This window comes from Papio anubis, chromosome 20, assembly GCF_008728515.1.
Source record: "Papio anubis isolate 15944 chromosome 20, Panubis1.0, whole genome shotgun sequence".
Classification (NCBI taxonomy): Eukaryota; Metazoa; Chordata; class Mammalia; order Primates; family Cercopithecidae; genus Papio; species Papio anubis.
The window spans coordinates 6,109,011-6,246,425 of record NC_044995.1 but is presented as its reverse complement, the minus strand read 5'-3'; the positions used below and the strand labels follow the sequence as shown (position 1 = coordinate 6,246,425).

The 137,415-nt window shown below is 49.8% G+C and overlaps 8 protein-coding genes and 1 pseudogene across 34 annotated transcripts; all 9 read left to right on the top strand.

The window, feature by feature from the left end:
• The first annotated feature begins 15,076 nt into the window (after window positions 1–15,076).
• Window positions 15,077–25,110, top strand: LOC101019512 (sialic acid-binding Ig-like lectin 8). Of its 5 annotated transcripts, XM_021931381.2 has the most exons (8): window positions 15,537–16,564; window positions 16,759–17,037; window positions 17,267–17,314; window positions 18,289–18,558; window positions 19,195–19,291; window positions 19,655–19,751; window positions 21,309–21,465; window positions 24,483–25,110. In XM_021931381.2, the coding sequence occupies exons 1-8, from the start codon at window positions 16,108–16,110 to the stop codon at window positions 24,539–24,541; spliced, it is 1,464 nt and encodes a 487-aa protein (XP_021787073.1). In that variant the 5' UTR covers window positions 15,537–16,107; the 3' UTR covers window positions 24,542–25,110. The 5 variants fall into 5 exon arrangements, with proteins under 5 accessions (XP_021787076.1, XP_021787075.1, XP_021787073.1 ...); XM_021931384.2 differs by lacking the exon at window positions 16,759–17,037 and having other exon boundaries at window positions 15,077–16,564; XM_021931383.2 differs by lacking the exon at window positions 17,267–17,314 and having other exon boundaries at window positions 15,525–16,564.
• A 15,363-nt stretch (window positions 25,111–40,473) lies between these two features.
• On the top strand, window positions 40,474–47,302 carry LOC101019156 (sialic acid-binding Ig-like lectin 13). Of its 11 annotated transcripts, none has more exons than XM_021931392.2 (8): window positions 40,489–41,001; window positions 41,066–41,446; window positions 41,633–41,911; window positions 42,138–42,185; window positions 44,788–45,042; window positions 45,372–45,465; window positions 45,808–45,875; window positions 46,992–47,302. In XM_021931392.2, the coding sequence occupies exons 1-7, from the start codon at window positions 40,686–40,688 to the stop codon at window positions 45,863–45,865; spliced, it is 1,431 nt and encodes a 476-aa protein (XP_021787084.1). In that variant the 5' UTR covers window positions 40,489–40,685; the 3' UTR covers window positions 45,866–45,875; window positions 46,992–47,302. The 11 variants fall into 11 exon arrangements, 7 of the variants coding, with proteins under 7 accessions (XP_021787085.1, XP_021787084.1, XP_021787083.1 ...); XM_021931391.2 differs by having other exon boundaries at window positions 46,879–47,302; XM_021931390.2 differs by having other exon boundaries at window positions 46,876–47,302.
• Window positions 47,303–62,599: 15,297 nt separating this feature from the next.
• On the top strand, window positions 62,600–71,838 carry SIGLEC10 (sialic acid binding Ig like lectin 10). 7 transcript variants are annotated; one of them, XM_031659237.1, is made up of 12 exons: window positions 62,601–62,716; window positions 62,834–62,940; window positions 63,020–63,409; window positions 63,542–63,826; window positions 64,139–64,186; window positions 64,341–64,610; window positions 64,897–64,944; window positions 65,074–65,331; window positions 65,403–65,687; window positions 65,996–66,089; window positions 66,690–66,801; window positions 67,461–67,787. In XM_031659237.1, exons 2-12 carry the CDS (start codon window positions 62,904–62,906, stop codon window positions 67,530–67,532), a joined length of 1,899 nt encoding a protein of 632 aa, XP_031515097.1. In that variant the 5' UTR covers window positions 62,601–62,716; window positions 62,834–62,903; the 3' UTR covers window positions 67,533–67,787. The 7 variants fall into 7 exon arrangements, 6 of the variants coding, with proteins under 6 accessions (XP_031515097.1, XP_031515096.1, XP_031515100.1 ...); XM_031659236.1 differs by lacking the exon at window positions 67,461–67,787 and adding an exon at window positions 70,463–71,838 and having other exon boundaries at window positions 62,603–62,716; window positions 63,716–63,826; XM_009195104.4 differs by lacking the exon at window positions 67,461–67,787 and adding an exon at window positions 70,463–71,838 and having other exon boundaries at window positions 62,605–62,716.
• Window positions 71,839–78,637: 6,799 nt separating this feature from the next.
• On the top strand, window positions 78,638–86,433 carry LOC101018796 (annotated as a pseudogene).
• Window positions 86,434–89,461: 3,028 nt separating this feature from the next.
• C20H19orf84 (chromosome 20 C19orf84 homolog) lies at window positions 89,462–95,307 on the top strand. Of its 3 annotated transcripts, none has more exons than XR_641057.4 (3): window positions 89,462–89,586; window positions 93,011–93,323; window positions 94,166–95,307. XR_641057.4 is itself a non-coding variant. In XM_003916002.5 (3 exons), the coding sequence occupies exons 2-3, from the start codon at window positions 93,160–93,162 to the stop codon at window positions 94,692–94,694; spliced, it is 564 nt and encodes a 187-aa protein (XP_003916051.1). In that variant the 5' UTR covers window positions 89,462–89,586; window positions 93,011–93,159; the 3' UTR covers window positions 94,695–95,307. The 3 variants fall into 3 exon arrangements, 2 of the variants coding, with proteins under 2 accessions (XP_003916051.1, XP_021787067.1); XM_003916002.5 differs by having other exon boundaries at window positions 93,011–93,194; XM_021931375.2 differs by lacking the exon at window positions 89,462–89,586 and adding an exon at window positions 91,855–92,233 and having other exon boundaries at window positions 93,011–93,194.
• Window positions 95,308–95,926: 619 nt separating this feature from the next.
• LIM2 (lens intrinsic membrane protein 2) lies at window positions 95,927–103,367 on the top strand. The gene is made up of 4 exons (XM_031659235.1): window positions 95,927–96,448; window positions 101,040–101,189; window positions 102,636–102,770; window positions 103,010–103,367. The coding sequence occupies exons 1-4, from the start codon at window positions 96,148–96,150 to the stop codon at window positions 103,069–103,071; spliced, it is 648 nt and encodes a 215-aa protein (XP_031515095.1). The 5' UTR covers window positions 95,927–96,147; the 3' UTR covers window positions 103,072–103,367.
• Window positions 103,368–111,362: 7,995 nt separating this feature from the next.
• On the top strand, window positions 111,363–112,489 carry NKG7 (natural killer cell granule protein 7). Its single transcript, XM_003916001.5, has 4 exons — window positions 111,363–111,728; window positions 111,800–111,946; window positions 112,033–112,167; window positions 112,270–112,489. The coding sequence occupies exons 1-4, from the start codon at window positions 111,572–111,574 to the stop codon at window positions 112,326–112,328; spliced, it is 498 nt and encodes a 165-aa protein (XP_003916050.2). The 5' UTR covers window positions 111,363–111,571; the 3' UTR covers window positions 112,329–112,489.
• A 2,651-nt stretch (window positions 112,490–115,140) lies between these two features.
• On the top strand, window positions 115,141–117,274 carry CLDND2 (claudin domain containing 2). Of its 4 annotated transcripts, none has more exons than XM_009195101.4 (5): window positions 115,141–115,469; window positions 115,825–116,003; window positions 116,367–116,507; window positions 116,795–116,914; window positions 117,177–117,274. In XM_009195101.4, the coding sequence occupies exons 2-5, from the start codon at window positions 115,835–115,837 to the stop codon at window positions 117,227–117,229; spliced, it is 483 nt and encodes a 160-aa protein (XP_009193365.1). In that variant the 5' UTR covers window positions 115,141–115,469; window positions 115,825–115,834; the 3' UTR covers window positions 117,230–117,274. The 4 variants fall into 4 exon arrangements, with proteins under 4 accessions (XP_009193365.1, XP_009193363.1, XP_009193362.1 ...); XM_009195100.4 differs by having other exon boundaries at window positions 115,147–115,469; window positions 117,156–117,274; XM_009195099.4 differs by lacking the exon at window positions 117,177–117,274 and having other exon boundaries at window positions 115,143–115,456; window positions 116,795–117,147.
• Window positions 117,275–117,974: 700 nt separating this feature from the next.
• On the top strand, window positions 117,975–136,728 carry ETFB (electron transfer flavoprotein subunit beta). Of its 2 annotated transcripts, none has more exons than XM_003915999.3 (6): window positions 117,975–118,116; window positions 127,944–128,102; window positions 128,326–128,484; window positions 131,370–131,432; window positions 134,997–135,155; window positions 136,516–136,728. In XM_003915999.3, exons 1-6 carry the CDS (start codon window positions 118,060–118,062, stop codon window positions 136,684–136,686), a joined length of 768 nt encoding a protein of 255 aa, XP_003916048.1. In that variant the 5' UTR covers window positions 117,975–118,059; the 3' UTR covers window positions 136,687–136,728. The 2 variants fall into 2 exon arrangements, with proteins under 2 accessions (XP_003916048.1, XP_009193361.1); XM_009195097.4 differs by lacking the exon at window positions 117,975–118,116 and adding an exon at window positions 118,189–118,360.
• Window positions 136,729–137,415: the final 687 nt, after the last annotated feature.

The window sequence follows — 137,415 nt, the reverse complement described above, 5'->3', positions numbered from 1 at the left end:
GCCGGAGTCAATGTCCTTGAAGTCTCTTTGCACATCCCTGTATTTCCCCAGTACTTTCCAGTAGTTGGTGAGTTTTGCAAACTTGATTTCTGGAAAATGTCTCAACTCACTCCTTTCCTCCATCCCCACCTCTGGCCTCGCTCACCTGGACTCGTGTGATGCCTGGACCTGCAGCAACCTCCCTCCTGGCCTAGCAGCCTCTGGTCTTGCTCCCTCCAGCCCACCGCAATTCAGACCCCAAAGAGGGTTCTCTCTCTGACCAGATCTTTCCCTGTCCCTTCCCTACTCAGTTCCTCCCTTGGCTCCTGTGGGAGCCAAGGAATCTTGGGGTCTACACCAACTATGTACCCACAAAAATTAAAAAGAAAAAGAACTTGTTTTTAATCAGGATATGAAATGTTTCCTCTTCATAGGGCTGTTCAGAAAAACTTCAGAAGAAAGTGTAGAATGTAGAATATAGAATCCTTCTTAGCTGGGCTCTCATGGTCTGAGGTCCTTATCGCTAAAGAAAAAGAAGGGGTGGATATTGAGAGGAGACCAGCAACCACAGCCATAGAGAGCACCTGATCAGCTCGATTTGGCTGCACCAACATGGAGCATTCCTTTTAGACACAGCATTGTGCCAAGTCCCTGGAGAAACATGTCCCTCCCTCCATCTAGACTGTGCATGGCCAGTGATGCCTAGTCTGAACAATCGGGATGAAGAGAGCAGAACTGGTTTCATTCAGAGCCCATGGCATGACCCTGACAGTCTCGTGCAACGAGACCCTCATGAGGACCCTGCTCTCAGGAGAGGACTGCAGGTTTGGAGGGTGCCTTGAGCTTCAAAGACTCACTCTCGTTTCCTTAAGCAGACCCCAGAGCTAGACCTGGTCCATCCCATCCGGGATCCCCCAGAACTTGGAGAATTTCTTCTGAAACCCTGTCTCTGCAGTCAGGAGTGGCAGCATCCACTACTCACCTATGGGCAGGAGGCAGCCTGGGGAGCAGACCCAAGGAGCCCCTTAATGTGTTTGTGGAGCCCAACTTTGTACCTTTTTATTAAGAGAGCAGAACGTCATAGTCCCTCCCAGGGCAAAGTTCTGCCTGGCACAGCCAGCGTGAATGCTAACGAACAGCCACTCCTTCCTGTCTATCGATCTTGGAGACCGCAAAAAATGTTAATCTGGGATCTCTGAGGCGCTGTACATAATGTGGGTTTCCGACAGCCCCCTACTCTGGTTTTTGCTACAGGAAGTAGCTGTTATGATTTAAGGTTATTAGTAATGTTATTGTTATTTTCCATTTCACTCCCATCTTTGGAAGCTGACTGGAGGCTCCTGCCTCTCACCCTGTCTATCCACTTCTTACCCCTACTCTCAGGAGGTCGTACAAAGATTGGGGTGGATGCATCGCATAACTCTATGGCTCCCCATGGTGGTGTGATGCATTTGAGGTGATGGGTTTGCCCAGACACAGGTGCCTTCAGTGTGTATCAAATCTCCATCTGTTACTCTCCCAGCAAGACTCTTCTGATTGGATTTAAGGATCAACTGGATAACTCAGGATGATCTACACTGGTCAAAAGCCTCTATATTATATACATACAATGAAATACTATTAAACCTTAAAAAGAAGGAGATTCTGACACGTGTTGCAACTTAGGTGAGCCTTGGAGACACTATGCCACATGAAATGAGCCAGTCACGAAAGTTACCAATACTGTATGATTCCACTTATATGAGGTATCTAGAATAGGCAAATTCATAGACAGAAAGTAGAAAGTTGGTTGCCATGGGCTGGGAGCACGGTGGATAGGGAGTTATCATTCAGTGGGTACAGAGTTTAAATTTGGCAAGATGAAGAAATTTCTGGAGATCAATGATTGATAATTGCATAAGAGTGTGAATGTACTTAGTGCCACTTACCTGTGCACTGAAAAATGGTTAAAATGGTAAGTTTTTGTTATGTGTATTTTAAGACAAATTTTAAAAAGCACTAAGGATTTGATCAGCCTCCTCATCAAAGAAGAAAAACTCATGGCAAATAATCACATGAACGGAAACACTCCCAATGCCATTTGCTGTTATGAAATAGTAGATTAGAACCAGAATGAGGTCACAGTATATACCTATTAGAATGGTTACAAAACAAAGCCAAAAGAAAAATAAATTTTACTCATTCCTGATAATACCAAATATTAGTGAGAATGTAGAGCAACCAGAACTCATGTGTTTTGCTGGTGGGGATATAAAGTGGCACTCACACTTTGGAGAGCAGTTTGGCAATTTCTTTTTTTTTTTTTTTTTTGGACACAGTCTCACTCTGTCACCCAGGCTGAAGTGCAGTGGCACAATCTCGGCTCACTGCAGCCCCTGTCTCCCAGTTTCAAGCAATTCTCCTGCCCTTAGTCTCCTGAGTAGCTGGGATAACAGGCACCCACCACACCCAGTTAATGTTTGTATTTTTAGTAGAGATGGGGTCTCGCCATGTTGGCCAGCCTGGTCTTGAACTCCTGACCTCAAATGATCCACTTGCCTCATCCTCCCAAAGTTCTGAGATTACAAGCGTCAGCCACCACGCCCAGCTGCAATTTCTTATAGCTAACACATGTGACTAAGCACCCGACTCCTAGGTATTTATGCAAGAGAAATAAAAACTAGTGTCCACACACAGAAATCTGCATGGGAATATTTATACTGGCTTTATTTTATATTCACCAAAACCTGGAAACATTCTGAATATCTGTCAAACAGTGAATAAATACGAAATGGGGGATCTGTGGGAAACAATGAAGTATGAGTCAGCAATTTAAAAACAAAAACAAATTATTCATATATATACCCAATCACATAGCTGAGCTTCAAATGCATTACACCGAGCGAATGAATCCAAACTTTAAAGGCTACATTTTAGGCTGGACGCAGTGGCTCACGCCTGTAACCTTAGCACTTTGGGAGGCTGAGGTGGGTGGATTGCCTGAGGTCAGGAGTTCAAGACCAGTCTGGCCAACATGACGAAACCCTCTCCCTACTAAAAATCCAAAAAAATTAGCCAGGCGTGGTGGCGTGCAACTGTAATCCCAGCTACTTGGGAGGCTGAGGCAGGGAAATGCTTGAACCAGGAGGTGGAGGTTGCAGTGAGCCGAGATTGTGCCACTGCAGTCCAGCTTGGGTGACAAGCAAGACTCTGTCTCAAAATAAATAAATAAAGGCTACATTTTGTATAATTCCATTGATATGACATTCTTTAAAAGGCACACCAATAGGGATGAGAAGAAATTAGCCTGTTTATAGAAATTAAACACAGAGGGCAAGTTGCCCACCAAGGAACAGCAGGAGGGAGTGTTTTAAGTAATGGCATTTTGCAGTGTCTTTACTGTGGTTGCAGGTATATAGCTGTATACACCTGTCAAACCTTATGGAATTGCTTATTATAAATAGTAAAATTGATGGTACCTAAATTCAAAACACAAGATGCTACTACACTCTTACGAGACTTGTTAGAATATAAAGACTGAAAATACCACGTGTCAATGAGGGTGTGGAGCTGCTGGAATTCTGGTACATGGCTGGGAGGAGTGGGAAAAGTCAAAACCATTTGGATGACAGTTTGGCAATTCCTACGAAAATTAAATATACAGGTATTTTTTGAACTAATAGTTCCACATCTTGTGTATACTCGTTAGTATAAAAACATGTCTATAAAAAGAATTCTACTTGAATACCTATAGTAAAAACCAGGAAAATCTCAAATGTCTATTATAGGTGAGTAAATAAAAGATTATAGTATACCCAGCCGGGCGTAGTGACTGACTCCTGTAATCCTAACATTTTGGGAGGCCAAGCTGGGCGGATCACCTGAGGTCAGGAGTTCAAGACCAGCCTGACCAATATGGAGAAACCCCATCTCTACAAAAAATACAAAATTAGCCAGGCACAGTGGCACATGCCTGTAATCCCAGCTACTCAGAAGGCTGAGGCAGGAGAATTGCTTGAACCTGGGATGCAGAGGTTGTGATGAGCTGAGATTGCGCCATTGCACTCCAGCCTGGGCAACAAGAGTGAAACTTCGTCTCAAAAAAAAAAAGAAAGAAAAAAGAAAAAAAAACACAAATAGCTATAAACATGAAAAATGGAACCTAAAATTTTAATTTCGTCTCTATATTCTACACATGTTGTCAGAAAATATTGTCTTATGAGCCTCATTTAACTGTGAGCAGCATATTTTTACATGAAAGGAAATGCTAATCTGTATGAAGAGGACCTTAAATAAATCGCTTCTTTCCACACTACACGGAATGGCAACATCCACGGAAAAGGAGTTTCTTCTACACTGAAGTTCATAGAATATATGTCCTTCCTTTTGGTTTACAAGAAGATCCTGCATGGTTCTTATTCTGAAGATTTCATTCAAATTTTGTAAATCAGCGTACTAGCTGTCAGGGAAAAAAATTCAGTTCAGTACTCATGTTTTTTTTAAAATAACTAGTATTGGCCAGGCAAGATGGCTCATGCCTATGGTAACAGCACTTTGGGAGGCCGAGGCGGGTGGATCATGAGGTCAGGAGTTCGAGACCAGCCTGACCAACATGGTGAAACTCCGTCTCTACTAAAAAAAAAAAAATACAAAAAGTAGTCAGGTGTGGTGGTGCACGCCTGTAATCCCAGCTACTAAGGAGGCTGAGGCAGAAGAATCACTTGAACCCAGGAGGCAGAGGTTGCAGTGAGCCGAGATTGCACCACTGCACTCCAGCCTGGGTGACAGAGCAAAACTCCGTCTCAAAAACAAAAACCTAGAATTCTACCATGACATATGGCAAATTCACCAATGTCCACAGCTCTAAATCCAGTGTTTGCGTGTGTGGTGAGGACATGAGGCTATGGGTGGGGACCATCTCAAGGGTAGGAACCAGGTCCCTGGCATCTTTTCTCCAGCCCCACTGACACACAGATGCTCACTGTGTGTTTGGTGAATGAATGAATGTATGAATGAGTGAATGGCTACCACCCACACTGCACCCGGGACTCTTCTTCTTTTCACTGTCCCAGACACTACCACAGACCCTACAGAATCCTCCATCCTGCAGGACTGACTTCCTCATGACTCTAGATGAGGCTGTGACTCTCTGGGACCAGACAAGGAGTGACCAGTTCCCAGGTATAAACAGTGGTGCACAAAAAAGCACCTCAGGGTGGGAGGACCTTAAACCCTCATGGGTGTCCCATGCCTCAGATGTCCCCAGAGGTCCTAGTCCAGGCTCTGGTGGTGGAAGGAAGCTCTCAGATGAGAGGAAATATATGATCTCTGCTCCTTATTTGCTCCCCTCTGGGAAGGTCTCTGGGGTCTCCCTCTGCTCTGTGCAAAGGGGATGAGCTCTGACCACGTGTAGGTCTGAGGTTTTTCTTCTGTGAACCGCCGAGTCCTCCTGCTTCTCCTCAGCCCCCAGTGGGCCCTCAAGCCTTCCCCTCCACTCCCTTCCCCTTCTCTCATTACATAGGGAGTCCAGGAACCCTCTGCCTAGGAGATACTGCTGCCCCTGCTGTGGGTAGGTGAGTGGGCCATGGGGAAAGGGACTCTGGGGCTGAATTGAGCTGACCCTCATTTCTCCACTGGAGTCCTGGCTCAGGATGCAGTTTTCCAGCTAGAAGTGCAGGAGTCTGTGACTCCGCAGGAGTGTCTGTGCACCCTCAAGCCTTGCTCGTTCTCCTATCTCCACCCTACTACATGAATAACTCTGTTCATGACTACTGGTTCCGGGAAGGAGGCAAAGAATTCTGGGACACTTGAGAGGCCGCAAACAAGACAAATTGAAAAGTGAAGGAGGAGATCCTGGGCCTATTCTGCCTCTTCAAGAATCCCCAGAGGAATAACTGCTCCCAGAGTATCAAAGATGCCAGAAGGAGGTGAACAATGGTTCCTGTGTCTTTCAGGTGGAGAAAGGAAGTACCAAATACAGCTTAAAATCTCCCCAGTTCTCTTTTTGTGTGACTGGTAAGAAACCAGCTTCAGGATTGACCATAGGGGAAAGTCAAAGGGGCTGCAAGGCAGGGCAGGGCTGGGATGGGGCCCCTGTCCTGGGAGGGAGTTGGGCTTAAAGCATGTGGGGGTTTGGGGGAGGAGCTAGAACAGAGCCTGAGCTTTCCCTAGGGCTTCACCTTGGACCTACCCTTTTGATCCTGCATGCCCCCTATCTCCTCACTAACCCTGACTCATATACCCAACATTCTCATCCTGGAGACCCTAGAGTCCAGCCACCTCTGAAACCTGAACTGATCTGTGTGCTGGACCTATAAGCAAGAGACACCCCCTTATCATCTCCTGGATGTCAGCTGCCCCCAACTTCTCTGAGCCCCAGGACCACCCATTCCTTGGTGTTCACAATCACCCCAAGCTCCAGGACCATGGCACCAACCTGACTTGTCAGGTAAAGTTTCCCAGAGCTGGTGTGACTGCAGAGAGAACCATCCAGCTCAATGTCTCCTATGAGTGCTGGGTCAGGATGCCCAGGTTCCTGAGGGTCTAGTGGGGACAGGATAGCTGGAGCTGAGGACACTTGATGTCCTGGAGGCCTGGCTGAGCAGGGGAACAAGAAGGACACAAGCCCTGTCCCTTCTGCGTGCCTTTGGCTTCTAGGAGGAGTAGGAGGAAATGCTTACCCTTATCTCCTCCCCACCTCCAACTGAAGGAAATCATCTCTTCCTGTCCAAGAGGTTCCACAAAACCCAACAACTAGTGTCTCCCTAGGAGATAGATCAGATAGGAGGGCACCGCTCTACATGCAGCTGTTACTGGATTGTTTGTAGTGGGGGGTTGGCAGTTGAGGTGTTTGAGTTCCTTGTATAGTCTGGATATTAATCCCCTGACAGATGAATAGTTTGCAAATATTTTCTCCCATTTTGTAGGTTGCCTTTTCACTCTATTAATTGATTCCTTTGCTGTGCAGAAGTGTTTTAGTTTGATGGAATGTCATTTGTTTATTTTTGCTTTTGTTATCTATGCTTTTGAGGTCTTATTTATAAAAAATATTTTCCTAGACAAATGACCTGAAGCATTTCCCCTGTGTTCTCTTACAGTAGTTTTAGAGTTTGGGTTCTTTAATTTAGCTATTTGATCCACTGTGAGTTGATTTGTACATAGGGCGAAAGGTAGAGATGTAGTTTCATTCTTTTGCATACGGGTACTTTTCCCAGCACCATATTGAACAAACTGTCCTTTCCCTAGTGAGTGTTCTTGGCATTTTTGTAACAATCAGTTAGCAGTGGATAACATAAATTGATTTGTGGGTTCTCTATTCTGTTCCATTTGTCTATGTATTGGTTTTTATGCCAGTACCATGCATTTGGGTTGCTACAGCTTTGTAGTATATTTTGAAGTCTGATCATGCGATGCCTCCAGCTTTGTTCTTTTTGCTTGGGATTGCTTTGGCTGTTCAGGTCTTTTGCGGTTCTATACAAATTTTAAGACCTTTTTCTATTTCTGTGAAGAATGTCATTGATATTTTCATAGAGATTGCACTGAATCTGTGGATTACTTTGAATTGCATGGTCATTTTAAAAATACTAATTCTAATCCACGAGCATGGGCTGTTATTCGCTCCATTTGTTTGTATCCTATTCAATTTCTTCCACCAGTGTTTTGTAGCTTTCCTTGCAGAGCTCTTTCACCTCTTTGATTAAATGTATTCCTAAGTATTTCATTTCTTATAGGTATTGTAAACGGGATGCTTTCTTGATTTCTTTAACAGGTAGTTTGTTGTTGGCGTGTAACAACACTACTAATTTTTCTATGTTGATTTTGTACCCTGCAAATGTGATGAATTCATTTATCAACTCTAAGAGCTTTTTGGTATTATCTTTAGATTTTTCTATAGGTAAGGTCATGTTTATCTGTAAGGTCATGTTTATCTGCTAACAGAGACAATTTGACTTCCTCCTTCCAAATCCGGATGATTCTTGTCTTTTGGGTTTTGTTTGTTTGTTTGTTGTTGTTTGTTTTTTCTCTTGTGTATTGCACTGGCTGGGACTTTCAGTACTATGTTGAACCAGAGTGGTGAGAGTGGATATCTTTGTCTTGTTCCACTTCTTAAAGGAAAAGCTTTCTACACTACTCCATTCACTGTGATGTTAGCTCTGGGTTTTTCTATGTGGTCTTTTTGGGGTTGCGTTAGTTTATTTTCATAACTAATTTATTGAGAGATTTTATCATTAAAAAATGTTGAATTTTATCAAACCCATTTTCTACAATTGAGATGATCGTATGGTTTTTGTCCTTCATTCTGTTGACATAATGTATCATGTTTATTGATTTACATATGTTGAACATCCTTAACATTCTTGGGATAAGTCCCATTTGATTATGGTATATTATCTTTTTAGTGTTTTGCTGGATTTGGTTTGTTAGTATTTTTTTGGAGATTTCTGTGTCTATGTTCATCAGGGTTATTGATCCATAGTTTTTCTTTTGTGTTGTGTCCTTGTCTATTTTTAGTATCAGGATTATGCTGGCCTCGCAGAATGATATAGGAAGAGTTCCCTCCACTTCAATTTTTCTTGAACATTTTGAGGAGAATTTATGCTAATTCTTTAAATGTTCACTAGAAATCAGCAGGGAAGGCATCCAGTACTGCTCTTTCTTTGCTGGGAGGTTTATTACTGATTCAATCTTGTTGCACGTCATAGATATGCTCAGGTTTTCTGTTTCTTCCTGTTTCAATCTTAGCAGATTCTATATGTCCAGGAATTTATCGGTTTCTTCTAGGTCTTCAAATGTATCGGCATATAGTTCATACATTCTTTCATGATCTTTTGTATTTCTGTAGGTCTTATTTCACAGAGATCTTTTTCATTTATGATTTTATTTATTTCTGTCTTCCCTCTTTTTTTTCCTAGTTATGGCTTTTTGATGGTTTTGTTTATCTTTTAAAAAATATTATTTCTTTTTTCTTTTTTTTTCTGAGACGGAGTTTCGCTTTTGTTGCCCAGGCTAAAGTGCAGTGGTGCAGTCTTGGCTCACCGCAACCTCTGCCTCCTGGGTTCAAGCAACTCTCCTGCCTCAGTCTCCCGAGTAGCTGGGATTGCAGGCATGTGCCACCACGCCCAGCTAATTTTGTATTTTTAGTAGAGGTGGGGTTTCTCCAAGTTGGTCAGGCTGGTCTTGAACTCCGACCTCAGGTGATCTACCCGCCTCAGCCTCCCAAAGTGCTGGGATTACAAGTGTGAGCCACAGTGCCCGGCCTCAATAGATTATTTTAAACTGTGTGGCTGGGGGCTGGAAAGAAGTTGATGGGGGATCCTGGGAGGTGGATCTTCCTTAGACTCAGGTCAATTTTCTTGAAACATTTTTTGGGGGATAAATATAAGAAATATAGATAAAAACAACTCCCAAAGAAGACCTCAGTGATTTGCATGCAATGAGCACCCTCCTAGAAATGGCACGTTGAAAAAGTTCCCAGCACTGCTCATTTGTCTCTCCTTCCTATTGGACACACCCCACTCCCTCCCAAAGGATCCCCTAGCCTCACTTTAGTGCTAATTGCCTCAATGGTTTTCTATGTAGTTTTATTATCCGAGCAGGCTGCATTTACTAAACTTTTGCACGTTTTTCTGAAGACTTTGTATACACAGAAAATCATACTCTACTTTCTTCCACTCAGCTTCATGGATCTGCCCATCTCCCATCTTCCTCTCACGAGTCATAACCTGGAGTAGCTCATTCGGCTGTGATAATTGAGAAGGTGAGGTGCGGCCGGGCGCGGTGGCTCAAGCCTATAATCCCAGCACTTTGGGAGGCCGAGATGGGCGGATCATGAGATCAGGAGATCGAGACCATCCTGGCTAACACGGTGAAACCCCGTCTCTACTAAAAAATACAAAAAACTAGCCGGGCGAGGTGGCGGGCGCCTGTAGTCCCAGTCACTCGGGAGGCTGAGGCAGGAGAATGGCGTGAACCCGAAAGGCGGAGCTTGCAGTGAGCTGAGATCTGGCCACTGCACTCCAGTCTGGGCGACAGAGCCAGACTCCGTCTCAAAAAAAAAAAAGAGAAGGTGAGGTGCAGGGCTTGGGTGTGCATAGCTGACTCACACCCTCATCACCAATGCTTGTATTTGCAGCTGGTATCATCCTGCAGCCACTTCCCCCTCCTGCGCCTCCTAGCCTTGCCCAGTAGAGACAGCTGCAGCACCTCAATAGTCAGAAGGGCTGAGCCACAGCACAGGTGTTTTCCATGGTCCCCAAGTTGCAAAGAAAAGGAAAAACATGGAAAGGAGAGACAGGTGAAAGCTACAAAGAATCTAATCTGTAAAACGGGTACTTAGGACCAACTTATGACCCAGAAGACATGAGAGGCCCTGGAACTCCACTTCCTCAATTTGTAGATGAGGACACCAGGGTCCAGAATGGCAAGTGCTGTGGTCGCAATGTTTGTGTGTTTGTCTCCCAAATTTCTATGTTGAAACCTAAAAGAGGACCTTGGCCCCAACGCTGCCAGAGCTGTCAGGGCTCTTGGAGAGTGGCCAATTCTACTTTCCGGATGGGTCTTCAGTGTGGGCCACGCATAGCAGGGAGGCCCTGACCCACAGCTGTGGGCTCTCTGCCCACAGCCTTTCCCTCCCGCAGCACTGTCCACACCAGGGAAGCAGGCACTGTCTGGCCATTACAGTTTCTAGGTGATCAGTAGGGTCAGTCCTGCCAGGGCTGGGACTCAGGAGGGACTGGCGGACGAACCAAGAGGCATGAGAGATAGGGAGGGGTCCTCCGAGGCGAGGGAGGTGATGTTTAATGAATGAGCACAACAACCACACCGGGAGCATCTCCTCCTTTCAGGGGGATGGCGGCAAAGGGGAGAGTGTGACAGACTCTGTCTCCTTCCTTGGGAAGTTCCCTAATGAACGAGGGGGCAAAAGAGCCCTGGGCCACCCCAGCTCCTGTTAGTAAGGGGCGTGATGCTGGAGACACAGGCAGGGCTGTGGAATCCCGAGGGCCCTGTGCAGCTAGAGGTGCAGTCTCAGGTATGCACGGGCAGAGTGGACAGGACAAGGACTCTGAGGTGCTGTGAGCATGTAACCCCACAGGTGGTCCCCCACCTTCCTAACCTTCTCAGTGCCCCCTGCCCAGCATCCCAGCATTGCTGGTGGTGATTGCACAGCCCAGGCCCTGCGAGCCCAGCATGGGGAACAAGGCTGAGCCCGAGATGCTGGGAGAGGCCCTGGCTCTGGAGTGTGAGGGTCCTGGGCCCTTTCCCTCCAAGTCTCAGTCTCCTCACCTGTCCCCTGGAGGGATCACAGCACCCACCCCTCAACCTGAGGGAGAACCCAGCTAGAGGAGGCGATGTTCTCTGCAGACTCAGGGGTGGCCAACGTGCTCTGTGTCCCTGGGCAGGCCCTGAGCCTCCACGTGTCTGGCCCTAACCATCCTCAGGAGTCACTCGGAGTCCTGCCCTCAGTAACGAGCTCCCGGTGGTCCACATTGCTCTGGGGCTTCCTCACATGAGGCCTCGTAGAGAGAGGTCAGGGGCACAGGCTCTGTAGCTGGATGGCTGCTGGCTTGAGCTGGGCTCTGTGAAACCCACGGTGTTGTCTTGGGAAGGGGCTTACCCACTCTGTGCATCGTCGGGTGTCCACACTTATGGGGGTGTCAGGGATGAACTGTGTCCCCCACAAATTCCTATACTGAAGCCCTAACCCCCAGCACCTCAGAATGCGACCATATTTAGAGACAGGGACTTATAAAAAGGTGACTAAGTTAAAATGAATTTGTTAGGGTAGGCTCTCATCCTACATGAGTTGTGTCTATTAGAAGGGGTGATTAGGGGCAGAGCGTGGTGGCTCAGGCCTGTAATCCCAGCACTTCGGGAGGCCGAGGCAGGCAGAAGACTTGGGGTGAGGAGTTGGAGATCAGCTTGGCCAGCATGGTAAAATCCCATCTCTACTAAAAATACAAAAATTAGCCAGACGTGGTGGCGTGGGCCTGTAATCCCAGCTACTCCGGATGCTGAGGTGGAAGAATTGCTTGTACCCAGGAGACGGAGGCTTCCATGAGCCAAGATTGTGCCACTGCACTCCAGCCTGGGTGACAGAGCAAGGCTCTGGAAAGAAAAGAAAAGAAAAGAAAAGAAAAGAAAAGAAAAGAAAAGAAAGAAGGAAAGAAAGAAAGGAGGGAAGGAAGGAAAGAAAGGAAGGAAGGAAGGAAAGAAAGAAAGAAAAAGAAAGAAAGAAAAAGAAAGAAAGAAGAAAGAAAGAAGAAAGAAAGAAAGAAAGAGAAAGAAAGAAAGAAAGAAAGAAAGAGAAAGAAAGAAAGAAAGAAAGAAAGAAAGAAAGAAAGGAAGAAAGAAAGAAAGGAAGAAAGAAAGAGGAAAGGGAGGGAGGAAAGGAAGGCAAGCAGGGGTGATTAGGACACTCAGGAGAACGACCACGTGGGACACAGGGAGAAGATCCCACCCGCAAGCCACGGAGAGGCCTCAGAAGGAAGCAACGCAGACCACAGCTTGGTCTCAGACTTCTCCAGAAGGGTGGGAAAACAAAGGCGTTGCTGAAGCCACTCGGTCTGTGTTCCTTTATCAAGGCAAACCTGGCAAGCGAGTGCATGACTCACAGTGGTCGAGAGGATTGGATGTGTTCCTGTGAGCACAGCCCGGTGTGGCCCGCGGTGATTGCAGAGTCCCACAGGGTCTGGGCCAGTCTGTAACATGTGGGTTGCTCAGAGGATGGAAGGAGAAAAGGGAAGGGGAGGGCTCCTCACCAGAGGAAAGCTGTGCTGCTCCCGCCCCGCCTCTGACATCTGCAGGGCTGCCCCCTCCACCCACACTCACCCTCCCTCCCCAGGACGGGGCATGGCTCTCGGCCGCAGCCCCTCGCTGCCCCTGTACCCTGCACAATTGCCTCCCATCTGTGGGGCAGAGCCGCCTGGGGGTCTGGGCTGGGCAAGGCGGAATCTGCAGCGGCACCCGCCACGGTCAGGGGAGACAGAGGCGGGCACAGCCTGGCGGGGTCCGGGCTGAGCCAGCGGGAAGGACGGGGCTGTGGGAGCCCAGCGGAGAGGGTGAGGATCCACGGGCAGGTGGGACAGGTGAGCCGGGAGGTGAGAGATGGGCAGGGCTGCCTGAAAGGCAAGTTCATCCCAGAGCAGCGAGCAGGGCTCAGTCAAAGGCCGCGGGAGAAACAGCGGTGACAAGAAAACGGCAAAAACTCTGCCTGCGGGGAGCCTGTATCCTAGTGGGGCGGCCACGAAAATATTGTTGAGTAGCAAGAAGTGTTTCGAAAGTGTGCAGTGGGTAAAGTGTGAGAAAATAAAGCGGATTTCATGGAGAGAAAGAGAGAGAGAGAGCGCGCCCAAATCAATCCGAAGTCATTACTATTCATCACTATTATATTGTATTTTTCACATCTACTACAGTGTTAACTTAATATAAACTTAATGGAGACATACCTTACATATAATAAAAAGCACCCATTGTAAGCATACAGTTAAATTAGTTTTGGCAAATGTAAACACCCTGTAACTATGTCCTCAATCAAGATAGGGAATCTTTTTTTCATCCCTCCAAGTTTTCTTATTTTTCTATCCCAGTCAGTGTTTCACTTGCAGCAATCACTTATATGATTCCCATCACTATCTATCAGTTTTTTTCTATTCTGGAGCTTCATATAAATGGACTCACACAATATTTACTCTATGTATCTGGCTTCTACCACTTTGTTAAAGAGATGAATATGTTAAATGTATATGCACCCAATAACAGAGCATCATTTACCAAAATGTCAAGTATCTTACCTGACTATAGTTGAATACAACTCAAAACCAGTAACAAGAGGAACATTAGAAACTATGAAAATATATTAAAATTAAACAACATGCTTCTGAACAACCAATGGGTGAAGGACAAAGCTAAAAATGAAATTTAAAGATTCATTGAACAAATGAAAATAGAAACACAACATACCAAAAACTACAGGACAGAGAAAATGAAGTATAAGAGGTAAGTTTGTAGCAATAAATGTTTACATGAAAAACTAGAAAGAGTTCAAATAAACAACAATGCATCTCAAGAAACTAGAAAAGCAAGAACAAAACAAATCCAAAATTAGTAGAAAAAAAGAAATAATAGGGCTGGGCGTGGTGACTCACGCCTGTAATCCCAGCACTTTGGGAGGCTGAGGCGGGTAGATCACCTGAGGTCGGAGTTCAAGACCAGCCTGACCAACTTGGAGAAACCCCACCTCTACTAAAAATACAAAATTAGCTGGGCGTGGTGGCGCATGCCTGCAATCCCAGCCTCAGCAGAGGCAGGAGGTTGCTTGAACCCAGGAGGCAGAGGTTGCAGTGAGCCAGACTGCACCACTGCACTTACAGCCCTGGGCAGCAAAGCGAAACTCCGTCTCAGAAAAAAAAAAAAAAAAGAAAAGAAATAATATTTTTAAAAGATAAACAAAACCATCAAGCCATAACTAGGAAAAAAAAAGAGGGAAGACAGAAATAAAATCATAAATGAAAAAGATGTCACAATGGATACCACAGAAATACAAAAGATCACTTAGAAGAATGTATGAACCATATATGCGGTATTTTGAGACCTAGAAGAAACCGATAAATTCCTGGACATGATCTGCTAAAAGATTGAAACAGGAAGAAACAGAAACCTGAGCATATCTATATGACGTGCAACAAGACTGAATCAGTAATAGAAACTCCCAGCAAAAGAAAGAACAGCCATTATGCCTTCGCTGGCTCACGCCTGTAATCCCAGCACTTTGGGAGGCCGAGGTGGGCAGATCACTAGGTCAGGAGATCGAGACCATCCTGGCCAACATGGTGAAGCCCTGGCTCTACTAAAAATACAAAAATTAGCCAGACACGGTGGCGTATGCCTGTAATCCTAGCTACTCAGGAAGCTGAGGCAGGAGAATCACTTGAACCAGGGAGTCATAGGTTGCAGTGAGCCGGGATCGCGCCACTGCACTCCAGCCTGGTGACAGAGATAGACTCCGTCTCAAAATAATAATAATAATAATAATCTGTTGAATTCAGCACATATTTCTTCTCTCATGAAATCCTGCCCATTGCTGAAGGTGCATACCCCAGGGCTGGTGTCCTCGTTCCATGACTACTGTTCCCCTGGACCCGTGGGAGCAGAGCCTGCAGGAGCAAAGCCCCGGGGCCGGCAGACCCCGCCTGCCGTTGAGTAACCAGGGGAAGTGGGACTCAGTAAGATATGGGTGGTGAAGAAACCCATTCTGATACCCAAATAGCTGCAACAAAGGGAGAAGTGTGTGCCCTTTTCACATTGACCCTTTCCCTTCTGACATTTCTCCCTTCCAAATCCCACAGTACAACAGTTGTAGCATCAGTTACCCAGGCCTCCTGCGAGCCAGGCTTCCCCCTCCCTGTCCTTGGTGTGTATCAACATGCAGAATCCTCACCTCCACAGCCGCGTGTCCCTCTGCTCTGCTCAGTCCTCCTGAGACTGAATCCCCCACCTAGGGGAGAATGACCCCACCCGGCCTGTGCCCCCCACTGAAGCTCCCATCCTGGGGACCTCAGATGTCAGGAGTCTCAGTGTCTCCCCTCTGCACGGTGACTCCTTAGGGGCAGTGTCTGGCTCTGCTGTGTTGACCTCGTTGTGCAGAGAGGGGGTGCCCACTTCGTTGCTGCTGAAGGAGGGAGGAGAGGCTGCCTGCTCACCTCACCTGCACCCCAGTCTCTCATGGCCCTGAGTTCCACCTTTGGCTGGTATGACCTCCACAAACAGTGATAGCCACGGGGGTGATTCAGAGGTCTGGCCAGATGGGACCCAATTTCACCTTGCAGAAAATGTTACCCAAATGGAAGGGCAAGTCCGGGAAGCAAGAAAGAGGGTGGACCCTGCATGGGGTGGGAATCTGGGTGAGTCTCTCACCCTGTCTGGCCTCAGGGTCCCCAGGAGTGGACATGGGGTGGTGTGTGGTGGATCTCCCAGGACTGACTCAGCCCTGACAGTGTCTGGTGTGAAGTTCCTCTTCTGGGGAGGTCACTGTTCTGACTTCACCCCCAACCTCCTGCAGGACCTCCCCTAAGTCTTGAGCCCTCAGTTCCTGAGAGAAGAACCCTGAGGAACAGACGTTCCCTGGCGGCCCTGGCACCTCCAACCCCAGACATGCTACTGCTGCTGCTGCTGCTGCTGCCCCTGCTCTGGGGGACACAGGGGATGGAGGGAGACAGAAAATATGGGGATGGTTACTTGCTTCAAGTGCAGGAACTGGTGACGGTGCAGGAGGGCCTGTGTGTCCATGTGCCCTGCTCCTTCTCCTACCCCAAGGATGACTGGACTTACTCTGACCCAGTTCACGGCTACTGGTTCCGGGCAGGAGACAGACCATACCAAGAGGCTCCAGTGGCCACAAACAACCCAGACACAGAGGTGCAGGCGGAGACCCAGGGCCGATTCCAACTCCTTGGGGACCGATGGAGCAATGACTGCTCCCTGAGCATCAACGACGCCAGGAAGGGGGACGAGGGGTCATATTTCTTTCGGCTAGAGAGAGGACGCATGAAATGGAGTTATAAGTCACAGTTGAATTACAAAGCTAAGCAGCTGTCTGTGTTTGTGACAGGTAAGGCACGGGCTCCTGGACAGGCCACAGGGGAAGGTCATGGGGGGCTGAAAGGCAGGGCTGGGATGGGGCCTGGGAGGGGGTTGGGATTGAAGCAAGTCGGGCTCCAGGGAGGAGCTGGACCAGAGCCTGAGCTTCCCCCAGGGCTGCAGCTGAAATACCTCCTCCTGATCCTGTGTTCCCGTCTTCACCAGCCTTGACCCAGAGGCCTGACATCCTCATCCAAGGGACCCTAGAGTCTGGCCACCCCAGGAACCTGACCTGCTCTGTGCCCTGGGCCTGTGAGCAGAGGATGCCCCCCATGATCTCCTGGATTGGGACCTCCGTGTCCTCCCTGGGCCCCATTACTGCCCGCTTCTCAGTGCTCACCCTTATCCCAAAGCCCCAGGACCACGGCACCAGCCTCACCTGTCAGGTGACCTTGCCGGGGACGGGTGTGACCACGACCAGGACCGTCCAACTCGATGTGTCCTGTGAGTGCTGGACCAAGACGCCCAGGTCCCTCATGAGTTGGGAGGTGTTCCTGAGGGCAGGGGATGGGGTTCAAGCCTGGACACTGGGTTCTGGGTCCCAGAATCTGGGCTGGGAGTGGGGTCAGGAGAATGTTGGCTCCATTTTCCCTGTATATACAGCTCCTGGGGAGACTGGGCCAATGTTCCCAGCCCTTACAGCAATGTAGGTCTTCATGTCTTTCTGTCCCAGACCCTCCTTGGAACTTGACCGTGACTGTCTTCCAAGGAGATGACACAGGTAGGACGGAACCCCCTCTCTGGGGCTGGGGGAGCAGGGCCTTCAGTTCAGGATGGGACTGGGTCTCTCCTCATCCTGGACTCACTTTGAGAAACACAGCTGCCATTGTGCGTGAGCCCAGGGCACAAGAGCCCACATCTCCAGCCCGCGTGGCTACCTGAGCCCCTGTCCTCATCCTGTCCCTGCTCCCCTCAGACTCCTCCACACACTCCCTCCTCGGCCCCACAGCAAAGACAGGGTGACATTGACAGGACCAGACTCCCATTTGTTTGTTTGTTTGTTTGTTTATTTGTTTGTTTTGGCTTTTGTTCATTTTTATTTTGGGACCAGACTTTCAAGTTTCTTGTCAGGCGTCTCCCGAATACTTCCTCTGTCTGATCTTTCTATTTTCCCAGTAGTTTCGATCTAAGTACTTCTGCACAGATGATACAGTCACATGGGCAGAAATACAAAATGCACAGCAGAGTCTGTCCTCCGATGCCCATCCCTCTCCACGGAATTGACCAGTGTCCATCCAGGCTACCCTGAGGCTTGGTTTGTGCACCTGGAGGATCTCAGGTGGTTTGACATCGTAGTGAGACTGTCCGCGCTCTCCTCTAGGACCATGTGTGATTTCGCTGCACAGATGGACTCTGACTTTGTGGCATCCCTTAAGGAAAATCATCTTCCGCAGACACTGTGCAGTGGACAGTCTTGTATCTACTTCCACAGGAATATCTAAGTGTATGGGATAAATTCCTATAAGCAAAATACACTAGTGTCGCATGTTCTTTCTAATTTTGAAAGATGCAGTGAAGTTGTTCTCAATTAAAAGTGGACAAGTTTACATTCCCAACACTGAGCTGTGAAAGTGTGCATTTTCCAGCGCTTCAGTCTATGTCTGTGTGTCAGTTCCTCTCACCAGTCTCCTTCCGTGTCCTTCCTCTTTCTCTGGATCCATTTGTCCCTCTGACCCTCTGTCTCTTTCTCTGCAGCATCCACAGCCCTGGGAAATGGCTCATCTCTTTCAGTCCTGGAGGGGCAGTCTCTGCGCCTGGTCTGTGCTGTCGACAGCAATCCCCCTGCCAGGCTGAGCTGGACCCGAGGGAGCCTGACCCTGTGCCCCTCACAGCCCTGGAACCCTGGGCTGCTGGAGCTGCTGCGAGTGCATGTGAAGGATGAAGGGGAATTCACTTGCCAAGCTGAGAACCCTCGGGGCTCCCAGCACATTTCCCTGAGCCTCTCCCTGCAGAATGAGGGCACAGGTGGGTAAGGGAGGGGCTGAAGGAGGAGAACACACCTGCCCCAACCTCATGGGCCACCCACTGCCCCGAGCTTCAAGGGGGAGCTCAGCTCTCGTCTGTGCTCAGCTGTAAGGCCTGGAACTTCCCTGCAACCCAGGGCATCACTGTTCTCTCCCTGCCAGGAAAGCGGGGTCGGGTGGGGAAAGGGGAGGAGTGGGTCTTGGAGGGGAGGAGCTGGGGCCTGGACAGGTGTGTTTGGGGGTACAAGCGCCTTGCTTTGCAGTGCTTAGACTAGGATGAGACACATGAGGCACTTGCCTTGGCACCAAATTTAAGAAGCCAAAGAAAAATCCAACTCAGAAAGCAAGTAAAGTAATATTGCAATGCCATGATCTTTTGAAAAAAATTAAATTGACTGTGAAATAATTCCACAAGAACACAATATCAAAATTTTAAATAAAGGCAAGACAAGCTGCATCCAGCACTCTCATGCCTTACTGGCCTCAGAAGTAGTCTCCCTTCCTCCCTCCCATTCCTGTTCTGTGTCTGGGAGGGAGAAGAGGGGAATGGAAGTATAGGGCCTTACAGAGAGTGGGAGGGGAAGAGACCCAGTTCTCCGTGATATAAATCCCCAAAGCAACTCCAATCCATCTGTAGGCACTGCAAGGCCTGTATCAGAAGTGACACTGGCGGCAGTTGGGGGAGCTGGAGCCACAGCCCTCGCCTTCCTGTCCTTCTGCGTCATCTTCATCATGTGAGCATTGACCCTGGGGAGGGAGGGAGAACCCTGGGGCAGGCCAGAAACAGAATCCCTGAAGCCAGAACTGGAAGGACCTGGATGGGTCAAGAGCTTGGGGCAAGAATGAGCTCACAGGTGCACAGTGAGCACTTCATGAGCGCCCTTGTTTGTGGGGCTCCACATCTGTGGCAACCTCGGGCCCCACCATCCAGGAGGCAGGAGCCTCTGTTTTCACCGTTGGGGTCTCTGCAACTGGACCACCCCCATCCCATCTCAGTCACCCCTCAAGCCCCCAGTAGGAAATACAGGGCAAGGGCTGGTCTGCCCACTGCACCCCGATCTGACCACACTGAAAGGCTGTCTGGTCTCTTCACTCAGAGTGAGGTCCTGCAGGAAGAAATCAGCAAGGCCAGCAGCGGGCGTGGGGGATACAGGCATGGAAGGTGCGAAGGCCGTCAGGGGCTCGGCCTCTCAGGTGAGTGATGTGGACGTCTCCACATCCAGCACCCAGCCTGGACACCTCCCACAGGATGGCCCCCAGGGTTGCTCTCTTTGGTATGGCCAAAGTCACTTCCTCTTCTCCTCCTCCTTCCCACAAGCCGGCTTCTCCTACAGGACTCCCCATGTTGCTGACAGCATGGCAGTCCCTACCCCCAATTTCTCCCAGGCCAAGCACTGCGTAGGAGTTATCTCCTCTCTGTCCTCCCTTTCTTTTCTATAGCCCCGATTCACCATCTCTTCTCCATTTTTCCTCCCCAAGAATAGCTGGCATCTCTTCTCTGCAGCCCCAGCCATCCTGACCCCTCTCATTATTTTTCCTATTGGGGGGACCTGATTTCTTTGACTGGCTTGTCCTCCTTACATCACTAACCTGTGAGCTTCCCCAGGGCAGGTATCATGTCTCAACCAAGGCCCTGTAATTCTATCTCATTTACCCTCTTTTTGCTCATTGTATCATAATTTACATGTAGATATTCATTTCTTATTTTTATTTTTTTCTCAAGGCAGAGTCTTGCTCTGTCACCTCGGCTCACTGCAACCTCTGCCTCCCGGGTCCAAGCAATTCTCCTGCTTCAGCCTCCCAAGTAGCTGGGATTACAGGCATGCACCACGCACACCAGGTTAATTTTTGTATTTTTAGTAGAGACGGGGTTTCACCATGTTGGTCAGGCTGGTCTCGAACTCCTGACCTTGTGATCCGTCCTCCTCGGCCTCCCAAAGTGTTAGGATTAGGGGCGTGAGCCACCGAACCCAAGCTGATACTCATTTCTTTTAACAGTCATTTGTTGCCACCTCCCTCAATTAAAGACTGAGCTGCCACTTTGGAAGGCCAAGGCAGGTGGATCACTTGAATCCAGGAGCTTGAGATCAGCCTGGGCAACATAATGAGGTCCCATCTCTACAAAAAAAATGCAAAACTTAACCAGGCATGGTGGTGAGTTCCTGCAGCCCCACCTACTTGGGGGGCTAAGATGGAATGATCCCTTAAGCCCAGGAGGTGAAGGGTGCAGTGAGCTGGGATCGCAGCACTGCACTCTAGTCTTGGCAACAGAGCCAGACTCCGTCTCAAAAACAAAACAAAAGCAAAAACAAAAAAACAGTGAGCTGCAGGAGGTCAGGGCCCACACCTACCATGTCCATCACAGCTTATCCAGCACTGGCTCAGGGCCTCACACACAGGGGCCTCAGCAGGACTCCAGGCTTTTGGGTCAGAAGGAACAGACTGGATTGGATCCTGGTCCAACACAGATTTTGGGTGCAGTGTTTACTGTTTCTACCTCAGTTTTCATATTTATAAAATGGAGATAATAATAATATTTTATGATGGAGTTGTTGTGGGAAGTTAATGAAATTAGTAAACACCAAATAGGTACTCAGTTAAGTGTTAAATATTGGAGGAAAGCATGAAAGAGACTTCGACAAAAATGCAGGTGGGATGAACGGAGGACGGATCTCCTGGGCCTCCTGGATTCTCCCTGCCTCATCCTGACTCCACTGCTCTGCTCTGACTCCCTTCTCTCTCTCTGTTCAGAGACCCCTGACTGAATCCTGGACAGAGGGCAGTCCTCCAAAGAAGCCTCCCCCAGCTGTTGCCCACTCATCAGGGGAGGAAGAAGAGCTCCGGTATGCAACCCTTAGCTTCCATAAAGTGAAGCATCAGGACCCGCAGAGACAAGAGGCCACTGACAGTGAGTACTCGGAGATCAAGATTCACAAGTGAGAATCTGCAGAGACTCGGGCCTATTTCAGGAATCACAACCCCTCCAGCAAAGAAGTCAGAGGCTGATTCTCATAGAACAAGAGCCCTCTAGAGCCCCACGGTATGCAGTAGGTCACCAGGGCTCCCTCCTCCTGTCTACCCAAACTTGGACCAACATCTCCCCTTTCTCCAGCTACCCAGGACCCATCCCTGCCCCTAGCTTCTGCTACCCACCATTCTCCTCTCTACATCTCTAAGGTTGACTATTTTAGATTCCACATAGAGATGAGGTCGTGTGGTACTTGCCTCTCTGTGCCTGGCTCATTTCATACAACAAAACATCCCCTAGATTCATCCATGTTCTCTCAAATGACAGACTCATGCATTGAATTTTTTTTTCTTTGAGAGATGGAGTTTCACTCTGTTGCCCAGGCTGGAGTGCAGTGGTTTGATCTCTGCTCACTGCAACCTCCACCTCCTGGGTTCGAACAATTCTCCTGCCTCAGCTTCCCAAGTAACTGGGACTACAGGTGTGTAATACCATGCCCAGCTAATTTTTGTATTTTTTAGTAGAGACGGGGTTTCACTATATGTGGGCCAGGCTAGTCTCAAACTCCTGACCTCAAGTGATCTGCCTGTCTTGGCCTCCCAAAGTGCTGGGATTGCAGGCATGAGCCACCATACCCAGCTTGCATTGAATATTTGCAAGGAGCTAAAAGAAGATTTTAAATGGTCTCACAAAAATAGATAAATATTTGCGCAGATGGGTGTGCTAATCATTGTGACTTGATGGTTCCATGGTGTATCTGGGTGTGGAAACCTCACTGGGTCTGTCTCAAGGCCACCCGGCTACTCAGGGCAGGGCTGGAATTTAAAGCCCATCCGATTCTGAGGTTTGTTCTCTCCTCTAGCACTGAGTCAAGCAATCGGCAGGCCAGGCACACCTTGGCAATAAGTTTTCAGGAAATAAATTCCTTGAGGGCATTGACTTTTACAAAAGAGGGAGCAGCAATGGCCTAGAGTCTCAGGAACAAGACAGGTGCACTGAGGAGATGAAGGCCAGAACCCCTTGCCCTACCTGTATGGTGGGTCTGTACTTATTTTGTTTACCCCCAATTTTTTAAATGTTTTTTTTAATTGCAGATTGTTTGTTTGATATGGTTTGGCTGTGTCCCCACCCAAATCTTATCTAGAATTGTGATCAGAATTATAATCTCCATGTGTTGGGGGAAAGACCTGGTGGGAGGTGATAGGATCATGGGGGTGGTTCCCCCATGCTGCTCTCCTGACAGTGAGTGAGTTTTCACCAGATCTGATGGTTTTATAAGTGGTGGTTTCCCCTGCTCTTCTCTCTTGCCTGCCACCATGTAAGATGTGCCTGGTTCACCTTCTGCCATGATTGTAAGTTTCCTGAGGCCTCCCCAGACATGTGGAATTGTGAGTCAATTAAACCTCTTTCATCTATAAATTACTCAGTCTCGGGTATTTCTTAAGAGCAGTGTGAAAACAGGTTAATACATTGTTCTTTGAAATTTAAAAATAGTGTTAGCTTTTCAGTTGAATCACGCAGCTCTTACGTATGCTGTTCCATGAGTTTTGCCAAACATGCACCTCTGTGTAACACGCTCCTCAATCAAGGATAGAGAAGTTTTCCTTCACTCCAGGAAGATCCTGGTGTCCTTCTCAGTCAATCCCCAGCCCTGAGAGCCACCACTTTCTGATTCCTGTCACCAGAGATTATTTTCCATGTCCTTGAACTTCCTATAATTGGCATCACCCAGTATGTATTCTTGTATCTTTTTTCACTCAGCGTTGCATTTTTATTGTTGTTGTTGTTGTTGTTGTTGTTGTTGTTGTTGTTTGAGACAGAGTCTCACTCTGTCACCCAGGCTGCAGTGCAATGGCATGATCTCGACTCACTGCAGCCTCCACCTCCCGAGTTCAAGTGAGTCTCCTGCCTCAGCCTCCTGAGTAGCTGGAACTATAGGCGCACGCCATCACACCCAGCTAATTTGTGTATTTTTAGTAGAGGCAGGGTCTCACCATGTTGGCCAGGATGGTCTCAATCTCCAGACCTCGTGATCCACCCGCCTTGGCCTCCCAAACTGCTGGGATTACAGGCGTGAGCCATGTGCCTGGCCACATTGTGTGTTTTGAGATTCATCCATGTTGTGTGTGTCAGCATCTGTTCTCTTTATTGCTGGGTAGAACGCCATTGCATTGTATGAGCAAATCACAGTTCATTCCCTTATTTTTTCCTATACATTGATACTGTTTTGGTTGTGGCGATTATCAATATAGCTGCTGTGAACATATTTGTATGATAGTGTATTGAGGTGTTTCCATTTCTCTCTGGGATTTGGGGCAGGGCTGAGATGGGAACAATGAGGTCAGATTCCCATGCTGGCCATTCGAGGGTATCCAGGATGTCCTGTGGAGATGGCATCTAGCAGCTCAGAAGGGAAGGCAAGAGGGGCTGGAGATGGACACGGGAAACATCAGAGGGTCCCATCATCCTAATAATGGGGTTGTCGTGGGTTGAATCTTGTCCCGCAAAGTGATATGCTCAAGTCCTAGCCCCCAGTGTCTATGTCTGTGGCTTTCTTTGGAAATAGTCTTTGCAGATGTTGCCAAGCTAATAGGAGGTCATACTGGATGAGGTGGGCCCTGAGTGCCATGACTGGTGTCCTAATGCAATGAGGGAAACTGAACACAAGACACACACAGGGAGGAAGGCCATGTGACAGCAGAGGCAGAGGTTGGGGTTTTCCTGCCACAGCCCGCAGAAGCTAGAAAAGGCCAGAAACAGTCTTCCCAGTGCTTTCCGAGGGAGATAGCCCAATGACAGCATGATTTGGGACATTTGGCCTTCATAACGTCAAAGAATAAATTTCTGTGGCTTTAAGTCATCAAATTTGTGGGAATTTGATAGGGAAGCCCTAAGAAGCCAACACACCTGCTGGCACCTGCTGTGCACTGGGACTTGGGCCCGTCCTCTCTCCGCAGGCCTCAGAGTGACTCTCGAGAGGGCCAGCTCTACCCAGGCCACAGATGAGCCCTGGTGAGCCGATCAGCACCATGCAGGCCAGCAAGTGGAGGATCCAGATCAAATCCAGGCAGCTGCCCCAAGGCACAAAGGGTGCCTTAATTAGGGGAACGGAGATGCCTCTCACCCAGCGCCCACCTTGTACCAGGCACCAGCTTGACTGTTGGTGAACTTTTACTCACTGCTTCCTTTTCCACAGTCCTAGGGGGAGGGTGTCACATAGTGAGTGGTTCCTAGGGACAGTGACCACCGCAGCTGCTGGGCTGGCCGTCTACACTTCCACAGATTCGGTTTCAGCCAGAGAGGAGACCCTTTTCCTCCCTCCCCTCTTTATCTTCCTTCTCTCCCCCTTTCCTTTATTTTATCTACTTTCATTATGAAGGATAGATTTGGTGAGATATTTGGGGCACATTCATGAAGGCAGCTCAGAGAAGAAGTTCCAGAAGTGGCATTATGAACACCGAACTAACTTCATACTGTTCTAACTTCTTGTTCTTTTTTTCCGATTATAAAAATTGACCTGGCACAATGGCTCACGCTTGTAACCTCAACACTTTGGAAGGCCGATGCAGGCAGATCATGAGGTCAGGAGTTTGAGACCAGCCTGGCGAACATGGTGAAACCCCATCTTTACTAAAAATACAAAAATTAACCGGGAGTGGTGGTGTGCACCTGTAATCCCAGCTACTGGGGAGGAATGAGGCAGGAGAACTGCTGGAACCCGGGAGGGTTGCAGTAAACCGAGATTGCACCATTGCACTCCAGCCTGGGCAACAGAGCAAGACTCCATCTCAAAAAAAAAAAAATGCACATTGTGAGAAAAATACTTTGGAACATTCAATAAAAATAAAATTAAAACAGAGATAACACTGATAATATTTGAAGTTTTCACAATTTTTGTGGGTGTGTGTAGACATAAAACTGTGGAAAACATATGTGTATCCTTTATATTTTCTATCTGCCTGTCAAATAATCCACGCTCCTCACGGGGCTGCTGTCAGATGCAGCTTTGCATTACATGTTTCTAACCTAAGGTCCCGTTACCAGCGTTTTCTGCATCAGGAAACTCCTTCCCCAGCGTGGTTTCTTTTCTTTTTTTTTTTTTTTAGACGGAGTCTCACTCTGTTGCCAGGCTGGAGTGCAATGACACCATCTCCGCTCACTGCAACCTCTGCCTCCCTGGTTCAAGCTATTTTCCTGCCTCAGTCTCCCGAGTAGCTGGGACTACAGGCTTGTGCCACCACCCCCAGCTAATTTTTGTATTCTTAGTAGAGACGGGGTTTCACCTTGTTGGTCAGGCTGGTCTCGATCTCTTGACCTTGTGATCCGCCCGCCTCGGCCTACCAAAGTGCTGGGATTACAGGCATGAGCCACCGCGCCCGGCCTCCCGGCGTGGTTTCTAACAATGAAGACAAGCTCAATGTGTGCAGTGCCCATTTAAGGAATTCCTCATTGTCAGGAACTTACAGGTTGGTCCTTTTCCCTGTCCCCGGCATTGCTGAGATGGGCGTCTTTACAGCATCTCTGGGGACTCCACCGCCCAGAGGGAAGGAATCTGAGAAGCTGGAAGTGCAGGAGCTGAGGGAGACCGCGCTGGGAATGAGCGCCTAGCTCTGCGTGTGGCCCACCCCATTGGCCAGCTCTGATTGGCATATGGAACGCCCAATGGCCACACTGCCCATGACGTCATCCCCAAGTCCTGGGTGGGGTCTGCAGACTTCCCCCAGGATCCCCCATCTCCAGACCTTGGTGTGACTGGGCTGGGCCCCTCTCTTGCCGGTCCCCTCCGGAGAGACCCTGGGCCCTTTCCAGCCTCGCTGGCCCTAACCCCAGCTCTTCTCCATCACCCTCTTCTCACCTGCTTGTCCCGCTGGTCTTGTCCTTGGGTCTGAGGCGGACACATATGGGGCCCGATTTGCCCTATGGGGAGAAATCAGGGAAGAAGTCACATCTCAGGTCCGTAAGAAACACAAGAGACGCCTGTAATCCCAGCACTTTGGGAGGCCGAGACCTGCGGATCACAAGTTCAGGAATTCGAGACTAGCCTGACCAACATGGTGAAACCCTGTCTCTACTAAAATTACAAAAATTAGCGGGGCGTGGTGGCATGTGCCTGTAACCCCAGCTACTCAGGAGGCTGAGGCAGGAAAATCTCTTGAACCCAGGAGGCGGAGGTTGCAGTGAGCCGAGATCCGTCATTACACTCCAGCCTGGGCAACAGAGAGAGACTCCGTCTCAAAAAAAAAGAAGAAAAGAAAAAGAAAAAAGAAAGAAAAAGAAACACAGGAGAGTCCTGGGTAGAGAGAGGTGAAGGGGCCCAACTTCTCATTAAGTCCAAGCCCAATCCCTCCCCACATGGGACCCTAGGAGTTGGAGGAGATGGTCTGGGGGCTTCACCTCTGCACCGAGAGTCCTCAACATCAACACACTTTTAAAGATTTCCGAGGGCACTGGAGGCAGATGCCATTGTGTGGGGGGAAAGAGGCCGGGTGAAGCTGAGAAAGGACTTGGCACTGCTGCCCTCATTACCAGTGACAATAATAATGGGGAAAATAGCAATCATTTATTTCACACCTATTACATGGCAGGCCCTATGCTAGATAGTAATATCTTTAACTGTCCCAACAGCCAAGCAAGACAGATATTTTAACCCCAGTTGCAAATGAAGAAATTAGGGTTCAGAGAAGTGAAGTTACTTGTCCCACATCACTCAGCAAGAACACAACCCACCCAGCAAGAGATGAGTGCAGAGGTGAGGGTGGGGGTCCAAGTTCCTGGCTCCTGCACGTGGATAGAAATGCATGTTCTCTCTTGCTCTGTGTGTGTGTGTGTGTGTGTGTGTGTGTGTGTGTGTGTCTCAGTGAGTGTAACACATCTCTGGGTCTGTGCAGAGCTGTGTCTGTGGGTGAGGTGTGCCAGTGTGTGAGCTCATAAAAGTCCTGCTGAAGATCCTGACCCCTTGTCCTCTCCTCCACCCCTGCTCTGGGAGTTTCCGACTGAGCCTCTGGATGGGGATGGTCCCAGCCTCCTCCCCTCCTTTGGTCCCAGCTGCCCTTCCCTCAGCCCTGGGAAGCTCATCCAGCATCCAGCATCTCTTACCCATGAGCCCCCTCCACAGGCTCCGTCTAGGTCTGAAAGATCTATGAGCTGCCTGGGGTCCTCCAGGAGGAGGGGTCCCTCCAGAGACACAGCCGCCCCCTCTGCACCCTCCTAGACCTGTGTCTCCTGGCACAGAGGCTGCCGGTCTCGTCTCCGAGCCCTCGGGGTGGCCTTTCCTGCCCAGGGTGGACTCTGACCAGCAGGGGTGGGCTCTGGGGAGGGCAGCTCTTGGGAGCCCAACCTTATCTTTGTGACTTTATGTTGCCTTTAGTTTATTACTTATTTATTTATTTTTATATTTGCTTATATTATTTTGACCTTGTTATAAAGCAAGCCGGAAAACAAAAACACAAAAATCAAAGCTCACTGTTGGGAAAATTGCGAAACACGGAAAAGCACAGCAAAGCCTTAGATTTCCAGGTGCCCTGTTTCTGCTTTTTCATTTGGTTTTCCTGCTCAGGACCTCGCCTAATTTTTGTGTTTTTTTTTTTTTTTTGAGAATTGTCATACTGGTTACTTTTATTTCCTATAAAAGTGACGTTAAAAGAAGAGGTTGAAGAGTTAAGTGTACTGGATTCTCACACGCTTGCCAAGTCACAGGGTTCAACCACTTTGATAATCTTTTTTTAACTGATAAATAGGACACGCATATTACGAGCCTCACATTGAAGCCTGATTTCATATGAAAATGATATTGAAAGAAGGGGTTGAAGAGTCAAGTGCACTGGATTAGCACACATTTATCATCTTACAGGATTCATCCGCTTCGATAATTTTTTTATTGATAAACAGGAATGCATATCACAAGCCTCACATTGAAGCTCAGTACACATTCCACCCCCAACAACAGTGTGCACATGAATGTGCCAAACGAGCTCTGGGAACTCACGTCTCCTGGATCACCGACAGTATGAGCTTTGTCCCCCTGGCTGTGACACGGTTCATCCCTAATAGTGCACACGCTTCTGCAGAGACCGAGTCCATTTCCAAACCTCCTGCAGGTTTGCTCTCTTGGCCAGGATGGCGCCTCAAGCAGGACCCTTTGTGGTTTTCACCGGCAGTGCTAGAAGCTTTGATTCAGAGGGAGCACAGAGCAACTAAAAACAAAACCAAAACAGTTCCCAGATAAAGAGAAATTTACAACAATTGCCAGGAGGGAAACACCGACTTTTCTTAGTGTGGGAGGCAGGCTGAAAGGAAGACCCTCAGATTTGTCACAGATTGTTTCTTCATGCGTCCGGCCAGAAACATACAAACCAGGCAATTTAAAGACAAGTCCCCAAGGCGGGGAACTGTTGGCTTTCTGGGATAATTTTAAGTTCCCCACCAAGGATCCTATTTTATCACTTGGGTGGTGAGTAGAGAAACAAACACAAATGCCAACAAAAAAAATCCAATAAGCTGGTGCCATCCTGACCATTCCCGGCATGAGTGTTGCCTGCATCGCGGCCCACACGGTCTCCCCTGCTATGGCTGGTGGGCGAGTTCAGATTCTTGACTTTGCCTCAAAAAAAGAACTTGAGAGTGAGTCCAAGGTAAAAGTAAGCAAGAGAGTTAATGGCAAAGTGAAAGTGCACCCTGACAACTGCTCAAACGTGAGAGGGCACTGACTGACGCTGGGGAAACTGCCTTTAGGGGAATCTTCCGTGATTACTCATGCGGGGGTGGGACGGTGTTGCTCTTAAGCATGTTCTGGGTGGTCTCTTAGGCCCGCATGCGCAGTGGCTGTACACGCTAGTGCATACCTCGCTGTCTCATTAGCACCTTAAGTCTCCACGCGGGGGTGTGTTTTCACTATTATAACGAGCCTAGGTCAGCCCGAGGACACTAACTCAGCATGGGTTTCCGCACTTGCACGAATTTGGGGAATTTCCCTTCTTCGCTTCTACCTCCTTGCTGCAGGGTGTTTTGACCACGAGCCCAGAATGCGGTTTGTGCGATGTCGGGCGGTTTGTTCTCTCCGTCTATTTAGCAAGTTTGTTTCCCTTTAAGGGAGGCTGTGACCCGCCTGTCTGATCTACTTCCGCTGCAGCTGCACCAGGGAGCAACACAGGAATTTCGCAGGAACGCTGGAAGAAACCACAGACCTTTCTAAAGAAGCAGTGGGCAGCAGCCTACCCCAGGAGCCAGGCAGAAAACGGTGACTCCCCGCAGTGTGGGAAGGGGAGAGACTGACTCAGGGATGTGTATTCTTTTGTTGCCTTTCCTTCGGGTTGAAGAGCACTTAGGTTGATTCTGTATCTTTCCAATCATGAATTTGCTCAACTTTTTGCTTTTTCTTCTCCCTCAGGAGCACCTATGAGTCTCAGATTTTGGGCAAGGCTCCTTTCCCCACTCAAGATGATATTGCAAATCTTGGTCCGGAGTTTCTCTCAACCCGTGACCGCCTCCTGAGTCAGCTGACTGGCTTCTGCAAGGTCCCCTGTGAGGCAGCATCGGGAATGGCTTCCCTCTGTCCCTGCTGGAGCCTGGGAGTGCATGCCAAGCATATCCCAGTGTGGCTCCTTCTTACTGTAGCAGGACGAGCCGCAGACAAAACCCCTCAGACACCGAGTGGTAGAAGGAAGGGCTTTATTCAGCTGGGAGCATCGGCAAGCTACTGCCTTAAAATCCGAGCTCCCCGAGTGCACAATTTCTGTCCCTTTTAAGGGCTCACAACACTAAAGATTTTACATGAAAGGGTCGTGATTGATTTGAGCAAGCAGGGGGTACGTGACAGGGGCTGCATGCACCGGTGGTCAGAGTGAAACAGAGCAGGGCGGGGAGTTTTACAATGTTCTTCTATACAATGTCTGGAATCTATGAATCACATCGGTTTCTAAGTTATGAGTTGATTTGTAACTACTGGGTTTAGGCCAGGCAGGCCCAGGCCTGGTTTCGGGCCTGGCACCGGGCTGCCTGTCTTTGGTTTTACTTCCTTGTTTTTTTCTTAAAACAGGTGCTGAGTATAAAACAATGTAAAACAATGTGAGAGGGTCTCTCTCTTTCCTCATTATCTACTCCCTAGCGCTCCCTAAATCAGCTCCAGTGCTGGGCAGGGTGAGGGCTCCCCGGTCCTGTGGCCTGGACCGTGTGGCACCCCAGTGGGAGTGCACATCCCTGAGTCTGTCTCTCCCCTTCCCACACCGCGGGGACTCACCGTTTTCTGCCTGGCTCATGGTGTAGGCTGCTGCCCATTGCTTCTTTAGAAAGGTCTGTGGTTTCTTACAGTTTTCCTGTTAAGTTCCTGTGTTGCTCTCTGGTAAAAAGCTCACAACATAAATCTTTATACACTGTTTCATCTTTCCAAGGTGGGAGAGCCCTGCTAACAATGCCTGCAATCTGCCATCCGCTCTTTTCAGTTTTGAAGTGTTATCTACACTCATGCACATATACATAATGTTTACCAAAGTGGGATCATTTTCTTAAATGTCCTTCTTTATTAGGAATTCTGAAACGTTAAGGGCAGATTTAATCAGAGGAAGGTGAATATACAGCTATGGGTGTCTAGCATATATTTACAAAATATCTCTAAAGTCTTCTGTATCTAGATATATTTATGAAATGTCTCTGAAGTCTTCTGTTGTACTCTGAAAGTCCATATGAATATTTGTGGCCTATGGAAAAACACGTTTCTGTTAGTTTCAATAGGAAAATAATGCATTCATTGTCACTGAAGTTATTTGATTGACCTGACTCAATATTTGAGTATAAATGGAAGCCCCAGAAGATGTGCAAAGTGGACCTTCTGCTTTAGGTCCTCTGAAGCACTTTTCACCCCCTGCCCTTGGGTCCTGGATTCTCACTGGGGAAGCACAGCTGTGCACCATTACTGTTAATTATTCATGGCTGCATAGTATTCCACTGAATTTGATGTGTGTTAACTTATTCAACCAATACCCTATTTGGGAGCATTAAGCTTTTTTCAATTTGTTTTGAAACAGGGTCTTGCTCTGTTGCCCAGGCTGGAGTGCAGTGGCACGATCATGGTTCACTGCTGCCTCAACCCTCTCGGCTCAGGCAGTCCTCCGACCTCAGCCTCCTGAGTAGCTGGGACCACAAGCATGCACTACCATGCCTAGCTAATTTTTTTTTTTTTTTTTTTTTTTTTTTTGGTGGAGACAGAGTCTGCCTATGTTGCCCAGGCTGATCTCAAACTCATGGACTCAAGCAATCCTCCCACTTCAGCCTCCTTAAGTGCTGAGATGTAGGCTTGAGCCACTATGCCCAGTCAGTTCTCTCCATTTTAAAAAATATATAGACAATTTTTCCCAGAAGCATATGACGGAATAGACCTAATTTTTAGAGCAGTTTAGGTTCACAGATTGAGCAGAAGGTACAGAGATTCTCCATGTGCCACCTGCCCCCACACATGCATAGCCTCCTCTATTATCAGCATCTCCCACCAGAGTGGTACATTTGTCATATTTGATGAACCTCCATTGATACGTTATTAGCACCCGAAGTCCATCGTTTATATCAGGGTTCACTATTTTGTATATACAGCAGCATGAACAGCTTTTGCCTAGTCCCGTTTGTAGATCCCTGATGAATCCCAGCAGTCGACTTGTGTGGGAAACACATGAACCTTACCCAGAGAGAAATCTGGCCTTTCGGAGCACCTTGTGCAAAACCCTGTCTCTTCAGTCGGGAATAGCAGTATCCAGGGCTCACCTGGGGGCAGGAGGCAGCCTGGGGAGCAGACCCAAGGCGCTCTCAATCCATTTCTGGAGCCTAGCTTTGTACCTTCTTATCAAGAGAGCAGAACGTCACAGTCCTGCCTGGTGCAACCAGAATGGACACTAATAAACAGCCATTCCTCCCCATTTATCAGGCCTGGAGACCAAATGGAATGTTAACCTGGGATTTTTGAAGAGTTTTACACAAGGTGGGGTTCCCTACCCGCTCCCTACCCGCATCGTTGGGGCCCTGTCTGGGCAAACACCACCACCCCAAATGCATCACACCACTAGGGGGAGCCATAGAGTTGCACAATGCATCAACCCTAATCTTTGTCTACAGCCTCCTGGTAGGGGTAAGAAGTGGATAGAGAAGGTGAGAGGCAGGACGTCCCAAACGGCTTCCAGAGAAAATGGAAGTGGGTAAAAAAAAGTGTCATTAACTATAAATAACATTACGAATAAACTCAGATAATAACTACTTCCTATAGTTATCATTCCTGTTTGGTGAGATTGTAAATCTTTATTTTTGGGGGTTTGTTTTTTGTTTGTTTGTTTAGTTGTTGTTTTTTTCTTCTTTTTTAGGACGGAGTTTCACTCTCGTTGCCCAGGCTGAAGTGCAATGGCGCGATCTTGGCTCACTGCAACTTCTGACTCTCCGGTTCAAGGGATTCTGTCGCCTCAGCCTCCCAAGTAGCTGGGATTACAGGTGCCCACCACGATGCCCAGCTAATTTCTGTATTTTTAGCAGAGACGGGGATTTACCTATGTTGGCCAGGCTGGTCTCGAACTCCTGACCTCAGGTGATCCACCCGCCTTGGACTCCCAAAGTGCTGGGATTACAGGCGTGAGCCACTGCTCCCGGCGAGATTGTAAATCTTGACATAGGTTAGTCTCTGAGTGACAGGGTGGGAGTCAGGTGTCAGGAAGTATTTGGGGGTCAAAAAGGGTGGAGGAGATTGATGCGGGGATCCCAGTAACTCTCTGGGTGAGCAACAGGGGGCGCCCTGACCAAGGAATGTTGAGTTGGATACACAGACATAAGGGGGCATCACAAGGCTGTGGGAAGTCCACATACTCTGCCTCAGAAGGGAAATTACTTGATCTCTATGTGCCTCAGCGTCCTCATCTGCAAAGTGGACATCAGAACTCCTACGTTTATGAGCCTGAGAACAAAAACCAGGCAGAATAAGCGAACAACCGCAAGAACAACAACAAACAAGAACAAGAACCAAAAGCAAACAGAGAGATGAGCCGTTCTATCATTGGACCCTGAAATCCAGCCACAGTTAAAGCTAGGTCTACCCCTCAGATTTCCCAGACAACAGAAATCAATGCTTCTTTTCGTTAAAAGCCAAAAAAAAAAAAAAAAAAAAAAATGCCTGCTATACCATTGGATAGAAACAACTATGATTTTTTAACGTGAACATTAATTCTACTCTTGTGATTCCTGGGCATTGCCTGATGTATGAATTGTGGGAGAGGCAGTGAGACCTGCTACAAAGCCCTATGGAGATGGAGATAACGCAGCAAATGGCCAAGGGCCATGAGCCTTAGAAAACCTGTCCTGGGGCTGTGCGCGGTGGCTCATGCTTATAATCCCAGCACTTTGGGAGGCCAAGGCAGGCGGATCACGAGGTCAAGAGATCAAGACCATCCTGGCCAACATGGTGAAACCCTGTCTCTACTAAAAATACAAAAATTAGCTGGGCATGGTGGTGCATGCCTGTAGTTCCAGCGACTCAGGAGGCTGACGCAGGAGAATCGCTTGAACCAAGGAGGCAGAGGTTGAAGTGAGCTGAGATCACGCCACTGCATTCCAGCCTGGTGACAGAGTGAGACTCCATCTCAAAAAAAAAAAAGAGAGAAAAGAAAAATAAAAGAAAAAAGAAAGCCATGCACAGTGGCTCACATCCGTAATCCCAGCACTTTGGGAGGTCAAGGTGGATGGATCATTTGAGCCCACGAGTTGGAGACCAGCCTGGGCAACATGGCAAAACACCATCTCTAAAAAATAGGAAAGAGAGAAAACCTGTCCTGATAAATTATGGTGGCATCTCTACATGCAAACCTTTCTCCATAGAAGGCACATTCTCATCCACTTAATGCTGCTCATCCTCCTAAAGGAATTGAATGAAGCTGGGTGCGATGGCTCACACCTGTAATTCCAGCACTTTGGGAGGCCAAGATGGGAGGATTACTTGAGGCCAGGAGTTCGAGACCAGCCTGGCCAACATAGCAATACTCCATCTCTACCAAAAATTCAAAAAACTAGTGGGACGTGGTGACACATGACTGTAATCCCAGCTAGTTGGGAGGCTCAGGTACAAGAATCTCTTGAACCAAGGAGGTTGAGGCTGCAGTGAGTCAAGATCATGCCACTGCACTCCTGCCTGGGTGACGGAGAGAGAGACTGTCTTGAAAAAAAGAAAGAGATTGAATGAGCTTTTTGCCTAGTGAGGAAAGATTTCTTGTTTGTAAATTCATGTACTCTTCCTTGTTCATCAAAAGTTATTTTCTATACACTTCACATTCTCATTGATTACTAAGAGAAATTCCTTGTACATATCAAGCTTGATTAGCTTGCACTCTATGCCCGCACATCCCTATGTGTCTCACCATGGCGTGATTCCCTGGCCACCTTACCTTTTGAGCTTAAATCTTCCTTGGAGAAATCAGAATAACCTCATATGAGAGCATAGTTTTCCACTAATTCCATGTGCAGCCTCATATATTTTCTCTGTTTCAACTTCAAAGTGTTATTTATTTTAGTTCCCAAAGGATGTGTTTCTTCATATTTTCATTTAGAAACAAGGAATAGAATCTAATTGTTGGACAAAAGTCAGAGATGGAAATTCTTAGAAAAAATCATACCTTTCTTTGTCAATATGCCCAATGCACCCTCAGAATCATTCTTATCATGGATATCAAGTGTGGGAATAGGTCAATGGGGGTTTGAACCTTGAACTTCTGAGGGTTTGAACCCAGAAGTTCAAACTCCAGTCAACCTATTCGCTCATAAAAACGTGGAGGAAAGAGCTGGATGTGGCTCCTCGTGGCTGTCAGGAAGATGCTGTTGGAGCTTACAGGATGGAGGTGGTGCTCTCCCTGTCAGCTGCAGGAAGGGCATGAGCCATGAGCTGGGGAGACCTCACATTGCATGAACATTGCTAGCCAGAGAATGAAGATGGCTCAGGTATCTGCAGCCCACCACACAGAGAGCAAAAAGCAGCACCCAAAGGGTTACATTGGACATCAGTAATGTGCTAATCTTGACCTTGAGTTACGGGATGTTCCCAGATTCCCCACTTCCTGGGCCAAAAATTAAGCAAACATGTTTTTTGTTTTTGTTTTGAGATGGAATCTCGCTCTGTCGCCCAGGCTGGAGTGCAGTGGCACGATCTCGGCTGACTGCAAGCTCCGCCTTCCAGGTTCACGCCATTCTCCTGCCTCAGCCTCCCGAGTAGCTGGGACTACAGGTGCCTGCCACCACGTTGGCTAATTTTTTTTTTTTTTTTTTGTATTTTTAGTAGAGACGGGGTTTCACTGTGTTAGCCAGGATGGTCTTAGTCTCCTGACCTCGTGATCCGCCTGCCTCAGCCTCCCAAAGTGCTGGGATTACAGGCGTGAGCCATCACACCCGGCCGCAAACATGTTTTTTTAATAAAACCCTTCTTTTCCAGATTAAGTTATTGGTTTTCATTTCTGTTCCTTTTAATTTAAAAAAATGAGATTATTGAAAAAATGAGCAGAGGCTTTGCTCTAAGAAATTTCTGTATATATATTTTTTTCTGCATGATTATTTGTTGATCTAAACTCATGGCATGGGAGATGACAAGGTTTCAGTAAAATGCCTGTTACAAACTGAATGTTTATGTTCCCCCAAAATTCATATGTTGAAGTCCTAACCTCGAATGTGATGTATTTGGAGATGGGGCTTTTGGGAGGTAATTAGGTTACATGGGGTCATGAGGGTGGGGACCCACTATGAGATTAGTGTCTGATATGGTTTGGCTGTGTCCTCACCCAAATCTCATCATGAATTCCCACATGTTGTGGGAGGGATCTAGTGGGTGGTAATTAAATCATGGGGGCAGGTCTTTTCTGTGCTGTTCTTGCGATAGTGAATAATTCTCACAAGATCTGATGGTTCTAAAAAGGGGAGTTTCCCTGCACAAGCTCGTCTCTTGTCTGCTGCCATATGAAACATGCCTTTCACCTTCCACCATGATTGTGAGGCTTCCCCAGCCACGTGGAACTGTAAGTCCATTAAGCCTCTTTCTTTGGTAAATTGCCCAGTCTCTGGTATCTTTATCAGCAGTGTGAAAACAGACTAATACAGTGTCCTTATAAGGAGAGACTCCACAGAACTTGCTGTCTCTTAACCATGTGAGGGCACAGTGAGAAGGCGGCATCTACAAGCCAGGACACAGAGCCTCACAAGAAAACAAATCATCTGACAACTTAATCTTCTAACCTTGGACTTCTAACCTCCAGAATTGTAAGAAATAAATTTCCGTTATTTATAGGAGGCTTAATTTATAGTATTTTGCTATGGCAGCCCAGACAGGCTAAGACAATCCCCTAACCACATGTATTCCATGTGGCTACAGTATTCTCTGTACAGTGGCCCAGTATGGTGGCTCATGCCTATAATCCCAGCACTTTGGGAGGCTGAGGCTGGCAGATGACTCAAGGGCAGGAGTGTGAGACCAGCCTGGCCAACATGGTGAAACCCTGTCTCTACTAAAAATACAAAAGTTAGCTGGGTGTGGTGGTGGGTGCCTGTAATCCCAGCTACTCAAGAGGCTGAGGCGGGAGAATCACTTGAACACGGGAGGCAGAGGTTGCAGTGAGTTGAGATCGCACCACTGCACTCCAGCCTGGGCAACAGAGTGAGACTGTCTCAAAAAAAAAAAAAAAAAATCTACAAAGACACTTTATTTGTAAGGTAATATTTAGAAGTTCAAGGAGCTGAGACTGGATTTCTTTGGGTGACCATTATTCAGCTTGCTGAGCTGTCCATGTGATCTCTTATGCGTTGGAACTCTTGTGCATTGCTGATGGGAAAGTGAAATGGTGAAGTTGTTCTAGAGAATAGTAGTGGGGTTCCTCAAAAAAATTAAAAATAGAATGACCTTATGATCCAGCAATTCTACTTCTGGGTATATGGCCCGAAAGATCAAAAGCTGGAACTTGAGCAAAGTTTTATGCATCTATGTTCACAGAAGCATATTCACAATAGTTAAAAGGGAAAAGCAACCCCAGTATTCCTAAAAAGTGAATGAATAAGAAAAGTGTGTTATATACATACAATTGAATATTACTCAGCCTTAAAATAGAAGGAGAGTCTGGACTGGGGCATGGTAGCTCACGCCTGTAATCCCAGCACTTTGGAAGGCCAAGGCAGGCATATCACTTGAAGTCAGGAGTTTGAGACCAGGTTGGCCAACATGATGAAACCCTGTCTCCACTAAAAATACAAAAATTAACCAGGCATGACATGCGCCTGTAATCCCAGGTACTCGGGAGACTGAGGCAGGAGAATTGCTTGAACCTGAGAGGCAGAGGTTGCAGTGAGCCCGATCATGCCACTGCACTGCAGCCTGGGCGACACAGCAAGACCCTGTCTCAAAAAAAAAAAAAAAAAAACCAGAACAAACAAAAAAACAAGGAAGCAGGCGTGGTGGCTCACGCCTGTAATCCCAGCACTTTGGGAGACCAAGGCAGGCAGATCACCTGAGGTCAGGAGTTCGAGACCAGTCTAGCCAACATGGTGAAACCTCATCTCTACTTAAAAAAAAAAAAAGAAAGAAAAAAATACAAGCCAGGCATGGTGGCTCACTCCTGTAATCCCAGCACTTTGGGAGGCTGAGGCGGGGGGATCACCTGAGGTCAGGAGTTCAAGACCAGCCTGACCAATATGGTGAAACCCTATCTCTACTAAAAATACAAAATTAGCCGAGTGTGCTGGCACATGCCTGTAATCCCAGCTACTCTGGAGGCTGAGGCAGGAGGATTGCTTGAACCTGGGAGGTGGAGGTTGCAGTGAGCCGAGATCACACCACTGGACTCCAGCCTAGGCAACAAAGAGAGAAACTCTGTCTCAAAAAAAAAAAAAAAAAAAAAATTAGCCAGACCTAGTGGCAGGCGCCTGTAATCCCAGCTACTCAGGAGGCTGAGGCAGGAGAATTGCTTGAACCTGGGAGGCGGAGGTTGCAGTGAGCTGAGATCACGCCATTGCACTCCAGCCTGGGTAATAAGAGTGAAACTCCGTCTCAAACAACAACAACAACAAAAGGAGAAGCTAGCACATGATGCAGCATGGATGAACCTTAAATACATTGTGCTAAGTCAGTCACAGCAGGACAAACGCTGTATGATTCTACTTATATGAGGTGTGCAGAGTGGGCAAATTCACGGACACAGAAACTAGAACCATGCTTGCCAGGGGCTGTGATCAGGAAGGAATAGGGCATTTTCACCTCTTTGATGCAGTTTCAGTTTGGGAAGATGAAGACTCTTCTGGAGATCGATCACGGTGATTCATAACAATGTGAGTGTACTTGGTGCCACTTCTCTAAACACTGAAAAATACTTAAAACGGTCATTTTTTTCTTCTGTATGTTTTACAGCAATGAAGAAAAAATCTAATGAAGATTTCATCAGCCACCTCACCAAAAACGAAAAGCAGATGGCAAACAAGCCCATGAAAATATCCTCAATATAATTTGTCTTTAGGTAATTACAGAATAGAAGAAGAATGAGGTAGAATTACATACCTAAGAAAAATGACTGAAAAGTACAACAAAGGTAAAAAGAAATGTTAAAATATGTGGATAATACCAAATGCTAGCAAGGATGTGAAGTGATCAGAGCTCGTCTACTGCTGGTAGGAATACAAAATGGTATATACACTTTGGAGAATAGTTTGTCAATTTCACATAAATTTAAACTTACACGTGACCAAGTGTAAGTTTGGCCAACCACTTGAATCCTAGGTATTTACTCAAGGGAATTAAAAACTTACGTTCACACACAGAAACTTGAATGGAATATTTATAGCAACATTACTTTATTTTATTTTATTTTATTTATTTATTTTTATTTATTTATTTTTTTTTGAGACGGAGTCTCGCTCTGTGGCCCAGGCTGGAGTGCAGTGGCCGGATCTCAGCTCACTGCAAGCTCCGCCTCCCGGGTTCATGCCATTCTCCTGCCTCAGCCTCCCGAGTAGCTGGGACTACAGGCGCCCGCCACCTCGCCCAGCTAGTTTTTTGTATTTTTAGCAGAGACGGGGTTTCACCGTGTTAGCCGGATGGTCTCGATCTCCTGACCTCGTGATCTGCCCGTCTCGGCCTCCCAAAGTACTGGGATTACAGGCGTGAGCCACCGCGCCTGGCCAGCAACATTATTTTAGAGTCACCGGAACCTGAAAACAATGGCAGTGTTCCTCAAATGGTAAATATATGCAAAAGATGACAATGGAGAACCAGTCAACAATTACACTAAAATGATGGATTTATACTCAGCCCCATAGATAAGCCTCAAAGGCATTACACCAAAGCCAGATTTTAGAGGAGACATTTTGTATGATTCCATTTATATGACATTCTGTAGAAAGGCCAAACAACAGGGATGGAGAATAGATCCGTGTTTTCTCAGGGACTAAGTGCAGAGGGAGGATTGACTTCCTAGGGTCAGCAGAGGGAGGGAATGTTCGGGTAATGCCACTTTTCGGTGTCTTCACAGCGGTTGTGTATATAACTATATACATCTGTCAACCCACATAAAATTGCATATGATAAAGTATGAATTCAATCATATCTAACTTTAAATAAATTTAAAATTTTTAAACATAAGATGCCACTGCACTGTCATTAGAACTGTTACAATATAAAGCATAAGCTAGGCACAGTGGCTAACGCCTATAATCCCAACATTTTGGGAGGCCAAAGAGGAAGAATCACTTGAGGTCAGGAGTTCAAGACCAGCCTGGGCAACATGGTGAGACCTCATCTCTACAAAAAATACAAAAATTAGCCGGGCGTGGCAGTGAGCACCTGTGGCCCCAACTACTTGGGAGGCTAAGGTGGGAGGATTGCTTGAGCCAAGGAGGTGGAGGTTGCAGTGAGCCGAGACGGTGCCACCGCACTCCAGCCTGGGCGACAGAGTGAGACCCTGCCTCAAAAAACATTTTTTATTTAAGTGTGTAGATACACATAAAGCATGGCAATACCAAGCATTGAGGAGGAGGTGGAGCTACTGGAATTCTGGCACACGGCTGGGAGGAGTGGTCAAAGTCCGCGCCATTTTGGACAGCAGTTTGTCAATTCCTGCCAAAGTTAAACACACAGGTAGCCTTTAGCCCAACAATTTCTTTTTTTAGATCTTCACGAGTGTCCCATGGCTCGGATGTCCCCAGAGGTCCTGATCCAGGCTCTGGTAAGAATCAGTTTCTGCTCCATCTCCTCTCCTCTCTGGGCCGGTCGCTGGGTTCTCTGGGCCATGCGGTTTCCGTCCAATCAGTGTGGAGCTCTGACTTGTGGGTCTGAGGTTCCTCTTCTGTGCAGGGCTGAAGTCTCTCCTCCTCCTCAGCTTCCCGTTCGGCCCCACGGCCCTTCCCCTCCACTCCGTTCCCCTTCTGTCCTCACAGTGGGAGCGCAGGGAGCCTCCGCCTCAGAGATGCTGCTGCTGCTGCTGCTGCCCCTGCTGTGGGCAGGTGAGTGGCCCCAGGGAGAGGGCCTGTCCGGGGATGGGCCGACCTGACCCTCGTGTCTCCACAGGGGCCCTGGCTCTGGAGGGCTTATTCCATCTGGAGGTGCCGGAGTCGGTGATGGTGCAGGAGGGTCTGTGCGTCCTCGTGCCCTGCACTTTCTTCCATCCGAGGTACCCCTTCAGCAGGAATGACCGTGATCATGGCTACTGGTTCCGGGAAGGAGACAATCCTTTACGGGATGCTCCAGTGGCCACAAACGATCCTGCTCGAGAAGTGCGGGAGGAGACCCGGGGTCGATTCCGCCTCCTGGGTAATCCCTGGGAGAAAAACTGCTCCCTGAGCATCAGAGACGCCAGGAGGAGGGACAGCCGTTTGTACTTCTTTCGTATGGAGGAAGGATGGATGAAATATAATTACAAAAGTCCCCCGTTGTCTGTGCATGTGACAGGTAAGGCACGGGATCCAGGAGCAGCCACAGGGAGAGGTCATGGGGGCTGCAAGGCAGGGCTGGGCTGGGAAAGGGTAAAGGGCAAAGTGAGTCAGGCACAGGGGAAGACCTGAACCAGAGCCTGCGCTTCTCCTGGGCTGCACCTCAGAACCCCTTCCTGATCCTGCATCCCCATCTCCTCACCAGCCCTGACCCACAGGCCGGACATCCTCATCCCAGGGGCCCTGAAGTCCAGCCACCCCAGGAACCTGACCTGCTCTGTGCCCTGGGCCTGTGAGCAGGGGACACCCCCCATCTTCTCCTGGATTGGGACCTCTGTGTCCCCGCTGAGCCCCACCACAGCCCTCTCCTCGGTGGCCACCCTCATCCCACAGCCCCAGGACCACGGCAGCAGACTCACCTGTCAGGTGACCTTGCCCGGGGCCGGTGTAACCACGACCAGGACCATCCGACTTAATGTATCCTGTGAGAGCTGGGCCAGGACATCCAGGTCCCTGATGGGGTGGGGTCGCTGATAGCAGGAGATGGGGGTCAGGGCTGGACACAGGTGCTGAGTCCCAGAATTTGGGCTTGGAGTAGGGGGTCAGGAGGACACTGGCTCTGCCTTCCCTCTTTATGCAACCTCTGGGGAGAGAGGGCCGGTGTCCCCAGCCCTCACAGTGATGCGGGTCACTGTGTCTTTCTGTCCCAGACCCTCCTCAGAACTTGACCTTGACTGTCTTCCAAGGGGATGGCACAGGTAGGATGGTGCTCCCTCCCTGGGGCTGGGGAAGCAGGGCCTCCAGCTCAGGGCAGGGCCAGGTCCCTCCTCATCCTGGACTCACCCTGGTGACCTGAGACCCCCATGTGGGTGAACCCAGGGCCTCTCTGCATCCTCAGCTCCAGTGGCCACCTGAGCAACTGTCCCCTCCCCTCCCCCACTCCCTTCAGAATCCTGCACACACACACACACTTTGGCCCCACTGCAAGGGCAGAGTGACAGTCACGCAGCAGACCCAATCCCAAGGCCCCTGATGATCCACTCCCGGAATACACATTCAGCCTCACCTTTTAATTTTCCCTGGTAGTTCTGACCTAATACTTCTGGATAGACGATATTGTCACATGGGCAAAAATTCAAAATGCACAGCAGAGTCTGTACTTAGAAGCCCGTCCCCCTCACCAGAATTCACCAGGGTCTGTCTAGGCTGCTCTGAGCCTTGGTTTGTGCACCTGGAGGATCAGAGGTGGTTTGGCGTCCGTAGTGAGACGGTCCGCCCCCTCCTCTAGGGCTGTGTGTGATTCCACTGCACAGATGGACTCTGATTTTGTGGAATCTCCGAATTCATGATCATGACACTAACTTAGCTGAGCACAGGAATGCTACAGTGATTTATCCTGTATCTCTTTTCACAAGTGTGTATGTGAACGTTAAGTGCAAAATAGCTGGGCCATTGTGTTTTTTGAATATTGAGAGATATGGCCATGTTGTTTTCCATCTAAAAAGGACAAACTCACCTTGCCAACAGGAAGGGGCGAATGCGTGAGTTTCCCCAGCCTCACCAACCCAGTGTGGGGTTAGATACTTAGACCTCTGCCGATACTGGGTGAAAATCTGCATCTCCATGTGCACATTCATTAGAATGTTTCTCTTGCTGTGAATGGTCTGCATCTTTTTGTACATTAAGGCGCCATTTTATTCTTTTGTTCTGTGAACTCCCGTTGATAGTTTTTCTCAGCTTTCCAGAGTGATTTTACCTTCATTATTTATTCTTGAGTCTCTCTTTAGTTTGAGAAAGTACTGAATATTAGTAATATACATTACAAATACATGTCCCAATATGGCCTGTGGCTTTGTCTTTCTTTCTCTTGTCCTCCAGGCCGTAATGCAGTGGCAGGATCTTGGCTCACTGCAACCCCACCTCCCCGGTTCAAGCAATGCCTCTGCCTCAGCCTCCCGAGTAGCTGGAATTACAGGCCTGTGCCACCACACCTGGCAAAAAACCTTTTTTTTTTTCTGTATTTTTAATAGAGACGGTGTTTCACCATGTTGGTTGGCCAGGCTGGCCTCTAACTCCTGACCTCAGGTGATCCGCCCACCTCAGCCTCCCAAAGGGCTGGAATTAGGGGCATGAGGCACCATGCCCAGCCCCACGTGGCTTTTTCTTAGCTGTCCATGATTTTCCCATTGTACAGGAACCTATTTATTCCTATATTCACACTTCTTGATTTCTTTTATTGGTGCCAATTACCCCCGTGCCGAATTTATTAAAACAAATCTCGGCCGGGTGCAGTGGCTCACGCCTGTAACCAGAACAGTGTGGGAGGTCAAAGTGGATGGATTGTTGAGTCAGGAGCTCGAGACCAGCCTGACCAACATGGTGAAACCCCATCTACTAAAAATACAAAAATTAGCTGTGTGTGGTGGTGCATGCCTGTAATCCCAGCTACTTGGGAGGCTGAGGCAGGAGAATTGCTTGAACCCAGGAGGCAGAGGTTGCAGTGAGCCGAAATAGAGCCCTCCACTTTTCCTCCTGTGTCTTGTGTCTGAACTCCACCCTCCACCCCAGCCTATACATCCTGTCTCCCTCCAGCCCTGCAGGTCTATTTGCATTTTCTGGATGTGATCAGGTTTTGGTCATCTTTGCACCTTCTGTTCCTTCCTAATGGAATGTCCTTCCAGCCCTCATTATCTAGCGACCCCTTCTTGTCCTTCATACCCTACTACTTCCTGTGTGAAGTAGGTGTGCCTCCTCCAGGAAGCCTTCCTGGATCATATAACTTACATGGTCTCATATACACTGACATCCCCAAGGCTACTGGAGCCTGAGTCACCTCCAACATATGTCATGTGGCCTCATGAGCACCTGTTCCTAAGTCCTGCTACCAACCAGACTCTGAATTTCTGGGAGTGAGAGCCTCTCAGAGGCACAGGGATAAGTCAGTAAACCAGTGTCAGGTGAGGACTCAGATAAAGAACAAGAAGGTTCAGGGAGAACCTGGAAGCTGAGGTGTCAGCAAGAGCATTGAAGAGGACATGGAATATGGGCCTAAACTGACATCTTATTTGGTTGCCCTGTAAAGCCTGAGACCCTCCCTCTGTGATTTCTAGGGCACAAATCCAGCCAAAAAGGGCGCATCAGTGCAGAGATAAATCCAAACCAGGCTATATACAGAAATTGGGGCCTGAGCCAGGCTCTAAGCCCAGGCTCACCCCGCTTTCTGGATCCATCTCACAGAGTCTGTTTCTATCAGTCTTTGCTTGTGAGTCTGAATCTGTTCCTCTGTTTGGTCTCCGTAGGTGTCCTTCTTCTTTCCCTCAACCTCTTTGTCACTCTGACCCTCTGTCTCTTTTTCTTCAGCATCCACAACCCTAAGAAATGGATCATCTCTTCAGGTCCTGGAAGGACAGTCTCTACACCTGCTCTGTGCTGTTGATAGCAATCCTCCTGCCGGGCTGAGCTGGGCCCAGGAGAACCTGATCCTGAGCCCCTCACAGCCCAACTCTGGGATGCTGGAGCTGCCTCAAATGCACCTCAGGAATGAAGGAGAATTCACCTGCCGAGCTCGGAACCCCCTGGGTTCCCAGCAGGTCTCCCTGAGGCTCTTTGTGCAGAGTGAGTGTCAAGGGGCTGCACACTAGATCCTCTCTCCCATTGATCTTTACTCCCAGGTCTCTGAACAAGTAGTCCACCGGGCTCACCAAGAGAATAGGACTGTGCTCAGCTCAGCCTCAGCCTCAGCTGTGAGGCTGGCAATGTCTGGAGGGCCAGAGCCTTCTGTTTGTTGCTGCTCAGTCTTGGTAGGGGATGAGGTTAGCCCTGGGCTGTTTTCTGACATGCAGGGATGCAGGTAGAACTGGTAGAACCTGTGTCCAATTATTAGGAGCGAAACAATAAGGAATTGTGGTTTAGCAGATGAATCTACCTCATGCACCGTTTTGCAGGGAAATCAGGGCCCATGGCAGAGGTGGTTCTGGTGGCCATCGGGGAGGCCGCTGTAAAGATCCTGCTTCTCTTCCTCTGTCTCATCATCCTCAGGTGAGCACTGCCCCAGGGAGCAAAGGGAGGTGCAGGGAGGGCAGGGGACACAATGCGGAATTTGAGTCCCGTTGCTGGAGGGTCCTGAACCAGTCAAGAGAACCTGGACCAACAGAGGCTCCGTTGTGGTGAGAATTTCACCCAAGACAATGTTTTCTGTACCCAACTTTGCTGGGTGTCCAGGGTGAGAGGTTCCTTCTCTCATCGTGGAGGTCTTGGGGGCTGAACCTGCTCTCTCCACATCAGTCCCCTCCAGTGCCTTAGCAGAGCACAGGGAAGTGAGTCTGCTGCCCCCTGCACCCTGATTTGGCCACACTCACAGGTCCTTGTCTTTTCACTCAGAATGAAGTCCCACAGGAGGAAGGCAGCAAAGGCAGCTACAGGTGTGGAGGCTGCATAGGTTGTCAAAGGTTAGTCTCTCAGGTGAGTGTTGAGGGCATCTCACCCTCCAGCATCCCACTGGGCACCTCCCCCTTGATAGCCCCCACGATTGCTCTGCTCAGCATGGTACACCCATCTCCCTCCCCAAACGCTCTTCTCCCCCTGGGATCCCCATCCCACTGATGACACAGTGGTCCCACCTCTTGTCACAGGTAAGTGACTATCTGAGGCCAGTGGCATGGGCCACAAAAAGAATTTACCAGGACAGTTGTAGGTGTAGAACTGCAGATTTATTAGAGAAAGTATGAAAATATGTTGCGGCCGGGCGCGGTGGCTCAAGCCTGTAATCCCAGCACTTTGGGAGGCCGAGATGGGCGGATCACGAGGTCAGGAGATCGAGACCATACTGGCTAACACGGTGAAACCCCGTCTCTACTAAAAAATACAAAAAATTAGCGAGGTGGTAGGCATCTGTGAGATCCCAACTACTTGGGAAACTGTGGAATAGGCGGCGTAAGACCGGGAGGCGGAGCTGCAGTGAAGCTAAGATCCAGCTGCACTCCAGCCCTGGGCGACAGAGCAAGACTCCCAAATCTCAAAAAAAAAAGAAAAGAATAGTCATTTGCATGGAGATACAGCAAGACCGACTGCAAAGAGGATTAAAGGAAGAGCACTTTGGCAAGAAGTACTTATGCTGGGAGAGGGATGCATGGAGTACTGATAATGTCAAGGTTGCAGTGAGCTAACTCACATTGTTTCTCTCAGCTGAGGTTCTGATGATAGCTGGGCACAGAAAAGTTGTGAGTTACTTGCGCAGGAGGGCCACCTGTCCTGAACCATGAAGAAAGGCAGGCTTGTAGCTTACCTGCTTTCTCTCTTTGCTTTCCTCTGCTCCCACCAGCCTGACTCCTTTACCTGATTAGGGTTTGACACTTCTAAACTCAGAACCAGAATGTGAGTCTCCACCTTGAGCTCCCTCCCTCCTCCAGGGCCCATAAATCATTAACTCTTGTTCCTCTTTCTCCTCAGCAGGGCTCATCTTGGAGCCCTTTTCTCCATCCTGACTCCAGTCACGCCTTGGGCCTCACCTCTTCCCTGGTCACTGAACCCTCCTCACCTTTTGCCTGCATCTCTCCCCAACACAGGCCTCCAGACTCTGCTTCCAGATGCCTCCTTGTTCAGTGCCTCTACCGTCTGAAGGGCGGTGCTTCCTCTCCACTGCTGGAGAATGAGGTAGAAACACCACAGGCTGGACTGAAGGCCTTGCATGGTCTGTCCCCTGCTGGACTTTGCTCCCAGGTGGTGTGCAAATGGCCAGGCAGCTCGTGAGAAGATGCTCAGTATTGTTACTCATGTTACGAATGCAAAACCAAACTGTAAAGGAGATGCTACTTCACACTCATTAGGAAGACGTTAAATAAACAAATAAAAATGAACAAACAAACAAAAACAGAAATAAATCAATGTTTGGTATGATGATGTTGATAGATACAACTAAATAGTTAGTTGCTTATAATGAATAGTTTGGATCTCAGAGAGGTGACAAGAGTCCTACTGTATTGTTGATAAATTCCTTTGTATTTAGGCCTTTTGGATAAAGATTAAATAGGTATTTGGTAGCATATGCAGAACCATCACGAAAGTAACAGCTGCAAGAACAGTCACAAGGGTTTTGCATTGTGTTTTGAATACCCTGAGTAGAGCTGCCACGGGTGACTTAATTTTTTGAATTGGTTTGTAACTCTTTGTAAAGGTCTGAATAAAACCAAACATACACTTCTCTTAAAAAAAAAAAAATACTGGCTGGGTGCGGTGGCTCACACCTGTAATCCCAGCACTTTAGGAGGCTGAAGTGGGCAGATCACGAGGTCAAGAGATCAAGACCATCCTGGCCAACATGGTGAAACCCCGTCTCTACTAAAAATACGAAAATTAGCTGGGCGTGGTGGTGCACACCTGTAGTCCCAGCTATTTGGGAGGCTGAGGCAGGAGATTCGCTTGAACCCAGGAGGCAAAGGTTGCAGTGAGCCGAGATCGTGCCACTGCACTCCAGCCAGGTGAGACAGTGAGACTCCATCTCAAAAGAAAAAGAAAAAAGAAAAAACTACTCATTGTTTGCAAGGATATGGACAAGTGGGAGCCCTTTTGCACTGCATGTAAAATGGTGTGACCCTGTGGAAAAAGCTTTGGAATTCTTTCCAAAAGTTAAGCCTAGAAATACACTGTAATCCAGCCATTCCATTGCTAGATATGTTCCCGGAATTGAAAGCATGGACTTAAACAGATACCTATACACCAATGTTCACAGCAGCATTATTTACAATAGCTAAAAGGTGAGGGGAAAAAAACTCATGTCCATTGACTGATAAGTGGATAGAAAAAAGGTTCCATATCCACAATATGGGATATTCTCTAGCCTTAAAAATTGAATGGAACTGATACATGCTATAACATGGGTGATCCTGGAAACAACATGCCAAATGAAAGAAGCCACACATAAAGTGACAAATGGTATCTAATTCTCCTCATGTAACCTTACTTAGAATTGGCAAATTCATGGAAACAGAAAGTAGAATGGCATGTCAGAGGCTGGGGAACGAGGCAAGGAAGAGGGGTAATTGTGCAACTGGTGCAGAGTTTCTGTTTGGGATGATGAGGAAATTCGATAAATAGTGGTTGCACAACATGGTGAATGTGCTTAATGTCACGGAATTGTACCCTGTAGAACGTTACAAATTGCAAATTATATGTTACATAATGTATAGTCAGGTCTACCACTACTATAAAGAAATACCTGGAACTGGGTAATTCAGAAAGGAAAGAGGCTTAATTGGCTCAAGGCGCTGCAGGCTGTACAGGAAGCATAGCAGCCTCTGCTTCTGGGAAGGCCTCAGGAAACTTACAATCATGACAAAAGGTGAAGAGGAAGCAGGCAGGTCTTACACGGCCAGAGCAGGGGAAAGAGAAAGAGGAGGCCCGGCACAGTGGCTCACGCTTTTAATCCCAGCACTTTGGGAGGCCGAGGCGGGTGGATCACCTGAGGTCAGGAGATCGAGACCATCCTGGCCAACATGGTAAAGCCCCATCTCTACTAAAAATACACAAATTAGCTGGGCATGGTGGCATGTGCCTGTAGTTCCTAGCTACTTGGGAGGCTGAGGTAAGAGAATTGTCTGAACCAGGGAGTTGGAGGTTGCAGTGAGCTGAGATCATGCCATTGTACTCCAGCCTGGCAACAGAGCGAGACTCCGTCTCAAAAAAAAAAGAAAAGAGCTACACATCACACTTTTAAACAACAGATCTCCTAAGAACTCCATCACAAGAACAGCACTAGGGGGTGGTGTTAAACCATTCATGAGCAACCACCACCATGATCCAATCACCTCCCACCAGGCCCCACCTCCAACACTGGGGATGACAATTCCACAGGAGATTTGAGTGAGTACACAGATCCAAACTGTAACACATGTAACGCATATACTTTACCAAAATAAATTTAAAAAGGAAATAGCAAGTATCTCTGTCATCAAGGTGCTGTCATTCTAGAGACTAGAAGGAAAAGATAAATAAATAAAATGAGAGCATGTGGGATGGTGATCTGTGTTTGGAGGAAAGTCATGCAGAGAAGGGAGCTGATGACAAATTGAGGAACAATTTATCATCTGACGGCGAGAGGAGGTGGTGTCTGAACAAAGGCGTGAAGGCGCTGAGCAGGGAGGCTCTGTGTCTGAATAAGAGAAAAGTGTCTCAGGAAGAGGGAAGGGGAGCAGCAAGTGCATTACTCAGAGGTAGCAGCAGGCCTGGGAGCTGTGGACACAGCCAGAGCCTGAGAGCAGAGGGAGCCAGAGGAGGGAGCAGCAGGGAGGACGGGGCAGCCCGTGTGGGGCCCTGAGGCCACACAGGAACCTAGAGCCTTTAGGAGAGAGCAGAGGCTCGACTGGACTCTCACTCTAACAGGACCCTCAGCTGCCCTGGTCAGAGCAGACCTGCATAGGTCACAGCAGCCACAGAGAGATGGGGCAGGTGGTGCTGGGTCCTCCAGGAGGAGGGATGGGGGACTGAGGGGCAGGGTGAGGACGTGTTTTGGGATGTGTGTGAAAGGTCAAGGTCCCAGCGTTTTCTTTTTTTTTCTTTTTTTTTTTTTTTTGAGATGGAGTCTTGCTCTGTCGTCCAGACTGGAGTGCAGTGGCGTGATCTCGGCATGATCTCAGCTCACAGCAAGCTCTGTCTCCTGGGTTCACGCCATTCTCCTGCCTCAGCCTCTTGAGTAGCTGGGACTACAGGTGCTCACCACCATGCCTGGCTAATTTTTTTTTTTTTGTATTTTTAGTAGAGACGAGGTTTCACTATGTTAGCCAGGCTGGTCTCGATCTCCTGACCTCGTGATCCGCCCGCCTCGGCCTCCCAAAGTGCTGGGATTACAGGCGGGAGCCACCACACTCAGCTGCTCACAGGGTTTTCTAATGGATGGTGTCATCGATGGGAAAGGAAGAGCAAGGATGGAGCCAGCATGTTCCCCTCGGCACCTGGAAGGAAGGAGCCGTGTCCATGGAAGACTGCAGAGGGGGGCTTTCGGGGGCAATGATAATTCTGAGAACACCCCTGACATCCGAATGTGGATGAGAGGGAGACAGCTGTGTGCAAATGTCTGGAGATCAGGAGAGTTGTCCAGGCTGAAGGTGTTGAGGTTATAATGATTCTAACAGCTGATAATCTTTATGCAATCCTCCCCTTTGTCTCTCATCTTTCCATTTCTGTGGTTTCACTTACCTGTGGGACAGTACACTACTACGGTATTATAACAAAGAGAGCCCACGTTCACATAACATTTATTACAGTATATTGTTATAATAGCTCTATTTTATTATTAGTTATTGTTGTTCATCTTTTACTGTGCTCATTTATAAATTAAAATTTATTAAGCCGGGTGTGGTGGCTCACGCCTGTAATCTCAACATTTTGGGAGGCCGTCAAGAGATCGAGACCATCCTGGCCAACATGGTGAAACCCTGTCTCTACTAAACATACAAAAAACAATTAGCCAGGCATGTTGATGCGCGCCTGTAGTCCCAGCTACTCAGGGGGCTGAGGCAGGAGAATCTCTTGAACCCTGGAGGCGGAGCTTGCAGTGAACTGAGATCGCGCCACTGCACTCCAGCCTGGCGACAAAGCGAGACTCTTGTCTCAAAAAAATAAAATAAAATTTATCATAGATATGCATACGTGTGTGTGTGTGTGTGTGTGTGTGTATAAAAACATAGCATATGTAGGGTTTGCCCTGTCTGTGGTTTCAGGCATCCACTGAGGGTCTTGGAAGCTATCCACTGTGGATGAGGGGACTACTCTAGAGTAAATCTTTATAGTGTAAAGTGATGACAAGAGATGACAGGGGGAAACAGGTTGATAAGAGTATGACAATTCCTCCAACAATTAAAAATAGAGTCGGGCGTGGTGGCTCACGTCTGTAATCCCAGCACTTTGGAAGGCCAAAGCAGGCGGATCACGAGGTCAGGAGATAGAGACCATCCTGGCTAACACGGTGAAACCCCGTCTCTACTAAAAAAAAAAAAAAAAAAAAAAAATTAGTCAGCTGTGGTGGCAGGTGCCTGTAGTCCCAGCTACTCGGGAGGCTGAGGGAGGAGAATGACGTGAACCTGGGAAGCGGAGCTTGCAGTCAGCCGAGATTGCGCCACTGCACTCCAGCCTGGGCGACAGAGTGAGACTCCATCTCAAAAATAAAACAAAACAAAATAAAATAAAATAAAATAAATAAAAATGAAAACAGAATTAACACAGGACCCAGCCACTCCACTTCTGGTCTACATGAAAAGAATTGAAAGTGGGAACTTGAGGGCCAGGTGTGGCGGCTCACACCTATAATCCCAGTACTTGGGAAGGCCAAGGCAGGTGGATCGCCTTAGGTCAGGAGTTCAAGACCAGCTTGTCCAGCATGGTGAAACCCCGTCTCTACTAAAAATAAAAAAAAAAATAGCTGGGCATGGTGGCAGGCTCCTGTAATCCCAGCTACTCAGCAGGCTGAGGCGGGAGAATCACTTGAATCCAACAGGTGGACGTTGCAGTGAGCTGAGATCACGCCATTGCACTCCAGCCTGGGCAACAGAGCAAGACTCCGTCTCAAAAAAAAAAAAAAAAGAAAGAAAGAAAGTGGGAACTTGAATAGATATTTATACTCCCGTGTTCATGACAGCATCATTGGCCAGAGCCAAGGCGTGGAAACAACCCAGTCTTTTCTGGAGAGGCAAACGGGTAAGCAAAACGTGGTGAAATCATACATTCGAATCTGTCAGCCTTAAAAAGAAAAGAAACTCTGGCACCTGCTACCACAGGGCTGGGCCTTGAGGACATTATCCTGAGGGAAATACAGTAGTCATGAAAAGTCAAATACTGTACAGTTTCACCTACTGAGATTCCTAGAGGAGTCATATTCACACAAACAGTGAGTGCAGTGGTGTTTGTCAGGCACCGAGGAGAGGGAAAATGGAAAGTCGCTGTTTAGTGGGTACAGAGTGAATTTTGCAATATGGAAGAGTTCTGGAAATTGGTTGTACAACAGAGTGAATATGCTTCACAGAACTGAACCGTGCACCTAAACATAATGACAGTGGTGATGTTTATGTTCTGCATTTTCTTTTTACCAAAAGTAAAAGGTATTTGAAAGGGGAAGAGCTGATTGCAGGTAGAGAAGAGAAGTTCACAGGACAGAGCCCCAGGAGAATCCAATGAGGAGGACCCAGCTGAGAACTAGGCTGCATCGGCCTCCCTGCTTATTCCTCTGGACGTCCCTTTACGGTGGTATCCAAACCCCATTTGCCCACAACACTGGGCCTCCTGCATTTGAGAGGCTGCCTCGTGTTGGGACCCTATTTCTCTCACTGCACCGGCTCCTGTCCATCAAGCAATAACTCACAACTGCATAATTATGTTCATGGTTTATTGTCTGCTCCCTGCACCGGAGAGTAACCTGGATCAGGGCCAGGCGGGCCTCTTCCTGGAACTCCTTCTGCAGCCACACCTGCCCTGCCCAGGCCTCAGGGGCCCTCCATCGAATTCCATAATGTTTTGACTTTTTATTTGGATCCTCAATCCATCACCACCAAGTGCGCCAACTCGGAGAGATTATCTGTAATTCCTCAGCCCTAATGTCCTTTTACATAAAATGGAAAGAATAGCTCTGAGTTTATTGTGGGATTTGGGGAGGAAGCAGTGCGATTAGTCCTCACCTGTGCTATTTTCCTGTTGCTGCTCTAACAAATTACCCCAATGTTCATGGTTTGAAACAAGACTATTTCTTTTCTTATAGTTCTGGAGGTCAGAAGGATGAAGCAGGACTTACTGGGCTATAAAATCAAGACTGATTCCTTCTGGAGGCTCCAGAGGAGACTCTGTTCTTTCACCTTTTCTACCATTCAGCGACCACCTGCATTTCTGGGCTCATGGCCCATTTCTCGGTTGTCAGAGTCAACTTTGTGGCATCTTTTCTGCTCTTTGACCTTTGTTCCATCCTCACGTCTTCTCTCTCGGACTCTGATTCTCCCCCTTTCCCTCTTATAAGGACCCTGTGGTGACACTGGGCCCATCTGGATAACCCAGGATCTCCTGCCCATCTCAAGATCTTGAACTTGAACTTGAACTTAATCACATATGCAAAGTCCCTTTGTCTTTTTTTTTTTTTTTCAACTCTCATCTCTTGACTCTGCAGGGTAAAAGTTCCTTTATCTTGTATGGCAACATATTCACAGCTTCCAGGTGATGCAGGATTTTTGGCTCCTTGGCTCAGCTAGGTCCAGGTTCTTGTCTCATGACCAGGAAAATGAGTCATGTGGGAGAGTGGAGTAGAATTTGTTAAGTGAAAGGAAAGCTCTCAGCAAAGAGAGGGTTCCTGAAAGCAGGTTCTCGGTTACCCCCTCACAGCTGAATAAAAGGTGTTGTTGTTGTTGTTGTTGTTGTTTTTTGTGGTTTTTTGTGGGCGGGTGGGGTAGGAGTTTTGCTCTTGCTGCCCAGGCTGGAGTGCAGTGGTGGGATCTCAGCTCACTGCAACCTCTGCCTCCTGGGTTCAAGCGATCCTCCTGTCTCAGCCTCCTGAGTAGCTGGGACTACAGATGTGAGCCGCCGTGCCCGGCTAATTTCGTATTTTTAGTAGAGATGGGGTTTCACCATGTTGGCCAGGCTGGTCTTGAACTCCTGACCTCAAGTGATCCACCCACCTCGGCCTCCCAAAATACTGGCATTACAGGCATGAGCCACCGCAGCTGGCCACAAGGGCTTTTATATAAGCTGATGGGGGCTGGGTTCCCTGTTTGTATAAGGTGTAAATTCCCGATGGCTCCACCCCATTCCCCAAGTGCATATGTAGGCCCTTAGTCCCTTGCTGGGGTGTTTAGGCAAACCCTCTGTGCAAGTTCCCTTATCTGCACAAGACATCTGCTGTAACTGCTTATGAGGTGGGTCAGAGGTTCTCTAGGGACCCTTCCCTTACTGTGTGCCTAAAGCAAGCTGGCTAACTCCTTTCACAGGGATTAGCAAGTGGACATCTTTGGGGGCCATTACCCTGTCGACCACTTCATCTAATCAGGTCTAGGCATTGTCATTAATCAATATTTATTTAAATGGTGAACAAAGAAGAAATAAATGGGGTCCAGGAAATGTGGAATTAATGAATGGAATAGGCAACAATGATCCTTGTTGGAATGATTTTACCCCAGCTGTGGCTACTAGCTCAGAGTGGGGCCCAGGGCCTCCTGCCTCTCTCTGCATGAGCCTTTCAGGAAGCTCGTATCCTAGCCCTGCCTCTGCCTGGAAGATGCCCACAAACTTCTGTCTGGTCCAGCTTGTTCTGAGCACAATTCACTTCCCCTTGAAAGGCGCCCCCACCCATGTGAGTCAGCTCAGTCAATGTCCTGGAAAGCTCTTTACACATCTCTGAATTTCACCGATGCCTTCCCACTAGTCGAGAGCTTCGCAAACTTGGCTTCCGGAAAATGTCTCAAATCCCTCCCTTCCTCTATTCTCACGGCCACAGTCCCATCTCAGGCCTCTGATTTTGTTCACCTGTACCCGGGTGATGCCTGGCCCTGCAGCCGCCTCCCTCCTGGCCTAGAAGCCTCCAGTCTTGCTCCCTCCAGCGACCACAATTCGGGTCCCAAATCTCTAACCAAATCTTTCCCTGTCTCATCCCTACTTAGCTCCTCCCTTGGCACCTGTGGCCCCAGGAGAAAGCCCAAGTGTGTCACCTGTCTTGGTTCCTCCAAGAGGCCAGAAACATGAGGGTTAGCGCCCTCCACAGTTTTGCACATCAAGGCCGGTCATCCTGAGACGTTCTCTCCAGGTCCTGATACAGCCAAGTCCTCCCCATGTTTCCATGCCCCTGTCCCGGGAGCATTAAGGTGCCTCCCCACCCCTGTATGCTGGGGGTCTTTGTTCCTACTTGCCCTTGCTTGTGATGCTTGTTTCAGAAACGCTGTTTCTTCTCCTGATCTGGCGGAGGACATGGGGAGAGAAGGGCCTCTCAGCCCTGCCCCTCCAGCTCTCTCGGTCTCCCTAGTCCCACAGATTTTGGGCAACGCCACCTCTCTGCAGGTGGAGGAGGGCAGTCCCTGCACCTGGTCTGTGATGCTGACAGCAGCCCTTCTGCCAAGCTGAGCTGGTCCCAGGGCAGCTTGATCCTGGGCCCCTGCCAACCCTTGCATCCCCAGGTCATGGAGCTGTCCCAGGTGGTTTTAGGGGACAGAGGAGAATTCACCCGCTGGGCTCCCACCCCATCTCCCTGAGCCTGGCTGTGCGGGGTGAGTGTTAGCAGAACACCTGCTTTTGGTGGGGGCGCCTTAGGCAAGGGAAGAGTGGGCTGAGGACACCGCCACCTCTGTTTTCCTTCTCCTAGCCCCCTCCCGTACTGCCTGTTCCTGCTCCCAAATTTCTGGAGAGCAGTGGAGCCCCTGGCTTCTGCCCCTCAGCCTGCTCAGGGGATCCATAATGGGAACGGCTTCCTTTTAACCTGTGGCATCACCTGGATCTACTGCACAGGGGAGAAGCCCTTCTCAAGTTGTTCTATAACTTGAGCCCTCAGATCCCTGAGTGGCTTCACCCATCCTCTCCTCCCCAGAGCACACCCTCCACAGCACTGGTCTCTCCTCTCAGAACTGTGTTTCCCACACAGGCTCAGGGGCGCTCAAGGGGATAGGGCTGCTTGTGGTGACTGAGCTCCCTCCTCACAGCAGAGCTGAGGTCTGAGCTCCAGGGCCCCATTGGAGGCGAGGGTCCTTCAGACCACGTGTCCTAAGACTCTCACCCTGCACGTGGCTGGAGCAAGGGCTCCTGGGTGCCTCGGTCCCACCTCCTGGGCAGAACAACCTCTCTCCACCCCTCACCTGTTTTCCACACCGCTTCCTGATGGCTCGATTGGAATGGTTGGGAGGGCAAGAGAGGAAATAGACTGATATATGTTATCACTGATTTGAGTTATAATCCATGTAATATCCTGCTCTCCATGCTTACCTTAATGTGATTTTGATAGGCCACTAATTCATCCCCATAAGGTGTTGGTATAAACTCCATATCACGTTTATTAAGAACAGTTCTTTTTTCTTTCTTTCTTTCTTTCTTTCTTTCTTTCTTTCTTTTTTTTTGAGACGGAGTCTTGCTCTGTTGCCCAGGCTGGAGTGCAATGGCACAGTCTCAGCTCACTGCAACCTCTGCCTCCCGGGTTCAAGCGATTCTCCTGCCTCAGCCTCCCATGTAGCTGGGATTACAGGCATGCACCACCACGCCTGACTAATTTTTGTATTTTTTCTTAGTAGAGATAGGGTTTCACCATGTTGGCCAGGGTGGTCTCGAACTCCTGACCTCGTGATCCATCCACCTCAGCCTCCCAAAGTGCTGGGACTACAGGCATGAGCCACTGTGCCTGACCTTACATTTTTTTGGTAGATACAGGGTCTTGCTTTGTTGCCTATGCTGATCTTAAATTCCTGGCCTCAAGCAAGGCCGCCCACCTCGGCCTCCCAAGGTGCTGGGATTACAGGTGTGAGCTACTGGGCCAAGCCTAATATTAATTTTTACTTCTTGGTTGGAAGTTTGCATTTTTCACTGACTAATTTTAATATTTTCTGTTTGTCATTGAATTTTAATTATTTGATTATTATATCCCTTTCTATGTGGAGAGCAGGAGTGTGTGTGATAGAAAAAGATAGAGAAGATTAAGAGAGAGAGTGATATCCTGTTTCAAGTAGATTGAGTATCTCGGATCTGTAAATTTATAGTTCTGGTCAAATGTGGACAATCAAAAGTGATATTTATGTAATTTTTTCTGATTTTCTTCTCTCTAAATACTGCACATTGTGATTTTTATGTGGTTGGCTGCTTGATTTTGTTATATTCCATTAAATGGCATTGGCGTTTTTTCTTGAAAGTCACTTGCATTTAGGTTGACTTTTTTTTTTTTTTTTTTTTTTTTGAGATGGAGTCTTGCTCTGTCACCCAGCCTAAAGTATACTGGTGCTGTCTCAGCTCACTGCAACCTCCGCCTCCTGGGTTCAAGTGATTCTCCTGCCCAGCCTCCCAAGTAGCTGGGATTACAGGTGCCCAACACCACACCCAGCTAATTTTTTTTGTATTTTCAGTAGAGATGGGGTTTCACCACCAACCTTCAACAAGGCTGGTCTCGAACTGCTAACTTTAGGTAATCTGTCCTTCTTGGCCTCCCAAAGTGCTGGGATTACAGGCATGAGCCACTACACCTGGCCTAGGTTGGCCTTTTTAAGGCTCCTTACCTTTCACTCTCTCCTATGATGGTCCTAGTGTTCTCTTTACTCTAGGGTTGTTTTTATTTTCTTGGCTTTTCTTTTCCATCCACAGTAGGTGATCATTTCATGGGTAAGTCGTGTTTTGGAGAGCAAGTGTCCTGCTGTTCTGTAAATAACAGGAGAGTACAAGAAAAGTTAACAGTTGGGGGAAATATCTGAAATGCACATATGTAACAGGTTTCAGATCACAGACAGCTTTGGGGTTTGACATAAGGAGTTGAATCTTACTTTGGAAAACTAATACTTCAAGGGAGTGTCATATCACACTCACACACCAGTAAGTAACCATTTCATCTGACAATAAAGCGTTGCGCTTGCAAAATTTTTCCTTCACTAGAAATTAGGATGAATCCAACTTTCTCCTCTAGTGATATTTCACTCTTCTTGCCTTGCAACGTGTTATTCTGACTTGAAAAGGAAAGGACGGAGGCCCAACTAAGAGCCCCTGAAATATAAACGACCCCAACCCAAACAAAACAAAGATGCATGACCTGAAAAGCCCCCAGGAGCGCATTTTCTTATGTGGACATCACATGTTTGATGTGCCTGGGTGGAAATCATTTGAGAATAATGCTATAAAGAGTGTGAATGTTTTGAAGGGCTTTATATTTTGGGGAGGGTGGGTTTGGGATGACAGAAGTGGAGTGACCATGGTGACTTCGTTTTTGCTCTAATGTGATTCCCCTGGAGGAGATCTGGTTCTAAGGTGCAGCGAAAAAGTAGCCTTTTTAGAGAGTACTGTCTGGTAATATGTCCAGAGCCTGGGACTCGTTTCCCTGGGCGCCTCCCTTCTGCAGGACCACGGACAGCGCAGGCTCTGGGGCCTGGGGCTCCGCGGTGCCGCCTTTTCTGGAGGTGGAGCGCCCCCTGGGGGCGGTGTCCTGAACTGCAGTACAGCCCGAGGTGGGAGGAACCCAGGACCAGGACCGGAGTTCAAAGGACACAAAGACGCTGGTCAGGGAAAGTTCAGATCCCCCTTCTTCCGATAGAACCTCCTGGGCTCCCTGGGGGTCTCAGCTGCAGCCACTCTTGGGCTCTCCATCCTCGCCAGGACCCTGGCCCTCGCCCCTCCCTCCTCAGGACGCGGTCCTCAGGCCGCACCTGCGCCCCCAGGGCGGGATCCTGCCCCGACCCCTATCGGACCCTCCCGCCTCTGCCTCCCCGACCTGCCACCGTCCCCGCCCTTCCTCCCAGCGCCCACCTGTGTCCTCGTGCAGCTCCGGGGTCTGGAGCCTGGGTGGGGCTTCCTAAGCCCCTCCGTGTGGAATTATGGACGAAGAGCAGGCGCGTAGCCTCTGCTGAATGAAGGAGAGGCAGGTGCGGGGGTTCGGGGGTGGTATTGAGGGAGCTGGTTTTGGAGAGAAGTTGTTCAGGGAAAACCTTGAATTCATTTCAGCGTCTTTGTGTCCTTCTCAGGCCAGAAGACAGACTTGAGGCTGACCAGAAACCAGTCCTGGGGCCCCAGGCAGCCTCTCCAGTCCTGTCTGACCAAGGCAGGGAGGGAGGCTTGGGCAGGAAGTGCTGGGAGCAAATGGGGGCGTCGGGGGCTCTGGCCTTGCTGGAGAAGGGGACGTGGTGAAGAGGCCACAGAAACCAGAGGAACTCCGAAAAGTGAAGAGGGGGGAATGGGAGGGAGCAGCAATGTAGAGAAACCCGGGGGAGGAGGGAGACCCTGCGGCTCTCCTGGCTCCTGGCAGCTGATCCCATGGGTGTGAAATGCTCAAAGGCAGAGGTGGGGCTTGGGCCCAGGCTGGGGGTCCTAGAGATCAGCTCGTTAGGGACCCACCTCCACCAGGACCCAGGCACCCTTCCTCCCCTCGCTCCTCCCTGGGAGAGGCCCTTTTCTGAGCTCTGTGGAGAGGAAGGTGTGATGTCCCCCAACACAAGAGCTCCCCTGGGGGAAGGAGGCTGGTGTCCTCAGAGAAGGCCCAGGTTAGGTCACAGGGAAGCAGGGATCAAAGGGAAGGTGGAGCCAGGCGTGGTGGCTCACCCTGTAATCCCAGCACTTTGGGAGGCCGAGGCGAGAGGGTCACCTGAGATCACGAGTTCGAAACCAGTCGGTCAAACACGGTGAAACCCCGTCTCTACTGAAAATACAAAACTTAGCTGGGCATGGTGGCAGGTGCCTGTAATCCCAGCTACTCGGGAGACTGACGCAGGAGAATCCTTTGAACCTGAGAGGTAGAGGCTGCAGTGAGCTGAGATCATGCCAGTGCACTCCAGCCTGGGCGACAGAGCACAACCCTGTCTCAAAAAAATAATAATAAAAATAAAATAAAATAACATGAAAATTAGCCAGGCGTGGTGGCGGGTGCCTGTAGCTACTCGTCAGCCTGTGCTAAGAGAATCGCTTGAACCGGAGAGGCAGAGGTTGCAGTTAGCCTAGATCATGCCACTGCACTCCAGCCTGGGCAACAGAGCAACATTCTCTCTCAAAAAAAAAAAAAAAAAGGTGGGGAGAAGTGGATATTAGGGTCTGAATTGTGTTCCCCCTCCCCCCACCTATTTTCTGTGTGGAAGTCCCAACCTCCAGTACCTAAGAATGTGGCTGTACATGCAGACAGAGTCTTTAAAGAGATACAGTTGTTCTGCTGTGTTAGTGGGGGATTGGTTCCAGGATCCCCACCCCTTGGATACCAAAATCTATGATGCTCAGCTGTCTTATACAGTAGTGTTTGCATAGCACCTCTGCACATCCTCCCATCTCCAGGTTACTTATCACACCTAATACAGTGTAATGCGGTGTTATGCTGTATTTTTAATTCATGCTGTTTTTTATGGTTATGTTGGCTTTTGTTGGTTTTGTATTTAAATGCCGTGATGGGCAGGTTGTTGAATTCCGGGATGTGGGACCCGTGCATACTGAGGGCCGATTGAAATGAGGTCACTCATTTGGACTAGAGTGGGCCTAGTCCAATATGACTTGAGTTCTTGTAAGTTCTTATAAGAGCAGGAGTTGAAGAAACAGACACCTACAGGGGAACGGCCGTGTGAGGACACAGGGAGAAGTGGCATCTGCAAGCCAAGCAGAGGCCTCGGAAGGAACCACACCTTGGTTTTAGACGTCTAACCCCAGAACTGTGAGGAAGTCAGTGTTGTTGTTTCAGCCCCTCTGTCTGGGCCACGCTGTTACAACAGCTCAAGCGACTGATACAGTGGATGAGGCTGTGGCGCACACCTGTAATCCCAGCACTTTGGGAGGCCAAGGCGGGAGGATCGCTGGAGCCCAGGAGTTCGAGACCAGCCTGACCAACATGAAGAAACCCCATCTTTTCTAAAAATACCAAATCAGCCAGGCATGGTGGCGCATGTCTGTAGTCCCAGCTACTCAGGAGGCTGAAGCAGGGGAATCACTTGAACCCAGGAGGTGGAGGTTGCAGTGAGCCAAGATCACGCCATTGCACTCCAGCCTGGGCCACAAGAGGGAAACTCTGTCTCAAAAAACCTGTCTCTACAAAAACTACAAAAATCAAAAATTAGCTGAGTACGGTGGTGTGTGCCTATAGTCCCAGTTAGTTGCAAGGCTGAGGTGGCAGGATTGCTTGAGCCCAGAAGATTGAGGCTGCAGTGAGCCACGATCACACCACTGCACTCCAGCCTGGGCAACAGAGCAAGACCTTGTCTCAAAAACAAAACACAAAAATACCATATGGATGAAAGAACCAGGACAGGGCAGGAGGTGGGTCATCTCCTCCAGGAGGCCTCTCCTGACCCCTCCGCCAGGAAGAGCTGACCCCTTCCTCCCCAGGTCCCATCCTGAATGTCTGTCCAGCATCTGCGTCATTTAGGGGACTCTGTGCTTTCCTGTTTCTAAGAATCTTCATTTACTAACCTGGGGCCCTGGAGCTGACCCACCATGGAGGATTCACCTCCAAGTCCCCCTGAAGCTCAGTGCTCGATACCCAAGGTGTGTGGATGTTGAAGAATGAGTTCTGTGTCTCTGTGTGACCCAAACAGAGTCGTTTCAGGAAGATCTCAGTGAGGGGAAAACATCTTGTAGAGTTTACTCCACTCATTGCAAATTCTCCCTTCTTTAGTCTGTTTCCCTCACTCTGCCCCCAACTCCCACCTTTCCTCAAACTCCTCCCATCAGCACTACTTTTGGGCATATGTGTTCTAATCCCAATGGGTGTCCCAACTGAATGACAGAGGAGGAAGGGAGACTGGGAAGTGGACTAGGGCCCAGTGGGGGCAGGAGGGTGCTTCTGGGGACCAAGGGTCAGTGAGCTCACCAGGAAGCATGAAGGGATGGGGCTGACACCACCCTAGGGTGGCCAGATTCAGAAAAAAAGAAATTCAACATGCTCAGTTAAATTTGAATTTCAGGCCAGGTGCGGTGGCTCACACCTGTAATCCCAGCACTTTGGGAGGCCAAGGCAGGTGGATCATTTGAGGTCAGGAGTTCAAAACTAGCCTGGCCAATGTGGTAAAACCCCATCTCTACTAAAAATACAAAAATTAGCTCGGTGTGGTGGCACACACCTGTAATCCCAGACTCAGGAGGCTGAGGCAGGAGAATCGCTTGAGCCTGGGAGGCGGAGGTTGCAGTGAGCAGAGATCGTGCCACTGCACTGCAGCCTGGGTGACAGAGCGAGATTCTGTCTCAAAATAAATAAACAAATAAATAATTTGAATTTCAAATAAACAAATTTGCTTTTTGGTATAAGTATATCCCATGCAGCATTTGGGACATACTTATACTAAAAAAAAAAAAAAAAATTATCTTTTCTGTGAAAGCTTTAACCAGGCATCCTGCATTTTATCTGACAAGACCAGCCCCCTCCAGTAACTGTCCCTTCCCCTGTACCCACCACCTACACCACCAGTGGCCCAGACAAGGGTATAGCTCACTGTGGATTTTTCACTTCTGCTTTTTCAATGACCCAGGGCCCAGAGGGAGAGCCCCTACCCCACTACCCCACCCCCAGTCAGGCCCCCAGGATAGACACAAGCCTGCTCTCTCCTCCTACACAGGGAGCTCTGGAAGGACCAGCTCAACAAGCCCAAGGCCAGGCTGGGCCCCCAAGAGACCCAGAGGACAACTGGGCAAGGTGGGCTGGAGAGTGCAGAGGAAGGGAAAGGAGTTGTGACCTCAGCATCTGAAGCTCATTTCATGCATCAGGCCCCAGGGCTCAGCTTCCGCCCTTGGCTTCCCCTTCTGCCAACAGCCCTGAGCCACTCACAGCTCGACCAGAGAATAGGCCTGACTCAGGCAGGTCCCGTGCCTCCTATGCCGAGATGCTACTGCCGCTGCTGCTGTCCTCGCTGCTGGGCGGTGAGTGGGCCGAGGACCAGAAAGGACGTGGGGCGGAGCTAGGGCTGGGGTTTCAGGTTGAGCCTCTGTCTCCCCACAGGGTCCCAGGCTACGGATGAGAGCTTCTGGATACGAGTGGAGGAGTCAGTGACGGTGCTGGAGGGCCTGTGTGTCTCTGTGCCCTGCTCTTTCAACTACCCCTCAAGGGGCTGGACAGAGTCTACCCCAGCTTATGGCTACTGGTTCAAAGCAGGGACTGAGACTGAGACAAGCAAGGATGCTCCAGTGGCGACAAACGACCAGAATCGAGAGGTGGAAATGAGCACCCAGGGCCGATTCCAGCTCACTGGGGATCCCGGCAAGAGGAGCTGCTCCTTGGTGATCAGAGACGCACAGATGTGGGATGCGGCATGGTACTTCTTTCGGGTGGAGAGAGGAACATATGTGAAATATAATTTCAAGAACAATGGGTTCCTTCTAAAAGTAACAGGTATGGAATGGGATGGGAACCGCTGCCTGTCACACTGGAGAGGGACCCTGGGGACAGGCTATGGGCTGAGCAGAGAGGGCTCTCAGGGACCCCTGCAGCATTAGAACCCCCCCACCCCCGTCTCTGTCCAAGCCCTGACTCAGAAGCCTGATGTCTACATCCCCGAGACCCTGGAGCCCGGGCAGCCAGTGACGGTCATCTGTGTGTTTAACTGGGCCTTTGAGGAATGTCCAGCCCCTTCTTTCTCCTGGACGGGGACTGCCCTCTCCTCCCAAGGAACCAAACCAACGACCTCCCACTTCTCAGTGCTCAGCTTCACGCCCAGCCCCCAGGATCACGACACCGACCTCACCTGCCACGTGGACTTCTCCAGAAAGGGTGTGAGCGCACAGAGGACCGTCCGACTCCGTGTGGCCTGTGAGTGTGGCCTGGGACGCTGGGGCGTGCAGACAGACCCGGTGGGTGTGGGGAAGGGTGGGGAGACAGGGGAGGGGGAGGAGCCCAGCGGGGCAGTGAGCGGCTCCCAGCTCAGAAGCGTCCAGGGAGAGGATGCCATAGGGTCCCAGGACACTGATGTAGCCCTGGGAGAGGGATGGGAATGAGGGAGCCATGGCACTGGTTGGCCACTTGTCTTCCCGGGATAGTCTGACTTTCTTTTCCCTGGGGGAATTTTTCCGGTTGTGGGAACAAACCATCCCTCCCTGAAGCCAGCTCACAATCTTGTTGCAGACGCCCCCAGAGACCTTGTTATCAGCATTTTCCGTGACAACACGTCAGGTACTGAGGGTCAGGTACTGAGGGCCGTCGGGCTGGGGCTGGGCCAGTCGTCTTTAGATGAAAAGGCTTCAGGGGATGAGGGGATGTGCTCCTCCCTGTACCCCTTCTCTCTTTCTCCCTCCCTCTCTCTCTTGTTTTTTTCCTCCCACTCCAGCCCTGGAGCTCCAGCCCCAGGGAAATGTCCCATACCTGGAAGCCCAGAAAGGCCAGTTCCTGCGGCTCCTCTGTGCTGCTGACAGCCAGCCCCCCGCCACGCTGAGCTGGGTCCTGCAGGACAGAGTCCTCTCCTTGTCCCACCCCTGGGGCCCCAGAACCCTGGGGCTGGAGCTGCCCGGGGTGAAGGCCGCGGATTCAGGGCGCTACACCTGCCGAGCGGAGAACAGGCTTGGCTCCCAGCAGCGAGCCCTGGACCTCTCTGTGCAGTGTGAGTGTGCCCAGCAGGGGCCTGGGGTCCATCGGGAGGGCAGAATGGGTGGGGATGCAGGGACTGGGCTCAGGGTCCCAGAGCTAAGGGGATCTAGAGCCCCAGGCCTCGGGTACTGACCTTACCTGTGTAGACCCTCATGCAGTTTGTGTCTGGGACTCAGTGGGTGATTCTGCACTGCCCTTCTATCCCACCCACTTCCCCCACCTCAGTCTCCAGGACACTTCCCTTTACCCAGGGGGAAGCCCCTGGCCCGTCTAGAGCCGGTCCCCTCTCTCCATTTCAGATCCTCCAGAGAACCTGAGTGTGATGGTTTCCCAAGCAAACAGGACAGGTAGGAAAGGGGAGAGAGGAGCCAGGGCCTCTCGGTGCCGAATTGGGGGCCCAGGCATCTGGAGGGTCCCCATGCAGGAGGGTCCCTGAGCCCTGAGCTGCACGTCGATTCTGCCCCTTCCTTCCCTAGTCCTGGAAAACCTCGGGAACGGCACGTCCCTCCCGGTCCTGGAGGGCCAAAGCCTGCGCCTGGTCTGTGTCACCCACAGCAGCCCCCCAGCCAGGCTGAGCTGGACCCAGGGGGGACAGACCGTGGGCTCCTCCCTGCCCTCAGACCCTGGGGTCCTGGAATTGCCTCGGGTTCAAGTGGAGCAAGAAGGAGAGTTCACCTGCCACGCTCAGCACCCGCTGGGCTCCCAGCACGTCTCTGTTAGCCTCTCTGTGCACTGTGAGTGGGGAAAGGGGGGCACCTGGGTGCCAGGAAGGGGCCCCTGCTGAGTCCTGTCCTCCGTCCCACAGACCCCCCACAGCTGCTGGGCCCCTCCTGCTCCTGGGAGGCTGAGGGTCTGCACTGCAGCTGCTCCTCCCAAGCCAGCCCGGCCCCGGCTCTGCGTTGGTGGCTTGGGGAGGAGCTGCTGGAGGGGAAGAGCAGCCAGGACTCCTTTGACGTCACCTCCAGCTCAGTCAGGCCCTGGGTCAACAGCTCCCTGAGCCTCCGTAGAGGGCTCAGCTCTGGCCTCGGGCTCAGCTGTGAGGCCTGGAACGTCCATGGGGCCCGGAGTGGATCCATCCTGCAGCTTCCAGGTTAGGGGGCCTCCTGAATGCCGAGGTTCTTGGAGGAGAAGCTGAGTGGGGCAAAGAGTAGGGTCCTGTGGTTGAAGCAGGAGCTTGGAGGGACACAGGAGACCCGTGGCATCTGTATGTCGACAGGAAAACACAATGGGAAGTCCTAACACCTGGGCCGGGGTGTGGCAAGGCCTCCTTAAAGTAAACAGAGGGGTTGCAGATACAATGTCCGCAATGGGAACTGGAAGCCTGAATGCTGAGTGACGAGTGGGCTTCGTGAGCCCTGCGTGGGTGGGAAATGCCCACCTGACCCTCTCCGTGTGCAGATAAGAAGGGACTCGTCTCAACGGCATTCTCCAACGGAGCGTTTCTGGGAATCGGCATCACGGCTCTTCTTTTCCTCTGCCTCACCCTGATCATGTAGGTTAAGAGGAGGAGTAGCGGAGTCTGGGGCCTGGACCCGGGAAGAGGGGAGGTGTTGCAGGCCGAAAGAGTGAGGGTCGTGATCATCTCAGTATACCACTGGAGGCTATACAAGTAAACCGCAAACTGTTCTCATAAATGCAGAATGTTGGCAAACTGACAAACTGCGTCTGCTTCCCAGAAGGAATACTGAGGGTAGTCACACCCCAAGCAAAGTGTTTCTTGTAATTAGGCACGTCTGAAGCTTGTTAGTAATAATATGAACCTGTGATCAATTAAACAGCTGACCAATCGTTACCTCCCTGCTCCCTGCTCTTTCTACCCAATAAATCCGAAGGGCTGTAGAGGCTCAGATGGCTGCCCTTGCTCACTAGAAGCGGGGAGCCCTCTTCTTCTTCCCCTGACCCCTTCCTTTAAAAGTTTCTTTTGTCTTGAGTTTTCATTTCTACGTTTGTCCTCCTTCTTTCAGTCTCATAACGACGGTTTCAAGTAGTAGTAGTAGCAGTAACTGTCGTAGTGACGGTCTCAAGTAGTAAACGTGGCAGTCTGTCACAGGGAGGTGCAACGGTGCACAAACAGATGTGTTCGTTTCCTCAGCATGAAGATTCTACCAAAGAGACAGACCCAGACAGAGACCCCAAGGCCCAGGTTCTCCCGGCACAGCACGATCCTGGATTACATCAATGTGGTCCCGAAGGCCGGCCCCCTGGTGAGTGTCTGGGCCATGCTTCCGCTCTTTCTCTTCTCTAAAGCTGACACCCCACTTTCAGACTTCTGCACCCCTTATCTTATGGACATCAAGGTGTGAAAAGTGCCAACGATAGTACTGAATTCAAATCCTGGCTGGCACTTACTAGGTATGAGACCTCAGCCATGTCACTCAGCCCCTCTGAGCCTTCATTTCTTCCCCTGTCTCCTTTGAGAGTTGGTTTGAGGATTAGAATACATGCGCTTTCTCAATAGGTAGCCATTATTCCATTATTACTGCCACCATTGATGTTACTAATCACACTTAACTGCTTAACAATTACGCGTATCATCAGGAGGCTGTACCTCATAGGGATTCAGCACAGGAGGTCTGAAATCAGCCTGCATGGGTTCAAATCCTGCTGTCATCACTGTGTGATGAAACAAGTATCTTCACTTCTCTGTGCCTCAATTTCTTGAGCTGTAACATGGAGATAATACTAGCGGCCACCTCTTAGGATGATGCTGGGTGTTAAATATATTGTACTTGTATAATAAAATATTCAAAATATCACCTGGCCCCTGGGTAATACTCTGTAAATTCTGGAAATTATTAAGAGATAACATCTTATGCTGACGACTGCAAAATTTTTGTCTCCTGCCTCCTTCCGTGAACTGCAGACTGTCTATGCAACATCTCCATGTGGGTGTCTAATCAGCACTTCAAACTTAGCCTGTCCAGAACCAATGTGAGATAATTCCCCATTCTGAGCAACATAGTGAGACCTCTCCTCTACAAAACAAATTAAAAATTAGCTGGGTGTGGTAGTGCATGCCTATTGTCCCAGCTACTTGGGAGGCTGAGGTGGGAGGATCTCTTGAACCTGGAAGTTGGAGGCTACAGTGAGTCGTGATTATGCCATGCACTCTAGTCTGGTTGACAGAGTGAGACCCTGTCTCAAGAAGAAAAAGGACAGGCATGCTGACTCACACCTGTAATCCCAGCACTTTGGGAGGCTGAGGTGGGTGGATTGCTTGAGCCCAGGAATTTGAGACCAGCCTGGGCAACATGGTGAAACCCCATCTCTACTAAAAATACAAAAAATTAGCTGGGCATGGTGGTGGGCACCTGTAATCCCAGCTACTCAGGAGGCTGAGGCAGGAGAATCGCTTGAACCCAGGAGGCGGAGGTTTGCAGTGAGATCACGCCACTGCACTCCAGCCTGGGCAACAAGAGTGAAACTTCATCTAAAATTAAAAAAATAAAATAAAAAAAAAGACTAATTCCACCATTTATGCTCCATCTCTATCCCCATCTTAGCAAATAACACCACATTTTCCCAGCCAAGTCCAAAGCTTTAGAATCATGTTTCACTCCTCTCTTCTTATCACCCCACAACCAATCCATCAGCAAATTCCTTTCCATGCCAGTTCCTCTTCCACTCCATTCCTCTCCATTTCCCTTCTGCTTCCGTTCTCCACCCCCCTCCGGTCCTGTCCTCTCTTCCATTCTCCCCCCCTCCGGTCATCTCTTCCGTTCCACCCCCCCGGTCCTCTTCCACCCCCTCCTGTCTCTTCCATTCCTTCCATTCCACCTCCAGTCTCTTCCATTCCACCCCTCCAGTCATCTTCCATTCCAGTCTGTCTCCTCCTTCCACCCCCCCTCCAGTCTCTTCCATTCCTCCACCCCCCTCCAGTCCTGTCTCTCCTTCCATTCCTCCAGTCCTGTCTCTCACTTCCATTTCTCCACCCCCCTCCAGTCTGTCTCTCTGCTTCCGTTCCACCCCCTCCAGATCTCTCCTTCCGTTTCTCCAGTCTCTCTGCTTCCGTTCTCACCCCCCCTCCAGTCTGTCTCCTTCCATTCCACCCCCCTCCAGTCTGTCTCTCCTTCCATTCCACCCCCCTCCCGTCTGTCCTCTTCCACCCCCCTCCAGTCTCTCTTCCCCCCTCCAGTCTCTTCCATTCCTCCACCCCCCTCCAGTCTCTCTGCTTCCATTCCTCCACCCCCTCCATCCTCTCTGCTTCCATTCTCACCCCCTCCAGTCTCTTCCATTCTCCACCCCCCCCCTCCATTCCTTCCTCTCCTACTTCCATTCCTCCACCCCCCCTCCAGTCTGTCTCTCTGCTTCCATTCTCACCCCCTCAGTCTGTCTCTCTGCTTCCGTTCTCACCCCCTCCAGTCTGTCTCTCTGCTTCCATTCTCACCCCCTCCAGTCTCTCTGCTTCCATTCTCACCCCCTCCAGTCTCTTGTCTCCTTCCGTTCCCCCCTCCCGGTCTGTCTCTCTTCCGTTCCGGTCTGTCTCTGTCTCTCTTCCATTCCACCCTCCAGTCCTGTCTCTCTTCCATTCTCCACCCCCCCCCCTCCGGTCTGTCTCTCTGCTTCCGTTCTCCCCCCCCTCCATCTCCTTCCATTCCTCCAGTCCTTCCATTCTCCACCCCCCCTCCAGTCTGTCTCTCCTTCCATTCTCCCCCCCCCTAGTCTCTCTGCTTCCATTCTCAACCCCCCCCTCCAGTCTGTCTCTCTTCCATTCTCACCCCCTCCAGTCTCTCTGCTTCCATTCTCCACCCCTCCAGTCTGTCTCTCTGCTTCCATTCTCACCCCCTCCAGTCTTCTCTCTGCTTCCATTCTCCCCCCCTCCAGTCTCTATGCTTCCATTCTCCACCTCCAGTCCTGTCTCTCCTACTTCCATTCCACCCCCCCCCATCTCTTCCATTCCTCCGTCTCTCTCCTTCCATTCTCCCCCCCTCCAGTCTGTCTCTCTTCCATTCTCCACCCCCCCTCCCAGTCTGTCTCTTCCATTCCTCCCCCCCTCCAGTCTCCTTCCCGTTCTCCACCCCCCTCCAGTCTGTCTCTCCGTGCATGCATGCTATCCTTTATTTTATTTTTTTATTTTTATTTTATTTTTTGAGATGGGACTTCACTGTTGTTGTCCAGGCTGGAGTGCAGTGACAAGATCTTGACTCACTGCAACCTCCGCCTCCTGGTTCAAGCGATTCACCTGCCTCAGCCTCCCGAGTAGCTGGGATTACAGGCAAGCACCACCACGCCCCCCTAATTTTTGTATTTTTAGTAGAGATGGGGTTTCACCATGTTGGTCAGGTTGATCTCCAACTCCTGACTTCAGATGATCCACCCACCTCAGCCTCCCAAAGTGCTGGGATTATAGGTGTGAGACACCTCGACCGGCTATCAGTTTTTTTTTTTTGAAACAGAGTTTCTCTCTGTTGTCCAGGCTGGAGTGCAGTGGCACAATCTCAGCTTACTACAACCTCCACCTGTGAGGTTCAAGTGATTTTTCCTGCCTCGGCCTCCTGAGTAGCTGGGGCCACAGGCATGTGTCACCATGCCTGGCTAATTTTTGTATTTGTGGTAGAGACAGGGTTTTGCTATGTTGGCCAGGCTGGTCTTGAACTTCCCTGGATGCCCTATTAAACAGTCATCTCACCCTTCCTCTCGCTGACTTCTAGAAGGTGCTCAAATTTCTTGATGGCATTTGTCACTTACCAGTCATTGTACTTTTGCTAATTATCATCTGTTCCTCCTTCCAAGATGGAATGCAAGCTCAGCAAGGCAAGGGCAGGGACTTAGTTTCACTCTGTGCTGTAAATCAGTGCCCGACGCGTGGTAAGTGCTCAAATATTTGCTGAATGAATGAATGAAGGATGGTCGTTCTTCCCTCAGGCTCAGAATCGGAATCAGAAAGCCACACCACGCAGTCCTTCTCGGACCCCTCTTCCACCAGGTGCTCCCTCCCCAGAATCAAAGAAGAAACAGAAAAAGCAGCATCAGTTGCCCAGTTTCCCAGAACCCAAATCATCCAGTCAAGCCCCAGAATCCCAGGAGAGCCAAGAGGAGCTCCATTATGCCACGCTCAACTTCCCAGGCGTCAGACCCAGGCCCGAGGCCTGGATGCCCAAGGGCACCCAGGCGGATTACGCAGAAGTCAAGTTCCAATGAAGGTCTCTTAGGTTTTAGGACTGGGACCTCAGCTAGGAAGGAAGGTAGAGTAAGAAAGAGTTTGAAGATAACAGAGTGCAAAGTTTCTCTCTCTCTCTCTCTCTCTCTCTCTCTCTCTCTCTCTCTCTCTCTGTCTCTCAAAAAACATCTGGCCAGGCACGGTGGCTCACACCTGTAATCCCAGCACTTTGGGAGTCCAAGACAGGCTGCTCGCCTGAGGTCGGGAGTTTGAGACCAGCCTGGCCAACTTGGTGAAACCCCGTCTCTACTAAAAATAACAAAAATTAGCTGGGCATGGTGGCAGGCGCCTGTAGTCCTACTTACTTGGGAAGTTGAGGCAGGAGAATCGCTTGAATCTTGGAGGCAGAGGTTGCAGTGAGCCAAGATCACGCCATTGCACTCCAGCCTGGGCAACAGAGCGAGACTCCATCTCAACAACAACAACAACAAAGAAATCCTCCAAATGGGCTGGGTGCAGTGGCTCATGCCTGTAATCCCAGTACTTTGGGAGGCTGAGGTAGGTGGATTGCTTGAGCCCAGGAGTTCGAGACCAGCCTGGGCAACATGGTGAACCCCGTCTCTACAAAAACGAAACACAGCTGGGCTTGGTGATGTGTGCCTGTAGTTCCAGCTGTCAGAGGCATTTGACCCAGAGTAACTCCATCTGGAATAGGAGCTGAATAAAATGAGGCTGAGACTCACTGGGCTGCATTCCCAGACAGTGAAGGCATTCTAAGTCACAGGATGAGACAGGAGGTCGGTACAAGATACAGGTCATGAAGACCTTGCTGATAAACAGATTGCAGTAAAGAAGCCAACTAAGTCCCACCAAAACCGAGTTGGCCACGAGAGTGACCTCTGGTTGTCCTCACTGCTACACTTCTGACAGTGCCATGCCAGTTCACAAATGCCATGGCAACATCAGGAAGTTACCCGATACATCCTAAAACAGGGAGGAATGAATAATCCACCCCTTGCTTAGCAAATAATCAAGAAATAACCATAAAAGTGGGCAACCAGCAGCTCTAGGAGCTACTCTTGTCTGTGGAGTAGCCATTCTTTTGTTCCTTTACTTTCTTAATAAACTTGCTTTCACTTTACCGCCTTGCCCTGAATTATTTCTTGTGTGAGATTCAAGAACCTTCTCTTGGGGTCTGGATCAGGACCCCTTTCTTGTAACACAGCTACTCGGGAGGCAGATGCAGGAGGGTCACTTGAACCCAGGAAGCCGAGGCTGCAGTGAGCCAAGATCACGCCACTGCACTCCATCCTGAGCAACAGAGTGAGACCCTGTCTCAAAAAAAAAAAAAAAAAATCCTCCATGGATAGGCCATCTCATCCCAGACCTGGGCATTCGGAACAGCCTGACAAATCTGTCCTGAGTAGCCTTCTCTGAATATGGTGTTCTGAGAAGGTAGGCAAAGATTTGCCTCTGACACACCCCAGCTCCAGTCCAGAGGACTGCTCAGTCTCACGGGTTCTCAGAGGTGGGAGGGCTTTTAAAGACGACTAGATACAGCCGGGCGCAGTGGCTCACGCCTGTAATCCCAGCACTTTGGGAGGCTGAGGTGGATGGATCGCTTGAGGCCAGGAGTTTGAGACCAGCCTGGCCAACATGGTGAAACCCCGTCTCTGCTAAAAACACAAAAATTAGCCGGGCGTGGTGGTGCGCAACTGTAGTCCCAGCTACTCCAGAGCCTGAGGGAGACTTGCTTGAACCCAGGAGGCAGAGGTTGCAGTGAGCCGAGATTGTACCAATGCACTCCAGCCTGGGCAACAGAGCGAGACTCTGTTTTGTTTTGTTTTTTTAAAAAAAGATGACTAGATAGGCTCCTAAGTCACCTCCAGCCTGCTGCCTATTTTCATACCACCTGCAAGCTAGAAATGTTTTTACATTTTAAATGGTTCGGGGGAAAGTCCGAAGAAGAAGGCCCTTCCATGACCCCTGGGAAGGAGATGAAAATTCAAATTTCAGTGTGGCACCCAGCCATGCCCATTCCTTTACACATTGCAGTTATTTTCATGCAGAGTTGAGTCGCTAGCCTGCAAAGCCTGAAGTATTTACCATCTGATCCTTTACATAAGCCGGCTAGATCTTAATCTACATAAACTCATTTGTTTTCACAGAAGAGGAAGCGGGCGCAGAGGTTCATAAAGAGCTCAAGAGTAGCCGTGGCAAAAATGACTAGGTCTGTGACTAGAGGAAGGTTTTCAGGGTGAGGATTGGAAGGGCAGGAGACTGCATGTGGATGGGGTGCTAAGGCGCTCTCAGACCCACCAATCTAAATAAGTGCAAACACATGCGGGGATGGAGGCGTGAACGCTTTGGAAATGGAATGAAGAACAACAAACTTACAACATGCTAAAAATCACGCGGTGGCTCACACCAGTAATCCCACTACTTTGGGAGGCTGAGGTGGGCGGATCACCTGAGGTCAGGAGTTCAAGACCAGCCTGGCCAACATGGTGAAACCCCGTTTCACCTAAAAAATACAAAAATTAGCCAGATGTGGTGATGGGCACCTGTAATCCCAGCTCCTCGGGAGGCTGAAGCAGGAGAATTGCTTGAACCTGGGAGGTGGAGGTTGCAGTAGCTGAGATCGCCCCATGCACTCCAGCCTGGGTGATAGAGTAAGACTGCATCTCAAAAAATAATAATAATAAAAAAATTTTTTTAAAAAAGAAGAAGAAATAGAGCAAAGGTGAGCACTTTGCTGGCCATCTCCTCTGCCGACCTCTGCTCCTCCATAGCCACCCAAGAGGTCTTTCTTCAGTAGTTATTGCATAGTTGGTGACATGGCAAGGTGGCCCTCTCTGGTGTGGTTTCCTGGCTGTGCTAAACCCTCCAGATGTGGAAAAAAATAAAAAATAAAAAACTGAGGTGGATATGGTGGCTCACGCCTGTAATCCAGCACACTGCGAGGCCAAGGCAGGCAGATCACTTGAGCTCCGGAGTTCGAGACCAGTCTGGGCAACAGAGCGAGAGCCTGTCTCTACTAAAAATACAAAAATTAGCCGGGTGTGGTGGTGGGTGCCTGTAATCCTCAGCTATTCAGGATTCTGAGGCATGAGAATCGCGTGAATCCGGGAGGCGGAGGCTGCGGTGAGCTGAGATCACGTCACTGCACTCTAGCCTGGGCGACAGAGCAAGACTATGTCTCAAAAACAAAACAAACAAACAAACGAAAAACCTGAATTCGCTGCAAGGACCAAAGTTGGCCACCAGACATCAGTATACCCAGGATAATAGGACTGCAGACTCATGGAGTAGGATGGGATCACCCAGTGCAGCCACCTCATTTTACAGAAGGACTTCAAAGAGGAAGAAGGTCTTGCATGTCACACAGCTGAACTGCAGAGTTGAGATTCAAACTCAGGCCCAGGATGGATGAGCACTGCTGGTTACACAGTCTCCTTTAACTAAGCTTAGAGTGGGACGGATGCTGCTGAGGAAGGAGACCACTACTACTCCTGCTGCCCTCCTCCCCCAACCTTGCCTAGTTCACAAGACAGGAGGAGACAGAAAGCAAAAAGCCAGAAAGAAACAAAAGTAAGATAAATAGCCAGACAACCTTGGCACCACCACCTGGCCCTAGGAGTTAAAAAAGGTAATAATAATAACATCAACCCCTGGCCTAAACTACTTGTGTTATCTGTAAATTCCAGACACTGTAAGAAAAAAGCATTGTAAAACTTTTTGTTCTGTTAGCTGATGCATGTAGCCCCCCAGTCACGTTTCCCACGCTTGCTCAATTTATCACAACCCTTTCACGTGGACCCCTTAAAGTTGTAAGCCTTTAAAAAGGCCAAGAATTTCTTTTTCAGGGAGCTTGGCTCTTAAGATGTGAGTCTGCCGATGCTCCCGGCCAAATACAAAACCTCTTCCTTCTTTAATCCAGTGTCTGAGGAGTTTTGTCTGCGGCTCATCCTGCTACACTGCAAGGGCTTGAGAAAAAGGGAACTCCCTACAAGCTGCCCAAAGATTAAGCCTCTGCTTCCTTCCTTCTACCACCAAATTCTGCCATGAGAGCAACTCTTGAAGATCTGTTTGACCTGGGAAATTACAAGATTGCATTGCTAAGGCACCAGGTTTGACCAGGAGTCAGTAACTTTGAAATGTGTGTGTTAAGGTCCTGACTTCTGCAACAGTGACTTGGGACTAGGAGGGAGGGCACTGTTATCCAGTACTCTTGGGGAAAGGCAACGTTGTGCAAAGAAAAACAACAACAGAAAGAAAGAGAGAAAGAGAAGAAAGGAAGAGAGGAAAGAGAGAAAGGAAAGAAAGGAAAGAAAGAAAGAGAGAGAGAGAGAAAGAAAGAAGAAAAGGAAGGAAGGAAGGAAGGAAGGAAGGAAGGAAGGAAGGAAGGAAGGAAGGAAGGAAGGAAGGGAGGGAGGGAGGGAGGGAGGGAGGGAGGGAGGGAGGGAAACCCACCAGGCTTGGAGTCACAAAACCCAAGGGGAACTTTCTGTATTGCCAAATATTCCTTTTAACCAGTCAATTGGGACATTAACTCCAGGAAGTATGAATATAAAATTGTTCTATTTTTTCTGATCACTGATTCAATCATGCTCTTTTTTTGTTTGTTTGTTTTTTGAGACAAGAGTCTTGCTCTGTCACCCAGGCTAGAGTGCAGTGGTGCGATCTTGGCTCACTGCAAACTCTGCCTCCTGGGTTCAAGTGATTCCCATGCCTCAGCCTTCCAAGTAGCTGGGACTACAGGTATGCGCACTACCACACCCAGCTAATTTTTGTATTTTTCCTATTAAAGATGGGGTTTCGCTATGTTCACGAGGCTGGTCTCCAGCTCCTAACTGCAACTGATTCGCTCACCTCAGCCTCCCAAAGTGCTGGGATTACAGGTGTGAGTCACCGTGCCCAGCCTTCTCTGTTTCTTGATATGAGAGTTGGGTACCCTGCTTCTCCCATACCTTCTCCAATTCCACCATTGGCAGACACCCGTGCAGCCTGTTACTGCTTTCTTGGGTGACATATCACCTAGATTGCGGAAGCCCAGCTACCCTCCCTCGTGTCCATCCACCCTCTGCTATAGACAAAATGTATGTGTCCTTCCAAAATCTAGGTTGAAGTCCTAACCCCCAATGTAATGATATTTGAAGTCAAGACTTTTGGAAGGTGATTAGGTCATGAGGGTGGAGCCCCCATGAATGGGATTAGTGCCCTTAATAAAACACCCCAGAGAACTGTCCCTCCTACCACGTGAGGACACAACCAGAAGGCACTATCTGTAAACCAGGAAGTGAGTCCCCATCAGACACTGAGTCTGCTGACACCTTGATCTTGGACTTCCCAGCCTCTAGAACTATGAGAAAAAAATTTTCATTGTTTACAACCCACCCAGCCTATAGTATTTTTGTTATACTAGCTAGAAAGGACTCAGAAACTCACACATCCTAACCATGCTGGACTGGGGAGTACAGGCTACACTGCCCTAAGCCCCTCATTGCCTCCAGCTTTTCCTCTCTAATGCTCCTCTTCCCTGCACAGGGAGATGCAGGGCACAGCAAGAAGTTGGCTGCCCACACAGACACCCAATGGGGAGATAGCATGTTGATTCCTCCCATTCTATCAGGAAACCCAAGTCTTTCCTAGACACTTTATTGGAGCATCCCCTCCTACCCAGAGCCCTGGTAGACGTGAAGAGTTCGGGGAAAGACAGGATGATGAAGCATCTCACCAAAGACTTCTCACCTGTCCAACAGCCAGCTGGCAGCTTTGTTTTTTTGGGGAAACTAGGCAGAGAGAAGCTTTCTGACTGCATTATTGGCTGCCCTCTTTAAACCATTTAAGAGGCAACAGAAAAAGTCCTATTCAGGGCAGGGCACAGTGGCTCACACCTGTAATCCCAGGACTTTGGGAGGCCAAGGTGGGTGGATCGCTTGAGGTCAGGAGTTTGAGACCAGCCTGGCTACATGGCAAACCCCCCCCTGTATTAAAATTACAAAAATTAGCTGGGTGTGGTGACAGGTGCCTATAATCCCAGCTACTTGGGAGGCTGAGGCAGGAGAATTGCTTGAACCTGGGAGGTGGGTGTTGCAGTGAGCCAAGATCACACCACCTGGACAACAGAGTGAGACTCCATCTCAAAAAAAAAAAGAAAAAGAAAAAAGAAAAGAAAAGAAAGAAAAAAAAGAAAGAAAGAAAGAAAGAAAAAAAAAAAGAAAGAAAGAAAGAAAGAAAGAAAGAAAGAAAGAAAGAAAGAAAGAAAGAAAGAAAGAAAGAAAAGGAAAGGAAGGAAGGAAGGAAACAAAATGTCCTATTCAACACCTGCTAATGAGGAGGACTTTGGTGTCATTTATACAGAAAATGTCATCTTTATTAAACAAGTCATACCCCCACCCTCAAATTTTAGCAGCAAAATGGCTTGCAAAGAGTTTCTGCCATGGTTTGAATGCTTGTGTCCCTCCAAAATTCATGTCGCAACTTAATCCCCAATGCAATAATATGAAGAGACAGGGCCTTTAGGAGGTGATTTTGTCATGAGGACTCCTCCCTCATGAATGGGATTAAAGACTATAAAAGAGGCTTCACGCAGTGTTGGCCCTTTATTGCCCTCCCACCTTCCATAACAGAGGCACACCTTGGAAGCAGAGATCAGGCCTTCACCAGATACTGAACCTGCTGGTGCCTTGATCTTGGACTTCAGCCTCCAGAACCATGAGAAATACTTTTTTTTTTTTTTTTTTTTTTTTTGAGACGGAGTCCCGCCTCTGTCAGCCTAGGCTGGAGTGCAGTGGCCTGATCTCAGCTCACTGCAAGCTCTGCCTCCCCGGTTTACGCATTCTCCTGCCTCAGCCTCCCGAAGGCTGGGACTACAGGCTCACCACCTCAGCCTCGCTAGTTTTTGTATTTTTTAGTAGAGACAGGGTTTCACCGGTTAGCCAGGATGGTCTCGGACTCTGACCTCGATCCTGCCTCGGCCTCCCAAAGTGCTGGGATTACAGGCTTGAGCCACCGCTACCGGGCCGAAATACTTTTTATTATTTAAATATTACCCAGTTTGTGGTATTCTGTTATAGCCACACAAACGAACTACGTACAGCCTGTAACATGAAGATGGCACCACTCCTGCCCCACTCTCATGAGACCTCTTCATGAAAGCACTGGCAATGCTCACAATGGATTTTGGAACAGGCAGAGATGAACTCTCCCAAGTGGTAATTCCCCCACCTTTATCAACAGCCTCCAGCTCTAGAGAGCACCACATTTTATTTCGTCTTGATTTTTTCTTTTCTTTTTTTTTAAGATGGAATCTCACTCTGTTTTCCAGGCAGGAGTGTACTGGCATAATCTCAGCTCACTGCAACCTCCGCCTCCCAGGTTCAAGAGATTCTCCTGCCTCAGCCTCCCAAGTAGCTGGGATTACAGGCATGCACCACCACGCCTAATTTTTGTATTTTTTCTTAGCAGAGACAGGGTTTCACCATGTTGGCCAGGGTGGTCTCTAACTCCTGACCTTGTGATCCATCCACCTCAGCCTCCCAAAGTGGTGGGACTACAGGCATGAGCCACCGTGCCCGACTTTAAATTTTTTTGGTAGATATGGGGTCTTGCTTTGTTGCCTATGCTGATCCCAAATTCCTGGCCTCAAGCAGGCCTCCTGCCTCAGCTATCCAGGAGACTAGGATGACAGGAGTGAGCCACCACACCCAGCCTACATCTATTGTTCCCAGACATCTGTATGCGGACACCCTGCAAGCACCTCAACATGTCCAAAACACATGCATTATCCTCCCATGCTCTCCTAAATGCTCCCAGCCTGAAAGTCCTTCTTCCCCTTGTATCCTTGATCTTAGCTTACCATGCTACCACTGCCCAAACTCAAAATCTTAGAGACAACCCTGACTTGTCCCTCACTCTACGTATTGGCAACTCCTAGCCATTCTCCCTCCCAAATATCAGGTGGTGCTGCCTCCTCCACCCTCCCAGCTGCCACTGATCCTGATATTTCATCACTTGGACTGTGTACACATATGTATGTTAAAAGCATAGATGCCCATTTTCTGCCTCAGGGGAGCTGGGAGCCTGACATTTCTGGGAGCACTGCGTGGAGTTAATGTCAGCTGCTTTTGGCATGGCAGCTTTGTCTGGTCCGGCTGGGATCTCGTTGCTTAACCCATAGGAAGATGCCCAGTTTCAAAAGGAGGTGGTGCAGGTTTGCAAGTGCATAACCCAGCAAAAGAAAAACAAGAACAACTTACTCCTGCAGTAGTCTACATGTGCCACCTACCTAACCTACTTAACGAAACCCAGACCTTTTCATATTTCTCCCAGTTTGGCACTGACACGGTTCAGACTGTCCAGAGTTTAAAATACTGGAAATAACAAAGGCTATGTGCATTTGTGGAGTTTGAGTCTGAGGATGCTGCCAAGATAGTTGCTGAAACAATGAACAACTATCTGTTTGGTGAAAGACTCGTGGAGTGTCATTTTACGTCACCTGAAAAAGTACATAAAGAACTCTTTAAAGACTGGAATATTCCATTTAAGCAGCCATCAAATCCATCAGTGAAATGGTATAATCAGAATCGGACACTAACACAAAAGCTACAGATGGAGGAGTGATTTAAAAAGAAAGAAAAATTACTCCGGAAGAAATTAGCTGGCTGGGCACGGTGGCTCACGCCTGTAATCCCAGCACTTTGGGAGGCTGAGGCAGGTGGATCACCTGAGGTCAGGTGTTGGGGAAAAGCTGAGTGTTGGGAAAAAAGCTGAGGCAGGGCTTGCATGTCTGACATAATGTAAAAGAGTCTTGGAACATGTCCGGGATCCAGGGTCTAAAACCCCTCATGACCTTTGGAACACCAAGCTCTGTGCTAAAGGGTGGAAGGCTGCCCTGCTGCACCATAATCTAAGCCCAGGGCATAAAACCCCTTGTGGCTTGGATGGAATCCAGGGCTCAGGGCATAAAACCCCTCGTGGCCTCTGGAATGTGTCTAGACTTGCTGGCTCCTTGTTTCTAGCATTACTAGGCTCATAGATCAATTGTATCTTAAACTAGAACATGTTTCCCATTATCTTAAGTAGCAGAACATGTTCCATATGCTTCAAAGAAAATGTTAAACCATCACAGCTGTAAATCATGTGCTTGATGCACCACTTTCTTTCAACCCCCACATCCTCACCACATGCTGCTTTGTTTGATCATCAATAAACAGTGCTGGCTTCCAGAGCTCGGGGCCTTCGCAGCCTCCACACTAGCATTGGCCCCCTGGACCCACCTTATGCACTCTTAACTTGTCTTTTCTCATTCCTTTGACTCTGCTGGACTTTGTAGCCCCCATGGCCTGGCGCTGGGTCTGATCACCCCAACATTCCTGGCACCCAACGTGGGGCAACGAAAACCCCAGTGAAGGAACGCTAGAGCATGTGAAAGTGGAGGAGGTATTATCAGAGGACACCGAGGACGACTGAAAGAAGCTCGGTGGGAAAGCTGAGCACGCGGAAGAACCAGGGTAACAATCAGACAAAGTGAAAGCAAGTATTCTACTTATTTGAATTTCTTAAAGCATTTACTACGAAGAGGGGCAGTGAAAGTTAGTACTCAAAAATTTGTTATCACTCTTTAGTACAGTAAAGTAGTTTTGCCCATGGTTTCCAGAACAAGGGACTATGGAGTTGGATGAATGGGAGAGAATTCGCAGAGATTTTAAAAAGGCGTATAAAGAGGGAGCAAAAATTCCAGTTTCCGTTTGGTCAATGTAGGCACTAATAAAGGCAGTTCTTGAGCCATTTCAAACAGATGATGAGGCAGATTCAGATGAGGAAGAGGAGAACGAGTGTAAAAAACTAACTTCAGATTCTGAATGCAAGGAGCAAAAACGAGAAGAGGTTAAAGAAGGAGAAACTGAAAAAGGTATATTTTACTAGCCTGTTGGCTCCACCTGCTGAATTAAGTGAATGGCCACCTCCTCCCTTTCCCCTTAATGGGTGAGAAAGTGAATTAGCTGTAAAACTTACTGCTCCTGTACTTGCAACGTTAAAACCTGGAGCAATTGCTGGTGCTATACAAAATTCTATTCAAAAAGCTAGAGCAAGCAGGGTGCAGTGGCTCACGCCTGTAATCACAGCACTTTGGGAAGCCAAGGCAGGCAGACCACGAGCTCAGGAGATCAAGACCATCCTGGCTAACATGGTGAAACCCTGTCTCTACTAAAAATACAAAAAAATTAGCCGGGCATGGTGGTGTGCGCCTGTAGTCCAGCTACTTGGGAGGCTGAGGCAGGAGAATTGCTTGAACCTGGGAGGAGGAGGTTGCAGTGAGCCAGGATTGCGTCACTGCACTCCAGCCTGGGTGACAGAGTGAGACTCTGTCAAAAAAAAGAAAAGAAAAAAAGCTAGAGCTGAGGGAGACCTTGAAGCATGGCAATTTCCAGTTACTATAATACAGCAAGGAGGACAATATAACTAATTGGGTCACTTTTCCTTTTAAGTTACTGAAGGAATTTAAGTAAGCCATTAGTCAATATGGGCCGAACTCTCCTTTTGTGCAAACTTTGTTACAAAATGTGGCTCTTGATAATAGGTTAATACCATATAATTGGGATACTTCAACACAATCTGTTCTCACTCTGTCTCAGTATTTACAGTTTAAAACCTGGTGGGCTGATGAAGCTCAAACTCAGGCAAGGGAAAACACACAAATGCAGCCACCTGTGCCTGTTTCCTTTGAACAGTTAATGAGGCCGGGCGCGGTGGCTCAAGCCTGTAATCCCAGCACTTTGGGAGGCCCGAGGCAGGAAGTGAGGATCACGAGATCAGGAGATGAGACCATCCTGGCTAACAGGTGAAACCCCGTCTCTACTAAAAAATACAAAAAAACTAGCCGGAGGGAAGGCTGAGGTGGGCGGTAGCCTGTAGTCCCAGCTACTGGGAGGCTGAGGCCCGAGAGAATGGTGAACCGGGAGGCGGGCTTGCAGTGAGCTGAGATCCATGCACTGCACCAGCCCACAGAAGTGACAGAGCAAGACTCTATCTAAAAAAGAACAGTTAATCAGTTAATGGGAGTTAGCCCCTAATTGGGGTAGATTAGAAATGGCCCGGGCACAGTAAAACAAGCCATGTAATCCCAGCACTTTACCCAGGAGGCAGAGGCAGAGGCGGATCAGGAGGAGTCCAGGATCCAGAGACCAGCCTGGCTAGCCTGAGTGAAAGAAACCCGTCTCTACTAAAAATACAAAACTAGCCAGGCCAGTGCGGGGAGGCCTGTAGTCAGCTACTCAGGAGGCTAGAGGAGCCAGGAGAATGCGTAAACCAGGAGAAGTGGAGCTTGCTGTGAGCTGAGATCCAGCCCACTGCACTCCCAGCCTGAAGTGACAGAGTGAGACCTCCGTCTCAAAAAAAAGAAAAGAAAAGAAAAGAAAATCAAGCAGTAATGGAGGATGTTGCCATTGTTCAACTGCGATCTGTGCACTTACAGGCATGGGAAAGGATAAATTTTACAGGGGAAAAACATCCTTCTTTCAGATCTGTCCAACAAGGACCTAAAGAACCATATATTGTTTTTATTGCTCGGCTCCAAGAGGCTGTGTATAAAGCCATAGCTGATAAAACACCTCAGGATGTTGTAACACAGCTTCCTGCATATGATAATGCTGATGCAGAATGTCAAACTGCTCTCAGACCTATGAGACGGAAGGCTCATTTGGCTGACTATATTGGGGCTTGCGACGGTACTGGAGGTAACTTGCATAGGGCTACTCTTTCAGCTCACGCTATGGCTGGATTGAAAGTAGGAAGGCCCCATTTCTCAGGCTCTGGCTTTAATTATGGGCAATCTGAATACACAAAAAAGGGATGTAGAAAAGGAAAATAAAAAGGCTGGGCAAGATATATGGTGGAGGGATGCACATACAAAGGGCTGGGGAAAAGGAAAGATAATTATATGGGGAAGAGGATTTGCTTGTGTCTCTCCAGGTGACAATCAGGTACCAGTGTGGTGCCCATCAAACAGCCGAAGACCTATCAAGAGCCACAGCATCTAGTGGACCCACTTGTACAGTGCAAATTGAAGGCTTGAGGATTGCCTTCTTGCTCTACTGTTGCACAAGAAGGATAAGCCTCGATTTGATTTTTCTATGCCTTCCGTTAGAAGGGGCCTGTTTCTCATTATCAGTGGAAAGTTTTACCCCATGGTAATTAACCAAAGAGGCAGAAGCTGAGTTACAGCTTGTAGAACAAATGCTTCAGCAATGGCATGCCTCCCAGCTATAGCCACAAAAGTTTTTGCGTCTGTTTCGCTAGATTTACTAACGTGGGTTTGAGGGTATGCTTGTGTTTTATGCAGGAGACAAACAAATGTGTGGATGCCCTCAAGATGTGTACAACCATGGAATGGGAGACTGGAGGGACCAATGGATCCCAGCCAAGGACCTGGTTCCCCCAGTATGAGCCATGAGCCAGTTTAAATCTGAATGTGAAGATGGAACGAGGACCAACCGGAGTCAGGCTGACATCAACCCCCATAACACGGGGACAGATCAAGAAAACCACACAGGAAGCTGAGAAACTGCTGGAGCACCAGGGTTTTACCTTTTGCTGGGATTCAGAGGTACAACAGATGCTTAACGGACCAATGCTTTCTGACTGAGCTCCTCTCTACCTGAATACAAGACACCTTAATAGTTAGGCAGGAATATCGTCGCCCCTATTCAGCATGAAGAAGTTGCGGAAGACGGACCTTCATCCTTCTGCAACCCTTAGGATTAAGGATCCTCCTGTAAATGGGAAAGGGGAAATATGTAAGAAGCATTCAAACCAGAGTGACTCCATTTTGAATACGGGCCAATGCATCCTAATGAGGAAGGGATGAAAAAAATGAATATATTTATAAGATATAAATATCCCCCATATGCCTGGGACCTGTTGTTGGATGCTTACAGATTGACACACAAGCCTGGTTGGCAGTAGTCCCCGGAAAAAATAAATCACAGGCTGCTTTGCATATGATTTGGGGGCATAGTTTAAAATACAATTATTCCAGTCCTAAAACTCTGAAGTTCCATCCCAATAAGCTCGAATGGGAGCAAAACAAAGTTACATTTGAAGGTGTGGATGCTCGAACTTGGGAAGATTGTATAGTAAGACTGAGGTGCTACAAAGTAACTCCTGTGGAATCATCATTGATTAGTCCCCTAACGGGATCTTTAAGGAAAATTGCACCGGAAAGCCTTCCTGTAGAACAAATGTAGTAAACCAGTGGAATTGCTGGCAAAGGAATCATTCAAAGTATGTTCGCACGGAAGCTAATGCCCCTATCATGTGGAGTCCTGCTGGCATTGTTGCCCGTAGCCCAAAAATGATATCTCCTGCCATAGGACAGGAACATTCTGAATTATGGAAATTAGTTATGGCTCAAAGTTCAATCAAAAGTTGGGAGGGTAAATATAAAAGGTATAGAGGGGAGGGAGGTAAAAATAAATATGCTCTCTCTTTTCTTTCCAACAGGACCCTTTGGATTCAAAGTTGTGTTCAGCCACCTTTTATGCTAGCAATAGGAAATGTTACCAACTTTTAATAAAAATCAGACTATCCTGATAATTAAAGCCAGAGAAGGAGTTTGGATCCCTATATCTCTAAATAGAACATGGGAGGCATCATCCTCCATTCATATTGTAACTAAGATCCTTAAAAAACTCTTATTCCAAAGATTTATAGTTGCTCTTATATTTGCTATAACTGGCCTCATTGCTGTTACTACTACCACCGCAGTAGCTAGTGTGGCTTTACATTCATCTGTGCAAACTGCTGAATTTGTCAGTAAGTGGCAAAAGAATTCCACAAAATTATGGAACTCCCAAGCTCAAATAGATAAAAAAATAGTTAACCAAACTAATAATCTCCGTCAGACAGTGATTTGGATGGGAGATCATATTATGAGTTTAGAAAGTAGAATTCAAATGCAATGTGACTGGAATACATCTGACTTTTGTATTACTCCTCATAGTTACAATGAGACAGAACATCCATGGGAAAAAGTTAAACGCCATCTAGAGGGTAGAGAGGAAAATCTTACCCTCAATATCATAAAACTAAAAGAGCAGGTTTTTGAAGCCTCTCAGGCTCACTTAGCCCTGCTCCTTGGAACTGATATTTTGAACAAGACAGCGGATGGGTTGTCTGCAATCATTCCTCTCAAATGGATTACGGCCATTGAAAGCTCTACATTTGCAAATTCTGTTCTAATAATTAGGTGCTTGTGCTGTCTCCTTTACTCTGCAAATGCAGAAGCCACCTCTGGAGAGAAAGCCGCCATCAAGAACAAGCAATGATAGCTGTGGCGGTTTTACAAAAAAGAAAAGGCGGGCATGTTGGGGAAAAGCTGAGTGTTGGGAAAAAAGTTGAGGCAGGGTTTGCTAGTCTGACATAATATAAAAAGAGTCTTGGAACATGTCCACAGTCCAGGGTCTAAAACCACTCGTGGCCTTTGGAACACCAAGCTCTGTGCTAAAGGGTGGAAGGCTACCCTGCTGCACCATAATCTAAGCCCAGGGCATAAAACCCCTCATGGCTTGGATGGAATCCAGGGCTCAGGGCATGAAACCCCTGCTGGCCTCTGGAATTTGTCTAGACTTGCTGGCTCCTTGCTTCTAGCATTCCCAGGCTCATAGATCGATTGTATCTTAAGCTAGAAGAACATGTTTCCCATTATCTTAAGTAGCAGAACATGTTCCATATGCTTCAAAGACAATGCTAAATCATCACGGCTGTAAGTCACGTGCTTGATGCACTGCTTTCTTTCAACCCCTACATCCTCACCACCTGCTTCTTTGTTTGATCACCAATAAATAGTGCAGGCTTCCAGAGCTCGGGCCTTCGCAGCCTCCACACTAGCGTTGGCCCCCTGGACCCACCTTATGCACTCTTAACTTATCTTTTCTCATTCCTTTGACTCCACTGGACTTCATAGCCCCCACAGCCTGGTGTTGGGTTTGATCACCCCAACAGTCAGGAGTTCGAGACCAGCATGGCCAACATGGTGAAACATTGTCTCTACTAAAAATACAAAAATTAGCCAGGCATGGTGGCAGGCACCTGTAATCCCAGCTACTTGGAAGACTGAGGTAGGATAGTTGCTTGAACCTGGAGGCAGAGGTTGCAGTGAGCCAAGATTGGGCTACTGCACTCCAGCCTGGGTGACAGAGCAAGATTCAATCTCAAAAAAAAAGGAATTAGCTAAAAAAGGAATTATGATTTTCCTTCTTTGATTTTCCAGAAAACAGAAAGTATTTCAAAAACTAATTGTCAGACATCTACAAAAGGCCAAGGTTTATATAAGAAGAAGAAAAAGGTTTTAGTTACTCTTGACACTCCTGAGAAGACTGTGGATATCCAGGGCCTCACACCAGTTTGTACACCAATATTTCTGGAGAGACAAAAATCTGAAGTGGCTGAAATGAATGACGATGATGAAGATAATGAAATCGTTTTCAAACAGCCCATATCCTATGTAAAATAAGAAACACAAGAGACTCAAACACCTACACATTCACGGAAAAAAAAAGATGAAGAAAAAGCAATCCGTGATTTTCAATGTATTACATATAATATTTCTTCTGAAAAATATAATATTTTCATGAGAGTGGACTTTGTGTTTTACCAGGTACAATGAAATGCAACCCTTGACAAGATTTTCAGAGGTAAAATACACTGTTTTGTCAAGTTAAGGAGAAATCTGTAATTCTGGATTGCCTGCCCTTGGCTGAAATACAGGGGTGCATACCAGCTTGCACTGGCTTGGCTGACATTGCCTCTTTGTCCTAGCCTCTAGTTTTCTTTTGATATTTCACAGCTCTCCTTAGTTACTCTACCTGGATAGAAAGTTGACAACTAACTGCAGGTTTAAGTACTAAACTGCAGCCTTTTTCTTTCTTTTTTTTTTTTTTTTTTTTTTTTTTTGAGACAGAGTCTTGCTCTGTCACCCAGGCTGGAGTGCAGTGGCGCAATCTCAGCTCACTGCAAGCTCCGCCTCCCGGGTTCACGCCATTTTCCTGCCTCAGCCTCCCAAGTAGCTGGGACTACAGGCGCCCACCACCACGCCTGGCTAATTTTTTTACATTTTTCGTAGAGACGGGGTTTCACCGTGTTAGCCAGGATGATCTCGATCTCCTGACCTCGTGATCCACCTGCCTCGGCCTCCCAAAGTGCTGGGATTACAGGCGTGAGCCACTGTGCCCGGCCTCTGCAGCCTTTTTCTATCACCAGCAGATAAAGACCACCAATCTGGTTTGTCCATCTACATGGTTTGTCAGGGACATTTAACTCAAGAGGGTGCTTTAGATTTCAACATCAGATGGTTGAAGCTGGAAAGTAAATTATATGTAGTGTGAGAAGGCAGTTCCAGTTTTTCGTTTTGTTTTGTTTTGAGACAGAGTCTTGCTCTGTTGCCCAGGCTGGAGTGCAAAGGCACGATCTTGACTCACTGCAACCTCCGCCTCCTGGGTTCAAGTGATTATCCTGCCTCAGCCTCCCCAGTAGCTGGGATTACAGGCGCGTGCACCACCATGCCTGGTTAGTTTTTGTATTTTTAGTAGAGACAGGGTTTCAACATGTTGGTGAGGCTGGTCTCAAACTCCTGACCTCGTGATCCACCCGCCTCGGACTCCCAAAGTGCTGGGATTACAGGCGTGAGCCACCGCACCCAGACCAGCAGTTCCAGTTTTAGCATAGATTTGCTTATGTGTTAGTTCAAATTTTAATAGAGATTCAAAAATGACTCATTTTTACCAATAATGTTAAATTAGTTTTTGTTGGGCTAGCATGGATTCATAACCACCATTTTATACTAGCATCATCAGTGAGGAATTGTATTTCAAGGTTCAAACAAAAACCAGCAAATAAACTTTTTTCTACAAAAAAAAAAAAAAAAAAAATAGCACAGATGCCCACATGCCATGGGGCTCAATGAGAACAAGCTCCATGCTGAGCCCTTTACATACACCACGTTTGAATGTCATAGCAACTCTGAGACAAGTGTTCTTGCTCAGCTCCCGAGTGAAACTGAAGCTCAGAGAGGCTAAGCAAATTACCCAAGGTGACTCAGCTTTTCAGGGGCAGAGCCAGTATGTGACACCAGTCAAGCATGTCAGTTGGACTCCACACCCATGATCTCAACACTTCCTGTACGTCCTCTAATTGTGGCAATGAAGAACTAGGGCTTAGGCCGGGCGTGGTGGTTCACGCTTGTAATCCTCACACTTTGGGAGGCTGAGGTGGGTGGACCACTTGCGGTCAGGAGTCTGAGACCAGGCTGGCCAACATGGTGAAACCTCGTCTCTACCAAAAATACAAACATTAGCTGGTCCTGGTGGCAGGCACCTGTAATCCCAACTACTCAGGAGGCTGAGGTAGGAGTATCGCTTGAACTCGGGAGGTGGAGTGTCAGGCCTCTGAGCCCAAGCTAAGCCATCACAGCCCCTGTGACCTGCACGTATACATCCAGATGGCCTGAAGTAACTGTCGATCCACAAAAGAAGTGAAAATAGCCTTAACTGATGACATTCCACTGTTGTAATTTGTTTCTGCCCCACCCTAACTGATCAATGTACTTTGTAATCTCCCCAACGCTTAAGAAGGTTCTTTGTAATCTCTCCCACCCTTGAGTATATACTTTGTGAGATCCACCCGCTGCCCGCAAAACATTGCTCCTAACTCCACCGCCTATCCCAAAACATATAAGAACTAATGATAATCCCACCACCTTTTGCTGACTCCTTTTTCGGACTCAGCCCGCCTGCACCCAGGTGAAATAAACAGCCTTGTTGCTCCCACAAAGCCTGCTGATGGACTCTTCACACGGACGCGGGTGACACAGAGGTTGCAGTGAGCCGAGATCCCGCCACTGCACTCCAGCCTGGGCGACAGAGCGAGACTCAGTCTCAAAAAAACAAAAAAAACAACAAAGGTGACCCCCGAACCTTGACACCTCGACAGGGCTGAGAGGGGAGAAGCTGGGCGAGGGCCTCTAAATGTGGGGAGATTTTAGGGAAGGGAGGCAAAGATGACCTCCTGGACCTAAAAGAGGAGGGAGGACATGAGGGTAGGAGAGGCATTGACAGGCGCCCACCTTGCCCTTGGCAGGGTCCCCAAGTAGATGGGATGGAATAAATGGGAAAGAGCAGGGACCCCAGGATCTCCAGGGATGGAAGGGGGTTCGGGGAGGAGGAGGATTTAAGGAAATTTGTGAGCCCGTAGGGAATGAGGAGACCCCGAAGGTCGAATCTTGGAACTTCGAAGGTCTAAAGCCAGGAGGGATGAGGAGTGGAGAGTGAAAGGAAGGGTCTGGTTCTAAGCGGTGGATGGGGCAATGGAGCTCCCCAGTGGACCAAGGAGATGCCGAGAGGGATTCTCCCCTCAACAACCCAGTTCCCTCTCTCCCTCCAAGCTCCGCTCCGCATTTCCAGGCCTGGGCCAGGTCTCCCGGACGCTGCCAAAACCTCCCCGAACAAGCGCAGACAAAATCCTCAGCAAAAAAGCCTGAGGAAGGCTCATATAAGCCCTTGCCATCCAGAGGGAGAAGGCGAGGCGGGCGGAGTACGCTGGGTGGGGATTCAAAAGCGACGCGAGCTCTCTGGCCAATCAGAGCCGAGAATAGTGAGTCGCGTCGCTCAACAAGAAGTGGGTGGGACCCTGACCCACGCCGCTGGGTTCCCCTACAAATCGGAAGTCTCGCTTCCCCTTACGCAGAAGTTGATTGGTCAGTTTTCAGAACTAGCCTGTCAATTTTGGAAGCTGAGTGAACGGCATTTCCTTAGCGACACAAGGTCCCGCCTCCAGTCTCCTAGCGCCATGGGGGCACAAGGGGCGGAACAGAAAAACCTTAAAGGGTGAGGTACGTGGTAAACGAAGAGGTCAGACCCTGGTTTCCAAATGGCGTCAGATCCCGATCTTAGTAACAGGAGGAGCAATAAAAGAACAAGCTAGAACAATCCCATGACGCTAGACGTGAGCAGTAAGAGCCATTTGCCTCTGGGATTTAAAGTAACCGAATGGATAGACCCAGACTTGAAATCTGAAGATCCGGGTTCTCATCAGTCTCCAGGAAAGAAAAGCAAGGCAGATCTCTTGGCAAAAATCCTATTCCGGCCAGTCACTGGACGACTAACATCGTCCAGCATACGGCGATCCTGGTGCCTGGGACTTCTCCTTAAAATGCAATGTTGCGGGCCAGGCACAGTGGCCTACCCCTGTAATCCCAGCACTCAAGGCAGGAGGATCACGTGAGGCCAGGAGTTTGAGACCAGCCTGGCCAATATGGGGAAACCCCATCTCTACTGAAAATACAAAAATTAGCTGGACATGGTGGCGCATGCCTGTAATCGCAGTTACTCAGGAAGCTGAGGCAGGAGAATCGCTTGAATCCGGGAGGCGGAGGTTGCAGTGAGCAGAGATCGCACCACTGCACTCCAGCCTGGGCGACAGAACAAGACTGTCTCAAATAAATAAATAAATATTTTAAAATACCCTGTAATCCTAGCACTTTGGAAGGCCCAGGTGGGAAGATTGCTTGAGACTAGCAGTTTAAGACCAACCTGGCCAACACAGAGAGACCGCTTCTCTATTAAAATAATTTTTTAAAATGTGGATTAAATGAGTTCATACTATTCATTAAAATAGACCTCCAGTCTGGCCAACATAGTGAAGCCCCATCTTTACTAAAAATACAAAAATTAGTGGGGCGTGGTGGCGGGCACCTGTAATCCCAGCTACTCAGGGGGCTGAGGCAGGAGAATCGCTTGAACCCGGGAGGTGGAGGTTGCAGTGTGTTGAGACAGCGCCACTGCACTCCAGCCTAGGTGACAGAGGGAGACCCTGTCTCAAAAAAAAAAAAAAAGACCTTCATTTTACAAAATAACGTAGTACTCCCCCAACTCTCAAGGTTGTGAAAAACAAGGAAAGATTTAGAGAGGGCCACAGATTAGAGGAGACTAAGGAGAGAGAGTGACTAAATCCAACATGGTAGTCCAGATTGGATCCAGGACCAGAAACAAAGGACATTAGTGTAAAAACTGGTAAAATCCAAATAAAGCCTGCAGTTTACCTAATAGTCCTGCCAGTTTCTTAGTTGTGACTAATGTACCATGTACATTACATGACAATGTAAGATAGCAACATTAGAGGAACTTGAGTCAGGAGTAGATGAGAACTCTATTATCTTTGTAACTTTATCTTTGTAACTTTTCTGTAAGTATAAAAGTATTCCAGGCGAGCATGGTAGCTCATGACTGTAATCCCCTTGGCACTTTGGGAGGTCAAAGCAGGAGGAGCTCTTGAACCCAGGAGTTTGAGACCAGCCTGGACAACATTGTGAGATCCTGTCTCTATAAAATAAGGCACCCTGTGTGGTGGTGTGTGCCTGTGGTCCCAGCTACTCGGGAGGCTGAGGTAGGAGGATGGTTTGGGCCCAGGAGGTTGAGGCTGGAGTGAGCCATGATCACACCACTGCCCTCCAGCCTGGGTGACAGAGGGGGAACCTGTCTCAAAAAAAACACACAAAAAAGTATTGCAAAATAAAGCATATATTTAAAAATATAAAGACCTATGCCACTCCTCTTAGCTGATTATTTTCCAGTCCCTGAATCATTATGTTTGTTTTACTTTCAGAAGCTGTTCCCTCCCCAGGAATATTCAACTTCCAGTCTTCCAGTACCTTCCTATAACAGCCTTTCCTAACCATCTTATCTACTTGATTTTTTTTTTTTTTCTTTTTTGAGATGAAGTTTCACTCTGTAGCCCAGACTAGAGTGCAATGGTGCAAGCTCAGCTCACTGCAACCTCCACCTCCCGGGCTCAAGTAATTCTCCTGCCTCAGCCTCCCAAGTAGCTGGGACTACAGGCATGCCCTACCATGCCCGGCTAATTTTTGTATTTTTATTTTATTTTATTTATTTATTTATTTTATTTATTTTTGAGACAGGGTCTCACTCTGTTGCCCAGGCTGGAGTGCAGTGGCATGATCTCAGCTCACTGCAACGTCTGCCTCCCAGGTTCAAGCCATTCTCCTGCTTCAGCCTCCCGAATAGCTGGGATTACAGGTGCCTGCCACCACGCCCAGCTAATTTTTGTATTTTAAGTACAGATGGGGCTTCACCATCTTGGCCAGGCTGGTCTCAAACTCCTGACCTCAAGTGATTCGTCCACCTCGGCCTCCCAAAATGCTGGGATTAGAGGCGTGAGCCACCAGGCCAGGCCCCTAACCACGTTATCTACTGTATCTCCCTACCTCAGTGCTTCTATTTCCCCTTGCCCTGATTTGACATCTTCAGGTACTTATTCTTACAGAATATATGCTATGTATGTCTCATCTGTCTCCCTTACAAGCATGCAAGTTTCCTGAGAGTAGGGGCCATGTCTATTCTGTCCCCAGTGTGCAGCCTGGAGCCCAAAGCATAGCAGGCATTGAATATTTCTTAAATGAATGCATGTAAGAATGACGACTGCTTCTCAGCAAAACACTGTCACAACTACCAGCAATAACAGTAAGTAAATATCATTTGTTCAGCCTAATTGTGGTCCAGATTCTGTGTTTACTAATACACGGGTAATATCACAAAGAACCTGGACGGCAGTATTAGCCCCATTTCTCAGATGGAGAAACTAGGGCATAGAGACCAGAAGGACCTAGAGTTACAAAGCAAGTTAGAGCCACGGCCCCTAGTAGAACCCAGCGCTTAGAATGGCTAAGACCCCCAAACCATCTACCACGCCCTCTGCCCTGGGGAGTGTCCACATGTCCAGATTTCCCTACCTAAAATGTCCCTTGAGTCCTAAATAATCTGTCTTGAGGATATGGCAGAAATAAACAGAGAATGAGAAACAGAGAGACAGAGAGAGAGAGAGAAGGGGGCAGGGGTCCCGGGACTACTGGATCTGAGAGAGGAAAGGGTCTGGGGACCCAGAGTTCGGGGTCTGAAGAAGGAGGGGCTGGAGCATGGACTCCCGGGTCTGAGAGAGGAGGGGCTGGGGCCCTAGACTTCCGGGTCTGAGGGAGGAGGGGGCTGGGGATCTGGACTCCTGGGTCTGAGGGAGGAGGGGGCTGGGGATCTGGACTCCTGGGTCTTAGGGAAGAGCTGGGGATCTGGACTCCTGGGTCTTAGGGAAGAGCTGGGGATCTGGACTCCTGGGTCTGAGGGAGGAGAGGCTGGGGGCCCGGACTCCCGGGTCTGAGGGAGGAGGGGCTGAGGGGGTGCTGGAGGACTGAAGTAAGCTGTCTCGAGGAACTACATCCAGGTCCCCTCCTGTGCTCTTTCTTTCAGGGGTCCGGATCACTCCGCGAGCCACGCCCCATTTCTGACCTGGCCAAGCCCCGCCTCTCTCCGCCTGGGTCCCTCCCCAACCTTCCCGGGCCCTCGAAGGATCTCGGAGGCGAAGTTGCTAGAAGATACCTAAGAGGGCCCCAGGGGAGATGGAACAACCAAAGGACGGGGCTGGGCCCGAAGGGTGAGACAAACAAAGACCTCCTGAGAGGGGGACAGAAACCCAGAGAGAGGAGGGGACAGTGAAAACGAGAGAGAAAGGATGCGCTGAACAGACCTGCGTAGAGAATCAGGAAAAACAAAAAAGGCTCAGGTATCATCACATAGAATCTTAGAAGAGCTTAGTGAGAGTTGAGCGAGATATTTAGAAACAGGCGGAGACCAGGTGCAGTGGCTTATGCCTGTAATCCCAGCATTTTGGGAGGCCGAGGCGGGTGGATCACCTGAGGTCGGGAGTTCGAGACCAGCCTGAACAACATGGAGAACTCTGTCTCTCCTAAAAATACAAAATTAGCCGGGCGTGGTGGCGCATGCCTGTAATCCCAGGTATTCGGGAGGCTGAGGCAGGAGAATCGCTTGAACCCGAGAGGCGGAGGTTGCGGTGAGCCAAGATCAGCCATTGCACTCCAGTCTGGGCAACAAGAGCGAAACTCCATCTTAAAAAGAAAAGAAAAGAAAAAGAGCTAGAAACAGATACTCATCGAACAGAAATTTCCAAGAATAAACCAAGAAATGTGAAGACTCCAGAGATCCCCAGAAGGCTGGAGAAATCGTGGCTGTCCACTGTTTTAGCACTTACCAGACCCAGCCCTGTTATTCGTGCCTTTGATACCATCCAAAGCCATCTTTGACTATAAACAAGTTAAGGTTTGGAATAGGAAAATGGTTTGTCCAAAGATACACCACCAAAAGCGAGGCGGCCAGGAATTGGAACTGAGTTCTGTCTGATGCTGCAGTTCATGGCAGAGCTGTCTGTTTCTCCAGAGAGACCCGGGTTAGAAACAAAAAGAGAGAGAGAAGCGGGGGAGGAAGTCACAGGTGGGCACTGAGGATGGAGAGATGGCTGCCTTCCGCAGAGGTGCAGAGACAGCCTGGCAGCGAGAAACAAGGAAGTACGGAGACGATGAGCCCCACTGACCTGTCTTTTTGTTCTAGGAACAACCTGTCCCTGCCGTCATCTGGGACTGAGCCATGGCCCCCTGCGCCTGTCCCAACCCCACCACCCTGGCTCCTGAGCTCCACAGACCCCGCCCACCTGGGGCTCCCAGAGAGCGTGGCCTCTGTCACCGTGCCCATACGCCTGGACACCCTCTCCTGCCTCCTGCACAGCGCCCTGCTGGGGGCCTACACCTTCCAACAGTCCTTGCCCTCTTGCTCCTGCTGCCCCCAGGCAGGCCACACTCAGCCTGGCGCAGTCAGGAGGCCTCCCAGGGGACGCGGGGGCTGGGAAGTCAGGCACAGGCCAGGCTGGGGCCGGGGCCCATATCGACGAGGAGGCCTCGGGAGAGCTGAGCAGCCAGAGAGGGGTCGGGCGGGGGGCCCTGGGGCTGGCCCCAGGACCCCACCAATGACGCTGCCATCAGCACCAACACTACCTGCCCAGGATGGGAAGAAGGAAGCTCGAGGTCCAGAGCCACCCCTGGAAGCACCACCGGCTGCTGAGGACTGGGAGACAGAGTACTAGGACCCTGGAGGGTCCAGCACCTGAGATTGCAGTCGCCCAGGAGGGTTTTCCTGGGGCCCGGAGTGACCTCGGCCCTGTCAGAAGAACCCCAAGAAACATCTTCCATCCTCCCCTCTCCCCAAAACCGTAGTCCCAGGAGTAGCTCCTGTGAGCCACTTGGTGAACCTGACCTAAGTCACCTGAATCCCAAGCCAGAAGAAAACCCTAAACCTCATGCCCAGGCCTGTCTCCTTGATGGCCTCAACCCCATTCCCAATGCCATCCCCAACCACAACCACCATCCTTACCTCATTCTCAATCCCCAAGGTTCCCCGAGCCCCATCCCCTACCCTCTCCCTAACCCCAAAGCCACTCCTACCAGCCTCTCTCTTCCCCACTGTCAATCCCTATTCCCAAACCCATTCACTCCCATCCCTGTCACCAGTCCCAACTCCACTTCTGCGCCTCAACCCAAACCCACCCTCGTTACCAACCCCTTTCTCCTCATTCCCTATGTACCTCAGCCCATCTTTAATGTCCTCTGAATCTACAGCTCCAAAGAGCCCCATCCTCAACCTCAGCCACAGCTCTGTGTCCATCCCCACGAAGAATAAACAGTAAATGTGTGACTCTCCCTGTATCTTGCGTGTGTGTGCTTACACAGCTCGGACAAAGCCAGGGTTGTTGTGAGCAAGGCTGGCGACAAGGTAGTGGGTCCAGGGGAGGGTCATAGAGGTCAGTGAGCAGGGGCTGGGGGTGGGGAGTCCCCTGGATGCCTGCTTCAGCAAATTCCATTTGAGGCCTCTGCCACCGCTGCATTTCTGATTGCTGGAAGCTGCTGGATCGTGGGACCATTGTGTAGGGAGGCTTAAGGGATTTGGGGAACCTATGGGGGCCAAGAGGCCAGTGACCAGGCTCAGCTCAGTCTGCACAGAGGGGCCGTGGCAGAAGGAGGGCTCGGGCAGGCTCTGCCACTCAGGTAGGCACCAAGCATGGGACCTGTAGCCCCCTTTTCCCCAAGTCCCAGGAGTCTAGGGTCCCAGCTCCTCCTCCTCCCAGGACCTGGTGTCCACCCCCTGGCCCCTAGCCCCTTCCTTGCCCAGCACCCAGGAATCCAGGCCCCTGGGCCTCTCCTCACCTAGGACTCAGGAATCTAGGCCTCCAAGCTATTCTTTGCTCACAACCTGGAAGTCCAGGTCCCCGGCCTTCTCTTCCCCAGGACGCCAGGCTCCAAGAACCCAGCCCCTCCTCCCTGTCGTCTTTCCAGGATCCCTACCATCCTCCTCCCTCAGACCCGGGAGTCCAGGCCCCCAGTCCCTTCCTTCCCCAGGACCCAGGCGTCTAGGTCTCCATCTCCTTCTCCCAAGCACCTGGCATCCCACTCCTGAGCCCTCTCTTCCCCCAGTTCCCTTCCTCCATCAAGTCCCAGGAATCCAGCTCCCAACCCCATCTCTCCCCTTCCCCGCAGATCACCATGTACAGCTTCATGGGTGGTGGCCTGTTCTGTGCCTGGGTGGGGACCATCCTGCTGGTGGTGGCCACGGCAACAGACCATTGGATGCAGTACCGGCTGTCAGGGTCCTTCGCCCACCAGGGCCTGTGGCGGTACTGCCTGGGCAACAAGTGCTACCTGCAGACAGACAGCATCGGTGAGCCCCCCGGCCAGGGTCCAGGCCGCGCCTGGGGAAAGAGCAGGGCGGACCTCGGGGCCCAAGGACACCTGTATTCCAGATGGAGAACTCTGCGGCTCAAAGAGGGAAAGGGAGCAACCCAAGGTCACTCACATGGAGGGGGCAGAACTGGTACTGCAGGGTTGCTTTCTAGCTGCAGTGACACGGGGTGCTGGTTTGCAGGTTAAGTTGGGAGAGGCGGCATTTCCTGACGCCTCAAAGGTGTCATGCACAGCAACTGGGGCTAGTGTCACGAAACAGCATTTTCTAAATATCTACTATGGACCAAGAACTATGTTAGGTACCAGGGGATACAGAAGAAATATGGGCCCTGAATTTGCTAAATACTGCATAATGTAGCATAAAGTATTTTTGCCTACTTATAATGTACCAGGCCATAGATAGAGAGATACATAGAGATATATAGTATAGTGCATGCTGCATAACATCTATAATATATTAAGTTAGTATATACTACATTATGTATAATATATGCAATTTATATTATTACATATAACTTATGTATAATATATGTAACTACATATATACATTAATAAATTAATATACAATATAGTGTATTATACATGCACCTCTATTATATAATAAATTACTAATACATAATATATTGTATATAATATGCTACATATTATATAATAAATAATGCACATATATTGTATATATGATGTAGAATCCATTATATTACACATTCAATATCTAATAAATAGTATATATTATGCTACATGTAATATAATAAATTAATAGTGTATATATTATACAATATATTATAATAAATATATAAAGTAGAGAATATTATATTGCACACTTATTATATAATATATTAATAAATTTGGCCAGGTGTGGTGGCTCACAACTGTAATCCCAGTACTTTGGGAGGCCAAGGTGGGTGAATCACCTGAGGTCAGGAGTTCGAGATTAGCCTGGCAAAAGAGGTGAAACGCGGTCTCTACTAAAAATACAAAAATTAGCCAGGCATGGTGGTGCGCGCCTGTAATCCCAGCTACTCAGGAGGCTGAGGCAGGAGAATCGCTTGAACCCAAGAGGTGGAGATTGCAGTGGGCCCAGAAGGTGCCACTACACTCCAGCCTGGACGACAGACAAAGGCTCTGTCAGAAAAATAAATAAACAAATAAAAATTAATTAATACTATATAATATATATATTACTACTAGTAATAGTATTAATAATACCTGACATTAATTGAATGCTTACTATGCCCTATGTGCTATTCTAAGCACTTTACATGTAAGAGCAGTTCAATTGTATGTAAGAGTGAGACATGAGATGTGACCTCAAAATTCAAACATCCTCTTGAGTAGTTGAGAGGAAGAGCTAAGCCCCACTGAGTGCCGGACATGACAGGCACGGGAGACTTCGCCCACCCATTTCTCCCTGAGCCAGCCCTGAGGGAGAGGCAGGACGATGCCTGTTTGCTGGAGAGGTAGACTGAGGCAGGGAGAAGTGGAAAGACTTGCCTTGGGCCACCAGCTTCAGAGTCCCATCTGCCTGACTCCACACATCCTTCTCACTTCTGGCTGTCTCATCTGTGACACTTCTACATTTCTGCTGCTTCAGGCTGGGAATTCCCCGAGGGACAGCCCTGAGCCGCCTCTCTGTCTTATCTCTGCCAGGGATGCAGGAGTCAGGGAGGCTTGGCGAAGGTCTTCGGGTTTTTGTTTGTCTGTTTTTGTTTTGTTTTGTTTTGTTTGAGACAGACTCTCGCTCTGGCAATGGCGCTATCTCGGCTCACTGCAACCTCTGCCTCCTGGGTTCAAGCAATTCTCCTTGCCTCAGCCTCCCAAGTAGCTGGGATTATAGGCCCCCACAACCATGCCTGGCTAATTTTTGTATTTTTGGTAAGAGACAGGGTTTCACCATGTTGGCCAGGCTGGTCTTGAACTCCTCCTGACCTCAGGTGATCCACTCGCCTTGGTCTTCCAAAGTGCTGGGATTACAGCTGTGAGCCACCACACTCAGCCTCATTATTTCATTTGATTTGATTTTTGTAGAGAGAGCATCTGGCTGTATTGCCCGGGCTTGTTTCAAACTCCCGGCTTCAGATGGACAGGGTGGCTCAGCCTGTAATCCCAGCACTTCGGGAGCTGAGGTAGGAGGATCACTTGAGCTCAGGAGTTTGAGACCAACCTGTGCAACGTAGGGAGACCCCATCTCAACAACAACAACAAAAATTAGCTGGGCATGGTGGTGTGCTCCCCTGGCCCCAGCTGCTCAGAAGGCTGAAGTGGGAAGATCACTTGAGCCCATAAGTTTGAGGCTGTAGTGAGCTAAGATGGAGCCACTGCACTCCAGCCTGGGTGACAGAGCAAGACCCTGTCTCAAAAAATAAGAAGAAGATACAAGAAATACTTAAAAAGAAACCCTCCTGGCTTCAAGCAATCCTCCTGCTTCAGCCTCCCAAAGTGCTAGGATTCCAGGTCTGAGACCCTGTGACCGGCCTGAATTAGTGTGCTAGGGGTGCCATAACAAAGTCCCACACACCAGGTGGCTTGAACAAGAGCAATGTGTTGTCTCACACTACTGGAGGCCTAGATGAAGATGTGGGCAAAATCACTTCTTTCTGAGGGGTGTGAGGGAGAATCTGTTCCATCTCCCTCCCTCCCTGGCTTCTGGTGATTTTCTGGGAATCTTTGGTGTTCTTTGGTCTGGAGATGCATTACTCCAATGTTTGCCTTCCTCACACACGGCATTTTTCCTGAAAGCGTGTCTGTGTCCAGATTCCTCTTTTTATAAGGACGGCAGTCTTTGTTTTATGTTTTGTTTTGTTTTTTAGATGGAGTCTTGTTCTGCCGCCCAGGCTGGAGGGCAGTGGCATGATCTTGGCTCACTGCAACCTCCACCTCCCAGGTTCAAGTGACTCTCCTGCCTCAGCCTCCCGAGTAGCTGGGATTACAGGCGCCCACCATCACGCCTGGCTAATTTTTGTATTTTTAGTAGAGACAGGGTTTCACTGTGTTGACCAGGCTGGTTTCAAACTCCTGACCTTAGGCGATCCACCTGCCTTGGCATCCCAAAGTGCTGGGATTACACTGGGCAGGAGCCACCAGGCCCAGCCCAGTCTTTGGATTAGAGTCCCACCCTACTCTAGTGTGATCTCTTCATAACTAATTATATTTGCAAAGACTCTATTGCCAAATAAGGTACCATTCTAAGGCACTAGTCACAATTTCAACATAAAAATTTGGAGCTGGGGACAGAAAGATATAACTCAACCCATACAAATATCCATGGAGAACCTGTCAGGAATTTCTCTCACTGAGGCTTCTACAAGACAAAAGACTGGGTTTTACAAAGATCCTAGACTTTTTACTTTTCAATGGCAAGATGCAAGGTTTGAGGTATACCATTTCCCTGGGTGCTCCAGCAGACAGAATAGCCAAGCAGTTAGGAGCGCGGGCCTTGGAGCTTGGATTCCGACTCCAGCCCTGTTTCTAATTATGAGACCTCGGCAAGTCACTTTACCTCTCTGGGTCTCCATTTCTTCACTTGAAAAATAAGAATAAAAATGGTACTTATAGAACAGGACTCTGGAGGAACAAATGACATCACACCTGGGTAGTGAGCCTGGCATATAGTTAGCTATTGTCAAAGGAGGAAGAGATTATTATTATCTTTCCCACAGCATCTCCTGAGGGGCCAGCGCTGGGCAAAGCACAAGAGAAGAATGGCCCCAGTGCTCAACACTCATTCATTTCACGCATTTATAGAGCACCTATTATGCACCAGGTGCTAGGTGCTGGGGACCCTGTGGTGAATGAGACAGCAAGGCCCTTGTCCTTGCAGAGCTAAGGATTTACTGAGGAGAGACAGACATTATAAATCAGTTAAAAACAAGTAAAAAGGACATTTTCAGATATAAGCAAGTAGTATAAAAGAAATGAAAGAGTAGGCCGGGTGCAGTGCCTCACGCCTATAATCTCACACTTTGGGAGGCCAAGGCAGGTGGATCACTTGAGGCCAGGAGTTCCAGACCAGCCTGGCCAACATGGCAAAACCCCGTCTCTAATAAAAATACAAAACTTATCCAGGCGTGGTAGTGTACACCTGTAGTCCCAGATAGTCAGGACCCTGAGGCAGGAGAATTGTTTGAACCCCGGAGGCGGAGGCTACAGGGAGCTGAGATGGTGCCACTGCACTTCAGCCTGGGTGACAGAGGAAGACTCAGTCTCAAAAAAAAAAAAAAAAAGAAAAAGAAAAAAAAAGAAATGAAAGAAATGTGAGAGAGAATAGTAATTAGCAGGAAAATATAGGGAATCAGCATTCATTCATTCATTCATTCATTCAACAAACATTTCCCGAGGCCAGAATGCAAACCAAATGTGTGGTGGGGGTGTTTATGACACAGAACCAACCCAGTGCCTGTCCTCAAGGAGCAATCAGGCTGGAGGGGGAGACAGACAAAGAGAGTCACAACCTTTAGCCGTGGGTAAAGATGATGACTGAGGGGTGGGGAGATGCTTCCTAGAGGAGGGGTCATGGGAGATAGGCTTTGCAGGATGAGTAGGAGTTTGCCAGGTGAAGAAGAGGGCATTTGCAAAGAAGGGAAGGATGAGCTGGGTTAGGGATAAGGAAAGGGGCAAGGCATTTTCATCTCAGAGGTAGCAGCATCTCTCACTTAGAGCAGGGGAGGCGTGGGAGTGACCATGGGGTGCTCCCACAGCATATTGGAATGCCACCCGGGCCTTCATGATCCTGTCTGCCCTATGCGCCACTTCCGGCATCATCATGGGCATCATGGCCTTCACTCATCAGCCTACCTTCTCCCGCATCTCCCGGCCCTTCTCTGCTGGCATCATGTTTTTTGCCTCAAGTGAGTAAGCCCGCCCTCTCCCTACCCCTCTCCTTGCTGTCATCTCAAACCCCAATCTGTCTCCACCCCTCAACACCATTCTCACCCCTTACTCCTCCTCACACTCAACCCCACCCCACCCTAATCCCATCCCCACACCCAAAACCAACCTCATGACTATTTCGAGTTCCGGTCTATTCTGACACTAGCTGGTGTACTACAATTCAGTTCTGGCACTAATCACCTAAAATTTGTGTTTGACTCCACAGGTTAAGACCACAGTCCTTAGCAAGACTGCCTCCACCTCAGCTACAAGCTGCAAGCAGGGTGCCTGGGCAACCCATGCTTTTGATCCACTGGCTACAAACTAGGAGGTTCCCAAGACCCACTCAGATTCAAAAATTTGCTGGAATAACTTACAGAATGCAGGAAAGTGCTATACTTACAGTTATAGTTTCATTCTAGAGGACACAACTCAGGCCCAAGCAAATGAAGAGACAGAGTCTAGGAGAGCCCAAAATGCAGAGCTTCCAAGACTTCTTCCCGTGGAGCCAGGGGTCACCCTCCCAGCATACAGATGTTTTCACCAATAGGGAGCGCCACTGAGCTTCAGTGTCCAGAGGTTTCATTGGAGTCTTGTTAAATAGGCATGACTGACTGAATCGTTGACCATTGATGGAACTCAGTTTCCAGCTTCCTTTCTTCCTGGATATGAAGTTGTTCAGAGCCCCAACCCTCTTAATATCATGGTTGGTCTTTCTTTTTTTTTTCCTTTTTTGAGATGGAGTCTCGCTCTGTCCCCCAGGCTGGAGTGTAGTTGCTTAATCTCAGCTCACTGCAACCTCCACCTCCCCTCCCGGATTCAAGTGATTCTCCTGCCTAGCCTCCTGAGTAGCTGGGATTACAGGCGCACACCACCACACCCAGCTAATTATTATTATTATTATTTTTGTATTTTTAGTAGAGACAGGGTTTCACCATGTTGGCTGGGCTGATCTTGAACTCCTGACCTCAAGTGATCCACCCGACTCAGCCTCCCAAAGTGCTGGGATGACAGGCGTGAGTCATTGTGCCTGGCCTGGTTGGTCTCTCTGATGACTACATCCAACCCTGCGTCATCTCATCTCATTACCATAAACTCAGGTTGGGCCCAAGAGGCTCAAGAATAACAAAGACCCTCCCATTACTCAGGAAGTTCCAAATATTGATTCTGCCTTCCAGGAACCAGAGACAATGGCCAGTTACATTATAAAGCACAACCATGTCCAACCCCATCCCAAACCTATCCCTCAATCATCTTTACCCCTAATTTCAACTCAACCCCGATCCTCACTCTTATCCCCACCCCAACCCACTTCCACCCCTTTCCCCAATCTTAGTTCCCACCCCCATCATCAGCTCTCTGCCCATCTCCAAAACCACACCCAGCCTTAGTCTCACCTGCATCCTCCTGCTCTCTCTCCCTAGCCCTTTTTGTCTTGTTGGCCTTGGCCATCTACACTGGAGTCACCGTCAGCTTCCTGGGCCGCCGCTTTGGGGACTGGCGTTTTTCCTGGTCCTACATCTTGGGCTGGGTGGCAGTGCTCATGACGTTCTTCGCAGGTACTGGGGGCAAGGGGTGGGAAGGTCAGTGTCTGGGGCAGAGTGGGCAGCAGATCGGGTGGAAGATGATAGGGTATCCCACATGGGTCCCTCAGCACTGGGCCAGGAGGAAGACTCCAGGTCTATGGAGTCTGGGGTCATGGATACCCAGGGAGAAAGAGAGTAGGGTGTTGGACTCTCTTGGGGTGGAAATGGGGCTGGGGGGAGTTTAAGGGGGTCAATTTAAACTTCTCATGCAGGGATTTTCTACATATGTGCCTACCGGGTGCATGAATGTCGGCGCCTGTCTACACCGCGCTGAGCCCAAATGTGTCAACCAACTTCATCTGGAAGTTAAAGCGAGGCCACTGAAGAGGAGGAGGAGAGTCTAGAGGCCTGAAATCCTGGTTCCTAGGGGAATGAGTGGGCTCAGTTCTGGACTCTGGGTTGAGGGGGGAGGTTGACTCCTGGTCCTAGGCCGGAAGGAGGAAGAATGGGGCCTGTGGGAGGGAGCTGAGAAGACTCAAGTCCCCACCTGCCTGGCAGGTTGTTAGAAAAATGAAATATCCATTAGAGTAACTTTCTGAGGTCTAATAAAATTGATGTGAAATTACTAAAGTGTTCATCCTTGAGGGGCTGGGATAGGGAGAAACAGCTGTAAGGGTGGTGGATGTGGGCAGAGGTGCTTTTTTGTGTGTTTTTCTTGTTGTTTTCGTCATTGTTTTGAGATGGAGTTTCGCTCTTGTCACCCAGGCTGGAGTGCAATGGCGCAATCTCAGCTACCTGCAAACTCTGCCTCCTGGGCTCAGGTGATTCTCCTGCCTCAGCTTCCCAAGTAGCTGGGATTACAGGGGCCCACTACCACGCCTGGTTAATTTTTGTATTTTTAGTAGAGATGGGGTTTCACCATGTTGGCCAGGCTGATCTAGAACTCCTGACTTCAGGTGATCCACCCACCTCTGCCTCCCAAAGCGCTGGGATTACAGGCGCGAGCTGCTGCACCCGGCCCAGGGGTGCTGTATTATGGAGGCCCCACCTTCTCCGTTTCTGCAGGGAGGGGAACAGAGATCAATCAACAGTACCTGTCCAGGAGCTCACCACAACTCAACTTCCAGGAAATGGATGTGTAGGATAATCGGACAAATGAAAAGATCTCCGGGCCGGGCGCGGTGGCTCAAGCCTGTAATCCCAGCACTTTGGGAGGCCGAGATGGGCGGATCACGAGGTCAGGAGATCGAGACCATCCTGGCTAACACGGTGAAACCCCGTCTCTACTAAGAAATACAAAAAATAGCCGGGCGAGGTGGCAGCGCCTGTAGTCCCAGCTACTCGGGAGGCTGAGGCCGGAGAATGGCGTGAACCCGGGAGGCGGAGCTTGCAGTGAGCTGAGATCCGGCCACTGCACTCCAGCCTGGGCGACAGCGTGAGACTCTGTCTCAAAAAAAAAAAAAGAAAAGATCTCCGAAAAAACTCCCTGCCCACGCCACCCCCAGTTGACTCCAGCCTCCTCTCTCCTCCCATGATGCGTCCGTTCAAAGGAAACACCAGAACCCTGAGCCTTCACCTCTGGAACCTGCTCTTCACACACTATTCATGACCGTGATCTTCTCTTCATTCACTCGTTAGTAATTCATTCTATTAATTGATGCTGGCTGGGTGCGGTGTCTCACACCTGCAATCCCAGCACTTTGGAAAACCAAGGCAGGTGGATTTCTGAAGCCCAGGAGTTCCCCAGGCAACATGAGAAAACCCCATCTCTACCAAAAAAAAAAACAAAAAACACGTTAGCTGGGCATATTGGTGTGTGCCTGTCCCAGGAGGGTCACTGGAGTCTGAGGAGACAGAGGTTGCAGTGAGCTGTGATCGCACCACTGCACTCCAGCCTGAGCGAGAGTAAGACTCTGTCTCAAAATAAAAAAGAAAAAGAAAAAGTAAATAAATGGTTGCTAACTGCCGTGAGATTTACTAATGTCTATCATAAAATAATAAGACTATTTCACAAGGCTGATTCTAATGAGACTATTTACTACAGCTATGCTAATAAATATTATGTTTATAGAGGTTTATTCCCTAAAATAATATTTACTGGGGCCTCCTCAAATAAAAATAATACTGTATGTATACAGGCTTTCTCTAATCATAATGACAATTGAAGCTTTCTCTAATAATTTATTGAGGCCTATTTAAATAGAAATATTTGCCGAGCCTTATTCTAGTAATCATATTTATAGGGGCTTACTCTAGCAATAATAATGATATAATTATGACTCCAGACTCAGGACTGCAACTTACCTACTTAACCTACTTATTCAACATTTCCACTTGAAGAGGCATCTCCAATCTCACATATCCAAAAATAAGTTCCTGATCTCACACACACCCTATGTGTTCCTCCCATGGTCTTCCCCATCTTAGGAAATGACAACCCCATTTTTAATTTTATTTATTTATTTTTCTGAAATGGAGTCTTGCCCTGTTGCCCAGGCTGGAGTGCAGTGGCGAGATCTCGGCTCACTGCAACCTCCACTTCCCCTCCCCGGTTCAAGTAATTCTCCTGCCTCAGCCTCCCAAGCAGCTGGGACTACAGGCGTCTGCCACCACGCCCAGTTAATTTTTGTATTTTTAGTAGAGACAGGGTTTCACCATGTTGACCAGGCTAGTCTTGAACTCCAGACCTTGTGATCCACGGACCTCAGCCTCCAAAAGTGCTGGGATTACAGGCGTGAGCCACCACGCCCAGCCAACAACCCCATTTTTATCCAGCTACTCAAGCCAACAACTTTGGAATTCAATGTTGGCTTTTTTTTTTTTTTTTTTTTTTTGACAGGGTCTCAGTCTTGCCCAGGCTACAGTGCAGTAGCGTGATCACACCTCACTTCAGCCTCCACCTCCCAGGCTCAAGTGAGCCTCCCACCTCAGCCTCCTGAGCAGCTAAGACTACAGGCATGCACCAGTATGCCTGAGTAATTTTTTAATTTTTTGTAGAGATGGGGTCTTCTTATGTTGCCCAGACTGGTCTCTGTCTACTGGTCTCAAGTGATCCTCCCACCTCGGCCTCCCAAAGTGCTGGGATCACAGGTGTGAGCCACCTCAGCTGGCCTGTGTCTGCTTTTGGTTTCCTGTAAATCCTCAAAGACAGCACCTGGCACACGGTAATCACTCAAAAGAACATTTGTTGAACCATAAATACTTATTCAGGCCAATTGATAGTGTTGTTTATTGACTTACATAAAGTATTATTTATTGAGAAGTATTCTAATGATACTGAGATTTAATATCCTTTTATCATTATGATAGCCATTAAATATTACGACTAGAGTGAGCCTCCATAGAAAAGATAATGCCTTCCATAATAACTGTTTACCATTAGCATTCATTTCTTTATTAGAACGTAGGTTAATTGAGGATTAGTCTTTTTTTTTTTTATTTTTATTTATTTTTATTTTTTTTGAGACGGAGTCTCACTCTGTCGCCCAGGCTGGAGTGCAGTGGCCGGATCTCAGCTCACTGCAAGCTCCGCCTCCCGGGTTCACGCCATTCTCCTGCCTCAGCCTCCTGAGAATAATAGATTTTTTTTTTTTTTTTTTGGGAGGAATTCACAAACTCCATGGGCAGTGCGTGGCCGGATCTCCCAGCTCACCAGCTCCGCCTCCCGGGACACCATTCTCCTGCCTCAGCCTCCCGGTAACCAGTTGCAAACCCGCCACACCCGCCCATTGTTTTGTATTTTTAGTAGAGGCAGGGTTGCTGTATTGGCAGGATGGTGCCGGTCTGCAGTGGCCCGTCCTGAAGCCTCCCAAAGTGCTGGATTACAGGCTTGAGCCACAGCCCGGCTTTTTTATTTTATTATTTATTTTTTGAGGTGAGTCTGGCTCCTCCATAGGAAGGCCAGGAATGCAGTGGTGCGATCTTGGCTCACTGCAACCTCTGGCTCCCGGGTTCAAGCGATTCTCTTGCCTCAGCCTCCCGAGTAGCCAGAATTACAGGCGCACGCCACCACACCCAGCTAATTTTTTGGGGTCCTCCGTGGCAGATGGGGGCTACTGAGGAGCTTTCAAGCCTGGGAGAGGTTGGAAGGGGCTGGAGAAAGTTGGAAGAGACCTGGGGTGATTCAAAGAATCTGACAGTGCTTAGACAAGACTGACAAAGATCTAAGAAAACCACGTGGCCAAGCAGGTGACATGAGCTGTGGACCCCGAAAATCTGAGACAGGTCTCAGTTAATTTAGAAAGTTTATTCTGCCAACGTTGAGGACGTGCACCTGTGACACAGCCTCAGGAGGTCCTGATGACACGTGCCCAGGGTGGTCGGGGCACAGTTTGGTTCTATACATTTTAGGGAGACATGACATGTCAATCAATACATGTAAGAGGTACATTGGTCACGAGGTCAGGAGATCGAGACCATCCTGGCTAACACGGTGAAACCCCATCTCTACTAAAAAAAAATACAAAAAACTAGCCGGGCGAGGTGGCGGGCACCTGTAGTCCCAGCTGCTCAGGAGGCTGAGGCAGGAGAATGGCGTGAACCCGGGAGGCGGAGCTTGCAGTGAGCGGAGATCCAGCCACTGCACTCCAGCCTGGGCGACAGAGCAAGACTCTGCCTCAAAACAAACAAACAAACAAAAAAGTACATTGGTTCTTCCAGAAAGATGGGGACAACTCAAAGCAGGGAGGGGGCTTCCAGGTTACAGGTAGGTGAGAGACAAATTGTTGCATTCTTTTGAGTTTCTTTTTTTCCCTAGATGGAGTCTAACTCTGTTGCCCAGGCTAGAGTGCAGTGGCACAGTCTCGGTTTACTGCAACCTCCACCTCCTGTGTTCAAGTGATTCTCCTACCTCAGTCTCCTGAGTACCTGGGACTACAGGCATGCACTGCCACACCCAGCTAATTTTTGTATTTTTAGAAGAGATGGGGTTTCACTATGTTGCCCAGGCTGGTCTCAAACTCATGACCTCAGGTGGTCCACCTGCCTAGGCCTCCTAAAGTGCTGGGATTACAGGTGTGAGCCACTGTACTGGCCTCTTTTGAGTTTCTGATAAGTCTTTTCAAAGGAGGTAATCAGCTATGCATCTATCTCAGTGAGCAGACGGATGACTTTGAATAGAATGAGAGGCAGGTTTGCCCTGAGTTATTCCCAGCCTGACTTTCCCCTTTAGCTCAGTAATTTGGGGGCCCCAAGATATTCCTTTCACAGAGCTCTCAGGAAAAGCTTCAGAAGGAGGCCTGAGGTCTTCCTCTGGCAACCACAGACCACATCTGGTTGAGAAAGCAGGTGGAGGTCCTGTGAGCAATTCCGTCTTCAAGGCCACAGCTGCCTTGCCTTTGTGCTCTTAAGAGATGGCCATGGCTGGCCAGGCGCAGTGGCTCACGCCTGTAATCCCAGCACTTTGGGAGGCTGAAGCGGATGGATCACCTGAGGTCAGGAGTTTTGCAGTCCAACCGGAGAGCCAACTTGGAGAGAAGCCATCCTAAAAGCCAAAAGTGGCCGGGCATGGTGGCACCACTGCATCCCTCATTCTCCAGCAGGCAGGCAGAGGGAATCAGCAGGCAGGAAAGCGGGAGGTTGCCATGGGCTAGATCAATGCATTGCACTCCAGCCTGAGCAACAACAGTGAAACTTTATTATAAAAAAAAGAAAAGAAAAAAAAAAAAAAGATGACCTTCACCAGCTCTTACACATTTGTATTATCTATATAGAAAGGCACAAGACCTAAGACTGATGCAGCCTGTAGCCTGCCAGAACTTACTGGGAATGATTACAGGTCATCTGTGTGTGTGCACGCATGCATGGGTGTGATGGTGATGGTAGTGGGACCCACGTGGGGAGATGAGACACAAGGTTACAGGCTTGGACGTGGAGGTGAAATGAGGATGAAAATGGGCAGAGTTACGTATGAATTATAGAGGTTGCAGAGAAGAATGAAAGGACAGTGGCCGGGTGCAGTGGCTCACTCCTGTAATCCCAGCACTGTGGGAGGATGAGACAGGTGGATCACCTGAGGTCAGGAGTTCAAGACCAGCCTGGCCAATACGGCAAAACCCCATCTCTACTAAAAATAAAAAAAATAAAAAAAATAAAATTAGCCTGATGTGGTGGTGCACAGTCCGTAACCCCAGTTACTAAGGAGGCTGAGGCACAGGAATTGCTTAAACTCAGGAAGCGGAGGTTGCAGTGAGCCAAGATCATGCTACTGTACTCCAGCCTGGGCGACAGAGTGAGACTCCGTCTCAAAAAACAAAAAAACGGTTGGGATGGGAATGAGAATAGGGTCAAGTTTCAGGAAGAGGATGGGGTTGGGTTTGGAGCAGGGTCTGGGGTTAATAATGGAGAGGGATTGGGGTAGGGTTTGGGAATGAGAATGAGAATGGAGTTAGATTTGAGGGTAGAAGGGGATTAAGGGTTGGAACTGGGAATAAGGATGGTGTTGAGTTTGGGAATTAGAATGACGTTAGGTTTGGGGATGGGGTCGAATTGGGGGCTGGGGTTGAGTGTGCAGTTGGGACTGAGAATGGAGTTCTATTTGAGGATGGGGATGGGCTTAAATTAGGGGTTGGAGCTGGGGTGGAGATTACAAATAGGGATGGGTTTGGGTTTGGAGTTGTGTTCAGGAATGGGAATAGGGTTAACTTTGGGGATAGGGATGGGTTGAATTTGTGGTTGGAACTGGGCTTGATATTGAGTTTGGGGATGGAGTTGGGTTTGGGGTTAAGGATGGCTTTGGGTCTGGGAGGCGGTCAGGGCTACAGATAGGCTGTGTGCTCTGACCTGCTACTCACTGCACACCATGGCAGATTTCTGGAAGCTTTTCCGGAGACCTGGCCTGCTCATGGCCTCTGCCACCTCTGGGAGCCTGTGCTCATGAATTGGTTCTCAGAGTGGTGCGGATCTGAGTGAAGGATGGGGGCTGCCAATCGGAGTCTCTCCAATAAAGGAGCGGAACCAACCTCCCAGGTCATTTCCCATTCTCCACATTTGCCAGCTGTCCTGGGACTGCTGGCCCAGTTCATCTTCAAGACAGAGGTCCTCTTCCAGACTATTCCCTGTGTATTAGTCTATTCTCACACTGCTATAAATAACTGCCTGGCCGGGCGTGAGGGCTCACGCCTGTAATCCCAGCACTTTGGAAGGCCAAGGCAGGCAGATCATCTGAAATCAGGAGTTCAAGACCAGCCTGTCCAACATGGTAAAAACCCAAAAACCTACTAAACCTGAAATCTACTAAAAATACAAAAATTAGCTGGGTATAGTGGTGGGCACCTGTAATCCCAGATACTCAGGAGGCTGAGGCAGGAGAACTGTTTGAACCCAGGAAGCGGAGGTTGCAGTGAGCCGAGATTTTGCCACTGCCCTCCAGCCTGGGTGACAAGAATGAGACTCTATCTCAAACAACAACAACAGCAACAGCAATAACAAAAGCTGCCTGAGACTTGGTAATTTATAAAGGAAAGAGGTTTATTTGATTCACAGTTCAACATGGCGGGGGAGGCCTCAGGAAACTTACAATCAAGGCAGAAGGCAAAGGGAAAGCAAGGTACCGTCTTCACAGGGTGGCAGGAAGAAGTGCCAAGCGAAGGCAGGAAGAGCCCCTTAAAAAACCACCATATCTTGTGAAACCTCACTATCACAAGAACAGCAGAGGGGAACCTGCCCCATGATTCAATTACCTCCACCTGGTCTCTACCTAGACATGTGGGGATTATGGGGATACAATTCAAGATGAGATTTGGGTAGGGACACAAAGCCTAACCATATCACCCTGTTTCACAGAGAGGCCAAGTTTTCCTGGGTCTTCTACCCGGGCTGTGGTACCGTCACCTTACACCTGCTCACGAGTGAGGTGTTGCCAGGACCTGATGTTGGTGTGGATGGAAGAGGCTAGCGTTTCGGGGGCTGGAGAACCCTCGACCGAAATCCTTATGTCTCCCAACACCCCCTAGGCCTCCCGATCCTGGTGACAAAGGCCACCAGGCTGGAGCCCCCACCAAAGCAGAGATGCCACTGAATTCATTATATCAGATGAGGATGTGGGTATGTCTGCCTCTCTGCAAACCTTTCAGAATTGTGATTCTCTGCTGTTTACCTGCCCTCGGCATATGCTCCAAACTGCGGCCCAGGATTCTGAGCTCCCACTCGCCCCTTCCTCCCTCAGGACCTGGAGTTCAGGCCCCCAGCTCCTTCCTCCTTAAGCCCCAGGAGTTCTAACTCCCAAGCCCCCTCCTTTAGTAGAGACCCTAGACTTGGGGCCTTCCTCTTCCAAAATGGAAGACTGCAGAACCCACAGGAAAGCATGACACATCGCCAACTGTCCCCTCCAGCCACATCTCCCCTCCCACTTAACGCACACCCTAGCCCGATTGGCTTCCTCCCACCTCAGGGCCCCCAAGCCTCTCTCTCTCTCACCTCTTCCAGGAAGCCCCAACTTGGTGTTGAAGGTTCCAGGGGTGGGAGCTGTAGAACCTGTGACAGAGGCAAGTTCTAAACCACCACCCAAACCACTGATGATCTGACACCCTCAGTGCCCTCCCCCACCACACACTAAGCGGGGAACCGGACCCCGGGGAGGGGAGGGAGGACGTTGCCTGTGCAATCCAGGAAGGGAGGGTATGTGAAAAGCCAGTTACCGGGAACTGTGTGAAACCAAACCAGCCTCATCTGACAAAGCACACGAACCCTCACTGCCCCGACTGCTTGCTGGTCTCTCTTTGTTGAGCTCCGAGGACCCAGGAGTCCGGGTGCACAGCCTCCTTCCCTCTGAGATTCAACAGTCTGATCAGCAGCCTCTTCCTCCTCCAGTACCCAGAAGCCCCGTGCTCACCCCCATGGAGCCCTGCCGGTCCCTGGCCCTGCTTGTGGGCTTCCTGGGCCTGATGTTCTGCCTGATTGCTTTGAGCACCGATTTCTGGTTTGAGGCTGTGGGTCCCAACCACTCAGCTCACTCGGGCCTCTGGCCAACGGGGCATGGGGACATCATAGCAGGTAAGGGGAATGGGTGTCCTGCGGAGGGGTTGCCAGTGGGGATGGGTGTTCAGTGGTCTTCTCTCGATCAGGCTACATTCATGTGACGCAGAGCTTCAGCATTCTGGCTGTCCTGTGGGGCCTGGTGTGCGTGAGCTTCCTGGTCCTGTCCTGCATCCCCTCACTGTCCACCCCAGGCCACGGCCCCCTTGTCTCAACCATCACAGCCTTTGCTGCAGGTAAGGACTCTGGACTGGACTGGGGCATCGGGAGTCAGTGAATTCCTGCCGAAGGGTTGAGCTATCTCTCTTGTCCTTGCCCCCAGCCCTCTCCATGGCAGTGGCCATGGCGGTGTACACCAGCGAGCGGTGGGACCAGCCTCCACACCCCCAGATCCAGGCCTTCTTCTCCTGGTCCTTCTACCTGGGCTGGGTCTCAGCTATCCTCTTGCTCTGCACAGGTGACTATCCTGTCCACTGCCCTGGGGAGCTTGGGAGGGCCAATAGGGGGCCCTGAGGATGAAGGGCAGGGGCAAGTGCTTAAACTCTTTCTGGCCTCCCAGGTGCCCTGAGCCTGGGTGCTCACTGCAGCAGCCCCCGGCCTGGCTATGAAACCTTGTGAGCAGAAGGCAAGAGCGGCAAGATGAGTCTTGAGCGTTATATTCCAAAGGCCTCATCTGGAGCCTCCGGAAAGTCTGGTCCTGCATCCGCCCCACCCTTCCAGCCCTTCCCCAGCCCTCCACTTGTTTCTTCATTCATTCAACAAAATTTGGCTGGAATCTGGCTATTCTGAGATTAATTCTGCCAAGACCTAAGCCAACCGTCTGCCAGCTCCATGGTAGGAGCTGAGCACCAAGGGAAGGTGACAGCCCACGAGGCCCACCAGCCTGCAGGGCGCTGCTGCCCAGCGCAACTGCCTGGCCCGTGTGGATACAGGCTCCAACCTGGGTCTATCTCTCCCCTTCTCCAGCACTTTTCTTTCTCCCTTTAGCTGGCTCTCTGTCCTTCTCTCTCCCTCTCTGATTTTGTATCCCTTGCCAAAACTCGGCCCTTCTTTGCACACAGTCTCTCTCAGTTCTCTTTGCACATTTCCCCATGCTGGGGACACTAGCATGGGTCAGACCCAGGCCCTGCCTGCCAGGGCCTCAGTCTGTGGGGTGGTGGGGAGGAGGCACTTACAGACCAGAAGCAGTTAATACAGGCCAGACAGCAGTCCCAGTGCAGGGAGAACGCCAGAAAAAGACTAACCATATTGTGGAGGGATGGAGACGACTTTTCTGGAGAGAGAATGTTTAGGGGCTTCTTTTTTTTTTTTTTTTTGAGACGGAGTCTTGCTCTGTCACCCAGGCTGGAGTGCAGTGGCCGGATCTCGGCTCACTGCAAGCTCCGCCTCCCGGGTTCATGCCATTCTCCTGCCTCAGCCTCCCGAGTAGCTGGGACTACAGGCACCCGCCACCTCGCCCGGCTAGTTTTTTGTAATTTTTAGTAGAGATGGGGTTTCACCGTGTTAGCCAGGATGGTCTCGATCTCCTGACCTCGTGATCCGCCCGTCTCGGCCTCCCAAAGTGCTGGGATTACAGGCTTGAGCCACCGCGCCCGGCCGGGGCTTCTTAAGGGCCAAGGAAAGGTAATATCCAGGCAGAGGGGCCTGAAGATGAACGTGCAGAAAAGTCAGGAGTCTTGTGGGAATGAAGAACAGTAATGTATGGCCAGGATATAGAATGTTGGGGGCAGGAGATGGAAAATGAAGAGGGAGAGGCAGGTGGAGGTTATGGCCTCTAATGTCATGCTGGATTTTCTCTTGAGCATGATGGGAAGTTGGGAAAAAATTGTGGGCAGAGGAGGGACAATATCAGCTCTGGGTACCAGACAGACGCCCCTGTAGACATGGAGGGGAGGCCAGAAGGTCAGGGAGGAACTTGGCAATGCAACAGGTGGGACATGATGAGGCCTGACCTGGAACCAGGAAAGGAGGGAATGAGCCAGACAGATTCAGGGGCAGGAGGAGCAGGACTTGGGGACCCAAGGCTTTTCAGGGTGAGGGGCAAGAAGAAGGTGAGGACAGTGCCCAAGGGTCTGGCTCGATGAACTGGATGGGATGGCAAGGCCATCCCTAATATGGTGGAAGACACTAAGCTCAGATGGAATATGGTTGACGATTGAGGCCCTGAGGGGCAGCCAGGAGCAGGTGAGAACTTGAGTCAGGCTCAGGGGAGAGACCTTGGGTTGGAGATAGGAGTTTTGGATGGAGCATTAAGGAGCACTCAAACTTTGGCAGTGAGGAGGCTTGCCTGGCAAGGGAGTGCAGGGTGGAGCTTCAAGGGATACCCAGATTTACAAGTGAAGGGGAGAAGGCAGAGGAGCAGAAGTCTGCAGTTAGATAGCTGGGGACCTGGAGAGCTTCTGGGGTGCCTAGAATGTCAAGGGAAGAGAAGTTTCTTTTTTTTTTCTTTTGAGACGGAGTCTGGTTCTATCACCCAGGCTGGAATGCAATGGTGTGATCTCAGCTCACTGCAACCTCCGCCCCCTGGGTTCAAGCAGTTCTCCTCCCTAAGCCTCCCGAGTAGCTGGGATTACAGGTGTGCACCACCACACCTGGCTAATTTTGTTGTCTTGTTTTTTGTTTTGTTTTGTTTTGTTTTTGAGATGGAGTCTTGCTCTGTCGCCCAGGCTACAACGCAACAGCGCGATCTCAGCTAACTGAAACCTCCATCTCCCGGGTTCAAGTGATTCTCCTGCCTCGCATCCCAAGTAGCTGGGATTATAGGCACCCACCATCACTCCCGGCTAGCCTGGCTAATTTTTGTATTTTTAGTAGAGCCAGGGTTTTGCCACATTGGTCAGGCTTGTCTCAAACTCCTGACTTCAGGTGATCTGCCCGCCTTGGCCTCCTAAAGTGCTGGGATTACGGGCATGAGCCACTGTGCACCTGGCCAAGGGAAGAGAAGTTTCTAAGAAAGCGCTGGGAGTGGTGGCTCACACCCATAATGTCAGTGTTTTGGGAGGCCGAGGTAGGAGGATTGCTTGAGCCCAGGAGTTTGAGACCAGCTTGGGCAACACAGCGAGACCCATCTCTACAAAAAATCTTGCGAAAATTAGCCAGATGTGGTGGCACATGCCTGTAGTTCCAGCTACTCGGGAGGCTAAGGCAGGAGGTTTCCTTGAGCCCAGGAGTTCAAGGCTGCAGTGAGCTGTGATGTCGCCACTGCACTCCAGCCTGGAAGAGAGAGATGGCTCACACCTGTATTCCCGGCACTTTGGGAGGCTGAGGCAGGCAGATCACGGGGTCAGGAGGCCGAGACCAGCCTGGCCAATATGGTGAAACCCCATCTCTACTAAAGATACAAAAATTAGCCAGACGAGGTGGTGTGAGCCTGTAGTCCCACCTACTTGGGAGGCTGAGGCAGAAGAATTGCTTGAACCCAGGAGGTGAAGGTTGCAGTGAGCTGAGATCATGCCACTGCACTCCAGCCTGTGCAACAGAGTGAGACTCCATCTCAAATAATAATAATAATAATGATAAAAGAAGGACTTGGCCTACCATGTAATGGCCCCCAAAGCTGCTGTCTGAATCTAAGCTGTCACTAAGTTGCGAGCTGCTGGGGTGTTTGTTATGGTTGTAGGGGGAGTGAATATCCCTTTAAACAGCCACTGGGGAGGGGGTTCTGGAACCCCCGGCCTCACAGAGACCCAGCCTCCCTCCCCCCATCTCTCTGGGCTCTGTGTCTAAGGAGCCCTGGGGCGCTGGGTGTGAGTCACTTAGGTGGGCGTGTGTGGATGGGTGTCTGGGGAGGGCACTGAACAGGCTGAAGGGGCATTACACTGTGGGGAGACATCTCTGGGAAGACAGGTTCCTCACAGCAAAGCCTGTGGTGAAGGTCTCAGAGGCCCCTCAGGGGAAGTCTCAGGGTCCCCAGGAAGGGGAACGAGGTGTGAAGGGAGGAGGCTGTGGGTCCTCAGGCATGCTTGTTGAGGGAGGGGGGTCTTCAGGTTCCCAGAAGCAGGGACCTCAGGCAGGAGTACTAGGGGAGGAGTGTGGAGGAAGCGGGCTCCTAAGCTGGGGGCCTCGGGGTAGGAAGGGCCTGGGCCCATCCTGCCCTTGTGGCCCCCGGCTGCAGCCTCAGTGGCATGGGGGTGAAGCGGAGCCTCCAGAGAGGGGGCATTCTGCTCAGCCTCGTGGCCAACGTCCTCATGGTGCTCTCCACGGCCACCAACTACTGGACCCGCCAACAAGAGGGCCACAGTGGCCTGTGGCAGGAATGCAACCACGGCATCTGCTCCAACATCCGCTGCCAGAGTGAGGCTCCGCCCGCCCAGATGGCAGAGGGCACTTCAGACTCCCAGGGCTCGGGACACTGCTGGGCCCATGGCGAGACGCCCACCCCTTCCACCCTGGGCTCAGTTGCAGCTGTCCCACGAACCCCGCCGCTACGAACCCCGCCCCTCGACTTGTGGGCTTGTCCCTGACCCCCTCCCCGTCCCGGTCGCGGCAGTAACCGCAGGTCCTGACGTGACCTCCAAGTCTCCGTCCAAACGCCTGACTCCGGGTCGGGGGAACTCGGCTCCTGCTCACACACCGGGTTGGGGGGAGGAGACAGGAGAGCCGAACCCGTAGCGGCTGGGGCGGCGCCCGCGGGGCTGATGCGCCCGCTCTCCCCAGCCACGCTGGCCGTGACTGCAGCGTGCATGGTGCTGGCGGTGGGTGTCGGCGTGGTGGGCATGGTGATGGGACTGCGGATTCGGTGCCACGAGGGCGAGTCGCTGCGGGGCCAGACCACGAGCGCCTTCCTCTTCCTCGGCGGTGAGACTGCAGCCCGCTCCAGGCCGGCAGGCGGGGCGGGCCTGGGGTGATGGAGGGGCCTGGTCACCAGGGGCGGGATCCGAGGGGAGGGGCTGGAAGAAGCTGAGAGAGGTGGGCGGGGCTCGAGTCACAGTTCAGAGCGGGAGGCGCCGGAAGGGGCCTGGGCCAGAGGCGGGCCGAGAGCCGATAGGTGTGGTCTGATCGAAGGGGGCGGGTCTGTAGGGGCGTGGCCTGGGTGCAGCCCCACCAGGCCCAGCTAGCTCATCCTGCGGCTGTGCGGGGCCCAGGACTGCTGCTGCTGACCGCCTTGATAGGCTACACGGTGAAGAACGCGTGGAAGAACAACGTCTTCTTCTCTTGGTCCTATTTTTCTGGGTGGCTGGCCTTACCCTTCTCAATTCTCGCGGGTAACCTGCACAGCGGGAAGAGGGTGGAGGAGACTGCCCAGAAGACCCTCACCCCAGAGGCTCCCCAGCTGCCCTTCCAGTAAACCCCGGGGACCTCTCAGGGACTCCCCAACACACTAACGACTCCCGCAGACCCAGCAGAGACCCCCTTGGAGCCCCAAACCCCAGTCCCCGGGGCCCGCCAGGCCATCCGCCCCAGGGCCCACCTTCCTTTTCCCGCCCCGCGTCCCCTTCCCCCCAGGCTTCTGCTTTCTGCTGGCAGATATGATCATGCAGAGCACCGACGCCATCAGTGGATTCCCCGTGTGTCTGTGACTGCAGCCTGCCTGGGGCAGAATAAAGGAACGGCTTTTTTTTAGCGCTGCGGCTCCGCGTGCTTTTCTGGGGGTCGTGGGGACGCAGGCACGGAGTTGCATAGAGACTCAGGGAGGACATAAGGACACGAACCTATAGGGAACGTGGAGACGGGGAAACACAGACATGGAGACACAAGTCTCCACGGATTGGGATGGGAACAGGGACATGTGGGGGGGGCGGAGCCAGGATGGGACGTGGGCTTTTGGAGAGGGTGTGGAGGGGCTGTGGGGACGACATGGAGGTGAAGTAGAGACATGGACAGGGGAGGATATGGATATGGAAAGGACAGGGAACACGTGGATGGAGAGAGACCGACACGCGAGGATTCAGAGGCCTGGGAATACGAGTACCGCGACTTGGAGAGGCCGGAAAGAAGTGGGGGATCTGGAGAGGGAGAGCAGATCCGGGGATACCGGGAAGCGTTTATAGGACCAGGAGGATCTGGGAAGCGTTTATAGGACCAGGAGGATCTATAAACTCCGGGCGCGCTTCCCTCCAGTGCACGACCTTTCCCCTAGTTCTCTGCCCTGCCCCGTCGGCCAGGCCTTTCCTTCCCTCTCGGGGTCCGGCTGGCTCCCCAAGATCCGCTTCCCATTGGTTTGCGTTGCTTGCCACACCTCCCTTCCCTCCGGCCTCTCGATTGGTCCTCTGTCGGGGAGGCGGGCTCTGCAGTGGTTGACTGGCTGACCGTGCTGCGCGCAGGCGCAGAGAGGGGCGGGGTGGGGTCGGGTGTCTGGAAGAAGCGACTGAGGGTGCGGGCTGACCCTGTAGGTGGCTGCGGCGGGAAGATGGCGGAGCTGCGCGCGCTCGTAGCTGTCAAGAGGGTCATCGACTACGCCGTGAAGGTGACCGGGCCCCCCTCTCCCACATCCCTGAGTCCCGCAGCCATGTGCTTCCGGGGCCACGAGCGCACACTGGGTGGGGGTCTTCTTGTAACCCCCGACCTCTGCCGCTCTAACCCCTATACGTCAAAGTCACACCTGACGGCAAAAATCAAAAGAGTGAAGTTCTAACATCCGATCCCTCCGGGGTCACGGCCATGTTCTCTTTTCCCTCGTTCTGGATTCACTCTCTTGATAACTGTTCAGAGTGAGTTGCTTTCTCCATTTCTTACCCACTGGAAGAAATCATGGTCCCTGTTTAACGCACGGAGAAACTGAGGCACAGAGAGGTCACCCAGCTAGAGAAGGGCAGAGCCGAGAGTTCTATCCAGGTTCCTCTGACTGCTTTCACCCACTGGGCTGCATTGCTTACCTTTGTACTATTACCCGAAATGTGCTATAGGGAGTCAGACAGGGCCCCGTGGGGCCCCAGAAGCTGCTTGCCACCCTCCATAGCCACAGGGTGAGCCAGGAGGCTCTAGCTAGGGAGAGAGAAGTGTGTTTGCTAGAGGTGAAAGTTCAAGGAGCCAACCTGACTGAGCTGGGGATAGTTCACATTCTCCATGAGAGAGGTGGGGGAGGGCACTCTGAGCGCCTGGCTTGTCCCCAGAGGGAGGCTGGTGTGGACAGAGGTGAATCAGACACGGCCTCTCAGGCCCATTTCTCTCAATGCTTGGCCTGAACTGGACTGAAGATGGTGACTGTCCATCCACATCTGTCCTTCCCATCAGCTTGGGGACTTACTTCTGTGTCCCCAGCATTACCTAGCATGGGGCCTGGCACCCTGGAGGCCTTAGGGTGGGCGAAACCAGGGTCACAAAGTTGACACTGATACTGCCCCTGCCTGCTTAGGGAGTGGGCTGGGGAAGAGGGTACAGGAGCCAGACTTGAGCATGAAAGCGTCAGTGATCATAGCAGCCAGCATTTGGTGGGTATTTACGTGCCAGGCATCCTTCCAAGTCCTTTGTAGAGATTAACCCATTCAGTCCTTTCAGTACCCTTTGTATTATTTATTATTTATTTTTATTTTTTGAGACGGAGTTTTGCTCATTTTGCCCAGGCTGGAGTGCAATGGTGCAATCTCGTCTCACTGCAACCTCCGCCTCTCGGGTTGAAGTGATTCTCCTACCTCAGCCTCCCAAGTAGCTGGGATTACAGGCATGCACAACCACACCCGGCTAATTTTTTGTATTTTTAGTAGAGATGGAGTTTCACCATGTTGGTCAGGCTGGTCTCAAACTCCAGACCTCAGGTGATCCACCCGCCTCGGCCTCCCAAAGTGCTGGGATTATAGGCGTGAGCCACCGTGCCAGCCGACTGTTTGTACTATTAATTCCATTGGATAGATGAGGAAACTGACGCCTGTCAGATCTCCCAGCCAGTAAGTGACAGAGTTACAATCAAAACCCTGGGCAAGTCTGGCTCTAGACTCTGCTCTCCCATCTCCCTCAGTGCCCCCTGTCCTAATGATGCCTCTGACAGCACATGACAGGGATGTCGTCTCCAGCCCTTTTGAGACACATTCCTCTTGGGGTCCTGGGTCCCAACACTTGGTTTCCTCCCTGACTGTTCGTTACTGTCACATCTTTGGACTCCTACAGTCCCCTGGGCATCCTCTATCCCAGCCCTGGCCTTCCCTGCCTGGCATGTCTGGGATTGGATCTGTCTCCCCCATGGTGCAGGCCCACGTTTGACTCAGCTCTGGTCCCAACATCACTCAGCACAGAGCCTGGCACATGGATGTCTCTGGTGTGCTCAGGGAGAGAACAGAGGGGAAGCGTGAAGGCAGTGTTGAATCAGCTCCTGTCCTTTCCAGAGGGTGCTGCCTTCCCCTCCCACAGTGCCCCAGGGCTCCCTGCATTACATCCTGTCTCACTGGATGTGTCTGTTGATGTCCTTTTCAGAACAAATGAGTGATTCAGACCCTGCCAGCTTCCTAAGCACCAGATTAGACCTGGGCAGTGTCCCACCCCCTTTCCCTTCTCCTCCCAAAGCTGTCAGTTCTCCACCCCCGCCCCACCCTTCCTGCCCTATTGTCTCTTGGTCCCATTGTCTCACCTGGACCCTCACCCCTGTCCTCCCTCGCTCCCAGTCTCTCCCCGTCAGAGCCCACCTGTACCCATTCTTAGGGGCCTTTCTGCACCCAGAGCTGACCCTGCTCTCCCCTGCTCCCAGCCTGCCTGGTGGCTCTCCAGTACCCTCAGGACAGGGTCACAGCCCCTCTGCCTGGCATTTGGGATGCTTTGTGGTCCAGCCTCCTCTTCATGGTCTGCTTCAGCTGTCCACTTCCCTCCTTGGACCCTCCCTTACCCTTTGTGCTTCCACCACTGCGACCTACTCCTCTTGTCCTGACAGGCTAGGCCGCGGCTCACCCATTCCATGCCTTCTTCCAGCACCACCCTCCTACCTCTGCTTTCTATCCTTTGTCCTGCCCAACTCCCACTCATGGATTATATCAAAATCTAATGATTCTCGGCCAGGTGCAATGGCTCACACCTCTAATCCCTGTACTTTGCGAGGCTGAGGTGAGTGGATCAGCTGAGGTCAGGAGTTTGAGACCAGCCAGGCCAACATGGTGAAACCCCATCTCTACTAAAAATAAAAAAATTAGCCAGGCGTGGTGGCACGTGTCTGTAATCTCAAACAAACAAATAATAAAACCAATTTAGTGATTCTCTCTGGCATCGCCTCCTCCAGGAAGCCCCTGACCCTACACCCTCAGATTGCCTTGATATATCCCTGGGGGCTTCTGCAGTCCCTAGGTTTGCTTCCATCAGCCCTCGCCAGACTGGATTGGGATCCTCTGTTGACCCCATGTTCCCCACTGCCCTACTCTATCATCCCCAGGTTGGTAGCTCCCTGCAGAGAGGGCCATGTCTGATCCACCTCTGTTCCCAGAATCATACACTCACTCCCTGACCTCTTTCAACTCCCTGTGCAAACATCACCTTCTCTGGGAGGACCTCCCTGTTTGCCTCCTTAAAATCACAGGCCCTGGAGTCCCTGTGTTTTGCTGTGTTTTCCCCTATACTTTGCAACTAGGAAGGGAGAGGAAAGTGTGTTTGCTAGAGATGAAAGTTCAAAGAGCCAACCTAACTGAGTGGAGGGAGTGGCTCACATTCTCCATGAAAGAGGCGGGAGCAGGGGGCACCCTCTGAGAGCCCAGCTTGTCCCCACAGGGAAGCTGGTGTGGACACTTTGTAATCCACAGTGTCATTTACTTATTGATTGCTCTGGTGTCTGTCGCCGCTTCTGGAATTTGCGCCCCAGGTGTGCGGAAGACAGTTGGTTGTGGTCACTGCTTCCTGAGACTGGGTGCACTGCTAGAATAGTTCAGACCTCAGACTCCGAGCCCAGCGCCTGCATCCACTTCCTGCTGTGTGACCTTGAGGAAATTGCCTCACCACTCTGAGCCTCGTTTTTCTACTTTGTACAATGGGGATAATGGTAATATACTTTATTGAGTTGTAACGAAAATTAAATAAGCCCTTGGAGTTTCTTTCTCTGTTTGTTTGTTTGAGATGGAGTCTCGCTCTGTCACCCAGGCTGGAGTGCAGTGGCACAATCTCGGCTAACTGCAGCCTCTGCCTCCTGGGTTCAAGTGATTCCCCTGCCTCAGCCTCCTGAGTAGTAGGGATTACAGGTGCGCGCCACTACACCCGGCTAATTTTTGTATTTTAAGTAGAGACAGGGTTTCGTGATGTTGGTCAGGCTGATCTTGAACTCCTGATGTCAGTTCAGGGCAGATCAGGTGATCTGCCCATCCCGGCCTCCCAAAGTGCAGGGATTACAGGCTGGAGCCACCGCGTCCGGTCTAAATAAGTCCTTGGAACAGTGCCTGGCACACAGTGTTTTGTTTTATTTTTTGAGATGGAGTCTATCTCTGTTGCCCAGGCTGGAGTGCAGTGGCATGATCTCAGCTCACTGGAACCTCCATCTCCCAGGTTCAAGCAATTCTGCCTCAGCCTCTGAGTAGCTGGGATTACGTGTGTGAGCCACCGCACCTGGCTAATTTTTGTATTTTTAGTAGAGTCAAGGTTTTGCTATGTTGGCCAGGCTGGTCTAGACCTCCTGACCTCAGGTAATCTGCCTGCCTCAGCCTCCCAAAGTGCTGGAATTACAGGTGTGAGCCACTGTGACCAGCTGCAATAAGTGTTTTTATTGGCAGTAGTAGTAATGGAGGTTTAGTCATTCATTGATTCAAAACATAACAAATGCTCTGTTCAGAGTGTATTTGTGTGTGTGTGTGAGTGGGTATGTGTGTCTGGCTGCGTGCATGTTTCCGGGTATGTGCGTGAATCCAGCATCCTAATAAGTATTTGGCAACTCAGTAACACCCTGTCCTATCCAGGGGCACATTTTCCAGTAAACTGATGAATCTTAACCTTCAGGGCCTCTTTCAAGACCCCAGGAGAAAGGCTGGGCACGTTGGCTCATGCCTGTAAACTCACACTTTGGGAGGCTGAGGCGGGCGGATCACGAAGTCAGGAGTTTGAGACCATCCTGGCCAACATAGTGAAACCATCTCTACTAAAATACAAAATTAGCTTTGGGTGGCGTGCCTATAGTCCCAGCCCCAGCTACTCAGGGAACTGAGCAGAAAAACTTGAACCAGGGAGAACAGAATTCTGATGAATGCACTCCAGCCCTGAAAGGAGACTCTGTCTCAAAAAAAAAGACCCCAGGAGAGGCTGCGGCAATTTTGTATTTATTATCTGGGATTCATTTTCTTTTTTTTTTTTTTTTTTGAGAGACAGAGTCTCACTCTCACTCTGTCTCCCAGGCTGGAGTGCAGTGGTGCAATCTCAGGTCACTGCAACCTCTGCCTCCCGGGTTCAAGGGATTCTCCTGCCTCAGCCTCCCAAGTAGCTGGGACTACAGGCGTCCACCACCACGCCTGGCTAATTTTTGTATTTTTAGTAGAGATGGGGTTTCACCATATTGGCCAGACTGGTCTCAAACTCCTGAACTTATGATCTGCCCGCCTCGGCCTCCCAAAGTGCTGGGATTACAGGTGTGAGCCACCATGATTACAGGTGTGAGCCACCATGCCCAGCTTTTTTTTTTTTTTTTTAAGACAAGGTCTAGCTCTGTCACCCAGGCTGGAGTGGTGCAATCACAGCTTACTGCAGCCTCGACCCTCCTGGGTTCAAGCCATCCTCCCACCTCAGCCTCCTGAGTAGCTGGGACTACAGGTACACGCCACCACGCCCTGCTAATTTTGTTTTTCAGGAGAGATGGAGTCTCTCTATGTTGCCCAGGCTGGTCTTGAAATCCTGGGCTCCAGTGATCCTCCTTCCTCAGTCTCCTAAGGTGCTAGGATTACAGGCATGAACCATCATTATTTAAAAAACAAACAAACAAGCTATCATTTTTCAGCCCTACCATTGTTTCCTGACTTATGTAATTTAACTAAACTGTTTTTCAAGCTTGAAGTCAACTCAAGCTTAATTGAGAAGATGAGCTAGTTCATTTACTCAGGGTGGGGTGTGTGTGTGTGTGTGTGTGTGTGTGTATCTGGAAAGTTCTTACCCTTTCTCCTCAGGAGTCAGGAGCCTGAGAATGAGGAGGTTAGGGCTGGGAGTTCTGCCAGAGCAAGAGCAAGAGCAAGATGGGGCTTGAGGCCCTTCTGAAGCCTCCCTGACACACAGCAAAAAGCTTGGGGCCTCTTACTGCTGGGTGGGTGAGGTTCTTTTCTGTCTTAAAGGAGCAATTCCTACATTGTATTTTATTTATTTATTTATTTATTTATTAAGAAAAAAGGGCCAGGCACTGCGGCTCACACCTGTAATTCCAGCACTTGGGAGGCTGAGGCAGGCGGATCACTTTAGGCCAGGAGTTCGAGACCAACCTGGGAAACATGGATAAACCCTTTCTTTACAAAAAGTAAAAAAAAAAAAAAAATTAGCCCGGCATGGTGGTGCCCACCTGTAGTCCCAGCTACTGGGGAGGCTGAAGAGGGAGGATCGCCTGAGCCTGGGAGGCGGAGGTTGCAGTGAGCCAAGGTGGCACCACTGTACTCCAGCCTGGGCAACAAGAGAGACGAAAAGAACAGTTCTTTATCTTTCCTCTCCTCCTCTAGCTCCTCCTCCTCTTTCTCCTTTTTCTTTTTTTTTTTCCTTTTCTTTTCTTTTCTTTTCTTTTTTTTTTTTTTTTTTTTGAGATGAGGTCTTGCTCTGTCACCCAGGCTAGAGTGTAGTGGCATGATCACGGCTCACTGCACCCTTGATCTCCTGGGCTCAGGTGATCCTCCCACCTCAGCCTCCTGAGTAGCTGGGACTACAGGTGTGTGCCACCACACCTGGCTGCTTTTTGTTGTTGTTGTTGTTTGTTTGTTTGTTTGTTTTGAGATGGAGTCTTGCTCTGTTGCCCAGGCTGGAGTGCTGTGGCGTAATCTTGGCTCATTACAACCTCCACCTCCGGGGTTGCAATTCTTTCTGCCCCAGCCTCCTGAGTAGCTGCAATTCCAGGCGTGCACTACCATGCACGGCTAATTTTTCATTTTATATTTATTTTTAGTAGAGATGGGGTTTTGCCATGTTGGCCAGGCTGATCTCGAACTCCTGACCTCAGATGATCCGCCCGCCTTGGCCTCCCAAAGTGCTGGGATTACAGGCATGAGCCACCACGCCCAGCTGTTTTTGTTTTTTTGTTGTTGTTGTTGTTTGTAGAACCTGTTGCTCAGGCTAGTATCCAACTCCTGGGCACAAAGGATCCTCCCACCTTGGCCTCCCAAAGTTCCAGGATTACAGACATCAGCCACTGCGCCAGGTCTCCATCCTCCATCTTTTAATGTTACCCTCTCCATGAGGCACAGCCAGAGTGGGAAACCCCTTATGGGTCCCACCTTGTCATCTCGGATTCTGTCCTGCCTGTGGGAGGAACAGTTAGACCCACAGCCTCAGAGAAAAAGGGACAGGGAAATAGCAAGAGCGTCCCAGTGTCCTCACCGGGCCCAGCTGCCACCCGAGATCTGCTCTGGCTAAGCCCTGGGTGGCGGCCACATGGGAGAAGAGAAAGAGGGCAGGCCCCGGGCCAAATGGGCAGCTCCCTACAGCTCCTTAGCAAGGCTTCTCTGGATGTCCCTGGAGGCTTTTTAAACATTTGTGCCCCAAACCAAACTCACCATCTTCCCAGCTCAGGCTGATGTACAGACTGGAAGCCCTTCTTTGGTGTCATCTTCCCATCGCGCACCATGGCCTGTCAGTTGCACCTCCAGAGACCTCTTGCATCTGTCTCTGTTGTCATGGCTGTCTGACCCAGTGTCACCTCTCACTTTGGTGACAAATAGCCACCTAGCTGTCTTGTCACTGCCTCTCATCTTTTTCCAGTTTTCTCCACCAAGAATCCAGAATGACTTTATAAAAACTCAGGTTGGGCCGGGTGCGGTGACTCACGCCTGTAATCCCCTGCCTTTGGGAGGCTGAGGTGGGTGGATCACTGGAGGTCGGGAGTTTGAGACCAGCCTGACCAACATAGTGAAACCCTATCTCTATTAAAAATACAAAAAATTAGCCGGGCGTGGTGGTGGGCGCCTGTAATCCCAGCTACTCCGGAGGCTGAGGCAGGAGCATGGCTTGAACTGGGGAGGCGGAGGTTGCAATGAGCCAAGATCACGCCATTGCACTCTAGCCTGGATGACAGAGCAAGACTCCATCTCAAAAAAAAAAAAAAGAGGATTGTGGTAGGCCAAGAAATAGCCCTCTAAAACAGCCAGGTTTCAATCCCTGGTACCTGAGAAGGGAAAATCACTTAGAAACAGGGTCTTTGCAGGCTGGCCGCAGTGGCAGGCTGCCTTTGGGAGGCCGAGGAGGGCTGATCACCTGAGGTCAGGAGTTTGAGACCTGGCCAACATGGTGAAACCCTGTCTCTACTAAAAATACAAAAATTAGCCGGGTGTGGTGACGCATGCTTATAATCCCAGCTACTTGGGAGGCTGAGGCATGCGAATTGCTTGAACCCGGGAGGCAGAGGTTGCAGTGAGCCGAGATTTCACCACTGTACTCCAGCCTGGGTGACAGAGCGAGAGCCCATCTGGAAGAAAAAAATAGAAACAGGGTCTTTGCAGATGTGATTAAATTAAGCATCTTGAGATGGGGGCATTATCCTGGATTATTTAGGTGGGCTCTAAATGCCATCTCAAGAGTCCTTATGAGAGAGAGACAGAGGGAGACTAGACACACAGAGAGAGGAGAAGGCCTCATGAAGACAGAGCTGAGGATGCTGGCACTGAAGATAAAGCGATGCAGCCACAAGCCAGAGGGTGTCAGAGCAGAAGCTGGAGGAGGCAAGAAACGTGCTCTCCCCAGGGCCTGCAGACCCCTTGGTCTCACCCTGGTGAAACTGACTTTGGATTTCTGGCCTCCAGAGCTGTAAGATTCTAAGCCACCAAGTATGTGGTGATTTGTTATGGCAGCCGAGAGAAACTAATAGGAAGGTGGTTAGTGGTTCACGCTACACCCTGGTCCACACCGGAAGCCTCTCTCCCTGGCACATGATGGTGCCCCCAGGATCCAGCTTAGTTCCAGGCACACAGTAGGGCCCAGGAGAGACAAAAACGATGTGCAGAAGCAAATGGGTGGGGTTTGCCACCCACCTCTCTTACCTCCCTTGTCTGTTTAGCAAAGAGGTCTTTGGTGCTGGTGTTTTCCAAATCAGGTTGTGACCATGTGTGATCATGACATCCAGGCAAAGGGCTGGCATTTTTCTGAAAAAGTGAAGAAAATGTCAGGGTATGGAGTGTGTGTAGCCAGGGTAAGTATTGGTCACTGACCCTTACACTGCAGTGGCATCTGTGAAACAGGTCAGGGTCACCGGTCACATTGTCTAAGGTGTTATCCGAGCTCGTTTCACAACCAAGAGAATTAAAGAGCATAGACCACCCAAAGGGTGAGGTTGGAGCGAAAGTTTAATAAGCAAAAGAAGAAAGCTCTCCGCAGAGGAGAGAGGAGCCCAAGCGTGTTGCCATTTTTACAGTTGATTCCAAAAGCTTTTATAAGAAACTCCTCTCATCTCTGTAGCTGTTTGAGTATCTTATCTGTAAAGCTAGCTGCATAACTCTGTGTAGTTGTGGGTATGTCCTTTTGCAAGCACAAAGCTCTGCTTCTCTTGTTTGTGTAACCCTGGGTTTGTTTTAGGTAAGCTCCGCCCCTCTTTGTGCAAGTTCCCACGGAGACCACAAGGTACATGCCTGAAAAGGGGAGGGAACTTTTCCTGGGAGCCTGTCAATCACACAGAGAACAAACGGCTTCTGTGCTGGACCTGCCTGCTTGTCTGTGCACGTGCAGCCTGAGTTTTCCTCTGGCTGCTCTATTGTTGCCGGTAGCTGTGATTTTTCAGGCAGGCTGCTTCTCTGAGGACCCGCCTTAACTGTCTACCTAACTGATTTTTCCTTTTCTTCTCCTCTTTTGTATTTCTGTGTCAGTGTGTTACGTATTTATATACACTTGGAGATATGGTAAAATGCACCGCTCACTGTGGGTTCCCATAAATTCTGTAAATTTGAGAAACACTCTTTCAGGCCTGAGAGGAGCAGTGACACAGTAGGGATGATCAAGTCAGATGTCCCTGGTACCCAGGAATGACTGGATGAGAGAAGGAGACAGGGTGACCTGCCCCTGCCTACAAGCTCTAACCCAGCTCTGTCCCTGAAGCTGTGTGACCCCGGACAAGGCCCTGCCCCTTTCCAGGCTGTTGTTGTCCTCATCCAGCCTGGGACAGGGTTGGCGCTGAGGCCCCCACCTTCTTGCCTGTTTCCTCCTGACCCCGCCCCCTCCCCTCCTGCTGAGCAGATCCGAGTGAAACCTGACAGGACCGGTGTGGTCACAGATGGCGTGAAGCACTCCATGAACCCCTTCTGTGAGATCGCAGTGGAGGAGGCTGTGCGGCTCAAGGAGAAGAAGCTGGTGAAGGAGGTCATCGCCGTCAGCTGTGGGCCTGCACAGTGCCAGGTCCTCAGTCTTGGGGAGGGGGCTGGACTTCTGGGTCTGAGGGAGGAGGGACTGGGACCTGGACTCTGGGTCTGAGGGAGGATGGGCTGATAGCCTGGTTTCCTGGGTCTGAGGAAGGAGGGGATGGGGGCCTGGACTCCTGGGTCTGAGGGAGGAGGGGCTGGGGGCCAGACTCCTGGGTTGCCCTGAGGATAGCCAAGTCAAGCCCCTCTGTCCTCGGCAGGAGACCATTCGTACAGCCCTGGCTATGGGTGCAGACCGAGGTATCCACGTGGAGGTGCCCCCAGCAGAAGCAGAACGCTTGGGTCCCCTGCAGGTGGCTCGGGTCCTAGCCAAGCTGGCAGAGAAGGAGAAGGTGGACCTGGTGCTGCTGGGCAAGCAGGTAACTGTGGTCAGCCCTCCCTGTGCCCGCTTGCTCATCCCTGCTTGGGAGGAGGGTGGTGATATGGGGTGAGACAGCAGGTGGCCAGACCCAGGACATTCAGCCACTCCAGGCTGAGCAGCTTGTCTCTTTGCTGACCCTCCTGACAGAGAGTTTGAGCAGGGAGGACAGAGTCCCTCTGAGTGTTAGAAAGATCCTCTTGGGCCAGGTACAGTGGCTCATGCCTGTAATCGCAGCACTTTGGGAGGCTGAGGCGGGCAGATCACTTGAGGTTGGGAGTTTGAGATTAGCATGGCCAACACGGTGAAACCCCATCTCTTCTAAAAATAAAAAAATTAGCCAGGTGTGGTGGCGTGCACCTGTAATCCCAGCTACTTGGGAGGCTGAGGCATGAGAATCGCTTGAACTTGGGAGGTGGAGGTTGCAGTGAGCCAAGATCACACCACTGCACTCCAGGCACCACTGCACTCCTGCCTGGGAGCAGAGCGAGACTCTGTCTCAAAAAAAAAAGAAAGAAAAAAAAAGAAGAAAGATCCTTTTGGTTGAGTTTAGAGGCTGGGAGGCTGAGGTGATGGTCACGTGGGGAGAAGGAGGCCTTGGCCAAAGGTGTCGGGACAGCAGAGACATGATGTGGCAGGAGAGACTGGGCTTAGCATGGGGAGGGAGGGCAGGGAGGAGGCAAGGACAGTGCCTGGGTCTGCCTTGGTAACACAGGTGGGAAACCCAGGAAGAACAGGAGGTTAGAGGAGGATCCTACACGGGGAGTGTGAGGACTCCAGGAGACATTGATGCAGATTCAGGAGACAGTCCTGGGCTTGAAACAGAGACTTGAGAATTTTGGAGGGCACTGCAGGTGGCTCGGGTCCTGGCTAAGCTGGCAGAGAAGGAGAAGGTGGACCTGGTGCTGCTGGGCAAGCAGGTAGCTGTGGTCCGCTCTCCCTGTGCCCCCTTGCTCATCCCTGCTCGGGAGGAGGGTGGTGGAGATGTGGGGTGAGACAGCAGGTGGTCAGGAAGCTATGGGAGGTCTATGAGCAGAAGAGGGGTGGGATCAGCACTAGGTGCGGAAAAAGCCTCCCTGGGCTTCGAGAATGGACTGGAAGGGGAGATTGGAGGCCAGGAGTTAGGGAAGGAGGTTAGGGCTGGGTGAGGACCGGACCAGAACCTTCCCTGCCACACTGGTGCTCCCCACTGAGACAGGTACATGGGACTCATCTGTTTCCCCAGGAGACCCTGGGGCACCACCTCTCCTCAGGGGTAGCTCATCTCATTTGAGGACAAACCTCATGGCCTCAACCAGGGGAAGGACAGAAGAGGGACGTCAGAAGAACCACAGGCACATGGGAGTGAGAAGAGGCAGGGAATTAGGGATGGAGGCTGAGAAGGAAGACCAAAGATGGCAAGGTATGTCAAGCAGGGCACGGAGACAGCAGAGCACAGCAGGCTCAGGTAGAGCTGGGGCCCCCGGAGAGAGATGGAGATCCCAGGGCCAGGTCAGTTCTGGGACAAAGAGGAGGCTGGTGGGTCCAGATAGGTCATCGGGTGTCCTGCCCAGCCCTGAGAAAGTCCGAAGAAAACAAAGAGAGATTACCAACAGCAGGGGCATCAGAGTACAGATCAACCAACTGTGGCAGAAGGGCCTACCTGGAGAACGGGCCAAAAAGGCAGGGCCTACGTGGGGCTGCAGAGGCCGAGGTGTTGGAAGCGTGGCTTTAGCAGTCCCCTGCATTTGCTGGTGGTTCTCAGACTCTGATGTCCTGCCTGTCCTGGGCCAGGGACAGTTCCTGGGGCCAGGACCTCCAGCTGGGGAAATGCCGGATGAACTGGTCAGGATGCTGTTTGTTCTAGGAAACAGATTCACAACTCAAACTGGCTTAAGCCAGAAAGTGAATTTATTAGCTCATGTAAATCAGGGGCTTCAGGCACAGCTTGATCCAGGGTCACACATGAGCTGTAGGCTCCCCTCTACCTTGGCTTCACTGTCTGCATCTCCAAGCTCAGATCCCACCGGCCCAGTGACCCCAGCAGAAAGAAAGGAGCCTCTTTCCCAAGGGCTCCAGCAAACTCCCAGGGCTTACTCTTCTTTGGTGCAGCTTGAGTCATGTGCCCCTCCCTGAACCAATCACTGGGGTTGGGGCTAGAATGTCCTCGCTGGCCCAGATCCTCTTCATGCAGCTGCCCAGGGTCCACATAGGGTGGGATTCCTGAGAGGCTTTATTCAGAGGGCAGAGACTTGGCGACAGGAATGCCAGGTGGCCCCACATGTCCCTGGACAAGTGGCTGCTTATCTCTGGGCCCAAGTGAGGGGATTGTTCTAGACCAAAAATCAGTGAACTATGGTCCATAGCGACCTCCGATTTGTAAATAAAGCTATATTGGAACATCACCACATACATTCATGTACATATTATTTATGGCTGCCTGTGCACTACAACAGCAGAGCTGAGTCACTGTGACAGAGACTGTATGACCTGCAAAGCCTAAAATATTTACTACATTTTGCCAACCCGGCTGGGTACGGTGGCTCGTGCCTGTAATCCCAACACTTTGGGGGATCATCTGAGGTCAGGAGTTCAAGACCAGCCTGGCCAACGTGTTGAAATCTCGTTTCTACTAAAAATACAAAAATTAGCTGGGCGTGGTGGTGGGCGCCTATAATCCCAGCTACTCAGAAGGCTAAGGCAGGAGAATTGCTTGAACCTGAGAGGCAGAGGTTGCAGTGAGCCAAGATTGCACCATTGCACTCCAGCCTGGATGACAGAGCAAGACTCCATCTCAAAAAGAAAAAAAAGAAAGAAAAAGTTTGCCAAGCCCTGTTCTAGACAGAGGCCCGAATGGTCCACGAGCTCCATTGATTGTCATACAGTCTTCTCTCTCTCCCCAATCAGGCCATCGATGATGACTGTAACCAGACAGGGCAGATGACAGCTGGATTTCTCGACTGGCCACAGGTGAGGCTGGAGCGGGGAGCACCTGCCGAGGGCCAGGCCCTCATCCCTCAAACTTCATTTCTGCCTCAGGGCCTTTGCATTCGCTGTTCTTTCCTCCTGGAACACTGCTCCCTCAGATGGCCTCATGGCTTTCTTATTCCCCTCCTTGAGATCTCTGCTGAGGTATCACCTCTTCAAAGGGGACTTTCTTGCCATCCTACATGAAATACTCATGCCCACCCCCTCAACTCCAGGTTCCCCAATCCCCATCTATGCCAGTCCAATATAAATGCAGGCTGGGGCCAGGCGTGGTGACTCAGCGCCTGTAATCCCAGCACTTTGAGAGGCCGAGGCAGGCGGATCACTTGAGGTCAGGAGGAGTTTCAGACCAGCATGGTCAACATGTTGAAACCCCATCTCTACTAAAAATTTAAAAATTAGCTGGGTGTGGTGGCGTGTGCCTGTAGTCCCAGCTACTCAGGGGGCTGAAGGAGGAGAACTGCTTGAACTCGGGAGGCAGAGGTTGCAGGGAGGCAAGATCACACCCCACTGCACGCCAGCCTGGCAACAGAGGGAGGCTCCGACTCAAAAAAAAAAAAAATGCAGGCTGGGCACAGTGGCTCACACCTATAGTCGCAGCACTTTGGGAGGCCAAGGTGGGAGGATTACTTGAACCCAGGGGTTCGAGACCAGCCTTGGCAACACAGTGGGACCCCATCTCTACCAAGAAAGAAAAGTTAGCCGGGTGTGGTGGCACATGCCTGTAGTCCCAGCCACGCAGGAGGCCGAGGTGGGAGGATCCCTTGAGCCCAGGAGGTCAAGACTGCAGTAAGTTGGGATCATGCCACTTCACTCCAGCCTGGGTGAAAGAGGGAAACCCTGTCTCAAAAAAAAAAAAAGAAAGAAAGGCGCATAGACAAATTTAAAATTTTTCACAGCTACATAAAAAAGTAAAAAGAAACAGATAAAATTATATTTTATTTCACCCCATTATATCTAAAATATTATCATTTTAACATGTAATCAACATAGAAAATATTGAGATACATATGCTTTACCAGCAGTGGGGTTATGTCCTGATAAACCCATCATAAATTGAAAATATTATAACTCAAATAATGCATTTAATAAACTTAATCTACCAAACATCATCGCCTACCTTAAACATGTCACAACACTTATGTTAGCCTACAGTGGGGTAAAATAATCTAACATAAAGCCTATTTTATAATAAAGTGCTAAATATCCCATGTAATTTATCAAACACTGTACTGGAACTAAAAAAACAGAATGGTTGTATCGGGTACTGGCAGTGTGGTTTCCACTGAATGCTTACCACTGTCACACCTTCGGAAAACTGAAAAATCTTAATTCAAACCACCATAAGCCAGGGACCATCTGTATTTTATGTTTTTTGGATTTTCTTTGTACTAAATCTTCAAAATTCAGCATGCATTTTATATTTACAGCACATCTCAATTCAGGTGCTAAATTTCTATGAGAAACACATTCCTAAAGATGACAGTTGAAGTAGATTTACACACCCAAGTTGTTCAAAACAAAAAGTTTTCCAGTAACTGCATTTCCAGTAGCTGCATTGGGTATCTGTGTTTTTGTTTTGTTTTGTTTTGTTTTGTTTTGTTTTTTTGAGACGGAGTCTCGCTCTGTCGCCCAGGCTGGAGTGCAGTGGCCGGATCTCAGCTGACTGCAAGCTCCGCCTCCTGGGTTCACGCCATTCTCCTGCCTCAGCCTCCGGAGAAGCTGGGACTACAGGCGCCGCCACCTCGCCCGGCTAGTTTTTTTTTTTTGTATTTTTTAGTAGAGACGGGGTTTCACCGTGTTAGCCAGGATGGTCTCGATCTCCTGACCTCGTGATCCGCCCGTCTCGGCCTCCCAAAGTGCTGGGATTACAGGCTTGAGCCACCACGCCCGGCCTGTTTTGTTTTTTTAAAAAACAGCCTTATTGAGTTATTGACCTACAGTAAACTGCACATATCTAAGTTGCACAATTTGTGAAGTTTGCTTTTCTTAAACACTTTTATTTAGATAGAGATGGGGGTCTCACTATGTTGCCCAAGCTGGTTTTGAACTCCTGGGCTCAAGCAATCTGCTCACCTCAGCCCTCCAAAACTTGATAAGTTTTGATATGTGTTACATCCATGAAATCATCACCACAATCATGGTAACGTATCTTGAATTCTCAGTATTTATTTTTTTATATTTTTTTGAGGTGGAGTCTTGTTTTGTCCCCAGGCTGGAGTGCAGTGGCGCGATCTCGGCTCACTGTAGCCTCCGCCTCCTGAATTTAAGTGATTTTCCTGCCTCAGCCTCGCAAGCAGATCGAATTACAAGCATGCATCACCATGCCTGGATAATTTTTGTATTTTCAGTAGTGACAGGGTTTCACCGTGATGGCCAGGCTGGTCTCGAACTCCTCAAGCGATCCACTCGCCTTGGCCCCTCAAAGCTCTGAAATTACGGGCATAAGCCACTGCGCCTGGCCAAATTATCAGTGTTTAAATTTAAATAAAATTTAAAAATTCATTCCTCAGCTGCACTGGCCACATTTCAAGTGCTGGGCAGCCACACGCGGCCCGTGGCTACTGGATGGGACAGCACATTCAAAACCATGATCCTGTTTTATCTTCAAAGCATTTATCACTATCTGACCAGCTTCTCCAACATTGCGCCCTTCTTGCTCTCATATCATGTGTCTTATTTTCTTCTTATTCCTTCTGATCTGAAATGATCTCATTTGTGTGTGTGTGTGTTTCCCTGGTGACTGGTTGTCTTCCCTGGCAGAATATGAGCCCACCCCAGCTGGTGCTTCACTGGTCATGTTCACAGTGTATCTCCAGGGACAGGTTCATAAGGGCACTAGGAGGAAGTTCTGAACGAAGAGATGTGATGTTCACACTAAGACCTGAAAGATGTTAGTAAGTGGACAGGGAGAAAGGTCGTTAGACAAAGAGGAGTGTAGGTGGCATCAGTTACCAGGGGAGGAAATGTTGATTCAGGACTGAGAGGCAAAGGGACCTGGCCAGAGGATGGGGTCCTAGAAGGTGGTTTAAGGACCGGTGTGGACACACACAGTTCTGTTGTCGGTCCAGTGGAGGGGCCTCACGGGGGGCTGTTGGGAGTCAGATTGTCAGCTTTTGGATTTACCAGCTGTGGGTGGCAGTGGGCACGTAACTCAGCATCTCGCTGCCTCAGTTTTCCTCATCTGTAAAGTGGGGATAATAACATTTACCTCATAAAGTTCCTACGAGGATTCGATGATTGACCCATCAGTTGCTTAGCACAGGGCCCAGCACTCAGTACATGTTCACTGTCAGGAAGACAGGGAGGCCTCACTGGCAGCATCAGGATGTAGGACATCAGGACATACACCGTGGCTCTCAGGAAAAGGAAAGACACGCTCTCCCAGGTGTACAGGATCGATTCTAAACCTCATGGGACCCTGCATTGTTCGCTCCCTCCTTCATTCACTTGTTTGTGCATGTACTCAGTAGTGTCATAAGCAGACTGCTCGGATCGGACCTGAATTAGCCTCACCCACTCTTCTCCTACACTGTCCCTCCCCAGGGCACATTCGCCTCCCAGGTGACGCTGGAGGGGGACAAGTTGAAAGTGGAGCGGGAGATCGACGGGGGCCTGGAGACCCTGCGCCTGAAGCTGCCAGCTGTGGTGACAGCTGACCTGAGGCTCAACGAGCCCCGTTATGCCACGCTGCCCAACATCATGGTGAGCCCCTGGCCAGCAGGCACTGAGGGCCTGGGATTGGCAAGCACATTGCCAGCCCAGTGCCCCCTGGTGGTCGCATCGGAGGAGGGAAGGATCCAAGGGAGGTCTCGTACGCTCACCTGGAGTTTGGCTGATAGAGAGGGTTTGCTGGGTCATCTCTGCCAATGCTGAGAGTTCACGGGGGCTGCTTTGGCTAGCAGGGAGGGCTTGCTGGTATCTAGGCCAGTAGGAAGGCTTCGCTGGGTAGCAGACATTGTTCCCTTTGTCATTTCAGCCAGTGGAACAAGTTCACTGGGTCATCTTGGTTCATTAGGGAGGGTCCCCTTGGTAATTTTTGCCAATGCGAAGTTATCGTGTAGATCATCTTGGCTAACTAGGAAGGGTGCATGGGGTCTCTTGGCTAACAGGTAGAGTTCACTAATCATCATGGCCAGTAGGAGGGGTTCGCTGGGTCATCTTGGCCAATATTAACAGTTTAGTGAGTCATCTCAGACAATGGAGAATATTCAGTGGGTCATTTCAACCAACAGGGAGAGTTCATTGGATCATCTCAGCCAATGGGGAAGGTTCAATGAGTCATTTCAGCCATTACAGAGTGTTCACTACCACATCTCAGCCTATTGGGAGGGTTCATTGCATCATCTCAGCCTATAGGGAGGATTCAGCACGTCATCTCAGCCTACAGGGAGGGCTCAGGGCATCGTCTCAGCCTATAGGGAGGGCTCAGGGCATCGTCTCAGCCTATAGGGAGGGCTCAGGGCATCGTCTCAGCCTATAGGGAGGGCTCACCGCATCGTCTCAGCCTATAGGGAGGGCTCAGTGCATCGTCTCAGCCTATTGGGAGGGTTCAGCGCATCGTCTCAGCCTATAGGGAGGGTTCAGCGCATCGTCTCAGCCTATAGGGAGGGCTCAGCGCATCGTCTCAGCCTATAGGGAGGGCTCAGTGCATCGTCTCAGCCTATAGGGAGGGCTCAGTGCATCGTCTCAGCCTATTGGGAGGGCTCAGGGTATCATCCCAGCCTATTGGGAGCCTTCAGCATGTCATCTCAACCAAAAGTCCAGAGTCATTACTACCAAAAGGATGGGTTTGCCAGTCTGTTGCAGCCCGTGAAGGGCTTCCTGAATTGGTTACCTAAAGGAGGACTGCTGCAATAGTTGGGCCTCCCAGGGCCTCCAAGCCAGCAGGAGTTTTCCACACCAGGTGTGGCCCTGTGAGAAGTTTTGTGTGTCCTGGCCAGTCGGTGGGTCCAGAGGGTTCAGCCCATGGGACTGGTCTGCAGGCATGGCACCCACGGGAAGGAGGTGGCAGGAGGGTGGCAGGGGTTCCACAGCCCTGTGAACAGTGACTTCCCATGTGCAGAAAGCCAAGAAGAAGAAGATCGAGGTGATCAAGCCTGGGGACCTGGGCGTGGACCTGACCTCCAAGCTCTCTGTGATCAGCGTGGAGGACCCGCCCCAGCGCACGGCTGGCGTCAAGGTGGAAACCACTGAGGACCTAGTGGCCAAGCTGAAGGAGATCGGGCGGATTTGAGCCCCTCCCAGAGATGGCAATAAAACTGACTCTCAACGTCTATCTCTGTTAACTCATTTCCTAGAGACCCATTATTTGGTTCATTCAACATTTACTTGAGTCTTTTGTGTGCCAGGCCCTGTGGATCCAGTCCCTGCCCACGAGGAGCCTCTGTAATGATGCAGGGGACAATGAGGACAAAGGCAGCTGTAATTCGGGGTGAAGTATGCTAGACGTGGAGGCACATTGGGCCCCTAGGAACCCAACTGGGGGACCTGACCTGGCCCAGCCCATGGGTCAGAGATTTCCCAGGGAGATGACTGCCACGTTGAGTGTTGGAACACAAATATCAGTGAGTTGGGTGAGAAGGGCTTTTATCCACAATGTTTGCAGAACACTCAGGACACTCATTCTCTCTTGTGTCCCCAGTCTCAGCAGGGACACAGGAGAGAATGAGGCCAGAAGCTGTGGTTCTGGTGTGAGACAGAGACAAGCCACAGAGAATCGAAACTTAGTGTGGCGATGAACAGCCTGGGTCTAGAGTCAGATTAATTTTTTTTCAATTATATTTTTTTGAGACAGAGTCTTGCTCTGTTGCCCAGGCTTGCACCATCACACCTGGCTAATTTTTGTATTTTTAGTAGAGACGGGGTTTCACCATGTTGTCTAGACTGGTCTTGAACTCCTGACCTCAAGTGATCCGCCCATCTCAGCCTCCCAAAGTGCTGTGATTACAAGCGTGAGCCACAG

Excerpts from the sequence above, each read along its gene's own strand:
- SIGLEC10 (XM_009195104.4), top strand. The coding sequence starts at position 62,904 with ATGCTACTGCCGCTGCTGCTGTCCTCGCTGCTGGGCG. Across the intron at positions 64,611-64,896 it reads CCTGGACCTCTCTGTGCAGT|ATCCTCCAGAGAACCTGAGT; the intron begins GTGAGTGTGCCC and ends TCTCCATTTCAG. Across the intron at positions 65,688-65,995 it reads ATCCATCCTGCAGCTTCCAG|ATAAGAAGGGACTCGTCTCA; the intron begins GTTAGGGGGCCT and ends CTCCGTGTGCAG.
- NKG7 (XM_003916001.5), top strand. The coding sequence starts at position 111,572 with ATGGAGCCCTGCCGGTCCCTGGCCCTGCTTGTGGGCTTCCTGGGCCTG. Across the intron at positions 111,947-112,032 it reads CATCACAGCCTTTGCTGCAG|CCCTCTCCATGGCAGTGGCC; the intron begins GTAAGGACTCTG and ends CCTTGCCCCCAG. Across the intron at positions 112,168-112,269 it reads TATCCTCTTGCTCTGCACAG|GTGCCCTGAGCCTGGGTGCT; the intron begins GTGACTATCCTG and ends CTGGCCTCCCAG.
- ETFB (XM_003915999.3), top strand. The coding sequence starts at position 118,060 with ATGGCGGAGCTGCGCGCGCTCGTAGCTGTCAAGAGGGTCATCGACTAC. Across the intron at positions 128,103-128,325 it reads GTGGGCCTGCACAGTGCCAG|GAGACCATTCGTACAGCCCT; the intron begins GTCCTCAGTCTT and ends TGTCCTCGGCAG. Across the intron at positions 131,433-134,996 it reads GATTTCTCGACTGGCCACAG|GGCACATTCGCCTCCCAGGT; the intron begins GTGAGGCTGGAG and ends GTCCCTCCCCAG.
- LIM2 (XM_031659235.1), top strand. The coding sequence starts at position 96,148 with ATGTACAGCTTCATGGGTGGTGGCCTGTTCTGTGCCTGGGTGGGGACC. Across the intron at positions 101,190-102,635 it reads CATCATGTTTTTTGCCTCAA|CCCTTTTTGTCTTGTTGGCC; the intron begins GTGAGTAAGCCC and ends CTCTCTCCCTAG. Across the intron at positions 102,771-103,009 it reads GCTCATGACGTTCTTCGCAG|GGATTTTCTACATATGTGCC; the intron begins GTACTGGGGGCA and ends CTTCTCATGCAG.
- CLDND2 (XM_009195099.4), top strand. The coding sequence starts at position 115,835 with ATGGGGGTGAAGCGGAGCCTCCAGAGAGGGGGCATTCTGCTCAGCCTC. Across the intron at positions 116,004-116,366 it reads CTCCAACATCCGCTGCCAGA|CCACGCTGGCCGTGACTGCA; the intron begins GTGAGGCTCCGC and ends CGCTCTCCCCAG. Across the intron at positions 116,508-116,794 it reads CGCCTTCCTCTTCCTCGGCG|GACTGCTGCTGCTGACCGCC; the intron begins GTGAGACTGCAG and ends TGCGGGGCCCAG.
- C20H19orf84 (XM_003916002.5), top strand. The coding sequence starts at position 93,160 with ATGGAACAACCAAAGGACGGGGCTGGGCCCGAAGG. Across the intron at positions 93,195-94,165 it reads GACGGGGCTGGGCCCGAAGG|GAACAACCTGTCCCTGCCGT; the intron begins GTGAGACAAACA and ends TTTTTGTTCTAG.
- LOC101019156 (XM_021931392.2), top strand. The coding sequence starts at position 40,686 with ATGGCTCGGATGTCCCCAGAGGTCCTGATCCAGGCTCTGGTAAGAATC. Across the intron at positions 41,447-41,632 it reads GTTGTCTGTGCATGTGACAG|CCCTGACCCACAGGCCGGAC; the intron begins GTAAGGCACGGG and ends TCTCCTCACCAG. Across the intron at positions 41,912-42,137 it reads CATCCGACTTAATGTATCCT|ACCCTCCTCAGAACTTGACC; the intron begins GTGAGAGCTGGG and ends TTTCTGTCCCAG.
- LOC101019512 (XM_021931381.2), top strand. The coding sequence starts at position 16,108 with ATGCTACTGCTGCTGCTGCTGCTGCTGCCCCTGCTCTGGGGGACACAG. Across the intron at positions 17,315-18,288 it reads CTTCCAAGGAGATGACACAG|CATCCACAGCCCTGGGAAAT; the intron begins GTAGGACGGAAC and ends CTTTCTCTGCAG. Across the intron at positions 19,292-19,654 it reads TTCTGCGTCATCTTCATCAT|AGTGAGGTCCTGCAGGAAGA; the intron begins GTGAGCATTGAC and ends CTCTTCACTCAG.